The sequence below is a fragment of the Anabrus simplex genome, chromosome 5 (genome assembly GCF_040414725.1).
Source record: "Anabrus simplex isolate iqAnaSimp1 chromosome 5, ASM4041472v1, whole genome shotgun sequence".
NCBI lineage: Eukaryota > Metazoa > Arthropoda > Insecta > Orthoptera > Tettigoniidae > Anabrus > Anabrus simplex.
Window position 1 is genome coordinate 408,942,458 of NC_090269.1, and position 144,179 is coordinate 409,086,636.

Below are 144,179 nucleotides of genomic sequence, written 5' to 3' on the forward strand. Positions count from 1 at the left end.
TCTCGGAGAAACCTGTAATGACATGCAATAAAAAAAATAATAACATCTGTGTATTCAATATCTGAAATATAGACAATAAGATACTAGACTCCTTCATATAAAAAGAACATCGAACTCCAGGCTCAGCTATCCGTCTGTTGATCTTTCACTAGCACGCTGTAATATGAAACATCTTACTTCGCCAGAAAAGACTCTAACTAATTGGTTTGGTAAATCTTGCCTGAGAAATTCTAATATGTTTGGAAACATAAATTACGCTGCCATTCACTTCTCTGTTCATTTAATTAATACAAGGCCTCAAACTCCAATTAAAGCACAATACACATTCCTATGGCCTTAACTACATATTCCAATATAACACGGCTTGCAGATATGATACTCAACACATCTGGCCTAACACTTTGGGGTCCGTGAGTTCGATTCTCACAATCATAATGAACACTTGAGGCAAATCAAACCTCTCTCTTTCCATGCAGCTGACACCATTATATCTTTCCGATATTCACACATAGTAATCTCAGTTACAGGCTAATCTTGCCTTTTTCTCGTAAAAACATAACTCAATACCAATTAGCTAGTTCTCTCTGCGGATCTAGAAGATATTAGTTCGACGGTGCACTTATACGTTGGTCATCACTGCCATGTATTCCTATAAACGTGCTACATGCAGGAAAAAAAAATACCTTGCTAAATTTTATTCCCAGACCAAACTTTAGGCTGTGTAGCCTTCATACTAAAAGAGTCTACATCTTATACCAAAATGGAATACACAATTACCTTTAGACATATATATCCTCATCTACACCTAATCATTTCCCTCTTTCCCATCTTATAAAAAGGTAATAAAGTAAAATATAAAAATCAGGGTTCCAAACATGCATTTCCCTGAAACATGACACTAATCTATAAAAATACAACATAGCTCAGTCACAACAAGACTGACATTTACATTTACATTACATTACACTGGGATCGAATTAGCCTAATTCCTTCTATCTAAGCATGCCTATAATTAAAAATGAACTTAACTGGTAGCGTCTCAGTTTCTTCATGATTCCAGGCCACAGCGTCCAGCAAATTACGCCATTATTGCACCAAACTGCATGGCGTTATCAAATACTCTGCAAGTCTTTTCTTCTCTCTTCATCATTATGTAATAGTGCTTCGCACACACCATTTAATTGTACCGATACGATGACGACGGTTCGTACCAGTCCTTCGCGAAACCGAACGCGTACCGGACACGGTATTTGCACAAACCGTATGCAAATTACGCATACACGGGTACGGAAATATCGACAGTAACTATCGTTTTATTGATATTATCCCGTGTCACCACCGCACTTTGACATACGTGATACCTAATATTATTTATATAGCAAAGGTATTTGCTCTGTTAATATACTATGCACACTCGTAACTGCAATCTAACACTTGCATTCATGTAATGCATATTTTCAGAAAGGAAAACGTTTCAGCTTCACAAATTTACTACTCATATGTTCACACTGGTCACTTAAAAAAGTTACTTTCCTATACCACTGGTTTAATATCAGAAACACCGACCCGCGCGGTTCACACTTCAAAAGCAGAGTGACTTTCCAAGTTCAGAGGCTACTATATACACCAAGCTCCCGGTATTAGTCATGTCTTAGGGGATTCCACTGACGCGGTGACGTTACTGCTCACCCACTACTCTGCAAAAGCGCTGATTCAATAAAAATATGTTAATTACTTTATTAATTCAAATTAAGTATTGCAACTGTCTACAGGTAGTTCTTTTAATGTTTAACTGGCTTCTATTTTATATAAAAACCGTGGAGTCGAGCTTTATAACAAATTGCCTGATAAATAAAGGGTAGTGCAGCACTGTAAATTTAGAAGTTGGTAAGACTGACTTAATTTGTTTTGTAAATCCCTTCATTCTGCCATATCGCTTCCAGGGCTGTGATTGGTCCTTTATAATCGGCCGCTCTCAAACACTCTTGTGCATCCCCGAGTGACTCATACGGAGTACGCGACATTTTCACTGTTGCTATGCTTAGATAAGAAGCTATTACTGATGTCACCCGATGACGGAATACTGCATTACGCAACTTCTAGGTCGCATCATAACTCCCTTCGAATATGAACTAAAAAATATTACAACATATTATATAATTGATATTTGGGGCATATATGATATGGCACATTCTCCCCATACCCCGTAAAAAAAATATGTGAAAACGTATTTTTTTTATTTTTATGATTCACTCTGTGGCTCCATTTCAGTTATTCTCCCGGATAATAATATTTCACGTTCAGCTAGCAATCTCTCCTTCTCTTTCTGAGCTTCAAAAAATATTTCCAAAAGAGCTTGGAACTTGCGTTCATTTCCGTCACATTGATGACAAATTTCTGCTGGTAATGGGTCTGTGTCTTCTATATCTGCCATGTTTACATCCTCTGTAGCTTCTTCTTCGTCTTCTTGATCCACGTCTTCTTCTACTGGGTCATCTTCTTCGTCAATGTCATCATCATCTTCGTCATCTCCTAAGTCATCATCTTCTTGTACTTCATCAATTGCTATAAATGAGTCATTTTCCGGATGGCTCCAGTATTCCTCATATCGTAATCTGCTGCATGTGGGTTCAATCCTTTATTTTGTTCTGCTTCCCGGAATCCGCGGTAAGCATTGCTCTCTGCACCATGGTTTTGGCCACTCGTGTTTCCCTGTATGGCCTGTTGCCATTGATCTCCGTCCTGTCGTTTACTTCTCAACTCCGTCACGTATCTCTGCGACTCATCATTCCTTTGTTGATAATCAGATCTTTGTCTGAAATCATTCCGAAAATCTATATTCCTTCTATTCTCCCATCTATTGTAAGGTCGCCGCTGACCTGCATAACCTCTATGCCGATATCTAAATGTTCGTCCATTCCTTCCATATGAATAATTATTTCCTCTATTATCATTCCTATCGTGGGTATATCCTTGTCCTCTCCTATCACCTGGATAATTATTGAAATTCCATTCACCTCTCCGTGACTGCTCATTTTCAACTGGTCTAGCTTGCTGTGATATCGTCTGCGTTCCTGAACTTTGCACTCTACCTCCCTTCCTAATCTTAGGTGGTGGACTTCTATCTTCCGTTAAATCAATCGTATGTAAAGCCTCCGAATGTCTGATCCTTGGTTGATTTTGTGTAGAAGTTAAATCCAACTGACGTAAAGTCAATTCCGCCTCAGTCGCTGTTCTAACATTTGCTGCTATTAGAGTTCTCTGCACTTCCAACGGTAATTGTCTAGATATCGCTATGATCATCTCGGATTCGGAAGGTGGTGTGTCCAAATCTCGGAATTTGATAATTTGGGAAATAAAATAATTAGCAAACCTTGTTGGAATAGTGGTAGGATATTTTTTTGAATAAAGCTCCATACGTAATGACTGCTGTATAGATACATCCCAGAATTTCTTTAAGAATGCTACCTTAAATTCCTCATACGTACTGAATGTATATTGGAATGCCATCATCCATTCTAAAGCCGAATCAGATAAGAATTTGCTAATTGTACGTAATCTTCTATCAGCTGGTACCTTCGCATCTGTCATATAATCTTCTATCTCTCGAAGAAATGCCCTTGGTGTTCTATCATCTAGTCCACTAAATTTACGGGGTTTATCTTCTGAAGATGTACGAAATATGTTATAAATTTGGCCTCCATTCGTCTCTCTTGGCGTAGATGATTTTTCTTCCGGTCTTGGTAAATTTAACAGATCGCTAAGTAGAGCTGGTTCACTAGCTTGACTCGCTTCTCTTTCAATACTATCATTCTGTATTGAACACTTCAGTTTATCCATCTCCTTATTTGTTCTTAGATCAAGTAATTCTATTTTATCCTTCAAATATTGTACTTCCTTTTCCACAGATATCAACTTATTCGTATTCTTCTGCGAAGATTCAGCCCATGCCTCAATATTTGCACCTACTTCTTGTATATTGACTCTAGCATTCTCTCTATTTACCAAAATCATCTTCTTGATCTCTTCACCCTTGCCTGCAATTTGATCTACAACCTCTTTTCTCAATTCCTTTTCAATCGTCCTCATCTTCGACTCAGTTTCCCGTTGTTTTTCACCTAACTTAGCTTCCAACTGATCCGCATTCTTCCGTTGTACTTCGGCTATCTGGGCACTAATTTCCTCCGTAATATTAGAAAATCTTTCTTCTGTAGCCTCGCTTAAGTGGTCGATCGCGCTTCGATTCTTGCCTATCTCAGTTCGCGCCTCCTCTAAGCTATTTGTCATTTCCTCCAATTGCTTTTCAGTCTTTACGGCTCCATCTGTTATTTTGCCAGTTAACTCCTCAACGGTTTTTCTAATCCGATCTACCTGTTCCTCATTTCTATTCTCTATATCATCCATACGCTTCTCTAAACGTATCATCCCCTCCTGACAGCACTTTTGAACATGATCAATCTTTTCCTCCAGTTTACAATTCCCCTCTGATATTTTACCAGAAAGTTCATTAATGTTTTTAAGTTCGCGATTTATCGCCTCCGCAGTCACCAAGTCTATTTTCTCCGTAATCTGCCGCATACGCTCCTGTTCACGTTTCTCACCTTCAACCGCTGCTAACTCCATTGCCTCCATGATCCCTGTCATGCTTCTGTCTACTTCCGCAGTCACAAAGCCTATTTTCTCCTTAATTTGTTGCATACGCTCCTGTTCGCGTTTCTGCGCCTCTTGTTCACGCTGTTCAGCTGCTTGCTCACGCTCCTTCGCCTCTTTCTCCGCCAAGTCCATCTTAGCCAACAGGTCAGCTAAGGTTACTGCCATAATACCAAATCAAATACGACTACGCGGCCTAGAATCACTTCCGAAAACTTTAAGTGTGTTCCCCAGGTTTATAGATTAATTTCATCAGTTTCTGCGATTTACGTTACTCAAGGAAAACAAACAATATGGCTTCACAATACGCCATGCAGAAACTACCTACCGAATGTCAATAATGTTTTCATCACGCGTAATCAATATAAATAATATGAACAAAATAATTTAATCCATAGCCCGAAATATTTTAAATAAATATAGGCTTTTCCTAATATGGGCTCAAAACTATGCATTAGACAACAATGCCTAACTACATTTGCATATTATCTCCAGCTAAAGGATGATATTTCCCGTTACAATGGTCCATACACCTTCAACCTTCAATAACAATGCCACTATAGTTATCCTTTCCATCCGAGATTAAGGCTATCTCGTGTCCCTGACTGAATCTAAATAACAAAACTACCAACGCACTGGCTATTTAAAATTTGCTATACAAACAAATTATTCAGGCTATGTCTACGATCAATTATATCTGAAGGATATAACAGCATCTGCCTCACGTGAAATCATTTTATTGTTCACAAATTCCAATGGAATCATTCAATATTTGACATGCCTTTCTCATCGGCTAACATGTTCTATGCACGACATTTACCATATAAAAAAATATAAATGCCGATATTTTCCCAACGTAATTTAATATATTCAGTAATTACTAATTTTTTCTAAATATATTTTGACTTCTTGTATTCTCATACCAACTAGTAATATTGAACACAGTACCTTAGACTCAACTGTCTACTACGTTAGGTTACCAGTTCACATGACTCCGTCTGGGTATCGAATAAGAATCTCAGACTTCATCATCTATCATCCGCCCATTCGAAATTATCTCTACCTATCTAAATTTATAAATATTAAAGCTCAGGTATCCATTATGGACATTCCCAAAATTTCGAATTCCAAAATCCTATAAAAGCCTATATAACAACTTGCTATGTATGCGAAGAGCATCATTCTGTTGGCTCCAAATAGGTGCGACGTTTTTCACTATTCATGGTTTCAATATCCATATAATAGCCTTAACAAAAATATATAACGTCTGCCTACATTAAATATTAAGTCGCACATTCAGGGTTAACAATACAAATTTAAATAATATACTACTCCGTTCCTGAATAATAACATCCGGACATAGCAATGATAATGGGCGACAACAATGCGCTATCCTGGCTATGGAGCTTACCCAATCAACATGATAATCCGCCCCACGTACGGAAGCCATAGGATAAATATGTACCGTTCCCGTCTGAAATACAGTCCACCGGCGCCAATCGGAGAGCTGCGTGTTCGGTTCTTAAAAATTGATCGGGCTAAAATAAATTAAAAATCTCAGGATAAAATAAATACCATGGGTATATGAACGGGAAACAGTATCATATTTCCGAAATAAAATACAAAATAAAGGGGTAAGATGGATTTATTGACTATTAAACATTATTGAAATTCGAGATAAACAAAAAATAATTAAAATATGGCTCAAATAAATGCCAAAAAAAATTAATATGTGCCGAGCACATAATTAACATAAATTTACAACAAATTACAAAGGACGGGCAATGTCCCGTTTCAAAATGAAAACATTTACAAAATAAACGCAACGACCTGGGGAAGAAATTCACACTTCGCTTCGACCTACGCAGTTAAATTCATTTTAACGCATCCTGACGGATATCATTTAAATTATAATTACAGGACATACCGCGACAGAATAAAATTATGCTAAATCCGATCCATAATAAAACTATATATATACATCACTTATCATCAAATCAATATTTCAGGGACCTTAGCTTACATCTACACTGAATTTACTTAACAGACCGTTCTGTTATAAATTGGATGGCTTAGAAGCCTGCTTCCCAATAGAATGAGTTTCGGACTCATATTTAAGAACAAATCTTTTCAACGCTGGCCATGACATAATCAACAACAATCCAAGTAACACAAATTAATACACAAAAAAAACACTCTCGGAGAAACCTGTAATGACATGCAATAAAAAAAAATAATAACATCTGTGTATTCAATATCTGAAATATAGACAATAAGATACTAGACTCCTTCATATAAAAAGAACATCGAACTCCAGGCTCAGCTATCCGTCTGTTGATCTTTCACTAGCACGCTGTAATATAAATCACTGAACGCTTCTAATGCTCCAGCTATGAAACATCTTACTTCGCCAGAAAAGACTCTAACTAATTGGTTTGGTAAATCTTGCCTGAGAAATTCTAATATGTTTGGAAACATAAATTACGCTGCCATTCACTTCTCTGTTCATTTAATTAATACAAGGCCTCAAACTCCAATTAAAGCACAATACACATTCCTATGGCCTTAACTACATATTCCAATATAACACGGCTTGCAGATATGATACTCAACACATCTGGCCTAACACTTTGGGGTCCGTGAGTTCGATTCTCACAATCATAATGAACACTTGAGGCAAATCAAACCTCTCTCTTTCCATGCAGCTGACACCATTATATCTTTCCGATATTCACACATAGTAATCTCAGTTACAGGCTAATCTTGCCTTTTTCTCGTAAAAACATAACTCAATAACAATTAGCTAGTTCTCTCTGCGGATCTAGAAGATATTAGTTCGACGGTGCACTTATACGTTGGTCATCACTGCCATGTATTCCTATAAACGTGCTACATGCAGGAAAAAAAAATACCTTGCTAAATTTTATTCCCAGACCAAACTTTAGGCTGTGTAGCCTTCATACTAAAAGAGTCTACATCTTATACCAAAATGGAATACACAATTACCTTTAGACATATATATCCTCATCTACACCTAATCATTTCCCTCTTTCCCATCTTATAAAAAGGTAATAAAGTAAAATATAAAAATCAGGGTTCCAAACATGCATTTCCCTGAAACATGACACTAATCTATAAAAATACAACATAGCTCAGTCACAACAAGAGTGACATTTACATTTACATTACATTACACTAGGATCGAATTAGCCTAATTCCTTCTATCTAAGCATGCCTATAATTAAAAATGAACTTAACTGGTAGCGTCTCAGTTTCTTCATGATTCCAGGCCACAGCGTCCAGCAAATTACGCCATTATTGCACCAAACTGCATGGCGTTATCAAATACTCTGCAAGTCTTTTCTTCTCTCTTCATCATTATGTAATAGTGCTTCGCACACACCATTTAATTGTACCGATACGATGACGACGGTTCGTACCAGTCCTTCGCGAAACCGAACGCGTACCGGACACGGTATTTGCACAAACCGTATGCAAATTACGCATACACGGGTACGGAAATATCGACAGTAACTATCGTTTTATTGATATTATCCCGTGTCACCACCGCACTTTGACATACGTGATACCTAATATTATTTATATAGCAAAGGTATTTGCTCTGTTAATATACTATGCACACTCGTAACTGCAATCTAACACTTGCATTCATGTAATGCATATTTTCAGAAAGGAAAACGTTTCAGCTTCACAAATTTACTACTCATATGTTCACACTGGTCACTTAAAAAGTTACTTTCCTATACCACTGGTTTAATATCAGAAACACCGACCCGCGCGGTTCACACTTCAAAAGCAGAGTGACTTTCCAAGTTCAGAGGCTACTATATACACCAAGCTCCCGGTATTAGTCATGTCTTAGGGGATTCCACTGACGCGGTGACGTTACTGCTCACCCACTACTCTGCAAAAGCGCTGATTCAATAAAAATATGTTAATTACTTTATTAATTCAAATTAAGTATTGCAACTGTCTACAGGTAGTTCTTTTAATGTTTAACTGGCTTCTATTTCATATAAAAACCGTGGAGTCGAGCTTTATAACAAATTGCCTGATAAATAAAGGGTAGTGCAGCACTGTAAATTTAGAAGTTGGTAAGACTGATGCAACGCCCCTAATAAGTATGAGTAAATGACGATGGTCATAGGGACGAGCGCTTACAAATAAATTTTCAGCAGAGTAAAAATAAGATAACACAATAAAACATACCCAAGGAAAAAGACAAGAGGAAGCATGTAGGGACCAGGAGCCTACCCATTTAATGAGAGAGGACGGGATCAGAAAATTGCTTAGCAAACACACCAAGAAATGACACCAGAAAAATTCAAAAATTTAAAATAAAATATAATAAATAAATCTTTTACACTACAATTTAAACCTTTGGATAAAATATAGATAAACTGAAAAAGGTATTAAGCTTACAATTAGCACCCAACATTTAGGGTAAAATAAATATACAGAAAATCACAGAATTATATAAGTAGAAAGAAATTCATTGCTAATAAATAAAATCATTCATTTCTTTAAGAACAACCATATTTATATACCTATATACTGATGCATCAGGAAAACTACGTAGGTACCATGGTACGCACATGTTTGATGTATTCTAAAATTAAATGAAATTTTAACATTTAAGCCCGAAAGGGGAGAAAGGGGTTAGCAAATCGAGGACTGAGACAGCACCCGGTAGAAGTAAATGGCCCGCACCAAACCCGGATACGAAGGCAGCACCACGGAACGTGACAGTCAAATCAAGCCACGATTACGAACATGTTACAATCACAAGCTCACGCGGCACCGTATAAAAGAAATATCCCAAGTTACAATAAATTTTCAATCACCAAACCTTGGTAAACAAACGTAAACATGAGCCACAGTAACATCAGGAAAAGCACGAACAGATCACTTAGCATAACCCCGAACACAATATAGAACCAACGGATTCAGAAGAAAAAACTCAATACAACGAATAATTTATGGAGTATAATACACGATACAGTCATCGGGGCAGACACAACGCACACACCCTTCACACTAATAATGTTACATAACTGTCAGGCCCGAAGTGATAATAACAACAATACCCACACAAAAAGATAAGATAAGGAACCATCCTATTCTCCAGGGGTGTCCAGCCCTCGACCTACTAAACGTTACTCGTATTGTTGAAACTGATAACATTTGTACGATATTACACCAACAATGGAGTGATATTTAATTTAAAGCCCTCAAAGGGAAAGAATATAATTAAACCAGACTCAACTCAAGTATTCACCAAGAAAATTAAGCATAATTCAACTTACCAAAGGTGACTAATAATAATAATAATAATAATGTAAAAAAAAATATTAAAGAAAATTATAGAGAGAAATGTAGGTGCATTGTTAGGCCAAAATACGGGCACAGGATAGCCAAAACATGCGACAACCAACACAATTCGCACAAGGAGACAAGCAGAAACACGAATATACGCCAAAAATACAACACGTAAGAAAACGATAAAATACCACAGTATAAAAGGAAGGCGGCACACGCATACGGGCCTTACAAGGAAAATCACAAGCAAAAACACCAAAAGGTAAAGCCCGAGCGAAGAGAATGACAAATTTAGAACAAGGACACGATAAACATTTTCAAATGTTATCTTAGCACAAGGATAGCTCACCGTTATGTACATCACGTACACTAGGAGCAAAACACGGCATCACTAAAACTTAGATGTCCACAATGTTCATATTCCACCACAAATTCAAATATTACACACACGCAATAAAATAATATTAATAGCAATGATACTTTAAAATACTTACAAGCAAGCCTTATGCCAAGATAACTCACCTCGTAGTTCGACCTAACAATATCACTCCACAAGTATAAATAAACTACCTATATAATTACATATTTACAAATTAACACACATATTATACACCAAAACAAAATACTTAAACTCCCATCACTCGATGTGGCCTTTTTTGTTTATCATCCAACACCAGTTGGATTACACATCGTTCTGGTAACAGTCTCCGCAGCCATCATTGCTACAACCAGCCTCCAAGACATCCTGCGCAAAATGTCGCGCTACCAAGTTCGCCGCTAGGCGTGACACCTGGCAGACTCGATACGCGCCCTGGCGAGCAACAGTCACATCACACTCTTTGGTACTACATTCAATCTGATAGATAGCGTGGCAGTCCCCGTAGCTGGCCTACCGTGCAATTACACGTTTAGAAACTACACACATAGAGTAACCATACAACGGAAAGTTCATCTCTCCTCGTATAGGCAGAGCAGGTACTTAGTAGCCAAACGTCCAAGGTGCTAGGGCAGATATAATCCAAGTTCACGAGATACGAAGTCTTTCTTAATTTATACTTCAAATATAGTCGAACTCCAGCCTCATATGAACGTGGTAAAATAATAGTTCAACTCAGTTACTAGGCTGGGAACCCAAGGTCATTAGCAGAGAATAAGAATTACAAGTGTCAAAAATAGACACAATTTAAATAAATGTCCAATATCCGTAGATGGTCGAAGGTATATGATTCAATAAGAGTTTCTATTTTAATAACGCCACAGTCACCCCCCGCCGAAAGAGGACCACTGGGGGCCGAGACGAAGCAGGTAGCATACAGGCTTGTGCATTCAGGAAGGTGTCACTGCGTCGCAGAGTACAAGAACGTTCAAGGATGGATATAAGTCCACAAGATATGTTCATAATGCATTTAGGCATCACCAATTTAGCATCAACTTTTCTTGACGTTGAGTATGTTTCCTTTCATGCACATAGAATAACTTAGGAACAGTCTTACTTGGTAACGGGTGACATAGAAGAAACAACACTGGTCACACATGGACTGTTCAGTGTGCAAGAAGACGGTGTTCAAATGGCCAGTAAGGACAGCGTACAACGCACCAGGTGGAAAACAGACACATGACTTGCAATCAGCAGCACCAAATGTTGAGCTTTCATGACATCCTGTGATGTACCAGTCCTCGGGCGCTTCAGGAAACAGCAGCTTCAGGATGGAGTATGTGCGCACAAGCTGCAACATGAACGAGGAAGCAGACAACGAGGGAACAAGCACACCACACATATACTAATAAATGCAAAATGGTCCAGTCACATATATTTAGGGTGTACATTTAATACGAATTGGGTTCTCATGACCCGGAGTAACGATAAGGTTTTAGAAAAATCACGGGGCAATAGTAAGTTCCAACACTTACAGTGACATGAGATTACATCTCAAAATTTCATTTTAAGAAAATACGTGCACATAGCACGGGAAAATTATTGCATGGAGTGATAAGGAGCACCTAACCCTCACTAGTTACATAGGAAATACTTCTGCCATCAAGGCCTTACACATGAAATGTTACATATTAAAACATACAATAAGAGTCTAACATTTACAACGGACATAAGTTAATAATTTAAGCTGGTTTTACTTGGCTGAGATGAACTCGCCTGATTCTTTTAGAAATGGGATCATTTACCAAAACAGAAACAGGGGTCAAAAACTCTAAGATAGTACAAGGACCATGGAAACGGGGAGCAAGCTTACGACTGAATTTATCCACCGCCTTACTTTGGTAATGAGTCTTGATATAGACTTCGTCACCAACAGCCAGGTCAGTGGGTCGACGGCCCTTATTATACTGCTTTTCCACTTTAGCATATGAAACTTTTAATCTATCTTTAGCTTTCTTCCACACTCTTTGAATCTCCTCAGGATCCTTTTTCTCAGGAAGCAATTCATCAATCCTCAACAGATTAGAAATGGGTGAAAAGGGGGTGAAGGAGAACATCAGTGACATAGGAGTTTGCATATGAGACTCATGAACAGCTGAATTTAATGCATATGTTAGCCAGTGCAGAGAGGAATCCCAATTTTGATGATCCTTATGGTGGAACGCAATCAACGCAGATTTAAGATTCCGATTCACTCTCTCAGCATACGATGGGGCAGGATGGTAGGGAGAAGTAGTGACATGGGAGATAGATAGATCAAAACAAAATTTCTTGAACAGATTACAAGAGAAGTACTTAGCATTATCCGTTACCAAAAATTTAGGAGGCCCAAAAGAACTAAAAATGGAGTTTAAACATTTAATAACCGTAGGAGCGTTAGCCGACCGAGTCGAGAAGGTCCACGAAAAACGGGAATATCCGTCTACACACACAAGTATGAATCTGGAGCCTTGCCTCGAACGGGGTAACGGACCAACGAAGTCCACAAACAGTCTTTCCATGGGGGAGGAAGCTTGGGATGATGCTAACATACCAATTTTAGTGTTCAACGCCGGTTTGCTAATAGCACACGCACGACAAGACCTTACCATTTCAGCAATTTGAAAATCCATGCCCTTCCAAATGAAGAAGTGTCTGATCTTTTGACGGGTTTTGAAGATACCAAGATGTCCACCCATAGCAGAATTATGGTAGTATTGAAAAACAACCGGAATCAAGAGTTGAGGACATACAATTTTCCATTTCTTATCGTTACGAGCCTTACAACACAAGATACCATTACGCATACTATAGGGTTTTACCATTTTACCAGCTTTAATGTCATTGATGATCAAATTCAACTCAGGATCATCCTTCTGATGCTTACTGATGTCCTGATATAACAGAGGGCAGTCAGATAATAGAGCATTGACACAACCAGAGACACAAAGACATGGTTGAGGGAGATCGACAGTTACAGGATCAATGTTCTCAACAGGGGAGTCACCAAACATACGACTTAGACAGTCTGCAACAACATTATCAGTACCTTTTATGTGACGTACTTCAAACTTGAAGGCAGAAATGCGAATTGCCCATCTAGTAAGACGACCAGTACGACGCGGGCGATTCAGAACCCAACTTAAGGCCATGTTATCAGTTTCCAAGAGAAAGGGGGCATGCTCAATATACATTCGAAATTTTTCTAAGGCAAAGATGACTGCCAAACATTCAAGTTCATACACGGAGTACTTAGATTCTAATGAACTCAATGCACGAGATGCATACGCAATGGGGCGTCTTCCCAGTTCAGACTCCTGAAGAAGAACACCAGCAACAGCCGAACAAGAAGCATCGGTCTGTACTATGAATTTTTTGGAGAAGTCAGGAATGGCCAAGACGGGAGAGTTAGCCAATGCGGTTTTCAATTTTTGGAAAGCTTCTTTTTGGGGTAGGTCCCATATAAATTTGGCATCTTTGCGTCTTAACGCATTGAGAGGGGCAGCGATTTCAGCGAAATTTGGCACAAATTTCCTAAAGAAGTTAGCCATGCCAATGAAACGAGCAACGTCTTTTTGGTTTTTGGGAGGAGGGAAGTCGTGAATGGTTTGAGTTCGACTTTTATCGATAGCAACCCCTTCGGGAGATACAATGTGGCCGAGAAAGGACATCTGGGGTTTTGCGAAGGACACCTTAGCGATTTTGACAGTCAGGCCAGCTTGCTTTAACCTAGTAAGTACCTCATGGATATGTTGGACATGTTCCTGGAAGGTTTCAGAATAAATTATCAGATCATCCAGATAATGATACACGTAGTGAAATTTAATGTCCGAAAGGATGGCATCTAGGAGGCGTGTGAGAATAGCAGCACCAGTCGATAGGCCGAACGGTACGCGACAGAATTCATACAGATTCCAGTCCGTCGCAAAGGCAGTAAGATGACGAGACTCTTCAGCGAGAGGGATCTGAAGATACGCGCTGTTCAAATCAAACGAAGTATAAAATTTAGCACCATGAAACCAGGAAAAACAAGAATGAATGTCAGGTAATGGTACAGACTGCAGAGCCACCTTGCGGTTTAATGCACGATAATCCACGACAGGACGATAACCACCGTTAGGTTTGGGCACAAGAAAGATGGGGGAGGAATAGGCAGAGGTGGATGGACGTATGACACCTTCATTCAACATATCTTGGATAATGTCTTTCAAAATTTTCATACGGGGAGGAGCCAAGCGATAAGGAGGGGATCTGACAGGGATATTGTCGGACACATCAATTTTATACTCAAGGACGTTAGTTAACCCAAGCTTATCGGTGAAAACGTCGGGAAATTTTGCACACAAATCGCGGATCTGTACAGCTTGGTCATCAGGTAAATGCTGCAAGTTAATTTGGGCGGTTTCAACATTAGAAGCACTCTCAACAGAAGAAATTAAACTGGATGGAATAATACGCCTGCCAATTAAAGGAACATTCGAATCAGGAGAAAACTTGAAAAATAATTTTCTTTCCCGAAGGTCAATCACTAAACCAACATGGGTCAAGAAGTCAGCTCCCAAAATAAGATCACAACACAATTCCCTAACTACTATTAACTTAAATTTCCACGTGAAGTTTACAATTCTGATTTTGACAAGAATAGATCCAACAACACATACGGTAGAACTGTTAGCAGTGACACAATTTATAGTTACCGGTTGGAGTTCAGGAAGGTTACAAGGGGATTTATACTTTTCATACCAGGACATGTTGACTAAGGAGTACACGCTCCCAGAATCCACGAGAGCAGACACAGGCTCTCCGTTGACCTCAGCTGGAATAAAAGGTAAGTTAACACATACCTGGGCAGAAATACACTGACAATCAACATGACACAGGATATCACTATACTGATTACCCAAGTTCACATGTCTAGTTGAAACAGGAGACAAATTCACAGGTACTTTTGCTTCGGCTAGTCATATTCTTGGTTGATTTTGAGGAGAATTTGTTAAAGGACTGGGCTCATTTGGACAATAACGTTTAACATGTTGTTTGGACCCACAAATGAAACATGTAAGATTGTTGTTGTTAGAATTCTGAGATGCACTTGATTGTTTTAGACTCGGGCACTTGTCCCGAAGATGATCTCTGGCACCACATGCATAACACTTCTTAACGGGCTGAACAGCCGGAGGTAACGTTAGAGAAACATCCCGAGTGCAAAGCGAGGGTGGGGGAACGTCCGCCACACGGCACGAATCCTCATAACGCACACTCTCTGCCTCAACACAAGCCGCCTCCAGTTCCTTAAGGGTTACAGGTCTCGGAGTAAAGCACATGTAAGAACGGTACTGCGGCGAGATACCCCTTACCAAATGATTCACCAAATTCGTTTCCGAAATAGATTGCCTGAAGACCTTGCAATAGTATTTCACATCTTTTATATAACTGGACAATTTCTCATTTAAGGATTGCCTACGGAAACAACAACTTTGGACGAGAGACTGTTGTGCAGTCCAAGGAATATACTTATTCAATATCGTGTCATGAAAGTCCTCTACAGTGACGTTTTCAGTAATGGCATCCCGTAGCTCATCCTTCAGCATGCCCTGACAGTGAGGGAAGCAGACACGGAAAACATTTAGCGAAGTTAGTTCAAAAACATGTGCAGTTTCCAACAATTCTATCCAGAATCTTAAAAATCGAATCGTTTCTTCGATAGAGTCCACCGAGAAATCAGGCAAGCCTTTAAATAACTCTAAGACAGGATGAGGTACAACAAAGGAGTTCACCGGTAAACATGCTTGACATTTGCCTTCTCCTTGCGGAGTCAATGTACGAGACGGGAGGGAGGAGGATGCATCAACCTGTTCGACCCTACTCGCCTGTGGATCAACATCAATGATAGTAAGTTTTTGTACATCGATAAACATCTCAATTGCATGAACATCACAGGACAAGGCAATGGCCACGGACAATAGTTCAGAAATTTCTTGGCGATGGAAAGGATTAAGTTCTAAAGTAAGCAGATCCTTGATTCGATTTAAATAGTGATCTACCCTAACTTTAATTCTTTTCAGTTGCGCCTTAGAAGGCGTAACATCAGTAAAAGAAGAACATAATTCCCTCAATTCATCAATGTTATCTTGAATAAGGGTAATCGACTCACCAACTGCCTGCCGGTCCAATTCGGGTACCATGATGGGAAAGTGGGCGGATTCCCTCAGTCTTTGAACTTTGACAGCATTGGTTCCACTGGACTCGCATCCACGAATGTTCAGTTCGTAAGACAGCTCCTCGCTTCTCAGCATACTCTGATCCATTATCGACCGTCCAGCCATCATGGGGGTGTACATGAAACAAAAGCCAAAATAATCAGTGGGGTTCACCTCAGCTTACAAAGATATACATAAATATTTACTTATTTCTTGGTGTCATTCAGGCTGCCTGCGTGGCAATTTCATAACTAGCTGTACTGCGTAGCTTCAACACAGAAAACCACGCGACAATGCTACCACTACTGCAACGCCCCTAATAAGTATGAGTAAATGACGATGGTCATAGGGACGAGCGCTTACAAATAAATTTTCAGCAGAGTAAAAATAAGATAACACAATAAAACATACCCAAGGAAAAAGACAAGAGGAAGCATGTAGGGACCAGGAGCCTACCCATTTAATGAGAGAGGACGGGATCAGAAAATTGCTTAGCAAACACACCAAGAAATGACACCAGAAAAATTCAAAAATTTAAAATAAAATATAATAAATAAATCTTTTACACTACAATTTAAACCTTTGGATAAAATATAGATAAACTGAAAAAGGTATTAAGCTTACAATTAGCACCCAACATTTAGGGTAAAATAAATATACAGAAAATCACAGAATTATATAAGTAGAAAGAAATTCATTGCTAATAAATAAAATCATTCATTTCTTTAAGAACAACCATATTTATATACCTATATACTGATGCATCAGGAAAACTACGTAGGTACCATGGTACGCACATGTTTGATGTATTCTAAAATTAAATGAAATTTTAACATTTAAGCCCGAAAGGGGAGAAAGGGGTTAGCAAATCGAGGACTGAGACAGCACCCGGTAGAAGTAAATGGCCCGCACCAAACCCGGATACGAAGGCAGCACCACGGAACGTGACAGTCAAATCAAGCCACGATTACGAACATGTTACAATCACAAGCTCACGCGGCACCGTATAAAAGAAATATCCCAAGTTACAATAAATTTTCAATCACCAAACCTTGGTAAACAAACGTAAACATGAGCCACAGTAACATCAGGAAAAGCACGAACAGATCACTTAGCATAACCCCGAACACAATATAGAACCAACGGATTCAGAAGAAAAAACTCAATACAACGAATAATTTATGGAGTATAATACACGATACAGTCATCGGGGCAGACACAACGCACACACCCTTCACACTAATAATGTTACATAACTGTCAGGCCCGAAGTGATAATAACAACAATACCCACACAAAAAGATAAGATAAGGAACCATCCTATTCTCCAGGGGTGTCCAGCCCTCGACCTACTAAACGTTACTCGTATTGTTGAAACTGATAACATTTGTACGATATTACACCAACAATGGAGTGATATTTAATTTAAAGCCCTCAAAGGGAAAGAATATAATTAAACCAGACTCAACTCAAGTATTCACCAAGAAAATTAAGCATAATTCAACTTACCAAAGGTGACTAATAATAATAATAATAATAATGTAAAAAAAAAATATTAAAGAAAATTATAGAGAGAAATGTAGGTGCATTGTTAGGCCAAAATACGGGCACAGGATAGCCAAAACATGCGACAACCAACACAATTCGCACAAGGAGACAAGCAGAAACACGAATATACGCCAAAAATACAACACGTAAGAAAACGATAAAATACCACAGTATAAAAGGAAGGCGGCACACGCATACGGGCCTTACAAGGAAAATCACAAGCAAAAACACCAAAAGGTAAAGCCCGAGCGAAGAGAATGACAAATTTAGAACAAGGACACGATAAAAATTTTCAAATGTTATCTTAGCACAAGGATAGCTCACCGTTATGTACATCACGTACACTAGGAGCAAAACACGGCATCACTAAAACTTAGATGTCCACAATGTTCATATTCCACCACAAATTCAAATATTACACACACGCAGTAAAATAATATTAATAGCAATGATACTTTAAAATACTTACAAGCAAGCCTTATGCCAAGATAACTCACCTCGTAGTTCGACCTAACAATATCACTCCACAAGTATAAATAAACTACCTATATAATTACATATTTACAAATTAACACACATATTATACACCAAAACAAAATACTTAAACTCCCATCACTCGATGTGGCCTTTTTTGTTTATCATCCAACACCAGTTGGATTACACATCGTTCTGGTAACAGTCTCCGCAGCCATCATTGCTACAACCAGCCTCCAAGACATCCTGCGCAAAATGTCGCGCTACCAAGTTCGCCGCTAGGCGTGACACCTGGCAGACTCGATACGCGCCCTGGCGAGCAACAGTCACATCACACTCTTTGGTACTACATTCAATCTGATAGATAGCGTAGCAGTCGCCGTAGCTGGCCTACCGTGCAATTACACGTTTAGAAACTACACACATAGAGTAACCATACAACGGAAAGTTCATCTCTCCTCGTATAGGCAGAGCAGGTACTTAGTAGCCAAACGTCCAAGGTGCTAGGGCAGATATAATCCAAGTTCACGAGATACGAAGTCTTTCTTAATTTATACTTCAAATATAGTCGAACTCCAGCCTCATATGAACGTGGTAAAATAATAGTTCAACTCAGTTACTAGGCTGGGAACCCAAGGTCATTAGCAGAGAATAAGAATTACAAGTGTCAAAAATAGACACAATTTAAATAAATGTCCAATATCCGTAGATGGTCGAAGGTATATGATTCAATAAGAGTTTCTATTTTAATAACGCCACACTGACTTAATTTGTTTTGTAAATCCCTTCATTCTGCCATATCGCTTCCAGGGCTGTGATTGATCCTTTATAATCGGCCGCTCTCAAACACTCTTGTGCATCCCCGAGTGACTCATACGGAGTACGCGACATTTTCACTGTTGCTATGCTTAGATAAGAAGCTATTACTGATGTCACCCGATGACGGAATACTGCATTACGCAACTTCTAGGTCGCATCATAACTCCCTTCGAATATGAACTAAAAAATATTACAACATATTATATAATTGATATTTGGGGCATATATGATATGGCACAATGCCATATTCCTCGTGTGCGCCTTACACTTCAGTAACGTTCCACATTCTTCCTACAACTGGAAATATTCAGCATGAAATTAACATCCTCATTCACTATCATCCCTCAAAGACAAACTCAAAGGTTTACTAAAGGAGTAAGCAGTGGATGTTCTGTTGACAACTTGGCCAGAACATTAGTGACACGGACATTCTTCTCTTCTTTCGTTTCACCCTCTTCGGGGAACGTTGAATCAAACATTTCTCTCTGTCTTATTTTATTAGTGTCCAGTATTTCTTCATTCTTTCTGATCTTCGTTTCCTCTCACCTTCCGAGATAATGGGTTTGGTTTTCAATATGCATTTGTCTTGGAGCCTTATATTTTCGTCTTTATTTATTCCTTTGGCTATTCGATGGTATAGGAAATTTTCTATAATTTTTAATTCTATTGGATGTTTTTCAGTTTTTTTATTAGTCGAGTTCTGTTCTGCGGTAACGGAATAAGTCAAAGATTTGTTTGCTTAATCTATGAGAGTTCATTCTGAGAAGATGACCTTCGTTTTTGCATGCTACCTGACAGTTTTTCAATTTTCTTGTAGAGTGTTTCATTCTTGATGTGTTTTATCTTATTATCCTGAAATTTTGGTCTTTAAAGTGTTCCTTTCTTTTAGCTCGAGTTTCTCCATTTGGCTTTTGAAATTCACTATAGTGTTTCTGCTGCGTATAGTACTTCTGGTTTAAATAACTGTGTTATAACGTTTAATTCTGGACCTCCGTGAAAGAGATTTCTTATTGTATTTATCTGTTGTTAGTTGCAAAGTCAGTTCACGTTTATTTTTTCTGGATTCCATTGCTTTGCATTCCAACTAACCTATTCTCTGAGATATTATTAATATTATTATTATATGATTTTACCCTTTGTTTTTTTATTTTATTTGTTATTTAATATCTAATAATGCCATTTGCTTTACGTCCCACTAACTACTTTCTGAATCCGGGGCCACAGAGGTGCCGGAGTTTTGTGCCGCAGGAGTTATTTTACGTGCCAGTAAATCAACCGGCACGAGGCTGACGTATTTGAGCACCTTCAAATAACACTGGATTCAACTAGGATTGAACCTGCCAAGCTGGGGCCAGAAGGCCAGCACCTCTACCGTCTGAGCCACTCAGCGCGATAGTATTTAATTTCTAAATAAATTGTTACCATTAAGCCCTTTTGTTAAATTTTATTGTTCGTTTTCTGACTGTCAATATTTTACATTGTTAGTACAGCCAGTGTAAAATGGTGTTTTACGAACCTGTATGTGACTAGTACATACTTGCTAGAGGCTACAACCCAACTACAGAGTGGAAAAGATGGTGGGATGCAGCAACGGAGATCCACCTGCACAGTGTATTCTCGAATGCCAAACTTCGAACTGGATTCCAGCTACCACGTAAAACATGGTCTGCTCTGAACAGAATAAGAACAGGCCATGGTAGATGCAGAGACATGTTGTTTAAATGGAACAAGTTGCTGACACCCGCGTGTGACTGCGGAACTGCACGACAGAGCATACATCATATTGTCAGAGAGTGTGAAACGCGGACATACACAGGCAGCAAAGTGGATTTTCTGATGGCAACTGCAGAAGCAATACAGTGGACCAATGATCTTGACATTCAGTTGTACGGAGTCTTTTCTTGCTCATTCTTTTCTTGTATGTAAATGTGTATATAATTTATTTCTGTACTCAAATTGATTGTATGGTCTATACGCTAAATAAATCAACTCAATAAATAAATACCTAATCACAGCTGGAAGATGTTTCGGCCTCCCACAGAGTTCTTATAGTGAAAAACGAACGATGCCTGTCAGTGGCCGACTATACCCAGGCCCAGTCATTTCTAGGGCCACCGACATTGGTTTATTAATGTTCTGTGCTTTAGTTTAGCATTTTTATATTATTACATTATATACAATTTCGAAACAACTGAGAGACTTTCCATAGAATGTTCTTGGTAATTATACAGGAGTGGTTTACCGCTGGCTTCTCCTGTGCAGTCATAATGCCTTGCCGTTGACACCTAGGTGTTCATCCGCCTTAGACATTCACCTACACTGCTGCTGCCCAGCAACAGGAGGCAGCCGCTCCTAACATGGAGAGCAGACACTGCTTTATGAGCTCACGTGGCATTTCCTCCAACCTGGCGACCATCACCCCACCTAAAGGGACTCATCCACCCGAAGCCGTTGGTCTCCTTAGGCAACTGAGTTATTTACCGCCGCTCAACACTCAGCGTTGAGTCGCTGGCTGTATGGTCTACGAGTTCATTACCGTAGCAGGTAGCCAGAGGACTAGATGGTTAGACACCATTAAAACAGACACAACCCTCACCCTGGAAAAACTAAAGGAGGCAGTTTGGAACAGGACAACTTGGAGAGCGCTAATTCATAGAATCGCCAAAGGTCGGATTCGACTGAACGGATGGCATCATCATATAAAAATTGTTAATGGTGAAATGACTGAAATGGCCAAAATACGTATTTCACCTTCGAAAGAAAATCGTAATTACGTGCATACTTTCTCTTTCTTCGCCATATCTTTCTAATACATTAATTAATTTCGTGATCTGAATACTATGGTAAAATAAATGGGGGAGGAGCGAAACGTGCGAGCTGTCCGTACGCCTGAACTTCTGGCCTAGGAAATGCCACTGCCTAGTATGACGAGAGTTCTACGAGACAAATATAACGATACCAGTTCCAGCATTCTGTCACCACGGAGTCACAAGCTGTAATGTAGTAGTTTCATTGAGTCGCGACAATCCACAATGGCAGATAACCCGTGGCTATGACTGATTATTTTAATAGTTTTTCATTCTTCTACTTTTTAATGGTACATTAACCATTTAAATAGCGTCAAAGGTTCCTTTATTAGGGTAATCACTAGTGAAAGGATTTTGAAGTGCAGCTTTTTGTCAGTCTACTATATTTTTCCACACTTTTCTCTTCTATTTCATGTTCCAGCACCTTTTCACCCCATATTTATCTGCGTTTTTAAAGATTAGACATTTTTTTCCTTTCTTGAACAGATTTTTTAACATTTTGTTTGATCAGAACTGTACACTGGTAAATAAATAAATGCTAAATATAGTTTATAGAAACCACCAGTAATTCATATTCCAGCAACAATGGCCAACTTCAGCAAGAATGGCCAATCTGCAGCAGTGGAATTAAAATACAATTTAAACAGATATGTTGCAACAGTGTAACCTAAGTTCAGTTAGTACTGGCATGAACTTAACGGTTCAACCTACCTACTATATAATCTCTCGTTGGCCGCGTTGGTGTTTTACCAGTACAGACCAGAGCGTATTTTTAACAACAAAAAATCATGTCGAATATTAAGGAGGAGGTACGGAGGAGGGACAGTGCAAGAAGTTAGAGACAACACCGATAGATTTGCTAAAGATAAATTCGAATTAAATTTGAAGAGCAATCCAGATGTGGAAACATTTACATCTTCGACTGAACTCCCTTTACGAGTGCAGACAAGATATGGTCCATTGGTTTCTGTAGATGTCAAGTGGAGTTTCTCGCTATAAAAGATCTACTGAATTCAAAGCGCCAGCGACTTATTGTCAAAACCTTTGAAATATTGTCTGTAATCCAATATAACAACTTCATTAAATATTGGAACCCATTAAATTTGATAAAGAAAGTTCATGTAAAGGTTTAAAACTTAATAAAATGATTTCATCAACATACTTTGTACACTATTTGTATATATTTTTAGAACATACCTTCCACCTAGTAATCACATTTACGAGGTTTTAAATAAAGGATGAAGATTTTTCATACGGTCATGAGGTTTTTTTAGCGTCTGTATTAAGGATATGAAGGAGAGAGCGTTGAAGGTTCTGGTAAGACGTCATCTAGAGTATGGATCCCTCACCAGGAATACTCAATTGGAGAACTAGAAGAGATGCAAAGGAAACTAGCACGTTTTTTTCTGAATAGTTTTTCAACAAAGGAGTAATGGAACAAAAATATTGTAAACTTTGGGTTGGGAAGACTTGGGAGTGAGGGGTCGTGCTGCTTACCTAAGCGGTATGTTCCGAGCTGTGAGTGGGATGGCATGGAATGACGTGAGTAGACGAATAAACTTGAATAGATCTTTTAAAGATAGGGAAGATCGGAATACGAAGATAAATTTAGGAATTCAAGAGGAAAAATAGGGGCACATATTAATTTATAGGAAGCTGAGTTAGCGACTACATTAACTTATCAAGGGAAATGTTCGATAAATTTCCAAGGGCCTTGAAATAATTTAAAAGGTAAGTGGTAAACAAATGGTAGGGATCTGCCACTTAAGTGACCTCCTTAAATGCATAACAATGATTGATTGATTGCTTATGAAGCCAAAAACTTGATAGTGGGCTTGTCAGTTGGAATGCTAAACACTTCCAAGACGCTGGGGGCCAGTGTGCCGTTGAGACACGACTACAAGCCTTCATTGCTGAACAATTAGGAGTGACAATACACTAGGGGAAATCTCTACCTCCGGTTTTATAAATACTTGCCTTCGGCTTTTATCTCATTCAGGCGACCTGACCTGCTATGCTGAACAGTGACCTTGGGAAGACTGGAAGGGGTAGGCAACGAACAGGGAAGGAAGCTGCCGTGGCCCTAAGTTAGGCACCATCCCGGCATATACCTTAAGGAGAAGTGGGAAACCACTGTTCAATACCGTGCAAAGAATGTCAAACAATTCTCATTCTTGATGATATATGGGCTGCAGGTCAGTATTTCTCCCACATTTTCACATAGCGGTTCCTTCAGGCGCAATGACGTTGGCAGGGGGCATTAAACTTTGTTTTAGATTTAGTGACCCTAACGGCACTGGGGAGTTCATTCCACCAGTTCGCGGTGCTGACTGTAACATATATGTTGCGATTTGCGTTTCTATATGCGATTTCTGGGGTATAACCATATCACATTGAAAAGGTGCAGGGAACTAAGGTTGAGAAATCCGGAAGACAGGTAAGCAGGGACTGTTTTATTTATAATCAATGCCTATCGAGATTTATTTTTAAAAAGCTTTTATTCGTCACCGAGAGGGTGTGTGGAGCGAGTTGCTTCAAAGGGAATACCATCTCTCTAGCTTGGATTAAGGAAAATTGGGCGATGGATAACTTTTCAAAGAGTTCAGAGAAAACTCAGATGTGTGACCGATATGTGGGATGTATGCAGGATTAAATCGAATGCTAATAGATGTAGCTGAAGATATTTGGCTAGAGTTTGACAAAATGAGAAGTTACCATCGATTACTTTGTATAGAACTGGTTGGATAACATAAATATGCCAATAGAGCTGTGGAAGTTTCATGGTTAGCGCCGTCTCAAGAACAACGCTCTGGAACGTAGAAACAGGAAGATTGATGATGATGATTGTTGTTTAACATGGTTTAACATCTAGGTCATAGACCGAGGAACAGAAAGCTGAACAATGAAATTGGAGGGAAAGTGCTGAATATTCCTCCTTTTTTCCTCTTTTACTAAGTATTACGTAAGTATTTTGGAGAGTTACACTTGCTTTGCTTGCATGAGTGTGGTATTTTCCTCAAGTCCTCCCTCTGCACGAAGCTGTATATTCAGGTGTACCAAAGTACCTTTCTTTGAACTTTAATTGCTACTCCTCCCATCATAACCACAATAAATGATTTGGCTCCCCTCAGACTACATATCTCAGTCATTCCAGTGCTCGTAACCACCACATCGTAGTTACAGTCCTCCATGTCGATATTAGACAATCATGATTTTGTAGTAAATTGAACCTGGATTGCCGAACTTGAGAACTTGTATGTTGAGTGAAATGTGAATACGTGACTGAATAATCATTTTTTTAAATTTAGAAGTGTATTTGCAGGTTCTAAGTTAATGCGGCAATTTTTATGTTTTTTATTCCTATAACTTTGTTATCTTCATTTATATCGTCGTGTTGTACAATTTATATGTAGTGCGTTATAATTAATTCTATTTTAATGTTGAAAACAATTCTTAGCAGGTAAAGTGGTGGCCCCAATCCTACGAAAAACTTAACATTATACAATTTCATCAATTGTGCCGAAAGTTGAAGGGCTAAAGGCCTCGAAAATATTTCAAATTGTGAGTCTTGGAGAGCTCTATCAAATTAGACAGGAAAATTTCGAAAATCACTTCCGGCCTAAATGCAGTTCTGGAGGAACAGCCTAAAATAGCTTGTTTCTCCTCTCGTCTTCTTTCTGATTCAAATTCTAACCAAATTAATGTAATGCGTTCTTTCGTTCAATTCTCGCAGGCGATTTTCGTATTTTGAAAAATGTCCAAACCGAAGGTACTTATAAGGGCTTAAGTGAAACTCTGCATTGACTCACATTAGCGCTCGTGTTGGTGCCTAAGTGAAACAAGGCACTAACCCACATTACCGCTCGTAGTGGTAAAAAAAGGCAAGCTGCTAATCTAATCGTCCGAATAACGGTGATTAAGGAAAGTATTGTAATTTTTAGGAATAAGTAAATAATACATTCTGGTATTATATTATATTTACGTGAAATTCGAAGCTCATATCCCTAGGATAATTTCAACATTGAGTTGCTTGCCTGGTGGGCTATAACTGCGGATTTTTACTCTTATTATTTTTTCTATTAGTACTAATATATTAATATATTTATTTGTTGTTATTATAACAGTTCCTATAAATTGTACATTTTAATGCTGTAAATACCAAATGAAGTGGTGAAGTGTAAGAGAACCGTCTTGAGGCGTAACTTCAGCTCGAGTAAGGGCGTTATCTATCTCTCTGTCTTTATATCTATCTATATCTGCCTTACGGATGAAGAATCAGTACCAAGTTCACCATAATATCAATTGACATCTTACAGGTAAGGAAGAAAGGAAGAAAGACCTATGTAATTTTGGATGAAAAGGTAAAGGAACCCTTGGAGCATTTTAAACAAAACCAAACGACCTGATTTATCACATACGGCAGTGGCGGTTTCTGGTATAGTGCAATAGAGCAATGAACCTTCAGTTTATATGACATTGTACTTAACTACTTAATTCTCACAAGTGCCTTGTCAATCTCGAAGCCTTTGCTAAGCTCATCTATCCGTAATATACTCGTACTGACTTTCAATTCAAGCGAGCTGCGCGAAGACCTGGCTGGATACTCGTCTGGAATGCACCCCCCATGCAAGGCCACATCTCCGTCCGTACCGTGGCGAAGGGTGTGGTGAGGTGCGGGGAGATGCCGACCAACACGTAGACAAGACCAGGATATCGCAGAAATGAATATCCGTGATTTACGCATGCGCAATATGCCACTCTCTCTCACCCGTCTTCGTAATCACAAGTAGTGTTGTTGGGGTTAGAAAACTAGTACATGCCTGCCATCTGTTGCCCTTACAGGAATTTAACTACGGCAGCAAAGAATAGTACATAAGTTAACACTAATGTTGGGAAGCATCATTACTACCAAAAGTCACATTAAACTGCCAAATTCCGATTGATATTTTGTCCCAAGTATATTACTAATACTTACTGAACATCTATTAATTTGCCTTCTTTGGAGTAATTACTTCTTGGAGAGAAACTTAAATTAAAAATCATTGAGGCAAAAAATAGTGGGAAGATAATACCAATGAAAACGCTAACTGCCTAGCCCACACGAGTTCGTAAAATTAAGTTACCAACATTGTCGACAGTGCGAACACACATCCCTAAAGTTTCCTTCTGTTTTTCAAATGTGATACTAGTGTTTATAAAACTTTGCAGTATTTATCATAATTCATTATAATATTGTACGCTGTGCAAGCGTGTCTGTGTACTATTGTGTCGTACAGAAACTTAATTCTTAGAACATAAAGAAGTTACAATCTTATGTTCGTGTGTGTGTTTTTTTGCATTGTGGTTGCGTCCAGAATCTTTGTGCTCGGGAAAGGTAAGGAGCTACAAAATGAGTATGAACAGTGTCCAGATACCTAGAGAGACAAAATTTTCTTCTCTCTCTCTCTCTCTCTTGAGCGCAAACTTGAGATTAAGAATGCCGGCCGCCCACTGCTTGATCATGATATAACGATGCAGATTAAAAGTAAAGAAATCGTGCGTAAATTCAGAATGGATATACAGTAGGCCTTATCCAAAAGAATCGAGTGGATGTGTGGGTGCGAAATTACCAACAGGATGTTTTGTTTTTCCTGTTTATTTTTTGTGAGTGATGAAAGCGAAGGGACATGGACGAAAGTAGGAGTGGCAGTATGTGGGGGCGAACGGGGGTGGGGGCGGCGGCACAAGAATTCTTCCTTCTGTTGAGCCCCCAGTGACGAAAGTCACGCGCCGCCACTGACATAAGGGGTCCTTCATATAAACTAATACCGAACGCACAGTGCTTGTACTCTGCACTATGGCAGCTATTTTAGCCGAAGTTATGTCGAGCGCGGCCGCCTTGACATTTTTTTGTTGCTATTTGCTTTACGTCGCACCGACACAGGTATGTCTTATGGCGACGATGGGGTAGGAAAGGCCTAGAAAGTGGAAGGAAACGGCCGTGGCCTTAATTAAGGTACAGCCCCGGCATTTGCCTGGTGAAAATGGGAAACCACGAAAAACCATTTTCAGGGCTGCCGACAGTGGGGCACGAACCCACTATCTCCCGATTACTGGATACTGGCCGCACTTAAGCGACTACGGCTATCGAGTGCGGCCGTCCTGTTTTAAGCGTGTATACAGTCTGATATGAAATCTTACCTTATAAAAGTTGCTGGAAATGTCGTCCTTGATGGGTTATACGGGCACTGCACCTACAACCACATTCTGACTGACGCGAATGAGTTCTGCCACTGTAATTTTTCTGATTTCTTTCCTTTAAGTTCCTGCAATGTGTGAGGAATTGTTGGATACACTTTTTCTTTCAGTTTACCCCAAAGTAATAAAATCGTATACTGTTAGATCTGGAGATTGGCTGGCAAATATACCAGCACTGATCGCTCTGTCCGCAAACACTTCCGTGATTGCAGGAGAAGGGAATCTTCTGCTGTATGAGCAGGGGCTGAATCTTGTTGAAACCACCCACGCGATAACTGTTCACAAGACCATGATGATGAACACAGAAATTTTACGTACGAAAATACGGTGTTGCACTGATAACTGTTAACAGCTGAGGTTCAGACTGGCGACTGACAACACATGCAGGCTGCTTGCATGATCAAGAACTGTGCGTGCGCCTCCCATACTGCAGGTTAGGTATCGGAAAGTAAAAACGTCACTTCGACAGTCTTCGTTTAGTGAACATAAGTCAGCATGTGTAAATGTTTCGATACGAGACAGCGAAATATTCTACCGGCTCTTTTGAACAAGCCTGAATTTACTTCAAATTCAGTCCCAAACCTGGAATAAAGTGTGAGGGAAAAGTCGAGTGAAGCCAATCGCTTTTGCCACTCCTAAAGATTTTGTGGCTCCTAATGCAACAAAGTATTTTTTCGTGGTTTTTCATTCCTGACAAATATCCCCCTGTTGATTCACAGATATTATTTTTCACTTTTGTGATACACCCACTACTATCACATCCAAATATCTTTTCTTCCCTTCTTTTGCACATTTTCTTCGTCGACGTCCTCGTTGTTCGAAGATTTTCGGCTGGCCCCATCACAGAGATGCTTCATGCATAGTTTCTCAAAACGTGAAGGACAATAATTCCAAACTGAAATGTATTATATTGTGGATCAAAACGGTACGGGACAAGTTACACGTTTTGCAGATTACTGTAATATCTTCAATGAGAAAGAATAAAATTTAGAAAAGTATCTCATGAGGAAGTACCAGCTAATAATGAAAGGATTAAAAATTAGATATTAAGAATACTGAAAGATTTTTTTAAATTCGGCTCTTTGATTGAATAAACAGTTATATGTCTCATATTAAAATTTTATTTACGGCATTTACAATTGTTAAAATCGTACAATATTATTATCGTACACTAATACTATTAACCAGAGAGGTCACCAATTACTCATAGAATATCTCAGTCTGAATTGGGTCAACGGAAAAATCCTTTAAATTTTTTAATTTTCATCAAGAAATAGTGACATGAATAACGTCACCACCATCACCGCTGGAACTTCAATGAACAGTTCAATAACGCTTTAGTAACATAGTCATGTATTTCTAAGTCCATTGAAACTATTTACCTTGTCCGATAATTTTTCTTGTATTCGGTACTCTTTCTCATCATGTCAACACCTAAATGCTGCTCGAAGGTTTTAGAATAAATTACATAAATAAGGAATATAGTATGGTTCTCCGGAGTCATTCCCGAAATAGGAGAGGGGACGACGAGAAGAAAGACCAAATGATTACAAATGTGTACTCTGCTGAATAAAATATTATTAGGAAAAATATGATGGGACGTGTCTTCCACATGCTTCGGTTGTTGAGGCCATATCAACGACTGTCCGCGATGAAGGAAGTGACATTTGATTAAAATGCAACCGGAAATATAACACGACAATAGGCCTTACATGATTAGTGCTCTTCAGAATTTTCCGGCAACACTCAGGTATAAAGTCAACCTGCGACAATCAATTGAAACATATTTTGGAGCAGATCACACATTTGTTATCGCTTGGTCTTCTTTCTGGCCATCCTCGCATAACATCTGAACCAATGGACACATCTTCACAAGTATTTCACCATATCATTTTTCTTACCTAGATATCTTCATAGTGTATAATTTGACTGAAAAGTGTTGAGTGGCTGCTGACAGACACATTGCGAAAGCTAGGGACTTTTGCTACGTGTTTATTACTTTCTTTGCAAGCTGCTTCACGTCGCACAGACACGGATAGGTCTTATGGCGACGATGGGATAGGAAAGGGCTAGGAGTGAGAAGGAAGCGTCCGTGGCCTTAATTAAGGTGCAGCCCCAGCTAGAATTTGCCTGGTGTGAAAATGGGTAATCACGGAAAACCATTTTCAGGGCTGCTGACAATGGAGTTCGAACCCACTATCTCCCGAATACTGGATACTGGCCGCACTTAAGCGATTGCAGCTATCGAGCTCGGTGACTACTTTTTAACGTCGCACGATCACGTTTAAGGCCTTCGGTGACGGAAGGTTGGGAAAGTGCTAGTATTTGGAAGTTAGCGCCGTGACTTTAATTAAGGTACATCCCCAGCACTTGCCTGGTGAGAAAATAGGAAACCACGAAAAACTATCCTCATGACTGCAGACGGAGGGGTTCGAGCAAGCTATCTCCCGAATGCACATTGCAAAAGAAAATATTGTTACACATTTTTTAACTTCACAGTCACTTATTGCCAATGGCCGTAGCCGTGTTGAAACACCGGATCCCGTGAGATCTCCGAAGTTAAGCAACATTGGGCGTGGTCATGATTTGGATGGGTTGCCACGCGCTCTTGGTGGGTGTTAAGGGAATGGAGGAGTGGAAAATAAGTGGCCATCCTACCGTACGTAAACTCTGGCTCAGGCTCACCTCTGCTGAGGTTCGGACCTGCCTTCGGGCAGAATACACCCTTAGTCACTTATTCACGAACTTTTCCAGTATTCGCTGTACCGACATGGGGCTCACTTATTTGAGCACCTTCAAATAACAGCGGGCTGAGCCAGGCGCGAACCTGCCAAACTCGGCTCAGAAAGCCAGCGCCTTAATCATCTGAAACACTCAGTCCGGCTGCAAAGAGATAATAAAAAGGATAAATGATATAGTTTTGGGTGAGGCAAGTCATATTTAAAATGCTGATGAAGCGGCGAATGAAGTGGGAAAGTGTCTAGAAAAAAAGTATTGCGAGGAAAACAGAGTGTATGATTTCAGCAATTTGCACCGAGGTGGTAGGCCAGCTCTTCAATAGACACTATGAGAAGTACTGTTGTGTTTTAATACCGGAGTACGGTATATGAAAATCGAGGCTCCGTGCAAAAGTCACTCCGTGCATATGTCACCATCCTACTTCTGACTCACCCCGTACTAGACAGAGTGACGGGTTCCGTGCAATTGTTTGCACCCCGAAATTAACTGCCGAATCAGCCCGGCAGCAGAAGCTTCCTTCGAGAAGCTTAGCCGGCGCGTTTTCTCCTCCCATGACCAGCAGTTACACAGAAAACTGACTGTTCAAGGCTGTTCTGTATGCTTCCGATACTTGGTGTCCCTATCGACGGTAATCAAAATGCTGGATAGTATCCACCTGAAATCTTTCAGATCAATCCTGCGAAATACTGATTGACTTCGAAGAGCCAACTTATTAGATACTGAGATAGTGGTCGCAAAAAATCAATTACAGTGGACGGGACATGTTATCCGGATGCAAGACCACCAGCTAACTAACAAATATATTGTACGGTGGACTAGAGGACGGGAGATGAAGGGTTGGCGAGCAGAAACTTCGTTTCAAAGATGTCCTGAAGCATAGTGTTGATCTCGAGTGTTTCGAAAAGGAGCGCCTGTGGATACCGGATGAAATGAAGAATAGGCAGAGGCCGAGGCTGACCTACATGTTAGAACCTATTAAACAATAATTTTCATCATGAAGATTGGGCGGAAGCGGCAGATCATTATACACCAACTATGCCAACAATATTCTTCAGTACACCACCGGTCACAGTCACTTCAAAATAAAACTGGGTTCAGGAAGCACAACTGAGCACCCATTTCCACGAATATTATGTCACATTCCATCACTCTTTGTCATATGAACCATCAGGTTCAAACAGGCTTTTAGCCTTCATGTTAACACAGCTATGAATTCAAAGCACAATCTTAAACCAGTTAATCATGAAAATTTTTGAAATGGAGTATATTTTGCAAACAGTATTGCGATCGAGATTTCAACTGTATCTTAGGAACAATTCAACAATACCATGAGCAATATTAGAGGGTAATAATAACCTTCAATAAAAACTGATCGGCTTGGACTGCTTAACCACAATATAATTATGCAAGAGGTCTTCCTTTCCACTAAATACTTGACATAGGTAGGTTTAAATAATCAGACATAGCACTTTGGTTTTCTGTCCCACGAGTGAACACTAAAACAAATCACGAAGTCATGTTGACGCGTATAGCGCAGCGAGTTCTGCATTTATGTAGAATTGAAACTGCTCATCTGCGATCGAAACTAAGATATTGGGAACTTTAGGATTATCCCCACCCTTGATCTATCCACACTGTTATGCTACCCAATAAGATATACCAGAAGTACAAATATTACATGAATGATGCTGTCAGGTGGAGCCTCGTTCACTGTGCGGTCCGCCCACACTAGATACAAGATGCACATCTGAAAATTTCCCCAGCGGAGGTGATAATGAGATTCATCAACACGCCGAGAACTCAGGTGCAGAGCTTCCTTAGCAACTGTTAAGGTGAGCTTTGGCCTGAAGACCGATCCGACTTCTGACTCGAGCCAGCAGTGTTCTCTCGACTGAGGGGCGGTTTCATGGAGTACAATATTGTACTACATGAATTCTCTCTTCCTTCGAGAGGTAATTCATTGCCTCGTGCCAGAATTGCGCGTCGCATGTCTCGACTAGTTGGTGAATCTCTTCTTGTGGTTGATCGCCACGCTGAGTTGGGGGCGTGGTTGGGGCCCCCTGTTGGGGGGTGGGTTGGGTGGGCCTCCTGAAGTACACCAGCTAAGCATCATGGATGCTGGGTGTTATGTGCATCATAAAATATGAAGTTAAAGTACAATGTGTAGCATATAAAAACATGCAGATATGTCCGGAAGTGTGAATGTAATGTAGAATGTGCAGTAAATAAAAAAATACATTAATATTATGTTCTTGTCTCATTGTGTAGGCATAGCCGTGATAAGTATTAGAAGTATTAATATCTTTCAATCAAAACTGGACAAGGTTGGACAGCCTAACCACAATATAATTATCCGAGAGGTCTTCCTCCCGACTAAATAAATTATTTTCAACTAAGTGAAATACCTTCAAAATGCAAAGAATGACATGTTCCGACAAGATGGTTGAGGTATTTTGTCTCTCCCAGCACATCTGCGCTTGTGTTAAACCATCTCACTCGGTTTATTCGAGGAAGATGCAAACCAAGCGAGGTAGTTTGTGCCAGAGAGAAACTTACCTGTGGATGATGTCATTGACTCCAACTACTTTTTCAGAAACTGTACATTTTCCTGTGCGATGGAAGTGGTTGAAAAGAGGGAGAATGAAACAATGCTCCTAAAACCATTTGTCTAAACAGCGATGTATGCTAACATACCAGCAGGAAGTTATGCCCAACAAAATTTATTCCCAATTTCACTTATATTTCTTAACCCTTCTATTTTCAAACAAATCGGTTGAGGTGGTCACTTGCTACGGCGCTCCGAAGTGTACTAAATGCTAATATCCATGCGTTCAGAGCACGAGCCCCCCGCAGAGAAAGGGCCAATCATCGCAATACATGTATCACTGTATCTTTTAGCTGAGACCTTGAGTACCTAATAATATAGGAAATCGAATTTATCGCTCACATTTTCCTCAGAAACAGCTTGTCATATGCAGGCTTATTTTCCGTAAAATCTACTTTAGGTGTTTCTGGATCTGTGATAGGGAGAGGTTGTCACGTCAAAATCACGGCACAGGATACGCTGTGAGGAAGAAGAGAAATAATGACAGCAGGAAGAGGGTTGGTGCCAAGTGAAGAAATAATTTAAATTTTGGATGGTACAGTCTAGGGGTAGTGTGCCTTCCTCTTACTCCGAGGCCTCGGGTTTGTTTCCTGGTGAGATCAGAGTATTTAGCTGGACCTGAGGGCTGGTTCCATGCCCACTTATCCTACGTGAATACAACTAAGGACCTATCTGATGATGATATGGCGGCCCGGTCTAGAAAGCCGAGGAAAAAGACGGAGGAGATTCGTTGTGTCGAAAACATGATACCTTGTACTCTGCGCCATTCGAATGTTATTCCAACGCCATTCGAGGTTTGGTTGGTTTTAGAGGTAATGAATTAAAATTTAAGAATCTGTTTTTATCATCACTATATTCTTTCTTTCTTTCTTTCTTTGTCCGACTCGTTGGCTGAATGGTCAGCGTACCGGCCTTCGGTTGAAATTGACTGGGGTTCGATTCCTGGCCGGATCGGGAATTTCAATCGCTTCTGATTGATTCTTATGTCTCGGGGACGTCAGGAAGTGCATCCGGCCGTAAAACTTTGCGAAATCCACATGTGCCACGCAGTTAGCACCCGCGACCCCACAGGTGTGGGAAAAAGCGGTTGGAAAAGAAGATTCCTTCTTTCTTTTCTTTCTTTTCTTTCTTGTCTTTCTTTCTTTCTTTCTTTCTTTCTTTCTTTCTTTCTTTCTTTCTTTCTTTCTTTCGTTTTTAATCCGTTTACTGCCCAGGGTCGGTTTTCCCTGGGGCTGAACGAGGGACCCTACCTCTACCGCTTCAAGGGCAGTGTCCTGGAGCGTGGCACATGGTCGGAGATCGGAGATACGGTCTCCCCTGCTATATTAAATAGGGGCCTTGTAGGGGACGGGAAATTTGGAAGCGATAAGCAAGGAAAAGGGAAAGAAACGGCCATGGCCTTAAGTTAGATACCATCCTGGCATTTGCCTGGAGAAGTGAGAAACCACGGAAAATAACTTCAAAGATGTCTGAGATGGTAATCTAATCCTGTCTAATCAGTTGACACCCGAGGCTGAGTGTCCCTCCAGTCCTCGGACCAATTTTCAAATTTCGTGGTGGAACCAGGAATCGAACCCGGTCCTCCGATGGTGGTAGCTAAACACACTAACCACTACACCATAGAGACGGATTAGGTCTTTTTTATTATCACGACATTAAGTAGGAGAATTCGAAGATTGGCCTTATTACCTCTGTTTGCAGACCCCATTTGCCTTTTTAATATCGTTAATAGTATTAATAATATTAATTGCTTTACGTCCCATAAACTGCGTACCTATACCGTTTTCAGAGGCGCCTAGGTGGCGGAATTTTGTCTCTCAGGAGTTCTTTTAAGTGCCAGTAAATCTACCGACACGGGGCTGACGTAATTGAGCAGCTTCAAATACAACCCAGGATCGAACCTGCCAAGTTAGGTTCAAAAAGCCATCGTCTGAACCGTCTGAGTCACTCAGCCCGCCAGCGTTAATATTATCATGCGGTGCGGTGAAATACAGTTAAATGGCTGTGATATTATATTTATGATTTATGAAACTTGTTAGTTAAGGAGAAACTCTAATTTTTTTAAAAAATTGATTTTAATAAAAACTAAGGTTTTACAAGATAAAACTCTACCCTATTGAAGTAGAGTTTTCGCGTAGATTCGCCGTTATATGTTTGTGGTTCTCCACAGACAATGCCCCATGTTCTCCAATGGAAACTGTGTCCAACTACATGTACTATGTAAGACCTCACGCAAGCAACACTTGAGACACTGAAAGTGGCTGACTATTGGTCAGCAACCATAAACGTTTGTTCTTCTGCCATGTTCTATGGTCGAAAGACAGTCTTCACATTAAGGAACCAACTCAGCATCTACTTTTTCGAGCACCGTGCTCATTAGGAAGTCACCTACACATAGTCCAGATCTATCCTAGTGGGACATTTTCTTTCCCCTCTTTCTTTTACGTTATATTGATATTTATTTGTCTTTTGGTTGTACAGTTTGTAATTATACGTATATATTAGTGTCTCTGATACGATAAATACTAAGAAGTTAAGAGCTATTCTTGTTTTCATAATTCTTGACCCGATTCAGACTGTGTTACCTACAGTATATTATAAAGAGGGTTCACTTCACTTCACCACCATGATATAAACTGTTAAAACATAAATTGCTTGCATCATACTATAATTGAGGTACGATCCAGCAATTAGTACTTTTCATTGTTTATGTGAGGAGCTTCTTGTTTTTTGTGTTCTTTTCTGAAATTGAAGAAAATACGGAGTGTGAAGAAGTAGACGACTTCGACTAAACTCAGGATGCTGAAGCCTATACAGAGTCCCAGCAAGCCTCCACAGTTCGCTGTAACAACAAACATTAATGTTAAGAGAAAATTTACAAAAATAAAAATAAAATTAATGTACATTTCTCGACACTGAAAAATGAAATGGCGTAGCCTATGGTTTTTAGAGCCAGGCGTGTCCGAGGACATGTTCGGCTCGCCAGGTGCACGTCTTTTCATTTGAAACCCGTAGGTGACCTGGGCGTTGTGATGAGGATGAAATGATGATGAAGACGACACAAAGAGCCAGTTCCCGTGCCAGCGGAATTAACCAACGATGGTTAAAATTCCCGATCAAGCCGGAAGTCGAACCCGGAACCCCTATGATCAAAGACCAGCAAGCTAACCTTTTAGCCATGGAGCCGGACGGTGGGAGCACTGAAAAAATCCTAAATGTACCTGTAAAGTGGCGAGCATTTTCACAGTCATGCTACTATGATATTGTGGTTCCTAGTCCGAATTCCAAAGGCAATGAAACGTTAGTCATATTAAGTTGCCATCAAAACTCGAGTACCTAGAGTGTGGGAAGCAATTAGATAGTGCCGCTTCCTGTAAATGACCTTAAATGTGTGGGAGGTGGAAGGTAGCATACAGACTAATAAGTGTGTTATACGCGCCAGTTCATCGGATAGTGGGTATGGACTGATGTTCACAGTGGGAGGCTGGGTGGTTCGAATAGACCTGAGATGCATTTTTCTTCAGTCCACCGGCAGCAACAGCGGGCAAACTAATCACATTGCATGATAACGCCACCACGCTGATTGATTGATTGATTGATTGATTGATTGATTGATTGATTGATTGATTGATTGATTGATTGATTGATTGATTGATTGATTGATTGATTGATTGATTGATTGATTGATTGATTGATTGATTGATTGATTGATTGATTGATTGATTGATTGATTGATTGATTGATTGATTGATTGATTGATTGATTGATTGATTGATTGATTGATTGATTGATTGATTGATTGATTGATTGATTGATTGATTGATTGATTGATTGATTGATTGATTGATTGATTGATTGATTGATTGATTGATTGATTGATTGATTGATTGATTGACTAATACGCTAGGTCGGGTTCGTGGTGGGTCTCGAACCGGTAACACGTACACCGGTACACCTCCACGCCACTAATTCAAACATTGCGCCAGTTGAAACTCCTCTACTGGAGAAAGCCTGAACTTTAACAACCATATTAATTCTAAGGTTTCTCAGAAGATGTCTCTACGGTAAATTTTGAAGTGTTCTGAACTATGCCTGTTTTACAGGCTAAAACCATCCGTTAATGATGTCGCCCTTATCAGCCTTCCTATCGGAGAAGTACACGTGAGGAAAACGAGGATTAATAAGGTTCCATCAAGGTTGGTTAATTCCCATCAAGGTTGGTTGATTCCCATTAAGGTTTGTCTGGTTATTTTCTGGGAGAGTCCAATCACTGTTTCGCTTACCTAACAACCTCCAGTCCACTCCGAGTATTTGAAATGTTATGGACCATAGAAGTTACCTCAAGACAGGGGGATAGTAAATATGAAGTTTGGTTAAAATATATCCATAAGTTTTGCAGTTATAAAAAGTATGCTTTACACGAACCCGCCTTTAGGTTAATTCCACTGGCAGTTGGACTGAAAAACGGCCCGTTAATGATATCTCCCTTATTAATCCTCGCATTGAAGTGATGCACATGAAAAAAAGTTTTAGAAATTGATTTCTATTAAGGCAGGTAGATTTCAATTAAGTTTGGTTGTGTATATTTTGTGGGAGTGCAAAAACAAAGTTTCGGTTTCGTCATATCAGCGATTTAGGAAAATATTGGCTTCAAATTTACTCAAAGGCAGGTGGATTTAAAATATGAAGTTTGGTCAAAAATATATCCAGTAGTTTTCAAGCTATAAGAACTCAGATTAACAAACAAACAAACAAACAAACAAACAAACAAACAAATAGACAGACAGACAATTAAACAGACAAACAGACACGAAAGCTAAAAACTATGCAGATGGTCATTATTACATCTGAAATGGACTGGATGAAAATTTCGCCAAAATAGTGAATGTACAGACACACAGTCGTTACGATTTTTATATAGATTTCTTTATTATTATTATTATTATTATTATTATTATTATTATTATTATTATTATTATCATTAGAAAAACTGTGGTGTAGAGGTAGCGTACCTGTCGCTTATTCCAAGGTCCTGGGTTCATTTTCCGGTGACTTGAAGGGTTTTAATTCTTGACTGAGGCCTAGAACAGGGTTCACTCGATAAGAGATTTCCTCAAGCTCTTGGGATTAGAGAGCACAGTTAGAAGATGGCGCTACTGAGCCAGTATAAATAGACGAACACTGGTTGTCATGGTTACAATAAATGACGCTAATTCCAGGTGCACCAGAAGCCCAAAAACTGATCCATGTTAACAACAGAGCCCGCTCTTTTAGAGGCACTTAAACATACTAAAACACAACCGGCAGACAAAATAGATTGCATACATTACGACATCAAGACTAGTATGGCACTGGCTGAGAGGTCTAACAAGTCCGTAGCTGTATCAAGACAAGGAAATAGAACCTAAATCGGCAATGCGTGTTGCATGTATCACCGCACCTGTGCGTGTAGCGGGTAACCGTAGTTTCCAGGGGACGTTCACGTTTTGTGTCGGGAAGTGTACGTACATTAGAGATGCACACAGACAGAGCTTTCTTTAGTATTTACGGAACAGCTGGACCTAAAACGATCCAGTGTCCCTAGACACAGTTTTAAAAATGTGTATGTAAGGGGTCGTATTTAAATATTTAAAACCCACAAAACTGATTATTAACAGTAAACTCGTGTCCTCATACCGAGGTGGTGCAGCTCTTTTCAGGCACACCCCCATTGGAGGTGAGCTGCATGTACCATTTGAACCACATACCAGCCCTCCTGCCATTCTTAAATTTCTGGCAGTACCGGGAATCGAAACCGGGCCCCCGAGGACGGCAGCTAATAACACTAACCGTTACGCTACGGAGGCGGACAACTGATTATTGAGTATAGTACATAACAATAATAAAATACAAGAAAATATCCATTCACAAATTAGTAGAGTTGATCATCGACTAATACCTTACTTTCAGGTGGCAAAATTCACTCACCAAATTGTAAAAATTCATAATGTGTGACATTCCATTTTCTATGCTCATCAGTGCAAAATAACTTTAATTCATAATGAACAATATTAAAATAATAATAATAAGAATAATGTTTCTGTCCGCCTTTATCGTGTAGTGGTTAGTGCGATTAGCTACCACCCCCATAGGACTGGGTTCGATTCCCGGCTCTGCCGCGAAATTTAAAAAGCGGTACGAGGGCCGGAACTGAGTTGCGGGGGAAGGGAATTTTGCAAGGGATGGGCAAGGATGAGGGAAGGAAGTGGCCATGGTTTTAAGTTACAGTAGGCACCATCCCGGAATTTCCTTGTAGAAGAAATGAGAAACCATGAAAAAGCACTTTGAGGATGGATGAGGAGGGAATTCGACCCTCCTCTACTCAGTTGACCTCCCGAAGCTGAGCGGACCCCGTTCCGGCCCTCGTACCGCTTTATAAATTTCGCGGCAGAGCCGGGAATCGAACCAAGTCCTATGGAGGTGGTAGCTAATCCCACTAACCACTACACGATAAAGGCGAACAGAAACATTATTCTTCTTATTATTATTTTAATATTGTTCATTATGAATAAAGAATGTCCGCCTCTGTGGTGTACTGGTTAGCGTGATTAGCTGCCACCCCCGGAGGCCCGGGTTCGATTCCCGGCTCTGCCACGAAATTTGAAAAGTGGTACGAGGGATGAAACGGGGTCCACTCAGCCTCGGGAGGTCAACTGAGTAGAGGTGGGTTCGATTCCCACCTCAGCCATCCTGGAAGTGGTTTTCCGTGGTTTCTCACTTCTCCTCCAGGCGAATGCCGGGATGGTACCTAACTTAAGGCCACGGACGCTTCCTTCCCTCTTCCTTGCCTATCCCTTCCAATCTTCCCATCCCTCCACAAGGTCCCTGTTCAGCATAGCAGGTGAGGCCGCCTGGGCGAGGTACTGGTCATACTCCCCAGTTGTATCCCTCGACCAAGAGTCTGAAGCTCCAGGACACTGTCCTTGAGGCGGTAGAGGTGGGATCCCTCGCTAAGTCCGAGGGAAAAACCGAACCTGGAGGGTAAACATATGATGAGGATGATGATGATGATGATGATGATGAATAAAGAATTAAGTAAAAATAACTTATAATCATTCTTATTATTCTGTTTTTAATAATTGCGCTAATTATCCGGGATGGAGGGCGGGAGAGGTGCTATGACACGTGCTCAATGAGGCTATGTTTACAGACGGCAATGTACGCTGCGAGCCACCAACAAGTACAGAGCTTCTTTGTTTACAAACCTGGCTGGCGTTCTTAAGACTACTGCAGTAGGCCTATATTGGATCGTGGCTCTTTCTTTACGTGGTGTTTACAGCGGGCTGGTGCGTAGCTCCTGTAAAAGTAATGCAGGATCTATGACATTTGTACGTTCATATCTGAAAATTTTATTTCCAGAAGCCACCAAATCCGAAAGTAAAACTTTATAGGAGAGATGGAAAAACGTTCAGAGTGTAAAATTTTAACCGGAAATTTCATTTTAGCCTTTTAATTAAGATCGGATAGAAGAAATGCATCATTTTATCATGTATTTCTAATATTGTTATTCGTTTACACGCCCCGTTTAATTCTTTTACGGTTTTTGGAGACGCCGAGGTGCCGGAATGTTGACCTGCAGGAGTTACATTACATGGAAGAAAATCTACCGACACGGGGCTGATGTATTTGAACACTTTCAAATACCATTGGACTGAGCTAGGATCGAATCTACGAGGTTAGGCTCAGAAGGCCAGCTTCCACCGCCCGATCAACTCAGCCTGGCAAAGTATTTCTGTTAAAACTAGAGCAGTTTAAGAAATACCCCTAGAAAAATGTTGGATTGGGTACTTTTTGGCACTGAAACTTGAAATAATTTCATCTGAAAGTCATTAGATTGACTGCAGTCATCAGAAAAACTGATTAGCCTATATTTAAGTCATCATCATCATCATCATCATCATCATCTGTTTACCCTCCAGGTTCGGCTTTTCCCTCGGACTCAGCAAGGGATCCCACCTCTACCGCCTCAAGGGCAGTGTCCTGGAGCTTCAGACTCTTGGTCGGGGGATACAACTGGGAAGAATGACCAGTACCTCGCCCAGGCGGCCTCACCTGCTATGCTGAACAGGGGCCTTGTGAAGGGATGGGAAGATTGGAAGGGATAGACAAGGAAGAGGGAAGGAAGCGGCCGTGGCCTTAAGTTAGGTACCATCCCGGCATTCGCCTGGAGGAGAAGTGGGAAACCACGGAAAACCACTTCGAGGATGGCTGAGGTGGGAATCGAACCCACCTCTACTCAGTTGACCTCCCGAGGCTGAGTGGACCCCGTTCCAGCCCTCGTACCACTTTTCAAATTTTCGTGGCAGAGCCGGGAATCGAACCCGGACCTCCGGGGGTGGCAGCTAATCACGCTAACCACTACACCACAGAGGCGGACCTATATTTAAGTATACAATAAAATTAAGTGAATTATAGTGAAGGCTCAAACATTTTAAATGAAATCATCAAACACAACCATGTAAATTAAACATTGATCACGTGACCCGGAAATGGCTCCTCTTGCACTGCATGGATACGTTATGTTTTGTTCAATTCACTTCGTGGAATTTGGTAATTGTGTCAAATGGGATTTTCGACGCTCCGTATAACATTGCTTTGGGTCGTTTTGACTACATATTTTTCTTCCATGTTATGGATCTTCGAAACCTCCATGGCTCAGGCGGTATCACGTTGGCCTCTCACCTCTGGGTTCCGTGGTTAAAATCCCGATCACTCCATGTGAGATATGTGCTGGTTTAATTGGAGGCGGGACAGCTTTATTTTTTCTGGTACTTCGGTTTTTTCTGTCATCTCTCATTCCAGCAACAATCTCCAATATCCTTTCATTTCATCTGTCAGTCATTAACCACAATCATGAAAAGTTAAGTCGTTTTAATTTACAGAATATGATCTGAGATTCAGATTTGTTCTGCCTCATACGACAAACTGGCAGAGGGTGCTGAAAGAAAGAAGAGAAATCTGGACAGAGTTCTACTCGACCGAGGCCATAATGAATAAAGCATGGATAGACGCGAATCAGGACTTACGTCAGTTTGCGCCCTCTTTGACTGTGCACGGCTCCCGTCAAAAAATGTGCAAGACAAAACCATACCATGATCCAAACTCAAATATTTTGTGCGATGACGGATTTTGTAATGTTACCACGTTCTTAAATGTTTAAGTCGAGGAAAATCTATCATAGACTACTGCACGAACTGAAATACATACTATATTTTGTACCTGTAATCTTATTATACACAAAGTATGGGCATTAATAAATGAAACTTAATCATTGCCCCAGAGTGCCACAGGCTTCGGCAGCCAGCACAATTCCTATCCTCGCCGCTAGATGGGGGCTCCATTCATTTTTCCTGACCCAGTCGAATGGCTGGAAACAGGCTGTGGATTTTTCAATTATGGATCATCCTACCAACGTATGTTTCCCATCATCATATCAATTTTGATCTTTGGTACCTTTCAGAAACTAACTTCTCATTAGTTTACATCCTTACTTCTTTCTTTCTTAATCTATTTACCCTCCAGGGTTAGCTTTTCCCTTGGACTCAGCGAGAAATCCCACCTCTACTGACCCAAGGGCAGTGAGACTTTGGGTCGGGGGATAAAATTGGGGAGGAGGACCAGTTCCTCGCCCAGACGGCCTCACCTGTGATGCTGAACAGGGGTCTGCTGGAGTGATTCCGGCATTTGCCTGGAGGAGAAGTCGGAAACGACGGAAAACCACTTCGAGGATGGCTGAGGTGGGAATCGAACCCACCTCTACTCAGTTGACCTCCGAGGGTGAGTGGACCCCGTTCCAACCCTCGTACCCTCTCGAGCAGATCACTGCTCTCTTTGTCTATTGTATTAATAATAATAATAATAATAATAATAATAATAATAATAATAATAATAATAATAATAATAACTAACTTCACTGCCAACGTACCAAAATAAAATGTTTCTAAAACCGTATTCCCTCTATAAAGTGGCTAAGTCCAAATTTCGATTGATAGTAAGTGGCTGAAAAGCATTGTTCCGTCCAGGTAACCGGCTCACATCCATGGCTCCGATAGTAGGCACCTAAAACTTAGTTTTCCTCGATGTCTACAATTCCGAGGAATACTGATATATTTGTGACTTGTGTTTGTACTGATCTAGGCTTAAAGAAAATCTCCATCGGTCTCTCGAGTAGATCACTGCTCTCTTTGTCTATTGTAATAAATCGGTTCGGTTTACTGCTGATTAATCAATATTTTACAAATTGTGGATCTTCTTCTTCTCTTCCGCCCTTCCCACACCTGTGTGTTCGCGGGTGCGAACTGTTTTGGGCATGTGTATTTATCCCTGTTTTACAGCAAGATGCCTTTTCTGACGCTAACCCTATGTCGAGGGATGTAATGACTACTGCGTGCGAGTTTCTGTGTTTTATGGATATGAAGTGGAGAGTTTAGGTAAAAAGCACAAACAGCCAGTCAGCGAACTAGAACAATTAATGACACGACTAAGATCCCGCAACCGGCCGGGAATCGAACCTGGAATCCTCCGAACCGAATGTCTAAACGCTGACCATTCAGGCAAGTAGTCGGTCATTTTACAAATGTTGGATATCCGTAGTAACAATAAAGTGTTCAGAAGATGCTGAAATATCTTACCAAGAAAGTCAGAAAGTCCGTACAGTTCACTTCTTTTCCTAGTGAGGACCTGCATGTTCTTCAAGAAGACTGAGATACTCGTTGATAACAACCTGAAATGAATACGTAAATCATTTTCATTTGCAGAATATGATCCATCAGAAGACACTGTTTTAGAACGAAAAATATTGACATGAAAGGTCAAAATGCAAGGAGCAGCCCTAATATGGTTTTCCGTGCCCATTTTCACACCAGGCATATGCTGGGGCTGTATCTTAAGTAATGCCCTGGCCGCTTCCTTCCCCACTCCTAGCTCATTCCTGTCCCATCGTCGCCATAAGACTTATCTGCGTCAGTGCGATATGAAGCAAATTGTTAACAATTATAAAAATGCAACGAGGAGATCCGCAATATTTTCATTTCTCCCCTGAAGGTGGCGACAAGGGTTCTTAGACGGTGACGCCGTCTTTCATCTCAGGAGGTTTTGCAGTAGGGTAGAAGGAGATTTGCAGCGAAGTTAAGAGGGTTGGCGGCCGTGGCCTATATACTAAGAACCGTCCCAGCATTCACCATACTGTGCAGGAGAATGGGAAACCATGGCAAACCACTTTCATGACAGCGGACGATGTGGAAGAGTCTCTCTCCGTCTTCCAAATGCAGAGGCGTAGAGTCAGAGCAAAGCCGCGGCCACCCTTCTCTGTTCGGTTGGTCGGTTGGAGTGCAGAGTTATAGAGCCACGGACCAGCCATGACCAGCCCATCTCTGCATTCATCGACGATGTATAGTCTAATTCGTTGCCATGTTTTACTGCTGTGTGCTCTTAAGAGTCCGCTGCAGGCTATGATCTTTAAGGCGTCACGTCTAAATGGGCTGATACTGTGGTTGGCCGATTTGAACCTCTTTATTCAAAAACTTTTTCACCAAGTGAATTCTAGCTGGCAAGGTAGGAGATTAGCCTGGATTCAATTCTGAACTTCTCCATAGTGTCAATATGGAGTGAAGTTATCTTCCGTAGCATGGAGACGTTAACCCTTGAGCAGACGCCTTGGTGCTATTCGATAGGATTAGGCTGTGTACTGGCACCAGGTTTTACTCCTTCTCTTCTTATAATCACACATCGGGTCATTCATTTCACCTCATTAATTCCCCTGATGGGTTTGACATCAGGGAGAGAATTCGGTCTAAAAAGCTCGCTACGAAGATTCACTTTTATACTCAATCGCCCCTGTGGTTGGGGGCGGTAGAATAACACCCAAGGTATCCCCTGCCTGTCGTAAGAGGTGACTAGAAGGGACCGCAGGTGTTCTGAACTTTGGAGCGTGGGTTAGCATCTACGGGACCCTTAGCTGGGTTCTAGCATTGCTTCCCCTTACTTGTGCCAGGCTCCTCACTTTCATCTATCCTGTCAGACCTTCCTTGGTCAAGTCTTGTTCTTTTCCAACCCCGACGCTATTAGGTATCGAGGGTTAGGTTGTCTTTCATTTTCACGCCCTCCGTGGCCCTTCTCTTTCTTAGGCCGATGCCTTCATTTTTCGAACGGTCTGATCCATTCCATTTTTCCCTCTCATTGGTGTTATATAGAGGATGGTTGTCAAGTTCTACTTCCTCTATAAACAATAATCTCCACTACCACAACTTTATACACAACCCCATAGAGAAATGGGACAATGGACGGATCTACACACGCTACGCTCTTAACCCAGCAATTGCGCATGTCGCTGGAGCAGCTATCAGTATGTAGGTATACTCATAACACAGCAATTTACGAATAAGTGTGAATAGCAGGTGTCCAAGAGACCTTTTCATAGGCAATGTACGGAAAAACTGTTGATAAGTGTGCCAAGTGCAAGCTTCATAACGCCGTCTGATGGAACATGCAACATCGCTTACAAGCAAAGACTGACTTCTAATGTAACCTGCGAGCTTTCTGTTCGCGATTGAGGAGGTATTCACAGGAATGAATGTCCACGGCGTGGATCCATCCCTCATAGAAACCCACAGGATTAGAACCAAAAGGGTCAAACCAAAGCTTCCGCGGGAGGGGGTGGGGGGTCAGGCCACTGGTGAACAATCAATCTTCCTAAACAGTTTATGTTCATTTATTGACAAACCGGTGGGAGTAATAGGGAAATGCTGAAATAACATACGAGGGCGGAAATTGCCAGGAACTTCCTCCAACCACCCGAGCAATATTTCTTCAGGGAAGTAAAACTTATAATTGAATCGCTAATTGCAGAAACCACCTAAGTGCACTTTTTCAAACTGTTGGGAAAATGAAAAAACTGTGTGGGAGTATAAGTTGAAGTCTGATCTCCTTCTAACTTTTAAAAAATTAAACTTTAATGTACTAGAAAAGTGTAGTAATCAAGAAATAAGTTTTAAAAAATTTAAATGCCATAAACAATTTTTTTTTAAACATTGTACTTAGGTTGTTTCTGAAATAAACAACTTTTCCTGTTCACTTCTGTAGCAATTATTTAAAAAACTAATTGATTAATCCATGCAAGTTTTAAGATGAAAGATTACGTAAATAACACCGTTCTATTCATACAAAATTTAATAGACATCAGTTAATGAACCACAAAATACAAATTAGTACAGTAAAACCCTTTCTGGCTTTATTCAGCCTCTGGCATATCCTCAGCAGGTTCTCTCTCGGTTGTTGTCCACTGAATGATGCTGTCATAAAAGTCTGCATAACCAACGGTGTAGTCCATTCATTTTTTCAAGTCTTCTACTTTCTTTTTGTTGAGTGGAACCTAAAATCAAAAATTGCGTTGTGCAGAACCCATTAAAAGTTTATACAGTTATTATAGGCTACAAAATGTTTTTACTTGTTAATAATTTTATATCCCTTTAATAATATTATTGTAATCAACTTACCTTTCCCAAAGGATAAGCCTCCTCGGAAGGTAGCTCAGGTGGGCCGTCAGTTTTCAGTTGTGTGAAAGTAGATGAAAATCCTCCAATAAACGCCTTTGCCACAACTTGTCCTGAAGTATCTTTATAGGAGAGAAACTGTTTGTAACTAGGAACCTTGAATGGCTTCTTACGTTCTCTTTGTACTCCTCTGCCTAATGTTTCATTGGAGTTTGTTATTTTCTTGTACGATGTAGGCCACCAATGTTTAAAACTTAAGATATTGTTCGAGGTAAGATGATAAACGGTAAAACGTCCAGACACACTTGCCTTGCTCAGCATACTCATCTAGAGTATAAATTCTGACCACCTTCCTCAAGAGCCGTTTAATACTTCCAAAATCCCTGTCACAAGGCGGAAAAGAGTGGCCATGGACAGGGAAATTATGCGTAATCTTCTCAAACTGACCTCTGTCACAGAGATTCAATAAGAAACGTACAACTGTGTGATTCTGGGTGAGTTACAAAACAGGTTATCCTAACAGGGCCACCAACCGTCATGAGTGGAGGAATGAATTTACCGCAGAAAGAACCTAAGCGACGGCGCTTAGGTTCTTTGTGAAATAAACACATTATTTACACAGCTGCCTAACAGCATTGCTTGTATGGAGTAGGGTTTATTTCTGCTGAAAACAATGTATTTATCTCCGAATAATACAATCCTGCCAAGAACTCAATTTTGATAAAAGTGTTGCTTAGGTGGTTTCTGAAATAAACGATTCAATTGCCATCGAGATGTTCTTCCAGTAAGCAAGTTCCATTCGCCACATTCCTACCCTGATGTTAACTGAAAATTTGATTGAATCAAATCAATCAATCACTACTGATCTGCATTTAGGGCAGTCGCCCACTTGTCAGTTTCCTTATCTGTTCTTTTCCTAGCCTTTTCTTAAATGATTGCAAAGAAATCGACATTTATTGAACATCTCCCTTCGTTAGTTATTCCAATCCCTAACTCCCCTTCCTATAAACGAATATTTGTCCTCTTGAATTCCAACTTTATTTTCATATTGTGATCTTTCCTACTTCTAAAGACACCACACACACTCTTTCGTCTACTAATGTCATTCCATGTCCTCTCTAGACTGACATTTAGGAAGGAACCACGTAGTCGAGAAGCTCGTCTCCTTTCTCCCAAGTATTTCCAGCCCAAACTTTGCAACATATTTGTAACGCTACTCTTTTATCAGAAATCAACCAGAATAAATCGAGTTGTTTTTCGTTGGATTTTTCCAATTCTAGAATCAAGTAATCGTGGTGAGGGTTCCATACACTGGAACCATACTCTCTAGTTGGTGTCTTACCAGAGACATATGCCTTTTCCTTTACATCCTTACTACAACCCCTAAATACCTTCATAACCATGTGCAGAGGGGTGTAACCTTTAATTACAATCCCATTTATCTGATTACCCCAATGAATGCCTTTCATTATATTAACACCTAGGTACTTACCATGATCCCCATAAGGAACTTTCACTCCATCGACGCAGTAATTGAAATTGAGAGGACTTTTCCTATTTGTGAAACACGCAACCTGACTTTTAACCCCGTTTGTCAACATACCGTTGCCTACTGTCAATCTCACAACGAACGTATGTACTGTAGAGTGCGACGAGGTTGTAGAAGATTGATGAATGATGGTTTAATGTACAATATTCTCCTTAATCATATCTTATTTGTCACATCAGTATCGCACATTGAATTATATGCTTCGGTTACACAGCTAGATGCTGCTAAAATTGTAAAATAGAACTACATTTTCTTTAAAAAGCCAAAAACGCATCGAATTGGAAATCGAGATTCATTTCTTTAGTCGCGGGTAGCAATTGAAATGCCCAAAATATCCGTGGCCATATACATCAGGCCATACCAAGTGGGCAGGCCCATGCTTGGCTCAGGGCGAATCCTGAAGGAGTGGAAAAGAGACGGAGGACAGTGAAATGTACGGACGGCAATAAAACAGAACGAAACTAAGAATTACAAATGTTAGCCCCTTAAAGAGAATGCCACAAAAATAATACTCTCGATTTCCCTGCATTTGAGACGATATCTGACACTCCTTTGATTTCACCAACTTCATGGTATCAAGGAAAATTCTTTGAGGGAATGTCCAACGCAACATCAGTCAAACATGTTCATTGTTTTGTTTTATTCATGTTCATGATAGAGAATATGTTTTCGAAATGGTAACTAATTTGCATGCGAATGCATGGATATGCGGAAACTCTCTTTGTTCTAACTTCTGAAAAGTACAAGGTGGCCACCTGGAATAGTGTTTACCGAGCTCGATAGCTGCCGTCGCTGAAGAGCGGGTAGTATTCAGTATTCGGGAGATAGTGGGTTCGAACCCCATTGTCGGCAGCCCAGAGGATGGTTTTCCGTGGTGAAGGGCGTGGACTTCCTACTTACTCCGTTTCGTTCCCATAAGGCTTCCTCGTCATGTATTCGGCTTGCGAGGTCTCCACATCGTATTGTATCTCTGTGCAAGAGGGAAGGCAGTGGCACTGCTCTCGGTGAACTGTGTCAAAATTGTAATCATCTGTAAGAGAATGGTGAAACTCATTAGACAAAGAATTAATAATAATAATAATAATCATAGTAATAATAATAATTGTACCGGGCGGTACACCTCCACGCCGCTAATTCAAACTTTGCGCCAGTTGAAACTCCTCTGCTGGAGGAAGTCTGAACTTTATCTACTGTGTTAATTTTCAAGTTTCTCAGAAGATGTCACTACTTGGAAATTTTGGAGTTTCTGAACTGGGTCGTTTTCGATGTATTTTGTTTTACCTGTAGTAAGAAGTGTGAACTTTCTCTTCTAGAGGACACTACTGAAGAACTACAATGGTGCACCCTAGTGCGAAGTGAAAGAACTGTTTTTTTTGGAGAAATTTTTATTTCAAAAGTTTGTTCCTTGTTAAATTTCTTTCTGTTATTGTTTAAGTTGGCTGTATAACCCTTTCCTTCCCCTTGTTTTGAATTTAGCCAATCCCGAATTTCTTTAATTAATTTCTGACCAATCAGATGTATCTTCTCCAACTTGAATATCTTGCTTAACCCTAGCCAATAAAGTTTTATGGGCGGGTGTTCTCATTTCCGAAACGCCTCACACTTTCCACGAGAGTATATAAACTGCTGATTTTCGGGTCTCTGCGCCACTTCAGTACCAACTTTCAAAGTGTAAAGTACGTAGCAGGGGGCGGAAAGCGCCTCTTTCTTCGGGCAGCAGTTCAACAACAAGGTAATGGCCGTTTAATAACTTCTTTTCTTGCTAGCTCAGCAGTTTAACTCTCGGGGCGGGTCCGAAGCGTTTCCACCATGTAACTTTCCCTAAAATGTAAAGACTCTTAGCATCTATTCTCTTTTAAAGCTACATATTGGGATAGAGAGTGCTTAACCCTCTCGAGCTCCCACTCATATTGTTTTGAGGTGAACTTATTTTTCATAACCGATTCTTCCTTAACGTAATGTAAATTGTTTCCTTCTAAAGTCACCTCTTTAGTATGGGATTAGCCCTTGCATTAGCGGTCTAGAGCCAGATTAGGTTTTAAACAAAAGGTATTAGGAGTGCAGATCGCCTCCTCTCAAATTGTTATTTTGGAGGTCATGTAATTAACCTTTTTCTCACTTAATAGACCTCAGTAGGTTGGGTATTTTACCCCGGTGTCTATGTCCTTAGAGGACAACTTGAAGGTGGAGTTTGGTGTGGCCTTTGATAGGCTTAAAGTTGAGAGCGAGTGGCTCTTTCTTGAAAATTGAGTATGTATGCCTCGAGGAGGCTTTTCTGTGTAATTTAGAGCAAGTGCTCTTGGGCATGAATGGGGTTTTCTGCCCCTCTGTTAAATCTTGTTTTGGGGTAAAGTTGGGCTAGTTGCCCAAGAATTGTGAGTTCGGGGCTCGAAGCCCAAATCCTGTAAATACTGTAATTGTACTTTTGTTGCCTTGCTACTCTGTACCTGCCATTCTTGTTATTTCTGAATTTTGAAAAGAAAATATAACCTTGTTAAATTTTAAATTAACTTTAATTTTGTAGCCTGAGACCTGTTCACCCCCGCACCTTCTTTCACTTCTGCTAATCCACCAAACCACGGTAACAATAATAATGGTATTTGCTTTACGTCCCACTAACTACTTTTACGGTCTTCGGAGACGCCGAGGTGCCGGAATTTAGTCCCGCAGGAGTTCTTTTACGTGCCAATAAATCTACCGACACGAGGCTGTCGTATTTGAGCACCTTCAACTACCACCGGACTGAGCCAGGATCGAACCTGCCAAGTTGGGGTTAGAAGGCCAGCGCCTTAACCGTCTGAGCCACTCAGCCCGGCAGACAAAGAATTAAAATTAAAATTAATTATACAAAGAATTACATAGGGAACAACTGTACTTTATGGCAAAGACAATATTCAGAAGGAAGACAGTAACGCTGCTCTCAGTGAAATCTGTTCGCACATTCAATATATAACATTTAGTCCTCCTTGTCAATACAGTTTATATAATTTACTGTCAGTCAACCACTGTGTTAAAATAATTAACTCGGCGAAATGTATCAACGCTGTAATAAATCTGTAACAGAATGTCCACATTTATTAGACAGCAATAGAATTGGCTGTGCGGTTAGGGCCACGCAGCTGTGAGTTTGCATTCGGGAGATGGTGAGTTCGAATCCTACTGTAGGCAGCCCTCCGTGGTTTCCCACTTTCACACCAGGCAAGTGCTGGAGCTGTACCTTTATTAATGTCACGGCTACTCCCTTCCCACTCCTAGCCATTTTCTATCTCACCATAGCCATACGGTGTATATGTGTCGGTGCGACCTGAAGCATCTTGCAAATATATATATATATATAAAGAAATATTAGAAAACGAATTGAAATGGAAGTAACCGTGGTGTATGAAAATTGCATCAAATTGTCTATGGATGCAATCAAGAGGAGATGTCATTACTTCATTTCACAACCCTCTATAGGTTGTAAGATATATATATATATATAGCAACATCTAATCTTCTTCAGACTGTCTAAATACATCAAAGATTCTGTTCTCTTTGCTTAGATTACATCCAATGGCAGTATTCGTGATGTGCATTAGTTCCCGCATGAAGAGTATATTTCCTAAGGAAGAGCGCAATTTAATTGACAATGAATAAATTTACACACCGCCTCTGTGGTGTAGTGGTTAGCGGGATTAGCTTCTACCCCGGAGGCCCGGATTCGATTACAAAAGCCGTCAAAAAGTAGTTAGTAGGACATAAAAACCAATAACAATTAGTTAAAAATATATTTCTAATTAAACGGTTAATTGTCTCATAAATTAAAGTTTTAGAGCCATAATAACCACATAAATACAAAGTATTATCTCATGCTAGAAAGGAAGTAAGTTATTACTAATATCGTGTAAATGTTAATGAAAATACTATATAAAATGGAAGAGAAATTCAAATAATGCATATCACATTTATGTCATGAAGGACAGAACAATACGTTTAAAATTCACCAGAGTGCTTCATTTGTCATGGTGGGTGCGGTGATAGTGTGTACAGAAAAAGAACAAAAATAATTAAGCTAAGACTCGTAATTTAAGTGTGGATTATTCTGATAATTCCGGTAACATCAAACCTTGTTCTATCTCGTAGTTAAGATTATATTTCTGAACATACCTTGGATATCTTTCGTACAGAGGAGCTTTTCTGGACCACAGAGCTGAGTATTTTCCAATCCTGAAAATAAGAAATAATTTGTATAATATCATACTCTGTGTTAGAAACTTTATCTTACAACTTCACGTGATAATTACAGCTTGCTCATTATCGTTTAGCATAGACCATGCAGAGAGGAAACTGATTCATAATCCACACCAATGGTTATCGCCACTTGAAAAATAAATACCGACAAGTCTTGGGGTTTACGATCACTGTATTAAGTCACATCAATCTCGAAGCTTCCTTCCAAAATTCTAGGTTTCATGCCACTGTTGAACGATAAAGTAGGCAACGTTTGCAACCTGTCCTACCACCGCAGACCTTGTGTCGATTTTAAATGTTCACCGGACATTTGTATAATATTTCTTATAGTTCATCTAAAGTTACTTTTTCAAGTGGCTTGTAAGTGTTATTTTTAAAACGAACATTATGGCTTGATGAAACGAGAAGAATAAATGTATAATATGTTGTAATGTGGCGCGATACTGTGAGCGACTCCACAAATTATCGACAGAGTTGTGAGATAGAGACCAGACAATAGTATGATGATAAACGGAGTGAAAACTGCAGAACTGTGTTGCCTTGTTTCTTTTCACAATGGGCTTTACGTCGCACTGACACAGACAGGTCTAATGGCGACGATGGGACAGTAAAAGCGCTAGGAGTGAGAAGGAGGCGAGCGTGACCTTAAATAACGTAGAACCCCAGCATTTGCCTGGTGTGGAAATGGGAAACCACGGAAAACCATATTCAGGGCTGTCGACGGTGTGATTCGAAACCACTATCTCCCGAATGCAAGCTCACAACTGAGCGCAACTAATCTCACGGCCAACTCGTTCGGTCTGAAAGCACCCCAGGGGCATCACTGTAAGTATCTTGGTGTTAATATAAGAAAATATCTTCATTTTAGTAATAATAACATTAACGAAGTTACCTAGCAAGTAGCTGTGTGGTTGTAGTCTTGTAGCTATCAGTTTGCATTCGAGAGATAGTGGGTCGGCAGCTCTGAAGATGGTTTCCCATTTTCACACCAGCCAAATGTTAGGGCTATACGTCAATTAAGGACACGGTCGCTGCCTTCTCGCTCCTAGCCCTTTCCTATCTCATCGTCGTCATAAAACCTACCTGTGTCGGTGCGACGTAAAGCAGATTGTAAAAAAAAAAAGAAATCGATGTTATTAAATACACCCATAAACAAATGAATTACAGGTACCTGCCATAGTGGGGAAACGGTACTGTGCTCGGCCCGACGAATGTCACAGGAGGCCGTGGCATGTAACAGCACAGACGTCTCTGCAGACACTGGGCTTTCTAAGGGCCACAGTATCAAGAGTGTACCGCGAGTATATTGATTCTGGCAAAACCATCGCCGCCAGGGTCAAGTGTCGTGGTGTTCGGTGCGTTGATTACAGGGGTCGCCGTCGGCTAGTTCATATCGCAAGAGTAAATAGACGAGCCACAGTGCAGCAGATCCCTCGTCCGTTCAATGCTGGACATTAATGGCTTGTAAGCAGTACCCTCTTCTTTCTGTGGGGTACAGAAGCATCACTCCCACGAGGGTGCCTCTGTTCGATATCCGTCACAAGGCACAAGGCCATTAGATACTCGAGGCATGGAAAAATGTTCCCTTGACAGATGAGTCAAGGTTCCAGATGGTACACGCCGCTGGCCGGTACGAGTGCACCGTCAACCTCGTGAGGCAATAAATCCCTACTGTCAGCAGGGTCCAATTCAGGGCGGTGGAGGGGGGGGGGGGTATTATCGAATGTGGGCTGTTTTCTTGGAACGAAAGAGGACCCCTGGTACATCTGTTAACGACCCTCACTGGCCAACGTTACAAGAAACCTCTGGCAGGTCATGTACATCCCTTTCCTCGCCTCCATCATCTCATAGGCGAACTGTACTTACAGAAAGAATTGCGGGTTCGATGAGCACTCCACGGATGTGAAGATGCTTGCCTGGCCCCCGGGGAGCCCCGATTTCAATCGTATTGAACACAACTGGGACGCTGTTGAGAGAAATGTGTGTGCCCTAGACCTAGCTCTCACAAATCTTCTTGGATTGTCCAGTATGGTACAGATCTTGCCATACGAAAGAAGTAGACGTGACAACTAATAAAACTAGCCTCATCATCATAGGCTGTCTAAAACCTACACAGCGAGAAAAATTGCACTATCTTGCTGGCATCGCAGCCCCGGTTATTCGACGTGAGGGAGAAGCCCGCAAGGAGAAGACCAAATCATTAAAATCCGAAGTTCATCCACTCTATGGGCTCCAACCAGCACCATCACGGTTAAGTTAACGCAAACGTTTCTCGAAGACTACACAAAAACTTGAAGAAACCCAACAGCAAGCAAGATTCACTTTGCGACAAGCTACAGTTGAGCACCTTGGAGAATGTAAAACACCTCCTTGGCAATTACCAGCTGGACACAGGGAGAACTGGAAGACTTGGAGATCTTTGAAAAGTCTGCGCTTGATGTTACTAGGTGTAAGACTAATCTGCAAATGTCCCCACTTCGGTGGATTCTGTTTTGTGTGGCTGTGAAGAGATGCAGACTACAGACCATGTTCTGAAATGTCATCTTTATCCTGCCACATGTACGGAGAAGTACTGTAGCTGCTTGAGGCGACAAAGAATTCACTCGACGTCGGCAATTTCTGCTGCACTACAATATGAGCCTTTGGGTAAGAGTTTATTTTTCTCACCTTTTTATAGAAATTTTAATGCATGTTTATATATGTATGTAACTCCGTTTCTGAAGCGATATAAATATATATAAATGGGAGGCTGAGTAGCGTTCATGGATCAGTATGCCTCCAAAATGCTTGTGGTGTCTTGTGCAGTCCATGCAATGCCTCGTCGCTGCCGTCATCAGGGCGAAAGTGAGTCCTGCACATTAATATCAAGGTATCGCTAATTCAATTGCTCGTAAATGTAAAGGAATTGTCGTTAAACAACACATCTGTATGGTCTGACGTCGTTGTTGTGAGTTCGAGTACCATTCAGGAGAAAATTTCATCATCAGAATGTTGCTAGCAGGGTAGCAGAAGTGGTGGTGTACTACAAGGACATTATTTTATCAATGCAGGCGAATTGTCGCTCGCCCGGTCGCTGCGCTGCGAGCTTGTCTCCCGCCAAGCACTTTGCCGTAATGTACACCTCGGCGCCACAAGTTTCTCTCCTTTGCAGTCTGCTGAGAGCTTTATCAGCTTAAGGTTCAGTTTAGTCAGGTGTTTACGTGTTTAGTGCTCAGTGTGTTGTTCCAATGCCATTTTCATTACGTGAGCGTGTGTACATGAAGTACATAACGTACATGAAATCTTGTGCGAGAACACTCTCTGACTCAGTGCTGGGAGTGCGCTGGCCGCATTACGGCAAAGTGCTTGGCGGGGGACAGGCTCGCAGCGCAGGCGAGCGGGTGAGCAACAATCCTCGCCATACATAAACAATGTCCCTGTATTTTCAATCAATAGATGGCTTTCCGAAAGAGTGGATTCAATTCCAAACTTCATCGTAGTGCTTATATGGAGAGAGGGCATCAAGTATGATGCTGATGATGGCCGTACGTCGGATGGAGACGTTAAGATTTGAGCAGACCCCTTAGTCTTATTCGACAGGAGTAGGCTATGTGTTTCATCCTTTCCGTTCGGTGGAAGCACAATAGATTTCGATGGTCCCATTGCATGGTCGTGCAATAACCTTGCCCTCCAAACAAATATAGGATATAACAATGAAATGGCTTACGGCTTTTAGTGCCGGCAGTGTCCGAGGTATGTTCGGCTCGACAGCTGCAGGTCTTTTGATTTGACACCCGTAGGTGACCTTAGTGTCGTAATGAAGATGAAATGATGATGAAGACGACACATACATACGTTAAACATTTAGCCAAGGAGCCGAAGAGTGCAATATAATGTAAGTAATATACAAATAAAATGCCCCTAAAATAAACAATGAATAAATATGCTCTTCAAAAACAAGGATGATCAGATATTTCATAAAATACTCCATTTGTAATAAAACATGTAAATAATAAACCTGCTACGTTACCAAAAAATGAAATTAATAAAAATCCTAGTCCTAACGACTGCATAGGTGTTATTTACTTCCTGCTAGGTGGTGGTGATTATTGTTTTAAAAGTACAACTGGGCAATTATCCTCTATTAACACTAATCAGAGAGAAAATATGGAAGGAATCCGGTACATCGAAAAATGAAGGTATTGGCCAAAGGAGGACAAGGTCTCTAATTACCGTCGGGGACAGAAAAGAACAAGAGTTGACCAAGGGACGTTGGATAGGACGGATGAAATTGTGGAGCTTGGAAAAAGTAACTGAAAGCAATTAAGTCTAAGGGCACTATGGGTGCCATGTTAAGAGCCCCTGGGGTCATTTTATTAAGTACTCACGAAAGGCATGGGATATCGTGGATGTCATTCTACTGCCCTCGTCCACAGGGGTACATTCAGGTACAGGTGTTTACTCACGTGGCATATAGTACTCGGCGCAGTCGCACTTTATTTGAGTGAAATTGGTAAAGCACTCTAATTCGCAACTCTCTTGAGTGTACACCCTGAAAAAGAGTAGCTTCCTCTCTTCCCCGAAGTAACACTTCCGCGCCTCTGGCGAGTAACTGCGCAGCTCGTCGGCTGTAATGATGACTTTTGGACTCACACCTATCACCACATCATAGTTTGATGGCACGCGGAAGTACTCCTTCTTGATTTCAGGGAACACGGCCGGGCTGTGTATAACCATCTAGAATGAAATGAAGGTATTTATTTTACCTTTAGTCTAAAGCAGTGAATCAACTCTCACATGCATAAATATCTAATTTTAGAAAAATATTTCATAGTCACTGCAAAAAAATTGTAACAATGACATTTCAATAATAAATAATATTCCCTACAATCTTCTAAATTACTTAATAACTGAATTACAATAACAATACTTACTCTACAATCCCCTAAACTGCATAACAAATGAACTGCAACCATAATGTTAACCTCTATAATCATCCAAATTACGATATAACTGAATTACAATAACAATACTTACTCTACAATCCCCTAAACTGTATAATAAATGAACTGCAACAATAATATTAACCCCTATAATCTTCCAAATTACGTAATAACTGTGAGCCATGTATTTGATTTCCCCTCCCCCTTATACAACTTGCTATGTGTATTTTAATGGGTTTTCAACTCAGTCTTATGTGTATTTCGCCCCGTTGAGTTGTGCTCTCGGGCAAATTGTAATGAAGCATTTCCAAATTATGACCCCAGGGTAAGGGAGTTTATCCGCCCTGGGAGCGGCCTGCCCTGTACTTGTCTCCCTTTTGGTTTCCCCTCCCTTGCCCCTGCGGAAGCGCCGTGCCCCTCTAGCGCAGCCTGTGTGTGTCGCTTTGCGTCACGTAGCCTTGTGTCATCGTGACTTTTGGCGAGGCCGTGCTGGCTCGCTGGGAGATGGCATTCGTTTCTTGCTCTGTCACCTGAGCACTTCACGGCTCCGTCTTCGAACCTAGGACCACTAGGGGTATGGGAGGTAAGCATCTAAGTCTTGATTAGACTCACGGATGATGGAAGGACATTCCTTCGCTTGTAAGTCACTTGATGGGCGCTAAATGTTGTTTTAAGGCATTATAAGTGTCAAGTTGCTTGAAATCTAACATGTTTGAATCAGAATTTGTAAAGTTATGTGTGAACCTTTGGGTCTGTTTACTGCAGCTTAAAAGAAGTTGTTGGGAGTTTGTGCCCTTACTTACTTACTTACTTACTTACTCCTTGACGCTACAGCCCCTGTAGGGCCTTGGCCTCCTGGACAATCTCCACCCACTCTTCTCTGTTGACTGCTCTGGTTCTCCATCTTCTAAATCCCATCCGTCTCAAATATTCCTCCACGCTGTCCAACCATCTGATCCTCGGTCTTCCCCTCATACGACGTCCTTCCGGTTTCCCATCAAAGACTTTCTTTACTGTCCTGTTCTCTGTCATTCTTTCTATATGTCCCAACCATCGCAGTCTACTACTCTTTATTTCCGCTACTATGTCTGGTTTATTATACAGCTCTCTGATTTCCTTATTATTTCTGATTCGCCAGAGTCCACCATCCTTTATTGGTCCATAGACTTTCCTACGTAGCTTCCTTTCCCACCTTCGTAGCAACTCCTCATCACCTTGTGTCATAGTTCAAGTTTCCGCACCATACATCACCACAGGTCTCACTACCGTGCGATAAACAGTCAGCTTCAGATTCCTACTAAGACTCCTTGCTTTAAATACCTTGCCTAAAGCAAAGTAACTCCTATTACCAGCTGCTATCCTAGCATGTATTTCTTCCTTCATATCATTGTTTTCAGCTACCATTGACCCTAGATATTTAAAGCTTTTGCAGCGTTCAAATTCTTTCTCATTTAAATTCACATATTTTTCTGCTTCATTATATTTTTTTCCTAGACATTAGCATGCACTTAGTTTTTGACTGATTAATCATCAGTCCCATCTCAGCTCCATATTTTTCTAGTTTTCTCAACTTCTCTTCCAGATCCAGTTTCCTCCTGGATAGCAAATCAAGATCATCTGTATATGCAAGGTCTTGTGTCACTCGATTAAACAGGGTTGCTCCCTTGTATTATTCGCATTACCCTCTCCAAAGCAATGTTAAACAGAAGGGTGGAGAGTACATCACCCTGTCGTAATCCTTGGTTAACTTCAAAAGCTTTAGATAAAGTACCCTCAACCTTTACTTTACATACTGTTGCCGCTAGAGTCATTTGGACCAATCTTATAAGTTTGTTAGGTATTCCTGCCTCTTTCATTGCCTTCGATAACTGATCCCTTCTGATACTATCATATGCCTGTTTAAAATCTATAAACAACTGATGAACATCAATGTTATACTCATAACATTTTTCAAGGATCTGTCTGATAGTAAAAATCTGGTCTGTAGTAGATCTGTTAATTCTGAAGCCGCACTGGTAATCTCCTGGATATTCTTCAACGTATGGTCTCAGCCTTCCAGTTATGATTTTTGCTTAGATTTTATAAGCAATACATAGCAATGCTATTCCTCTATAATTCCCACAGTCTGCTTTATGATGTTTCTTATGTATAGGGCAGATTATTGCTATATTCCATTGCTCTGGCATTTTCTCCTTTTGCCATATCTCTACCATAATTTCATACAACCACCTTGTTAGATTCTCTCCTCCATATTTAATCATTTCTGCAGTAATGTTGTCTTCTCCTGGTGCCTTATTGCTTTTAAGAGCATTGATTCCATCTTTAACTTCTTGCAATGTAGGTTCCTTGATTGATTCCAGGTCCACCTCTTCTCTACTTTGTTCCTGCCTGCTCTCTTCTGTCTGCACCTCTTTGTCCTCACCTTCAAATCCTGACTCCTTATTCAGCAGTTCACTAAAATATTCCACCCATTTGTCTAATATCTGATCTTTACCTCCAATCAGATTTCCCTCCGTATCTTTACAGAAAACTGTTCTGGGTTGAAATCCTTTCTTTATATCTTTTACCCTTATATAAAACTGTCTAGTTTCCTGAGTAGTCTTTCTCTCTTCTAATTCTTCAATCCACTGTTTCTCAAATTCTCTCTTTTTATTCCTACATTCCTTATCTGTTTCCTTTCTCTTCTCTCTGTATTCTTCTACAGTAGTTCATGTTCTTCTCTGTAACATTCTCCTTCTTGCCTCGTCCCTTTCTTCAATCTTCTTCCTACAATCTTCATCAAACCAGTGCGGAATCCTAGATTGTTTCTTTCTGCCCAAAACAGTTTCGGCCGTTTTGTATATTATACCTTTAACCATTTGCCATCTTTCTTCAGTACTCTCTCCTGTCCAATCTTCCATTTCATTAACACTAGTTGTCAAAAGCGTTGAATATTGGTGTGCAATATTTTCATCCTTTCTTAACTTAGCATCATCAAACCTGGGTACAACAACTCTGTTAATCTCTCTGTAGTTGGCTATCCTTTGTCTGTATTTGACTCTTACCAGATAATGACCACTATCTCCATCTGTACCTCTGCAGCTATCCACTTCCAAGATATCTGAAGCATGCCTTCTATCTATAAGCACATGATCAATTTGGCTGTTTGTGATCCCATCAGGAGAGCACCACGTTACTTTCCTTATATTCTTCCTTTGCATCCATGTGCTTTTAATAAGCATGTTATTACCCGTAGCAAAGTCAGTCAACTTTATACCATTATCGTTTGAAACCTCATGCAAACTCTCCTTACCAGCTGTTTACCTGTAAGCAATTTCTCTTCCCATTTGGGCGTTCAAGTCCCCCATAACCACTTTAACATCACGCTTTGCCACTAGTGATAATTCTTGTTCCAGTTGTTCATAAAAGATATCCTTCTCTGCTGACTCTGCATCTTCTGTTGGTGCATATACACATACGAAAGATATATTGAAGAAGCGGGCTTTTACTCGTAGAAGACAAATTCTGTCATTAACGGGCTTAAAGTTCAATATTACACTCTTATATGAATTATCAACAAGGAACCCTGTACCTCCGTATCCTCTGTTTCCACAGCTATAAAACAAGGTGTGTGTCCCAGTTGCAAGTACTCCACTTCCATACCATTTTACCTCTTGTAATGCTACCACCATCACATTATATTTCTTCATTTCGTTTTTCAGGTTCAGTAATCCTCCAGGTTTATTCAGTGTTCTCACATTCCATGTCGCGCAATACCAATTCATATGCCGTTTCCGTTGCCAGGGCCGTTTATCCATTACATCCGTCCGGTTTTCATCGTCCATTGGTTCCGTAACGAGAGTTTTTTTCCGGGGTAGGGTTGCTGACCCCACGCCCAACCCCCAACCTGGAGGACCAGGGTATTGTTCTTAGTCTGGCCCATCGCCTTAGACCTTTCCAGCTTGGGTGGCCCGCTGGCACAGCTCTAAGGGTCATTTGAGCACGCAAGCCTCCAAAAACACCCGGCAATGCCATATTGCCTTCGTCAAGGTGGCAGTACCTGCGGGAGGAGTTTGTGCCCTTAGTAGATGTAAATACGGACGTTGAGTAATGTATTCAACTTGCTTAAAGGCCTTAGGCGCCTAGAGGCGTCATTTAATGAAAATTGTACGGAACCTGAAACCTCCTAGAGTATTGTATGTTGGGGGTATTTTGGGATTCCCACTTGAGTAATTTGAAATGGCGAATAATCGCTAAGCTGGATCTAGAATTATCTATTGTGTTTTAGTTCTCTGGTGTTAAATTGTGAACAGGGCTGGTCCCCTGTGAATTAGCAGAGGGCACGCGTCAACGTAACCTTAGTGATGTTGATATTTAATTTTCCTTACTCTTTTCGGTGCGTATCTATCTTGTTAAATAAACTTTGTTAAGCTGATTTCCTACGGGTATCAGCGTTTTAGCCCTCTGGGTGGTTTCCTATTCTCGTGTAGTCCAGAACCTATGGGGGCCGCACCTTCTTTCGGTTTTACCAGTGATAATTTACGGTACAAACTGAATTACAATAACAATACTAACTCTACAATCCCTTAAATTGCATAAAAATTGAATTGCAACAATAACATTAACATCTAAGATCTCCCAAATTACGTAATATTTGAATTACAATAATAAAATTTACTCCACAATCCCATAAATTACGTAATAATTTAATTACAATAATATTTATTCAACAGTCCCCTACATCACTTAATAATTGAATTACAATAATAATATTTATTCTACAATCCCCTAAGTTACATAATAATATAATTAAAAATATTATTTTTCTCTACAATTCCCTAAATTACGTAACAACCAAACATCAATAGTAAATATTATTCCGCACGATTCTTTAAATTACGTAACAATAAAATTGCAGTTACAAGTAATATTCCCTACAATCCCCTAAATTACATATTAATTTAATTACAACAATATTATTTTCCTGCACAATCCCCTAAATTGTATTACAATAATATTATTGTCCTGTAAAATCCCCTAAATTACGTAATCATTGAATTACAACAATATTATTATCCTGTACAATCCCATAAATTACGTAATAATTGACTCACTACAATATTATTGTCCTGTACATCCCCTAAATTACGTAATAATTGAGTTACAACAATATTATCCCATACAATACCATAAGGTACGTAACAATTGAATTACAACAATATTTCCCCTATAATCCGCTAAATTGCATAATAATTGAATTATAGCAATAACATTCACTTCTACAATTCTTTAAAGTGCGTAATAATTGAATTACAATAATGATATTTGCTCTACAATCTCATAAATTACGTAGTAATTGAATTACTATAACAATATTTACTCTGCAATCCCCTAAATTAGGTAATAATTAAATTACAATAATATTATTATCCCATAAAATCCACTAATTTGCATAATAATTGAATTATAACAATGATATTCACCTCTACAATTCTCTAAATTACGTAATAATTGAATTAAAATATTAATATTTACCCTGCAATCCCATAAATTACGTAAAAATTGAATTACATCAATATTACTATTCTCTACAATCCCCTAATTCCATAATAATTAAATTACAACAATAACATTCACCTGTACTATTCTCTAAATTATCTAATGACTGAAGTACAGTATTTACTCCACAATAACCTAAATTACGTAATAATTTCATTACAGCAATATTATTATCAGAATTGGGAAGTAATTGAGTAAACGTAATCGAATTACTTGTAACGATTACTGTTCTAGTAATGTTTACCCGTAACTTACTTTTACAAAATGTAATTTTTACTCGTAATTTACACCTTGCAATAAAATCCTTACATTCCAGTTATCGATATACATCGCACGGAAGTAGAAACTGAAAAAATGTATGATGATAACTTGTTCAGTTCTACAACAACAAAACCAATAGCTTCACTAATGCTGGGTGAGGTACAGTCCTTTCCTCCCTCCCCAGTACTTCCAACGATACCAACATTACCCTACAATATACATCACTGTTGGGGTTGTTCTTAAAATTAAATACCGGCATTCCTTCAAGTACCCCCTTTAGAGAGAACTTTCAGCAAATTCAAAGACATACGTGTCTCTCCAAGGGTTCAAGGCTTAGCGATGCGTATTTTAAGAACCAATTATCTGACAACCAATTATATGACATAGAAACAGCAGAACCCGCACATGCTGTGGATCCAATAACAACGTATGAAATTAGGAAAGCAATACAAGGAGGGAGAAACAACAAATCCGCAGGACCAGACAAAATTTACATGGAACACTTAAAAGATTCACTTGGCGAGATGGAAGAACTGTGGAAAGACCTAATGAACAAATGTATACAGACTGGGAAAATACCAGAGGGATGGAACACAGCGATTCTAAAGATATTGTTCAAAGGAAAAGGGAGCAGAACATCACTAGACTCATTTAGAGGAGTAGCACTAGAAAATGCATCCTTTAAAGTTTTCACGAAGATACTAAATGAAAGATTACTGGAAGCCTTCAGTGGGTACATTCCAGAAAATCAATTCGGTTTTATGAAAGGCAGGAGCACGGTCCAGGCAGTGAAATACCTAATAAATCAGGTAGAAGAAGACACAAAGGAGGGAAATATCACGCAGTCTTTGTTGATTTCAAGAAGGCATTCGACTCAATCGACAGGCGAAAGCTAATCGAGAAAATGAAATTGACAATCGGCGAGAGAGACCCACTAGTGAGAATAGTTGAAGCATGTCTACAGAGGAATATAATCCGAATAAACAACAACGTAGAAATTTCTGAAGACATAATACAGACGAACGGAGTTATGCAAGGGGATCCCATGAGTCCCACACTTTTCAACATTTATACAGCAGATGTGAACTGCATAGTAGAGGAAGGATCAAAAGCAGAGCTGATCCTATACGCAGATGACATGCTGATCGGAGCGAAAGAAAAGGAGGATGTGCAAAGGGCAGTCCGCAGACTAGAGACCTGGGCGGAGGAAAACAGCCTACAGATAAATGAAGAAAAGACAGTACAAATGACCTTCAGAAAAGGTGGGAAATCAACGCCCAAAGACAACATAACATTACACCAAAAGCCGTTACAAAAGGTAACAAATTACAAATATTTGGGAATAACACTACAGACAACGACGGCGTCCTTTGGTATACATATTCAAGAAAGAACGGCAGCAGCAATCAGAGCCTCATACAGCATCCAAAACATTTCAAACCTATCAATCAGCACGGCGATGAGACTTTTCAAGACGACAGTAGCGCCAGTGATAACATATGGAATTGAGATCGTGTGGGAAAAGCTGAAGATCGGAGATCTGATGAGAATATAAAGAATAAAAGCAATGTTCATGAAGAGGATTACCCGAGTCGGAAAGACAGCGCCATCCCGGATGGTATACGAAATGATGCGGGAGACGTATTTCATAGAAGACATACGATCACAATTCTACCTACAATCAACGGAAGCAAGCAGGGCACTAGTAAACATCAGGGAAAGAAAGAAAAGTGAAATCGACCTCGACTTCTACGCCTCACCAGCGATGACGGACGATAGATGGACTAGAGAGTGCAACACACAACGCCACGTGATAACACGACTCTCCATACATGGGTTTCACCACAAGATATGAGTAAACCAGAAGTTCCATGAACCAGACGAAGATTGTAAGTGCATTTTGTGTGGACAGAAGTGTCGTAGATATTACATCATAACATGCACGAAAAGAACCAGGACAATTACAGACTATAGCAAAGACTGAAATGTGAAATTTATTTAATGCTCAAACTTGAGTGTACATTTCTCTATTAATTAATTAATTATTATTTTGTAAGGTGTATGTCAAATTATTTCAAATATTGAAATAAAAATTAATGAAAAAATAAAATGTAGAAAGTAATAGGGTATCATGTTTAGTCTCACTTATTGACAAGAGCCACTTAATGTCTATGCAAAATGAACCACTTTTCCCTTTGACAAAATCAAATGATGATAAATATGTCTCTCGGTCATGTTTATCCATCAACGGCTGCTAATTTCAAATGGCAACCAGCCGTAAGACAAAGCCTGCACGGTTGCTAGGTAACATTATCTGACCATCCATCCATGCCTAACATCACTGCCTGCACCGCTGCTACGGTTACACTTCCATCACACATTTTGTCTCGTCACATTGATAGAACTAGAAAGATAGGTAAATGAAAATCACTTTGACATTGACCTAAAAACAGTTCAAATGACATGCAGGAAAGGAGAAAAATCTACTATTAAAGACACCCTCACGTTGTACAACGAACCAATAATCGTAGTGAACTAATTAAATTATTTGGATATAACCCTTCAGACGTAAACAAGATCATTCAGCTATCCTATATGCAAGAGAGGTCAGCGAAATCCATCAGAGCCATCTATAAGATCAAAAGTCTAACAGACCTATCTCTCACTACAGCTTTAACACTATTCCCTACGTCCATTTCACAAAATGTGACATATGGCATAGAAATAAAATGGGATCATCTCACAATCAATGATCTCGAAAGAATAGAGAGGGTCAAGTCGCGTTTCTCGAAATGTGCCCTAAGAGTTGGAGAAATGACTCCTACAAGATTAGTTTACGAGCTAGCAAAAGAATCCTTCTACAAAGAGTACCTTGCGATGAAACTTCCATTGGCAGCTACAGGACCATCTACACACCTACTAGAGTCTAGACATGCAAGGATAAGAGAGATCGATCAAGACTTTTAAATTACTGACACCATGATGGACAAAACGTGGACCATCGAGAATCAAGATCAAAGGCATATAACAACGAGACTTGCCATTCATGGTTTCCACCATAAGATATGTTCAATCATAACATTCAACAGCCCGAGTGACAGATGTGTTGTGTACTATGTTATCAAAGGTATACCATATAACATCTAATTACGGGCCACAAAAGAACAAAATCTTTTAGTGAATATAGTAAAAATTAATGCGCATTCGGCCGATCGTTTCTCCTTTGTGTTTCAATAAAGGTTGTTTATTATTATTATTAGTACTATTATAATAATAATAATAATAATAATAATAATGATTATTATTATTATTATTAAATTTTTTTTGGATGACCCCAGTCATATACACATTTATGTCAAAACACAAAATGAAGTACGCTAATATACTTTTCTTTGCAAACTGTGGTATCATTCCAGCCCCGTGCGAAAAAGTTAATAATTTCCTTAAAATTGGCATTCTGTGAAGTAACTAGAATTGTATATGCAATATTACTGATTACCTGTTGAAAAGTAAATGTAATTCATCCCAATTACTCTTTCCTACAGACTATAGGGATCACAGAATTATATGCCAGCTATACAAGAACCGGAGAGCACTCTCATGGGTAGGGATAAAAAAAGGAAATCCTAGCCATGGACCAGTAGGGTAATTAATGAAGAAGTACTGAAACGTCTGAATGAAAAGTGTAAGCTTGTAAAAATAATAGAAAGTATAAGGAATAGATTCATAGGTCACCTTTTAAAGACATTCAAACTGGTGCACCAATCTGATGGAGGGAAGGACTGAGGGCAAAAGGAGAGAAGGAAGGCCAAGGAAAAAATTGTGACGGACATCAAGAATGGACGACCGTACACAACTGTAAAGAAGTTAGCACTGGAGAGAATACCTCCGTCATGGGGATGACAACGATGCCCACCAAACATGTAAGGTTGAGGAGATAAAGAAGACTCTTTCCTTGTAGTTTTCACATCACCGAATATTATCCTATAAAATTCCCAATTAAATCAAACTTCAGTAATAATATTACCCTCTACAATTCCCTTTAAATAGAAAGAAAGAAAGAAAGAAAGAAAGAAAGAAAGCTTTTTTTTTTTTGCTAGGGGCTTTACGTCGCACTGACACAGATAGGTCTTATGGCGACGATGGGATAGGAAAGGTCTAGGAGTTGGAAGGAAGCGGCCGTGGCCTTAATTAAGGTACAGCCCCAGCATTTGCCTGGTGTGAAAATGGGAAACCACGGAAAAACATCTTCAGGGCTGCCGATAGTGGGATTCGAACCTACTATCTCCCGGATGCAAGCTCACAGCCGCGCGCCTCTACGCGCACGGCCAACTCGCCCGGTAAAAGAAAGAAAGAAAGGTGGAAATAGTGCAAATGATCATAATTATGATCATTACAATAATAATGGCCTCCGGAGAGGCCTGGTGCAGGTCTTTTTCCAGTAGACGGCCTATTAGGCGACCTGCATATCTATGAAAATGAGGGTCCTACCTAGGATGATTTTTAATGTTGAATACGCCACATATACCCAGCCCCCTAGCCATTGGAATTAACCAACTAAGGTTATAATCCCCGACCCGGCCGGGAATCGAACCCGGGACCCTCTAAACCGAAGGCCAGTACGGAGTCGGACATGATAATTATGAAGTGTATGCATAAGTCTTTTCCGCTTTCACTAAGAAATGGTGCCAACGAACAGTAGGCAGCATATGAACTTGTCACACACGTCAGTTTGTTCGTCTGACATTAACTCGCCAACAAACAGAAGCTGAGTCCCAAACACTAGCATCTGTCTTGTATCATTCAGTGTGCCTGAAAAAGAACATTTGCGGCACGCATTGCTTTTCTTATTTAATGAAAACCTACAACCTGTTTGCCAGTCATTGACCGGGTCAGGGATGTAATGAATGAAACATATATAGGCTGCTATTACAATGGGGTCGCCACTCCCAAGGTGATTTATTAATGAGTGATGAAATGATAATGGAGAGTGTTGCTGGAATGAAAGACGACCGGGAAAACCGGAGTACCCGGAGAAAAACCTGTCCCGCCTCCCCTTTGTCCAGCACAAATCTCACATGGAGTGACTGGGATTTGAACCACGGTATCCAGCAGTGGAAAGGCATCGCTTGCCGATAGAAACATATGGTGAACACGCTCCATCGATTAGAACATGTCAGACAATTTAAACATCGTGATTTCAATGTGAAAGACAGTGCACGCTCTGGTGTATTATGAACTCTTGAAGCCCGGCGAAACTGTTAATGTACAACGCTATCGCCAACAAATAATTAATTCAAATCACGCATTGATCGAAAGACGACCGGAATGGGCCAGAATACATGGAAAAGTGATTTTGTTACATGACAACGCGGCGTCTCACACAGCAAAACCAGTGAAAGACACCTTGAAATCGCTTGGATGGGACATCTTTCGGCACCACCAATTCCCCCACCCCTGACTATCACCTCTTCACATCAATGGGGCACGCGCTCGCAGAGCAGCACTTCAGCAATTTCGAGGAAGTTGGAAAATGCCTCAACGAATGGTCTGCCGCAAAAGACAAGCAGTTTTTCTGGCATGGTATTCATAGCTCACCTGAAAGATAGGCGAAGTGTGTGGAAGCCGATGGCCAATACTTTGAATAAACAAAAACTGTATTTCCCTTGAAAATTACGTGTTTTATTTACGACAAAAACCGGCAAAAACTTATTTATACACCTGGTACAGTAGAACCTCATCAATCCGAACCCCATCAGCCCGGACTTCGCTTAATCCGGACAGCCGTTTAAGAATAATACACCGGGCGAGTTGGCCGTGCGCGTAGAGGCGCGCGGCTGTGAGCTTGCATCCGGGAGATAGTAGGTTCGAATCCCACTATCGGCAGCCCTGAAGATGGTTTTCCGTGGTTTCCCCATTTTCACACCAGGCAAATGCTGGGGCTGTACCTTAATTAAGGCCACGGCCGCTTCCTTCCAACTCCTAGGCCTTTCCTTTCCCATCGTCGCCATAAGACCTATCTGAGTCGGTGCGACGTAAAGCCCCTAGCAAAAAAAAAAAAGAATAATACATAAATGCAATTGCAGAAAGCTCTGAAACGGATGAATGTGGCCTGGATGACGCAGGTGATATTGTTAACCCTAAGCTGAAACTTGGTGAAATTAAAGACCATCCAGACATTGTCATTAAATACGTTGAAAATAACAACGATGAAAACATATCTGCATATTTGATGAATCTGCGTGAATTAATTATTAAAGAAATGAATGTCAAAGGAAGATAACAAAACATCATCAGTTCATTCAAACCAGTAAGCGTGTCAAGTGTGGTCAACGAAGTTTTGCCTTGATTGCCATGTTCTGATTCTGTACTGCACTAATTATTCTGTACTTTTAAGGGCCAAAAATTCATTGCGTTATATTTTTTATACTGAATAACCATTTTATTTCTTAATTTAAAATACTGTACTGTACACGTTCTTTTTACTGTACAGAGTATTTAAATGCACTGAAGGGCCGAACGTCACGGGAAGGGGTGTCCATTTGAAAATGTGCCGTGTACGACCATGAGCGTTGCTGCTAGCTGCGGTGTAGCTAAGCAGTCTGTCAATGTCGTGAAGATGGCAACAGGTCGCGAGTCGTAACATTGTGTGGATTACACGCAAATTCGGGTTTCCGAGGTCACCAGTGTCGAGAGTGGAAACCTTCAATAAATATCGCAGAAAGAATGTTAACACCCGCGTAAACCACCGCACGGGAAGACCACAGGTGTTTAGTGAACTGGCATCACGTAGCCTCCGCAGAACCATACTGGGTGTTCGACGGGCTACTGTGAGTCAGATCACCGCCCAGTTGAATGCTGGTAGTCGGAAACCCATTTCTACCAGGACTACAAGGAGGCAACTGCACCGCATACACTTCACCAGCCTACGACCGACTTGTATACATTTGTTGCCACCTCGACACAGAGCTCAATGACGTGCATGGGCGCGCGATCATCGTCAATGGACCATGTAACAGTGGTGGCGTGTGGTATGGTCCGATGAATCCCAGTTCCAGTTGTATCGAGCTGATGGGTGCGTGAGAGTGTGGCGTATGCCCTATGAAGTTATGGATCCTGCGTGTCAACAAGGTTGTGTCCAGGCGCGAAGTGGCTCAGTTCTGGTCTACGCGGCATTCTCATGGTCACAATTAGGCTCCATTGTCCGGCTGCAGGAAGCCCTGACAGGTGCACGTTATGTGTACATTCATTTAGACCATCTGCATCCGTTTCTGTCCCTAGAGTACCCTGATGGAGATGCCATGTTTCAACAGGACAATGCGCCACGTCACCGCTCTGTGGTGGCACCCAGGTGGTTGGAGGAGGACACCAGTGAACTTACAACCTTGGATTCGCCCTACATGTTCCCCGACCTTAATCCAATCGAGCATTTATGGGATGCTGTCTATGCTGGGATACGCTCCATGAAGCCCGCACCAATTACACACGACCAATTGTGGGTAGCAGTGTAAGATGCGTGGGTCAAGATCCCTCCAGAACGATTCCAGCACCTGATAGAGTCGATACCTCGCCATATTGCTGCCGTTTTGAGGGCTCGGGGAGGAACAACTCGTTATTAACATCACCATTCAGTGTCTTCCCGTGCCTTTGGCCACTCAGTGTATGTACCTTGACTCCTTTCATAAGTTATGTTGTTTAATCCGGACTTTCATTAATTCGGACAACCTAAAACCTTAGCTAATCCGAATTAATGAGGATCTACTGCACTTGATAAATACTTTATGTTCGCGACCGCATTGTACTCGAAATACACATTTAACATATAACAGGGAAAAATATAAAAATTGAGCGAGTTAGCCGTGCGGTTAAGGACGTAGAGCTGTGAGCTTCAATTCTGGACATGGTGGGTTCGAATTCCACCGTCGGCAGCCCCGAACATGGTTTCCCGTGATTTCTTATTTTCATACTAGGCAAACGCTGGTGCTCCACCTTAATTGAAGCCACGGCCGATTCCTTCCTATTCCCAACACTTTACCACCATTTCATCGCTAAAACGTGCTTTGAATAAGTGCGACATTAAACATCTATTAAAAAAAGGAAAAAGGAAAAAAAAAGAAATATGAAATATGAAATGTTATTAATAACCCTTATATACAGTGTGATATATATAAAACTCAAGCTTTTCTGTCGATTGTCATTTGAACATCGATGCATCACGATGTTTAATATTCCTTTCAAGTTGTATTGTGAGACGGTAGCATTTTCAGAACTTGCACAGGCTTGTTCGTTGCTGAACATCATTATAATCTTAATACCGAGCGAGTTGGCTTGTGGTTAGCGTTGCGTGGATCTGTGAGCTTGCATTAGGGAGATGGTGGGTTCAAATCCCGCCATCGACAGTCCTAAAAGTGGTTATATGTGGTGTCCCATTTTCATACCAGGATGTACCTTCATTAAGGTCACGGTCGCTTCCATATCAATTCCAACTCTTTTTCCTTCCTTGTGTAGCCAGAAACCTTCGATGTGTTCGTGCGATGTTAATCCTCTCGCAAAGTAATCTCTGTAATTGATGATATTGTACACACTACAGAGAAGGTGAAGAAATGCTGCTTAATATATTTAGTCATGGCCAACTAGAGTATGGTTCCAGTGTATGGGACCCTCACCAGGATTACCTGATTCAAGAATTGGAAAAAATCCAAAGAAAAGCAGCTCGATTTGTTCTGGGTGATTTCTGACAAAAGAGTAGCGTTACAAAAATGTTGCAAAGTTTGGGTTGGGAAGAATTCAGACAAAAAAGAAGAGCTGCTCGACTAAGTGGTATGTTCCGAGCTGTCAGCGGAGAGATGGCGTGGAATGACATTAGTAGACGAATAAGTTTGAGTGGCGTTTATAAAAGTAGGAAAGATCACAATATGAAGATAAAGTTGGAATTCAAGAGGACAAACTGGGGCAAATATTCATTTATATGAAGGGGAGTTAGGGATTGGAATAACTTACCAAGGGAGACGTTCAATAAATTTCCAATTTCTTTGAAATCATTTAGGAAAAGGCTCGGAAAACAACAGATAGGGAATCTGCCACCTGGGCGACTGCCCTAAATGCAGATCAGTATTGATTGATTGATTGATTGATTGATTGATTGATTGATTGATTGATTGATTGATTGATTGATTGATTGATTGATTGATTGATTGATTGATTGATTGATTGATTGATTGATTGATTGATTGATTGATTGATTGATTGATTGATTGATTGATTGATTGATTGATTGATTGATTGATTGATTGATTGATTGATTGATTGATTGATTGAAGGGAAAATTCATACAGTAGTTCATGTACACGCACGTCCATACAGGAGCACAATATTAGTATTCGGACAAGCAGTGGTGCCGGAATTTTGCTCCACAAGAGTTCTTTTACGTGTCGACAAATTTGCCGACACGAGTTTGGCGTATTTGAGAAACTTCAGATATAGAATCGAACTGAAACAGGTTCAACTTTTCCAGTTTGGACCGAGTAGGCCAGCGCTCTACCGTCTGAGCTATCCAGCCCGGCACAAACATTTTTAATCATACCGCTAATATCGACGAAACTTGGAAATTTTATCGCAAATGATCATTCTTCATTTATTTATTTCTTTCTAGATCCGTTTACCCACCACGGATGGTTCTTTTCTCGGAATCGGTAACGGATCCAACCTCTACCGCCTCAAGGGCAGCGTCCTGGAGCGTGGAAATCTGGAACGGGAGTACAACTGGGAAAGAGGACCAGTGCCTCTCCCGGGCGGCGTCACCTGCTAGACTGAACAGGTGCCTTGTGGGGGGATGGGAAGATCGGATGGATAGACAAGGAAGAGAGAAGGAAGCTGCCGTGGCCTTAAGTTAGTTACCATCCCGGCATTTGCCTGGAGGAGAGAAGTGGGAAACCACGCGAAAATACTTCGAGGATTTCTGAAGCCGGAATCGAACCTCCCTCTACTCAGTTGACCTCCCGAGGCTGAGTGCACTCCATTCCAACCCTCGTACCACTTTTCAAATTTCGTAACCGGGCGAGTTGGCCGTGTGCGTAGAGGCGCGCGGCTGTGAGCTTGCATCCGGGAGACAGTAGGTTCGAATCCCACTATCGGCAGCCCTGAAAATGGTTTTCCGTGGTTTCCCATTTTCACACCAGGCAAATGCTGGGGCTGTACCTTAATTAAGGCCACGGCCGCTTCCTTCCAATCCTAGGCCTTTCCTATCCCATCGTCGCCATAATACCTATCTGTGTCGGCGCGACTTAAAGCCCCTAGCAAAAAAAAAAAAAAAAAAAGCAAATTTCGTAACAGGGCCGGGAAACGAACCCAGGCCTCCGGGGGTGGCAATTAATCACACCAAACACTACACCACAGAGGTGGACATCGCAAATATAGTCTTCTTACACACTCTGTTTATGCATGTTAAATGTACCCATAACAATTTACTGATAAAGAATATATCATGCTGTTGTAGCTAAATGCAATTAATGCACATGGTCACTTCTTAATTTTGAACACACACAACTTGCATGTCCAAAAATAAACGTAAAGAGCAAGTTACGGGATATTTGTTTTTCCTAGGAACGCAACTTACGCTCTCCAGAAAGTACAGACTGAGAGAATGAGTATAAATCGATTTTGTATTATTAAACTGAAATATTGTACGAACTTGATAAGTGCTTTCTAAATATTTCTGTCATAGTCTTAAAGCCTCCTCTACGAACCATGTGACCTTGCCGCGGTGGGGAGGCTTGCGTGTCCCAATGATGCAGATAGCCGAGCCGCAGGTGCAACCATATCGGATGGGTATCTGTTGAGAGACCAGACTAACGAATGGTTCAACGAAAGGGGGGTAGCAGCCTTTCGGTAGTTACAAGGGCGGCAGTCTAGATGATTGACTGATACGGCCTTGTAATAATACTCAACATGGCTTAGCTGTGTTGATACTGCTACACGGCTGAAAGCAACGGGAAACTACAGCCGTAACCACATCCCGAGGACATGCAGCTCTCTCTGTATGAATGATGTACTGATGATGGCTTCCTCCCGGGTAAAATATTCCGGAGGTAAACTAGTCCCCCATTCGGATCTCCGGGTGGGGACTACACGAGAGGGGGCGATTATCAGGAAGATGGATACTGACATTCTGCGAGTCGGAGCGTGGAATGTTAGAAGTTTGAATCGTTGTGGTAGGTTAGAGAATCTGAAAAGGGAGATGGATAGGCTAAAGTTAGATGTAGTTGGTATAAGTGAAGTACGTTGGCAGGAAGAACAGGATTTTTGGTCAGGCGACTACCGAATTATCAACACGAAATCAAACAGGGGTAATGCAGGAGTTGGTTTAATAATGAATAAGAAAATAGGGCAGCGGATAAGCTACTACGACCAGCATAGTGAAAGAATTATTGTCGCCAAGATAGACACCAAACCAATGCCCACCACAATAGTGCAGGTCTATATGCCTACTAGTTCAGCGGATGATGAAGAAATTGAAAGAATATATGAGGAGATAGAAGATTTAATACAATATGTCAAAGGTGACGAGAATCTAATTGTGATGGGAGACTGGAACGCAGTGGTAGGCCAAGGAAGAGAAGGTAGCACAGTAGGAGAATTTGGATTGGGACAAAGGAACGAAAGAGGAAGTCGGCTGGTTGAATTCTGCACTGACCATAATTTAGTCCTCGCCAATACTTGGTTCAAACACCACAAACGACGGCTGTATACGTGGACGAGACCTGGAGACACTGGAAGGTATCAAATAGACTTCATTATGATTAGGCAGAGATTCAGAAACCAGGTGTTGGATTGCAAAACTTTCCCAGGAGCAGACGTGGACTCTGACCACAACTTGTTGGTCATGAAATGCCATCTGAAGTTGAAGAAATTGAAGAAAGGAAAGAATGCAAAAAGATGGGATCTAGACAAGTTGAAAGAAAAGAGTGTGATGGATTGTTTCAAGGAACATGTTGCACAAGGACTAAATGAAAAGGCCGAAGGAAACACAGTAGAGGAAGAGTGGAGAGTCATGAAAAATGAAGTCAGTAGGGCTGCTGAAGAAATGTTAGGAAGGAAGGAAAGATCAACTAAGAATCAGTGGATAACTCAGAAGATACTAGACCTGATTGATGAACGACGAAAATACAAGAATGCTAGAAATGAAGAGGGCAGAAAAGAATACAGGCGATTAAAGAATGAAGTGGATAGAAAGTGCAAGGTAGCTAAGGAAGAATGGCTGAAGGAGAAGTGCAAGGATGTCGAAGGCTGTATGGTCCTGGGAAAGGTAGATGCTGCATACAGGAAAATCAAGGAAACCTTTGGAGAAAGGAAATCTAGGTGCTTGAATATTAAGAGCTCAGATGGAAAGCCACTTCTAGGGAAAGAAGACAAAGCAGAAAGATGGCAGGAGCATATCCAACAGTTGTATCAAGGTAACGATGTAGATAATTTCGTTCTGGAACATGAAGGGGCTGTTGATGCTGATGAAATGGGAGACCCAATTTTGAGGTCAGAGTTTGACAGAGCTGTGAGTGACCTAAATAGGAACAAGACACCTGGAATTGATGATATTCCCTCTGAATTACTGACTGCCTTAGGAGAAACCAGCATGGTAAGGTTATTTCATTTAGTGTGCAAGATGTATGAGACAGGAGAAGTCCCATCCGATTTTCGGCAGAATGTTGTTATACCTATTCCCAAGAAAGCCGGTGCTGACAGGTGTGAAAACTACCGCACTATTAGTTTAGTATCTCATGCCTGCAAAATTTTAACACGTATTATTTACAGAAGAATGGAAATACAAGTTGAAGCTGAGTTGGGGGAAGATCAATTTGGCTTCAGAAGAAATGTAGGAATACGTGAAGCAATCCTGACTTTACGTCTGATCTTAGAGGATCGAATCAAGAAGGACAAGCCCACGTACATGGCATTCGTAGATCTAGAAAAGGCATTCGATAATGTTGATTGGACCAGGCTATTTATGATTCTGAAGATGATAGGGATCAGATACCGAGAACGAAGAATTATCTACAACCTGTATAAAAATCAGTCTGCAGTGATAAGAATCGAGGACTTTGAAAAAGAAGCAGCAATCCAGAAAGGAGTGAGGCAAGGCTGCAGCTTGTCCCCTCTCCTTTTCAATGTTTACATAGAACAGGCAGTAAAGGAAATCAAAGAGAAATTTGGAAAGGGAATCACAGTCCAAGGAGAGAAAATCAAAACCTTGAGATTTGCGGATGATATTGTTATTTTATCTGAGACTGCAGAAGATCTCGAGAAGTTGCTGAATGGTATGGATGAAGTCTTAGGTAAGGAGTACAAGATGAAAATAAATAAGTCCAAAACAAAAGTAATGGAGTGCAGTCGAACGAAGGCAGGTGATGTAGGAAATATTAGATTAGGAAACGAAGTCTTAAAGGAAGTAGATGAATATTGTTACTTGGGTAGTAAAATAACCAACGATGGCAGAAGTAAGGAGGACATAAAATGCAGACTAGCACAAGCAAGGAAGAGCTTTCTTAAGAAAAGAAATTTGCTCACTTCAAACATTGATATCGGAATTAGAAAGATGTTTTTGAAGACTTTTGTGTGGAGCGTGGCATTGTATGGAAGTGAAACATGGACGATAACTAGCTCAGAAAGAAAGAGAATAGAAGCTTTTGAAATGTGGTGCTACAGAAGAATGCTGAAGGTGAGATGGATAGATCGAATCACGAATGAAGAGATACTGAATCGAATTGGTGAGAGGAGATCGATTTGGCTAAATTTGACGAGAAGAAGAGATAGAATGATAGGACACATCTTAAGACACCCAGGACTTGTTCAGTTGGTTTTTGAAGGAAGTGTAGGTGGCAAGAACGGTAGGGGTAGACCAAGGTATGAATATGAAAAACAGATTAGAGCAGATGTAGGATGCAATAGTTACGTAGAAATGAAAAGGTTAGCACAGGATAGGGTGGCATGGAGAGCTGCATCAAACCAGTCTATGGACTGATGACTCAAACAACAGTCTTAAAGAATGCTGATTCTTGTAGGGAATGGCACTTTAGTTCTGAGAGCTGTCTCAAAACATTTGTTCATTGTTGCTCATACCTGAAACAAAAAATTATATGATTAAAATCAGTCCGCCTCGGTGGTGTGATGGTTAGTGTGATTAGCTGTCACCCTCTGAGGCCTGGGTTCGATTCCCGGCTCTGCCACTAAATTTTAAATGTGGTACGAGGGCTGGAATGGGGTCCACTCAGCCTGGGAAGGTCAACTGAGTAAAGGGGGGTTCGATTCCCACCCCAGCCGTTCTCGAAGTGGTTCTCCGTGGTTTCTCACTTGTCTTCCAGGCAATTGCCGGGATGGTACCTAAGTTAAGGCCACGAACGCTTCCTTCCCCTTTCCTTGTCTGTTTCTACCGATATTCCCATCCCCCCTCGCACAAGGTCCCTGTTCAGCATAGCAGGTGAGGAGGCCTCCTGGACGAGGTAGTGGTCCCCCTCCCCAGTTTCATCCCCATCATCCAAAGTCTCGCACTTCAGGACACTGCCCTTGGTGTGGTAGAGGTGGTATCTCTCGCTTAATCCAAGGGGAAAAGCAACCCTGGAGGGCAAACGGATTAATAAATAAAGAAAGAAAGAAAGAGAGAATGATTAAGATCAGTATCATTGTACTCGTCATGTCGACAAACTTTCGAATTAGTCATTCCGATTCGGTGTAGCATCCGTGACCAAGCCTCATCCTGATAATAATATTATTATAATTATAGTTTAATGTCTCTTTGCGATTTTGTACTTCCAGAACGAGGGCTTTTGTTGGTTAATAGTGTTGCGTAATAGGCTCCTCTTTGATGGCTAATTCTTGTCCATTCCTCTTTCCTCTGGGCATACACTCTTATTTTAGCAAGCGGGATTAAGTCTGTATGGAACCTGTATCCCTACTAATACTTTCCTTTGCACATTCATCCACAACTTCATTTTGCCTAATACCGATGAGTCCCTTTATCCACAGAAGGTATGTTTGAGTGCTGGATGTTTTGGCTTGATGGATCTCTTGGAGTCGGTCATAAATGTAAGAGTGAGAGGTATTGTTAACGGATTGGATGTTACAGTTTTTCAAAGACACTTCTCGCTTCGGCGAGTATGTTTTGAAAGCGATGAGGTAGAACACATGTTTAAAATTGTTGGAGTGGCCGGGAATCGAACAATGGATCCCCATGTACGCCAACCCCTCACCAAGAGGTTAACAATCAATCAGTAGGCTAGGGTGTTAATACACTGCAGCACTCAAATGTACAGAACTTGCGTATATCATAATCCAATAAGACAACAATACATTTATAAAACTAGCAACTCTCTTCAATGTAAGCCGAGCCGAGTGGCTCAGACGGTTGAGGCGCTGGCCTTCTGACCCCAACTTGGCAGGTTCGATCCTGGCTCAGTCTGGTGGTATTTGAAGGTGCACAAATATAATCAGATCAGCCTCTTGTCGATTGGTTTACTGCCACGTAAAAAAAACTCCTGCGAGACTAAATTCCCGCTCCTCAGCGTCTCCATAAACCACAAAAGTAGTTACTTGGACGTAAATCAAATAACCCTCGTCTTCTTCTTCTTCTTCTTCTTCTCCTTTCCGATGAGACCTGCCAATTTTAATTCAGTTCTTCATATATTGTTGTTTTTCTTCTCTTTCTTCCAATATTCTTTCATCCTTTCACTATGCTGTTTCTTTCTGTCCTCGGACCACTTTGCACAAGCTTTCTTGTTCAGTCTTCCTTGGAATCCTTCTATACTTACTACCCTCTGTATAAAATCTCTCTGTCCATAGTTTCATCTTCTCTTATATTATTTCTCTAACCTTTCTATCACATTATTTTTATGATTATTATTCAATTTAAAGTACCTATGGGGTAATTATTAGGATTGTAGTGGAATCTTATGTTGGTTGAATTGTATTGGTTTACGACAAAGAAAAGTTTCTTGTATTTGTAGACGATCAACACACCAGGTGTATGCATGTTTTTCCCGGTTTTTCTGGGAAAGGGGAATTCAGCTTTTGCTTATTCAAAATATTGGTCGTCGCCTTCTACACACTTCACACTTCGTCCATCTTTCAGGTGTTATGAACGCCATGCCAGAAAACTGCTTGCCTTTTGCGGCGAACCATTCATCGAGCCATTTTCCAACTTCCTCGAAATTTCTGCGAGCGCGTGCCACATTGATGCGAAGAGGTGATTGTCAGACGGCGCCAGGTCGGGGTATTACGGCGGGTGCCGAAGAATGTCCCATCCAAGCTGTTTCAAGGTGTCTCTCACTGGTTTTGCTGTGTGAGACGGCACATTGTCGTGTAACAAAATCACATTGTCGTAACTTCTGGCCCATTCCAGTCGTCTTTCGATCAATGCGTGATTTAAATTAATCATTTGTCGGTGATAGCGTTGTGCACTAACGGTTTCGCCGGGCTTCAAGAGTTCATAATACACAATACCGCTCTGGTCCCACCAGACACAAATCACCACGTTTAAATTGTCGAAACCATGTTCACATGTTCTAATCAATGGAGCATTTACACCATACGTCTCTGCCAGCAAACTATGACTTTCCACAGCATTTTCGTTTTGATTAAATAAGAAAAGCAATGCGTGCCCCGAATGTTCTTTTTCAAGCACAAATTTCGACATGATCACTGAACGAAACAACACAGACGCTGATGTTTAGTGGACTCAACTTTTGTGTGTTTGTGGTTTAATGTCCAACGAACAAATTGACGTATATGTCAAATTCATACGCTGCGTATTGTTCGCTGGTACCATGTCTTAGTGAAACCGGAAAAAGATTTATGCAAACACCTGCTACATAGCGTCTGGAAAAATCGCTATGCGATAATGATGTGGCAGAAATACTGACCCGCAGCACATACATCATCAAGAGTGAGAATTATTTTGTTTATACTTGCAAAGTCTTCTTCTTCTACCGCGTTTCACACATATGTGTAGTACATGTGGATTTGGCCCTGTTTTACGGCAGAATGCCCTTTCTGCCGCAAACCATATGTGGAAAGATGTAATCACTACTGAGTGTTTATGTTGTGGTTGGTAGTGTAGTGCGTTATCTATGAAGAGTAAAGTGTTGGGACAAACACAACTACCCAGTCCCCGAGCCTGAAGAATTAATCAGATGAGATTAAAATCCCCGAACCGACAGGGAATCTAACCTCTGAACCGATGGCCTCAACGCTGATCTTTCATTCGGACTGTTCATACTCGCACCTTAAATGACAGGATCCCAACGGCCAAAATTCTAAGCTGAAATATTTCACGTAGCGGATTTGCAGGCGCAATGAAGATATATAAGGGGCGATCAAAAAGTTTCCGTTCGACGGCTGTACAGTCCTGAATCTGGATGCCAATCAGCCAAAATCGCCATGAGCAGTGAGGCACCAGGTATAAGGTCGCCGTGTGGTAAAACACCATACCCTACTGCGTGAAGAAGTCCGTTACCGCCTGCTGCACATTCTAGTCCGACAGGAAGCGTCGACCCTTCAAAGCGTTTTCGAGCGCATATGGTTATGCGCCGTATTCACAGCCCACTTGTTGTTGTCCGTAATGGATGAGACTGGCTTCCCAGATCTATTGGCGTCTTGTGTCGAAACGCGACCCGTACGGATCTTGGTGCACCATTCCACAACGGTGGTTTTCGACATACATACTGCCCCATACATAGTCTTCATTCTCCGATGAATATCCACCGGTGTATATCCTTCGGCAGCTAAGAACTAAATAACAGCACGTTGGTCCTGTTTGGACGCATTTCGCCATTGTTCACATGGCCATATTTAGCGCATGCACCTCGGCACGACACGACCGTCATACTAATCCCTTTGCCTACATGTCCGTGCTTGTATACCCGCATCGGAGTCGCGCTGCGTTGCATGTCCGCTACACCAACGCCCTCAAACGGAAGCTTTTTGATCACGCCATATACTTATTCATCTCAGCCTTCCTCGCAATTTACTGGGACCGGCACTTATGTACATTTATCCCAGTTTTATGGCCGGATACACTTCCTGACGCCACGTGTGTCTGGAGAAGAAAAAATCTGGACCGAGGATCGACGTGGATTCGAACATCATCCTTCCGGATGCGAAGTCAGCCGCTAAGCCACTGAGATACTCGCCTCCAAATGCCATCCCCCACCCATTTTTCTAATAAACATGCAGGATATTTACCTTAAATCCTTTCAAAGGAATTCTACAGCTGAGATCTCGCTCGTCATCCAGGGCGTACAGGTACGCGAAGAGGCCGGACATTGCTCCCGCAGACTTCGTTCTCAAGGGGTATGTGTCATCCAAGTCTTCTTCCGTAGTGAAACCCTTCTCAAAACTCCAGTTCTTGGACCACCGGGTGGCGTTCGTTATTTTCTTCCTCAGCCTACAACAGAAAAAACACTGTACCTGGCCTGTGCAGGGCTCTCCTAGAGTGGCCAGATTTCCAAAATAAAGCAACACGGCAATAATGAAAGCTGATATGAGTCGGAATATCAGGCAAACATCCGTTATGAATTAATACTATGCATGTATACAGGGTTATTCAGCTAAGTTGTCACCTAAAATCTCTTCTGATCCGTTTAAAGGTTAGACATTCTGTTTTAAAATTGTTTAATTGTTCAGTATCAAGGGGCTCATAAAAAACTCTCCAATTCATCTCCATCATGTAAATAATTACCGAGAAACCATAGCTACTTCTTTTAATAGGACTATACATATTTCATTCAATAGAACAGGGCCTCTCAGAGGTCCAAAATCTCACGCGTGCAAAACAAGGCGCAGAGATTCGGTCCTACTCGACTCGGTTCGGACTAGCGTTTGGCCTCGGGGCGATTCGGCTAAGCTCGGTTCCACTCGGCTCGGATGTTGGAGCGCTGAAGAGCGGGTGAGGAAGGCGGATAGAGGCGGAGCGACAGAGCTATTGCTCAACATCGAGGAGTGGGGGATCTGCTCTCTGGTCAAACTAGATAAGTCGTCTTATGTACCTTGCGCCACACAGTGCACCGGTGTATGCACCTTGCGAGGCTTTGCAATAGAACAACTAAGAATCGAGCGACAAGTTCAGTGGTGCGCTTATTTTTCACATCCAACGAGTACTTTAGGAGATATTAACGGGTTTCACATGTGTAGGTATTAGACAGAAAGTGATGGTACGTTGGGAAACATTTGCCCTAATTTGGGACATACTTCTGTAACACCCCACACTATTTTGACACGGTAGAATATATCGAAATAAAAAGTATACCTGGCGTGACTCCGGATTTCAAATTGTATTCTTACCAAATTTCAGTTCAGGTCCTCCAACATTTTTGTGCCTATCCAGAACAAACAAACAAACGAACGAACAAACACGCAGACAGACGCCATCTTATTTATATTAATGGTGTAAGTTAAAACAACTCGGAAATATTAACCGTTACCTGCTTCAAACTGTCGTTAGTTCCAACTACTCCGATCATTTCATTTGGTAACAAGGATATTGGTGAATCGCACTTTCAGATAATCGTCTTAATATTTTTCACTTTGGTTTTTATTTTACACTTAACATTACTGAGGAAGGTGATCATACATGAGTTCAATAGGCATTTTGCCGATACAATCCAGGAGAATAGGGATCATGGGATCGTCTTTTACTCTTGTCAATCCGCCACTTATCCGCGATTACGACGGTACATGTATCACTACGAAGGGTCAGATACTCTCACTCAGTACATATAACAATCCACCTGCATTGTATCCTTTTCACTGATCGACAGAGAACTTCAGGCCTTGTTCACTGTACTAAGAAAACTCTTCACAGATGGGTGGTCGCCTAAATGCTGCTAAATCGAAAGATCTGCACCAAGTAGTTGAGACCATAGATCATTATTACTTATTAGCTATGCGCAAGTAAGTAGAGCTTTACAACTTATCTAATAAGATGTGTCTTCTTCTATTCCCAATATCCCTTCATTCAGCGGCTTTCTGCGTTCTTCTGGACATCCTGAACATTTTTTCTTTTAGGTTTCGGTGCCAATTAATATTTGCTTACTAAGCTTCTAAAATTTGTTCTATCTTGAATGGTTCCCTCGGCAATATAAATTTTTTCTAGATCGTTTATTTCCACTAACCAACTGTTGCAATATTTTACGGATAGTGCTAGATTTAGCAATGTCTTTGGCAGTCTGTTGTTATCTATTATTTTTTGGTGCAGTAGAATTCACATCGCGTTTTTATAATCAACTAGAAGACCCGAGCTGCTCCGCAACATTCGTTATGAATAGGTGAAATAACATGTCTTGATATGAAATTGCCCCATGGGTCACCCGGATACTTTCTTCCGTGTTTACTTTTAGAGTTTATATTACCTGTTAATTTTGTAGCCTCCGTGGCTCAGACGGCAGTGCGTTGACCTCGCACCACTCGGTTTCGTTATTCAAATCCTGGTCACTCCATGTAAGACTTGTGCTGGACAAAGTGGAGGCTGGACAGGTTTTTCTCCGGGCACTCCGGTTTTCCCTGTCATCTTTCATTCCAGCAACACTCTCCAATATCATTTCATTTCATCTACCATTCATTGATCACATTGATCATTGCCCCAGAGGAGTGCGACAGGCTTCGGCAGCCGGCACAATTCGTCTCCTCGCTGCAAGATGGGGTCTTCATTCATTCCCTGACCCGGTCACTGACTGGAAAACAGATTGTAAGTTTTCTTTTCATTACCTGTTAATTTTGTGTCAAATTATTTTTTTGGATTTCTTTCTTGCGTCGTCGATATATAATTTACGACCTATTTTGTTGTTTTTAGCGTGTGCGCCCTTTAGAATGCTTGTCGCGCATTATGGCCGGCAGTGGACCAGCAGGTGGCCTCAAAGTACTGGTGAACGCTTTGGCCAATCAGAATGCTACATTTCCTTTAATAATTTAAAAGTATGAGGCAAAAAATGCTTATTCTTTTAAAGGCACACTGCAAATCTACAGCTTTCGCCAGAAAGTTATACGATGTCAATCGGTTCAGCCGGTCTCTCAAACTCGCAGTAACAAATATCAGCCTAGTGTTTTAAATATCTAGATTCTGAGGCATGATAAATTCTCTGTGGTTTTTTTTTTTTTCATCCAAATTACATTTTCGGATTTTGGTCCCAGAAATTTTCTGAAAATATTCCTCTCTTGTTTTAAGATATTTCTTATTTGTGACCTGCCGCCAGATATCAGAGTTTCGGATGCATAACGTAGGCTGCTTCCGGTTTGATGACTGTGTTGGTGTGTCATAATTTTGCATTTTTTAATACATATTTTTCGTTGTATCTGTTTCAGGTGATTTTGTAAGCACTTTGCAGATTAGCAGTTCTTTCTTCTTTTACTTTCGGATTTATCGCAGCTGGTTGAATAATTTCATCTAGATATTTGAATTTATCCATTTGAAAGATTTTTTCCGAATTTGCGAATTAATGGTTGATTGTCGAATGTTGATTTAGTTCATTTCGCTCCTCTTCAAATGAAGTTTCGAGTCCGGTTTTTGCCACTATTTCATGATGCTTTTCTATGGACTGGATTACTTCTTGTCTTTTGCTGGAAAAGTTTGCTAGTTAATCTACTAAATCTTTACACTCAAAGTGAATCTTATTTTTAAGAATTCTGTCATATTTTCACTTTAATTTCTTTCTTCCATTCACGAATCATTAGTTACGAATTAATCACATAGTATTATTATTATTATTATTATTATTATTTATTGATTAATCCGTTTACACTACAGGGTTGGTTTCTCCCTCAGACTCAGCGAGGGATCCCAACTCTGCCGCCTCAAGGGTAGTGTCCTAAAGAGTGAGACTTTTGGGTCAGGGGATACAAATGTGAAGGAGGACCAATACCACGCTCAGGCGGCCTCACCTACTATGCTGAACAGGGGCCTTGGGGGGGGGATGTGAAGATTGGAAGGGATAGACAAGGAAGAGGGGACGAAGCGACCGTGGCTTTAAGTAAGGTACCATCCCGGCAGTTGCCTGGAGGACAGGAGAATTTGGAAACCACGGAAAACCACTTGGAGGGTGGTTGAGGGAAGAATCGAACCCCCCTCTACTCAGTTGATTTCCCGAAGCTGAGTGGACCCCGTTCCAGTCCTTGTGCCACTTTTCAAATTTCGTGGTAGAGCCGGGAAATGAACCCGGGTCTCCGGAGGTGGCCGCTAATCACACAAACAATTACACCACAGAGGGGGACATTTATTATTATTAATTTAATTATGATTGTTTAAAAATAAAAGGAGCTCACTCTGGTGTTTTGAAACAGTATCGACCAGTGACGTTCAATATCTAAACTCACCGAGAACTCAGGACAACCATGGGTACCGGTATGTCACCTATTTTCCAGTAAAAATTGGTTTGTAATTAATCGGCAGATCTATTTAAACGTACTAAGTGAAGTGTACTGTGTTCAATCATGAGACCCAGGTGGGATTTATTACGAATTTTACAAAAATAAAGTAGTTTTATGCTCGGACTCACAGTAAGCTATTTTTAAAATTTTCATTTATGTAATTAGCATCTTGCACTAAACTTACGCAGCCTCGGTGAATAGTTCTTCTACTGCTAAAGAGTTGAAGGTGTAGCACACGCCCTCATCAGCTACGATAGTCTTGAAGATATCTCTACAGCGGACTGTCTGCTTTCCTCTCCACCTGCATCCCTTTATTACCTCCGTTACGGGAGGAGTTATCTGCGCATAAACAGGAACAATAAATCAGAACCTCTCATTTAAATAATTATATTAATCAGGAAAGACAAATAACAAATAAGTAAAAAGTAAATAAGTATAGAATACCAATCAAGGTTCCCACGGCCAGTGCAGAGTTTCGCTCAGAGCGGCCATGTGGCCTGTTAGTTGGACTGGCAAGCCTTTCTAACACGCTGACGCAGCCGGGAAGGGAGTTTCGTATCTCCGACGGAGCAGAAAGAACCAGAAGTACGCCAGTTCGATTACTCGTAACAGCACGAAAGTGTGAACATTTTTTCATCCAGTTATATCTTTAATTCCAAAGCGATGACCTATACTTTTCGTGGGCTTAAAAGGTTCCCGAAAGTCCAAATTAATTTTTACCATCAAACCCTGAGAAAGTGTTGAGGGAAATGTTCGAGATATTAAGAAAGGTAAATGGAAGTCGAGAGAAATGAAAAGCGAAGTGCTGAGAGCATAACAGCACGAAAGTGTAAACATTTTATCATTCAGTTTTATCTCCAATTCCAAAGCGACGACCTATATTTTTCGTGGGTTTAAATATTTCCTGAAAGTCCAAATTAATTTTTAACGTCAAGAAAGTGTTGAGTGAAATTTTAGAAATATTAAGGAAGGTAAATGGACGTTGAGAGAAATGAAAGGCGAAGTGCACAGATGTATACAGATACAGTATTATGCATTACTGAGGCACTTTTAAGCTCCCTAGAAACTTAAAAACGTGGTACCAGAGAAGCTCATACATCCACGATCACAGGAAAAATCGAAAACTCCCCAAAAATCAACGAGCAGGCCGAGTTGGTGATGCTCAAATTTGGGGATCAGAAGCAAAACACCAGTGTCGAAACAGCCGTGTCGAAATTAAGGGATATGCAATTACGAAACTAATGTACTATATACACTTGCGTGGGCTACACCTTTATCTATACCGTACTGAAATTGAGAAGCTTTAAATTCCTAATTTTATATGAAAATATGAAGAAAAAGCTAACAATAAACACAGAGTGTAAGCAAAGCAAAGCAAAATGACCACCGTACAGGTCATGAAGGTCCTTGAGGAGTGGAAGGTAAAGGCTTCCACCATTGTTAACCTAGGCACGTGATGGGGTAGAGTGGTTAGCTCTACTCCCGGCCGCCTTTGCTCCCAGGAATTAACCTGGTACTCATTTTTGGTGTAGCCTGAGTGAACATCAGGGCCATATGCACCTCCGGAAGTGGAAATCTCGTTTCTTAAATTTTACGACTTCCTGATGGGGTTGTGAAAACAACAGTAAATGTCAAAACAAAATTAAAACATAACAAATTAATTTAATAAATATAAAACTACCTGGTGATGTGAACACTGCATTACTTTCATTTTTTATTTCCCTAGCGTGTTATCCTCTGCACTGTTCGCAGACCGATACCACACGCGAGTGCTCTCTTCTTTTGAGGCGTGGCAACATCGCATTCATCACCTCCCGCACCTCTGAAGCCCTGCTGCTGCATGCTTACAAAATACAAAAAAACCAAACCCCATGGCACTACAGCCCTTGAAGGGCCTTGGTCTACCAAGCGATCGCTGCTCAGCCCGAAGACCTGCAGATTGCGAGGTGTCGTGTGGTCAGCACGACGAATCCTCTCGGCCGTTATTCTTGGCTTTCTAGACCGGGGCTGCTATCACACCGTCAGATAGCTCCTCAATTCTAATCACGTTGGCTGAGTGGACCTCGAACCAGCCCTAAGGTCCAGGTAAACATCCCTGACCTTGCCGGGATTCGAACCCGGGGCGTCCGGGAAAGAGGCAGGCACGCTACCCCTACACCACGAGGCCGGCATTACAAAATACAAATGCACTCTAAATACTATTTCCCTCGCATGTCGATGCAATACTTGTCTTTTTGCTCTTCCTGGATCCATCTTACACACGCAAATAATTCCCTAATTACGTTGGTTGTGATATGTACAAATAAAACACGAAACATTCACTCGTGACCCGCACAACCAGGCACCTCTTACTGAAATGATTCTATTGGCTCAGCGGAAAACCCGTCATACTACAAAGCGTGCGAATCTTACTGATCAACCCTCTTCAAACTGCCTCCTCGGCTGCGTTCTACTCTAGCAGTGGCAGACCGTTTATAGCAGGCCTATCCAACGCGGCACCCGTGAACTACATTTTTTATCGCCTTCCAAACGCAGATTTAACTGTACCAACGTTAACCGTATCAAAAAGTTCAGGATTATTTTTGGGCATATACGTAATGGTTAAGAAGAATGCGGCAGGCATCGGCAGCTGGCAGAATTCCTAACCTCCTCACCAGATGGGGCTTCATTCCATTCCTCACACGATCGAATGACCGAAAGCGGCTGAGGATTTTCATTATTTCAAGTAATGATTAAATTGTTCCCTGATATTCCCAGAATTGTGATCCACGTCTTTCTCTTCTTACTGTAGTTTTAGCTATACTCGCTCCGCACCACACCCTCTGATATTTCAATATATTATTCTCTCGGATGTTTTGTGGTTTTGAAGTACGCCGTCTATTGTAACAATTTTGAACATTTCAATCCCCACTTCCTGTTGAGGCTGGGGGATGAGGTGAGCATGTTGACAATAACGCGCTACTGCTACGGGGCCAAGCTCTACATTCGGGAGACTCTTGGGCTGAAATCTCTTCGTTAGCTGCTCTGTGTTTCGCACTTTTACTTCCAGGCAAATACCGTGACAGTTCCTACTCAGAGGCCACAACCGAAGCCTTCCCCCTCCTTACCCATTTTCAGTCACTTTCATTAACTTATTTATTAAAAGAATTTACTAAAAAACAGCTTTGGAAAATCCGTCTGTGCGTTCTACTGGACCGATTTTCTTCTTTATTGTTTTATTTTCTGAATTACTTGCCGGTAAATGATGAGACATTTATACGTCTCTAAATTCAGCCAACTTTGAATAATTATAAAATCAATTCATTAAAGGATCACTCCAATAATTGCAGGCGAAGGCTTACCCTAACCCGCAATACATTCTGTATTTAGCAGGTTGCTAGGCGACTAGCACTTTCATTAATATTTTGGTATATATGATTTTCATCCTTAGTGCTGTTATTGCCTGCAGTCATGTCTCATTACTAGACCGCGAATATTTTAAAAATTCATATGCGCATATGCAAATGCATATTTTGAACGTTAGCGCATATTTTGAACGTTAGTGCATAAATTGATATATTTTTTTCTTATGTGTCTTCGATTATCTAAGATTTCTGAACGAAATAAGAAGTCCAATGAGCTCTATATAATTATGTTGTGCATCCCTTGGTAACACAAGAAGCCTTCCTTGATCAAGGAAAGCACTTTCAATGTCGCAGGCGGATAATAACCCTTTCCACAACAGCTATTTCATTCTTTCGGCAATTCAATCCATAAGCAACTACATTACTGGAATCAGGCAGTCTTTGCCAGAAGAATGTTCTTGGTAGTCGGTACCAGTATACAAGTATTGCCCAGTTTCATCCATCGACGTAGAACGATCATTTTCAGCGTATAATTTAATTCTTTCAGACAACATTGACCCCTGAAAACATTGAAAAACTGTTAATAACCTTCTGCCATGCATCATTTTGCAAGGAATGAAAAATGTTTATCAGTTAAACACTGAGTTAAATAATGCGTTTGAAAGCGTATTTTGTTTTATTTTTAGTGCATATTTTCGAGCATATTTTCAACATTTTGGTGCATATGTGCATGCATATTTTTGGAAGTTTTGGTGTATATGAAACCGGGCCCTATTCGTTACTACCTGTCAAGCCAGAGAGTATACACTGTCTCTGATCACGGAGGAATACTATTCCCTGCTAGATACTCTTTAATTCTCTAACCTTTCCTAGCTTCCAAACATATTCAACAGATGGCAGAGCGTTTGTAATAACTTACATCTTGCTAAGAGAAAGAAGTCTACGTAAAAACCATAGACGCCATCATGACATACGCCTTAGACATTATCTGGAAACACTGTCGAAAGAAAACCTAGCTACACTAGAAAGAGTGAAGGCCATGCTTCTTAAAAATGTTCTCTGTCTGGCAAAAAAGTAATGGTTAAATTATTCCCTGATATTCCTAGAATTGTGATTCACGCCTTTCTCTCCTTAGTTTTAACTATACTCACTCCACACCACACCCTCTGATATTTCAATATGTTATTCTCTCGAATGTTGTGTGGTTTTGAAGAACGCCGTCTATTGGGACAACTTTGAACATTTCAATTCCTACTTCCCATTCAGGCTGGGGGATGAGGTGAGCTCACATGACAACCATTCTATACACGAAGAACTTCGATTAAAAGTACCATTGCCTTCTACGACACAATACCAAGCTTTGCATCAAGAACTGCAGGATTAAAAAAGCGAATATATCGATAGATTTTTACCAAACAGACAGCATGATGGATGAATTTTGACTACGAACTGCCGCATGCCATAACGCTCTTCTTATTAAATGTTCATAGAACCATTGAAAACGGCAGGCAAAACAATGTGACTATTACAAGCAGATCAAAGAAAGTTATCGGACCTATTTATAACGAACACTGTGGAGCAGCGTGGGTCCTCTAGTTTCGTCTTAAATTAGTTCCTCAGCTGAGAGCATCCGGCAGTAAAAAAATGCCATATAATTTCATAACTTATCCCTTCATTCCCGATCCCGTATTAGGAGGCGGGAAAGGTTGGCAGGCATGTAATTGTTAACGGTTAAATATAACCAGCATCACAACAGACAGATTTGGTAATAACATGTACCGAGATAGTTGGTCGTGCAGCTGTGAGCTTAAATTCGGGAGATAGTGGGTTCAAATCCCACTGTCGCGAGCCCTGAATATGGTTTTCCGTAGTTTCCATTTTCACACCAGACAAATGCTGGGGCTGTACATCATTTAAGACCGCGGCCGCTTCCTTCGCACACCTAGCTCTTTTCCATCGCATCGCCGCCATAAGAGCTGCCTGTGCCAGTGCGACGTAAAGCGAACTGTAAAATTATCCACAGTTTTATTCCTTCAGGCAAGCAACTCAATGTTGAAAATATCCTAGGGATATGAGCTGCGAATTGTAGGTAAATAAAATATAATAAAGTATGAGAATATATTCTTTATTTATTCCTAAATATTACAATTATTTTCTTAATCATCATTATCCGGTCGATTAGGTTAGCAGTTTGCCTTTCTCTAACACTACGAAGGCTAATGTGAGTCAGTGCGTTGTTTCAGTTAATCCCTTATTACGACATTCAGTGCGGACATTTAAAAATAATCAATAACACATTACAGAACGAATTATGTAAATAACTTAATTTGCCTAGGATATGAATGATAAATAAAACTTGTAACGAAACAAGCGATTTTAGGCTGTTTTTCCGGAACTGCATTTAGAAAAGAAGTGATATTCAAAATGTGTTTTTATAGTTTGATAGACCTGTTCAAGACTCAGAATTTGAAACCTTTCCGGGTCCTTTATCCCTTTAAATTTTGGGCACAATTGAGGATTTTGCTTTATTTTACGTCTTTGTTAGTATAGGGGCCCCTACTTCGTCTGCTAAGAAATGTTTTCCACATTAACAAGATGCTCTATATACCTAATAGAAGGCTCCACTGTCCTCCGGATACTTGGCTGGGAAGTGTCAGAATCAGCTGAAAGGTACGCACACGTCAATTCGAAGTGTACACGAGCCCTACAGGTGGAAGAACAGAGCAGGTTTCTCAAGTACGTGTTCGTGATCAGTCAGAAACAGGCTTTGAGAGACAAATTTAAGATGCCTACGTAAGTATCTGCGCTGCACGGACGACATCATAGCAGCAGTATTCAGCTAAGATACTGTAAGGGGTGATACTAAAATACTTTTACAAACTTTAAGGACGGGTTCCTTATATCGAAGCAAGAAAAAAATATCACGTACAGAAAACATATGATCCAAAATCCTTCATTTCGTTTACATTTTTATAACTAATTATGAGGGTTAAAGTTGAGTTCACGACTTTCAGGTCCAACCCAACAACTTCATTTATCTATGTACTCATTCATGGAAGATTTTGAGTAAGTGGATGGCGATGACTTGCCATGGAGACTTGCTCACATTTATAATTTGTGTACATTTAATAAGTTACCTGAAAATATATCTATTAGTCTGTCTCTGACGTTTCAATTCTGCAGATGTTACAACGAAAGCGTTTCATACAACCATGGCAGGATATTCATTTCGTGAGCAGGCAGACATTACTTTTATATAAAGCATTGGATGTGAGGCCGCACGGCTGTATCAGAGGTCGTTTCCAGACCGAAGACAGCCGGGTCTTCCAACTTTTGCTGCTGTTTGTTGTCGCATTGCTGCGACAGAACCCATAGCACCACAGACTATTGATCGAGGAAGACCAAGAGTTGCTCGTACGCCTGACCAGGAAGAACACATTCTACAGTCTGTCGAAGAAGATTCAGGTATCAGTACAAGGAAAGTAGTAGTAGTAAAACATTTGCTGATGGCTTCTTGCACAAATTTCCAATCCATTTTTTGTCTCTTCAGTTTGTTTTGCAGGCAAGGCAACGTTTTGAGGAAATGCAATAACAAATTTCCACAACCAACACTATGGGTAGCTCTAATCTGCTTGCTAGAGTTCAGGCTAGACATCAGCATCAGTTCAGGATTAATGTGTGGCTGGAATTGTAGGTGACTATCTGGTAGGTCCATATGTTCTCCCAGCATGTCCCAGCCACCTACAGGGACTTTGTTTAGAACACTCTTTCCCCAACTTACCAGAAGGTGTGCCCCTGCAGATACGAAGAAACATGTGGTTCATGCATGATGGGGCTCTAGAATATTTTAGTCTCACTGTTCGAGATGGACTGATTGGTATCTACCGTGATATATAGTTAACTATAGGAGGACCAGCTCCATGGCCTTCACGTTCCCTCGACCTCAATCTTATGGATTTTTATCTCTGAGTGCACCGTAAATATTTTTTTATGGAGCGGACAACTCGGATGAAGAAACTCTTCTTAGACGTGTTATAGAAGCCTAAGAATCCATTTAACACCGTCAGGAAATATTTAAAAGGGAGCGACAGTTCGTGATTCGTCGAGTGCGTACATGTCTAAACGCAAGAGGAGAACATTTCCAGTATTTTACATGAGTTTACGTCTTGAACAATTCCTAAGAAGCTGAAAATGTCAATGTCAGTATCAAAAACATATTATTATGTTGCTTTAATATGTCCTTAATTAATAACATTTTGAACTTTAATAAATAGAAAACCAAGGATTTTGAGACATACGTTTGCAAGAGCGTAATTCTTCTTTTAGTGCAAGGAACCCGTTCCCAAAATTTCTAAAAGTATTTTAGAATCAGCCTGTATAGATAAGAAGGTCGCCAGCGAGTCTAGAGAAGACGTGGGCAACGATTTAATTTGACAGCTGTCCAATCTACCATTGTTTATGAACGTGGATATGTTATGATACGGGCATTCGTGAGCCTTTACATGAAAACCGATCTCTTGATCATTTACAATGAATCTGTATCTGCTCGGCGGTACATTGACGAGATAATAGTGCCACACGTGATTCCCCACGAAAGCAATGTGGATAAAGCGCGGTATTAATGCATGATAACACTGAGGAGCATGATGACAACATTGTTCGGAGATTCCTGCAAGAGCACCATGTGCAATGAATGGAGCACCCATCCAGAAATCCCGAGTTGAATCCAATGGAAGAGGTCTGGGACCAACCAGAGTAACGCACCCCACCCCAAACGCTACAAATCCTTGAAGAGTGGGGATTTCTGCCTTAAATGATCGTGCGGCGCCTTGCCAGAAGCATGATAAGGCGTTGTGAAGCAGCTATCTTGACCGGTAGCAATACACCTTATTAAGACACTTAATTGCAACGTGTACACAACATCGGACCACTCTCTTCATGGCATGTTGTGAAATGACGTCATGTATCAAGTGTCCGAAGGACGCCATTCATTTCAATTCTTACTTTTTGCAAAGAATAAGGTTTGTTTACATTGCGTATATGTGTTAATTTTAATGCGCAAGCGTATCATGGAGGTATGTATGTCTACCTTCTTAGACCCGTTTTACGATACGGGAAACTTCCTTCAGTGTACAATTCGCTTTACGTCGCACCGATACAGATAGGTCTTATGGCGACGATGGGATACGAAAGGGCTAGGATTAGGAAGGGAGTGGCCGTGACCTTAACTAAGGTACAGCCCCAGCAATTGCCTGGTGTGAAAATGGGAAACTACAGCGGACCACCGTCAGGGTTGTCAACAGTGGGGATCCATCCCACGATCTCCTGAATAAAAGCTCACGACTGCGTGCCCCTAGCCGCACGTCCAATTCGGTCGCTACTTTCTTCAGCTTATCCCAGTTTTTCTGGGGTCGCGGGAGCCAACAGGCTCATTATGGATTTGCCATGGTGTATGATCGGATGCCCTTCCTGACACCACGATATTTTTGACATGAAAATCTCAACCCAGAACTGACCGGGATTACAACCTCAGCCTTCTGGGTGGGAAGCCAGCAGATAAGCCACTGAGCTACTCGTGTCCGCCGCAAGTATCAACATATAAAATGTGACCAAAATTATACAGGGTGTATCCGTGGTTATGTCACAAACTTTCAGGGATGATGGAGGACGGCAAGTGGATCAATTTGAGATTACGAGGCGTAGTCCGGAAACGTTCCAGTCAAAAGTTATTAATAAACCAAGTTGTTTAACGTCCGTCAGTTCTCAACAGCAGCAGTGTACACAGTGCTGCTCAGAGATGTGCTACACACGTTCCCAATTACCCTTCGTTCATTATAATGAAGTCCCACCTCATTTTGGACTGAGGGTTCGTGAACATCCGGAGCAGACATTCCCTGCAAAGTGGATAGGAAGAGGTCCTGTTCCGTGGCCCGCTCGTTCACCTGATCTCATCCCACTTGGTTACTTCTTGTGGGGCCATGTCAAAAGCCTTGTGTATGAGACACCTGTCCAGACTGAAGAGGATCACTCTGTTCAAACGACAGCGGGGATATTCGAACAGGTACGGCAGAACTTTATGCGACGATGCCATGCTGCATTGACGCAAGAGGGCGCCATTTCGAACATTTGTTGTAAATGAAGCAGCTTGTGAAACTTGTGCAGGTAAACGGGCTTAAATTAGTATAGTTCTGCGTATGGTTCCTTATCTCAAATCGATCCATTTGCCGTCCTTCAACATCCTTGAAAATTTGTAACATCATCACGGATACACTCTGTATTTGAGTAGTGTATTAGCATAAAGGAAAAGAGGAAAAAACAGTGTATTTTACTAACCTTCAGAATGTGTTCTATTAATCCTATGTCTGTAGTAGAAGGCCCTCCGCTACTTTCGACGTTACACAACATGTACGTGTATTCAAGAATCTTGCTCCTGAAACAGAAAGGAATGAAGTTCTGTGGAAAACTGAAAGCCTGTTTCCTTTCACAAAAGGGCGAATTCCATTCATTAGTTCAAATATAATGTTTTCTTTCTTTAAAAGTAATATACTATTAGGGTGATTCATATGCCATACAGTGACCACCAGACAAAAGTTTATGGTACACTCACGGGACGAGAAAGGGGTACCTCGTAGGAGACAACTTTTGTCCCATCCTCTATCCTCTAAGGCTCTGTTATTAGTAGAGATCTGTACTTGTGCTAGTGAGGCACGTGATTTACTGCCGCGGTCAGTGATTGTGCTTATAAAGTGCACAGTAACAATTACCCATCGTGGTTTAGTACACCATTGTGCAACAAGTGTTTACTGTTGAAGCTTCGTGGATGAGCTAAAAGCGAGGTATTTCGTCTTTCGAGAAGACTAACGCGATTAAACTAGCCCGCGATGCATTATCAGTTACAGCAATACCAGGAGGACCACCCAATGTACTTGTCAATATAAGTGGGCTCTCAATACACCCCCAGGTGCGTGAATCACTGCCACAATAATATCAGAAATTTTACTCTTCGGCAGACCGAAACTCTTCCAGAAGTTAGTGAAGAATGATGTATTAGAAATACGATGACCCCAATGTCTTCTCTTAGAGAGGCACCGTGGGATTATATATATATATATATATTTCTTCCTTCGAAGTTCCCTTCTTTAGATTGTCTTTTACGAAGTTCAACCCTCTTAACTGAGTCGATAATACACCCTTTCCTACAGTTAGTCTCGAAGTCTACAATGTAAATCTGTCTTACGCTGCCATGAGTTGATAAAACGGAAACAGTTTGGTGCACTTACGTTGATTACATTATATATAGTCATGAATTGGAAATGTAATTCAATAAATAGCATACGTATTGGTGAATAATTAAAATCATATAGTAAAATTCCTTACCTTCTTCACTGCAAGTTATGAAGATTCAATATGAAAAGTAGCATTTTTCAGAGATTGAATATCCAGTTCCATATTTGTAGCTGAAAGTCTCAGGAGGTAAAGCATTGAAGAATCTATCATTCTGGTTCTGTAGCGGTCATTTATGATCTTCATTGTGATAAGAAAAAAACCTTCAAATTTGTGTGCGAACGTAATTTCTATAGCAGCGGGAGGAAGATCTAATTTAATCTAGTGAAATGCAGGACGTCCGGCTCTTCGGTGTAGTGATTAGTGCGATTAGGTGCCACTCCCGGAGGCGCGGGTTTGATTCCCACCTCAGCCATCCTCGAAGTGGTTTCCTGGGTTTCCCACTTCTCCTACAGACAAATATCGGGATGGTACCTAACTTAATGTGACGGTCATTTCCTTCCCTCTTTCTTGTCTACGTGCGCGTAGAGGCGCGCGGCTGTGAGCTTGCATCCGGGAGATAGTAGGTTCGAATCCCACTATCGGCAGCCCTGAAAATGGTTTTCCGTGGTTTCCCATTTTCACACCAGGCAAATGCTGGGGCTGTACCTTAATTAAGGCCACGGCCGCTTCCTTCCAACTCCTAGGCCTTTCCTATCCCATCGTCGCCATAAGACCTATCTGTGTCGGTGCGACGTAAAGCCCCTAGCAAAAAAAAAACTTTCTTGTCTATTCCTTTTATTCTTCCCATCCCCCCACATGACCCCTGTTCAGCATAGCAGGTGAGACCACCAGGGCGAGGTACTGGTCCTTCTCCTCAGTTTTATCCTCGACCCAAAGTCTCACGCTCCAGGACATTGTCCTTGAGGTGGTAGAAGTAGGATCCCTCGCTGACTCCGAGGAAAAAGCCAACCATGGAGGGTAAACGGATTATGAAACAAAGAAAGAAAGAAAGAAAGGCTGGACCGGTATATGGATAGGCCTAACACGATGTTAAAAATTGTTGCAAAAGTATGGTTAAGTTGATTTTATTACTAGCAGAAAAAAACAATCGACCTGTTTCTGTTTCTATACTTTCAAACCTCGAATCAGAGTTTATTCGACAACGGGCTGAGCAGCTCAGACGGTAGAGCGCTAGCCCTCTGGCCCCAACTTTGCAGGTTCGATCCTGCCTCAGTCTATTGGTATTTGACTATACTCAAATAAGTCAGCCTCGTGCAGGCAGATTTACTAGCAAGTAAAACGGCTCTCGCGGGACAAAATTTAGGCAACTTGTGGTCTCCCAATAACAATAAAAATGTAGTTCGAGGACGTAAAACTAATAATCTTGTTATTCATCGGCAAAATGTATCTGATTTTCCCTGGCGTTTTACTAGTTACGGTGTGGGGGGGAGGCACTTTTAATGCATTTAGCCTAGCTTACGGTCTGTTGCCTTTTCTGACATCGACTCTATGTGGAGGTATTTATTCGCTATTGCGTTCTGTCCTGATTGGCCGTGATGTGTTGCGTGTATTTGAAGATGTGTGGACTATCAAGACGAACAAATCCACTTACCTCCGGACCTAGAAGAATGTAAAAAAATTCGTGTGGCTATTTCTAGCCGAGTGCAGCCCTTGTAAGGCAGACCCTCCGATGAGGGTGGGCGGCATCTGCCATGTGTAGGTAACTGCGTGTTTTTGTGGTGGAGGATAGTGTTATATGTGGTGTGTGAGTTGCAGGGATGTTGCGTGCAGCACAAACACCCAGCCCCCGAGTCATTGGAATTAACCAATGAAGGTTAAAACCCCCGACCCGGCCGGGAATCGAACCCTCTGAACTGAAGGCCAGTACGCTGACCATTCAGCCAACGAGTCGGACCTAGAAGAATTGACCAGACACGATTAGTATCGAATCAACCCGGGACCCTATGCAGCGAAGACCAGTACATTGACCATTCGCACCGAGCATTACCTCAGTCTCCCACTTCCCACTTCCCCTCCCTTCTTTCTCTTCTCTGATGCACAGCAACAGGCAGTGGCTGACACTATACCATAGCAAATACGTCGAGTTCGTTAATTTGAATCGCGCGTCCAGAAATAACAATGCGACGTCATTTCCTCGAAAAGAATAATTTTCACTGCCAATCCGAATGCACCATCGTTCTTAACCTAACACGAAGAGTATCCCTGATTATTTTGTGGGCATAGTTCTGATACACTCTGGGAAATACACAGGAACACACCAGCATAACACATGAAAATCTTTCCCACATCAAATGTTTAAAATGCCTTTCGTTAGCATTGATAAATCCATCAAACCGCAGTCTTCTTGAATCCCGGATACGCTATTGTATCCCTGGAATATTCCGTACTCGTAGTAAGAAATGACAAGGAAACTTCACTGCTTGAATCAAACATGGACGATTTGCATCACGACAAATCAAAATTATTTAGACAGGGTGAGTTGGCCGTGCGGTTAGAGATCTCGCTGACAAATGACTCCCTTTCAAGTAAGTGGAAATAAATTCAGTTTAGTACACGGTTTCAGAATTTTTTATTTGTAAGGAAAGCTTGAAGGACAGCTGTGATCATGTATGTAGTATTATTATTGTAACGCGGTGTTTGGTACAACATCAAAAATATATGGACTTCAGGTCTCAGTTGCGATTGTGTTTTCTTCTTCTTCTTGCGTTCCGGCCTTCTAAGGACCACGTTACAATTTCAATTGTTCCTCCTTAGTTGTTCTTTCCTTTTCTTCCAGTATTCTTTCATTGTTTCACTGTGTTTCTTTTTCCTGTCTTCAGTCCACTTTGTGCCTGTTTTCTTTTCCTTCCTCCCTTGGAATCCTTCCATTTGTAAGACTTTCTTCCTAAAAATCTTTCTTTCCAATAATTCTTCTTCTCGTATGTTGTTCCTTTCCAGGTCTTTCTTGACTTCTTGAATCCAGGTGGTAGTTGATTTCTTTTCCCAAAAGTACTTGAAGATTCGTTTAGTTAGTCTATTGTCATCCATTCTGTAAATGTGTCCAAGAAATAGCAATCTCCTTTTTCTTATTGTTTCTGATATGTTTTCTACGTTCTGGTAAATTTCATTGTTACTTCTTAATTTCCAAAACTCTGCAATTCTTGGAGGACCTAATATTTTCCTTATAATTCTTCTTTCTAATATTTCTAATTTATCAAGCTTGTAGTTCAGTGCTAGACATTCGCTGGCATTCTGGTTTCACTACTGTGTTGTAGTGCTTTATTTTAAGTTTCCTTGATAAGCACTTTTTGTTGTAAGTATTCTTAGTTATACCGTATGCTCTTTCCATCTTTTGTATCCTCTCCTCTATAGCAGATTTTTCTAAACCATTTTCTTGAATTGTCTCACCCAAATATTTGAATTTCTTTACCTTTTCTATTCGACCAATATCCGTTGCTAAAAACTTTGGGGCACTTTTTATATTCGTCAAAAATTTTGTTTTCTCGGCAGAGATTCTCAAGCCTGTCATGTTGGCTGTCTTTTCAAGGAGATTGACTTGCATTGCTGCATCTGTAAGGCTTTCTGAAAGTATGGCAAAGTCATCTGCAAATGCTAGGCAATTTATTGCAACACCTTTGTTCTTCTTCCCCAGCATGAGTGGCAATATTTTAGATTCTTTCAGTTTTTCATTCCAAATTCTTACAATTTTCTCCATGACACAATTGAAAAGGAGTGGAGATAGACCATCGCCCTGCCTGACACCTGTATTTATTTTGAAAGGTCGAGATACTTCACCCATAAATTTTACTTTCGAGATAGTGTCTGTAAGTGTTTCACGAATTAGGTTTGCCAATTTAGTTTTAACTCCAAATTCACGGATTACTTTATCTAGGGTTTCCCTATCAACAGAGTCAAAGGCTTTTTTAAAGTCAATAAATGTTACAACTATGTCTTTGGAGTTTATTAATCTGTGTCGAATTATAGATTTCAGGTTGAAAATCTGTTCGGAGCAAGATCTTCCTTCTCTAAATCCACCTTGATATTCACCCAATTGACTGTCCAGTGTCGATTTTACTCTATTTAGTAGTATTGTTGAGAATATCTTGTAAGCAACTGGCAAGAGAGATATACCTCTGTAGTTGTTGACATCCTGCTTGTTACCCTTCTTGTGTAATGGGTGTATTAGAGCCACTTTCTAATCCTCTGGGATCTTTTCTGTTTCCCAAATTTCTTCAAAGATTGTTTGTAGATCTTCTATAATTTTTGGTTCAGCCCATTTTAATAGTTCAGCTGTTATGGAGTCTTCCCCACTAGCTTTGTTATTTTTAAGATTTTTTATTGCTTCCTTTATTTCTTCCGCTGTTGGAGGTGAATCAGCTTCTAGATTTTCCTGAATTTCTGAAAATTCTAATTTATGATTTGGCTCAGGGCAGTTCAGCAGGTGTTCGAAGTGTTTTGCCAGAATCTCACAATTCTCGGCATTGTTAAGGGCAATATTACCATTTGCATCTCTGAAGCAAGTGCTCCGGGATTGATAACCTTTCAGGTTATTCTTAAAGGTCTGATATAAATTTCGGGAGTTATTTCTTACAAAATTATTCTCAATTTCTAATAGCTGCGATTTTTCAAAAGATCTTTTAACCTGCCTTATTATTCTTGTTGTTTCCTTTCTTTGTTGTTTAAATAGCTCATAGTGTTCATTCATTCCAGAACATTTCCATTTTTTCCACTTTTTCACTCTTTCCATAAGTGCTTCCTCACATACGTTATTCCACCATACTTTCTTTTTAGTTTTAACTGATCCAAATACTTTCTTCGCTACACTATTAATCTGTTTAGATAATTCTGGCCATTTGCCATGCTGAGTTATTTTAATTTCTTCCTGGAAGTTTTCTATAGTTGCTTGTGTAATTTTGAGCCTATCTATGTTGTATTTCAATAATTTTCTCGGCCTTCTTTGATTCCTGCGAGGTAGAAGCATTAGCTTAATTTTAGAGAGGTAATGATCGGAGTCAAACTCCCCACTTCTTATTACTTTAACATTCATAATTTCCTTAATACTTTCTTGAGAAATAGCTACATGGTCCAACTGAAACTCACCTAACATCGGATTTGGGGACACCCATGTTTTAGCCTTTCTTGGAAGTTTCTTAAAGAAGGTCGACATTAATTTTAGGTGAAAGGATTTACAGAGATTAATTAGTCTCATGCCATTTTTGTTTGTTCTTTTGTGTGCCGGATATGCCCCTACTGTTTTGCTGAACAATTTTTCTTTGCCTACCTGTGCATTAAAATCACCGAGTAGAATAATAACATTTGATTTTGGAATTTTTGACATTTCATCATCTAGAAGACTCCAGAATTCTTCAGTTTTACTTGGGTTCTTGCTATTATCTTCATTTATTGGTGCATGACAGTTAACAAATGTATACTTTTTGTTCTTGCATTTAAGTGTGAGAAAAGATAACCTTTCTGAACTAGATTTAAATTCCATAACATTATCAACTATTGCTTTATGGACATAAAAGGCGGTACCTAGTAGTGGCATTCCTTTCATAATTTTGACTGCTGGTTTACCTTTAAAGATTCTATAATTTTTGGTGTCTGTTACATTCTCATCCATAAACCGTGTCTCTTGAGCTGCTAAGATCTGGATTTCATGTCTATCTAAGAAAATTTCCAGTTCTTTCTGTTTGCCGGTTTTTAGCAAGGAATTTACATTAAGAGTGCCTGCAAAGAATTTCCTCTTAAATTTAAGTCTGAAAGGATTCCAAGGATGCTCCGACTCACCCTTATTGCAGATGTTGGGACTCCCCAGAACCCTAGGTCCCGATGCATTGCATAACGCAATGGTGGATTTCTCTTCCGAGCTACCACCTGGGGTAGTGCTTTCATTCAGCGGACTTTCCATTCTGCAATTGAAATTGTACATTGTACAAGGTAGGAAATTAATTCCAAGATAAGATCGGATTGTTAGTCCGAAATGATTTTTTATTCGTGCTTTACTCCACTAGGTTCTTCCGCTCTCTCCGCCGTTGGGACATTAAATTCCTCATCCGCCTTCGAGACCGTTGACCAGGTTTCACCTGTAACCCTAGGCAGGGGCCCTTACAGGGTGCTACCATCCGGAGCCAGATGGACCCAGGTTTTTTTACGAGGTTGTTACTCCTCCCCCTCCTCCTTCCCCATCACTTGCAAGATGGGGCCCCGGGCTTGGGACCGGCAATGGCGGAGTTGCGATTGTGTTTTATTTATAAGTTATGTATTTTCTTTCAGGTAATATGTGTTTCACCGACCAAGAACTGTTAAGAATAGTGATATCAGAAGATTAACATACACAAGATGGCATTTTGAAATCAAAACGTTTCGGAAACTTGTTACCTCTTGTCTGGTGTTAGTTAAATATTTGCTATTGTATATGGTTATATTTGCGAAATCACATTACTCCTGCAGGTGTCATTAACATAAGCCTGTTATTGAACAACATGATAGTGTGTCGAGTTGGAAGATATCGGAATTTTCCCGCTGTGAGGTTGTAAAATAAATTTTATTTGTGTTTTCCGAAGACTATTTGGAATGTGCAGAATAATATCATAAAAATTCCTTTATTGTGTTGTTGTATATGCTTGGAAAATAAAATATTTTTTAAATTTTTTACTAATGGCAATATTTACCCCCTTTTATCACAAATCAGTCCTGAGATCCACATATGTGGACCGGTCACTCCAAGGGCACCACTCACTTAGAATTATTTTTATTTAAGAGTTTGTGTTTGAAATGAGAATAAGGACCTAAAAACAAAATAGTTATTTTTTCCTGACTTCGCAGTTCACGCCTAAGACTGTAAAGGGTAACTAAAATATCATTTTTCACTTAGTCACGAAAGTCATCCATGTTTGACTCATGCACTGAAGTTTTTGGTTTCGTAGAGATTATGTCCTTAAGAAAAGTATAAGAGGTGTGTACAAGGAATTATGTGGTGATAAAACATAAAAATTAATGTTACTGAAGCAGTGCACAGTCCACTAAGCTACCAGAGCCGTAATGGTCATTCAGTCCTGAATTAATGAAGGTAATGCGAGCATTATGATATACTGTGATATGCGATAGTTATCTGTCGGAAATGGATTAGCCCATACATTAGTCAACTTGGTGATGTTGGTAGATTTCTACAGCTGGGAATTTAGGGACGCCATTTTTGCTGCAGGTGGGTAAGGAAGCACGGTGCTGCAATCAGGCGGATAAATACTTCAACAAGATCAAGTCATGAGTTCTACAATTCACAATCTCTCTGACTATCCATGTTTACATTACTGTGAAGCAGCGTGGAAAGTAATTAGAATACGGTAAAGTATAATTTTCCGTACTCTTGTGATTACGGAAAGAACGCAGTTACGTCACAGTATTAAATAAAATATATTTTCCGCTTCGACATGACAATGCGTCCAGGAGAGGATTAAATAATGGTCGGTTGTACAAAGGATAATGGCTCTTCTTGTGAAAACCTCAGGAGAAAAAATAAAGCAGTTGATAACTCGTGAGAAAGAATCTCACATCCCGTAGAGTAAACTTAGAAGCTGCCCATCACCTGACGTAGAGCGGTGACATATTTTATCGCCCGTAATACCAGTTGCGTAGGCTGATTTCTATGTTCGTTATAATGGCATAATAATAACAATATGTCGGCGAGAAAAGGGAAGAAGAAACATGAGGTGAAGATACAGATATTCAGTTGTGAACAAAGTTGAAAACTCTATATTAAAAATATACTCAACTCGTTAGCCGTGATCCTCCCCTGCTTTCTCTTGGTTAGCAGATCTGTCATGTTGACGGTAGACTGTCTGAACTTTGTCTCACTGCAGATGGTGACCGCAGGGAAGGGGATGTCCCAGGCTGGAGTTGAAGTCTCGGCGAAGGTCACGATCACTGGAGAGGTCTTCCATTTATTCCACTGTTTTCCGATCACGTTCATGCAGAAGGCGATACTGAGGGAAATGGCCAAAACCCAGCAAACTCTGAAACATAAGGAAGAGATGAACTGCTATCGTCAATACTGATTTGTTACCAGGCTACCTTGTGAAATCGAGACTATTTGAACTGCTTTGAAAAACCGAGACGGTAAACACGTGCTCCATTCAGTCGGAAGGACGCAGTTTCAATTCGCCGTCAGGAGAAAGAAAACTTCATAACGAAACTTTCACTTCTGGAGGGGTACATGTCACTGAGGTTCAGTCAGGTTACACGATAATCCTTTTAGTAGACTTGGAAACAATGTCAACTTTCTTTATGTCTCGGAGACTGATTCCAAGCGTCACTAAGACTGAAGTCTCCTGCTTCTATCTCACTAATTGCATAACAAACTATGAACTAACTGTCTTAGAAAATCTCAGGGCGAGTTTAAGATAGGTGCCAACTTAAAGGATACAATGCTTTGTATCACTGGTATCGTATCGGTACTAGGTTAATTCCCCGTCATATAGTCAAAAAAAGGTAAGGAATATGATTTCCTCTTCAGGAGGTGCGCATGGCTCTGAGGTTCACTCAGCGTACACAAAAAACGGATATCGAGTTAAGTCCTTGTACGGGCATAGAGCTAACCACTCCACCCCATCAAGTCCGAGGTTACGGATACAGAAGTCTTTACCTTCCTCCCATCCAAGAGGCTTCATGGCAGTCCGGAGGTGAATTTGCTTTTGATTTACCAGTTTAAATCATGGAGACAAAGACGACCGGACCTAGAGACAACGACTTTATTCCATTTAGAGCCCAAGGTATGGAGAGTGGGAACCTTCAGGTTTGACTGTTCCAAGGGCCTCCATGGCCTGTACGGGGATAATACTATCGGATTTAATAAACTGTGAGAAGAGAGGCGGTTTACAGAAACAGTAAGGTCGAGGTTTAAGACCATGGAAGTTGAAAGTTGTAACTGAACCCTTTAATGACTAGTCAACGTTTCACTAAAAAAATGTATGAAAAATGTGACTGGTCATTTTTTGACAAGTCGTTGCATAATATCATCAAGATTAATCAGGATTTGGGTGTCTATAAAACCGACATTTCATACGTGGCATCCTTAGTGTAAGCATTGAATTGGACACTGAGTTTGGTCATCAATATCACGGCTGATTAACCTAGCCAAAAAGTACTTTCCAAATACATATTGGATTTGTCAAAATAAAGCATGATCAGATGTTTCCGTCACTACTTGTTATTTTTTTTACAATCCGGTGTCAACTTATAGAGTAGACTAATAATGCAAAAAGAAATTAAGTTTTACATCAGCCGAGCACAATCTAAATATAGTGTAACCCCTCTAAGTTGGACACCTATGGTTCCTTAAAAATGTGTCGAATGTAGTGGGGTGTCCAATCTACAGGGTGGGTGTACATTATTTCAAAAGTACACGGACAGTGCAGGAAAGGAAAAACTCTGAGCTAGTGTGTACTCTATATACTTATAATAAGTGTGGTTCTTTGAATGCATATACAGTACACTGAATTTAAGACCTACTAATAGTTAAAAAAGTATTACATTATTGTTTTATGTTATATTATACATATGGTACTGTTCAGTACTCACCCTTTACTGCTTAGCGAAATAATCAGTCACAGGACTGTTTCGTTTTTCGACTTTTGTATGTTGCCATTCTTACCCAATTATTTTCCTTCGTAATCGAAATAGTTTAAATCATGTCTGGTTGGTTATAAGCAAACGAACAACGTTCCAGCTCATTAATACACTGCACAGCTTTTGCATAAGGGGTTGTTCCTTGAGAACAGAAACTGATCTTCACCTTTTCCTTATTCTTCTTCTGAAGAATGATAACAATCCATCAATAGTTCCAAGAATATCATCGTGGACTTTCAACACATTATCGAAATCACTAAAAAAATCAACGCCTCACAATTCACTGCGAAGGACTTCAGGGAAACATCTAATTTCCTCAGTGAACATATTTCACAATATTGTTTCTTTAGATGCGCCCATCCAGGCACCATGGATCCAGAAAATTGCGTCGAGGACAGTCACACTCCGTGTAAATTCGATTGCAATGTTACACATATCAGCCAAATTACAGGAATATTCTGTCTTAACATAATTGTTTTAATTGCTCTTGAACAGGCATCATGTTAAAATTGCTTGCATTATACCATTACAAAACACAAAACAAAAAGTTTTGAACCTGTCCAAACTGTCACTTAATGGCTGTCCAATGTTCAGAGTTGACGAGTGTCCAATGTCCAAAGTTGAGGAGTGTCCAATGTACAGAGGATTTTTAACGTGTAAATATATAGGGGATTAAACGGTGCATTCAAAATATGTCCAATCAAAAGGGGTGTCCAGGATGAATGGGGCCAAAGTGGGGGTTTCACTGTACCGTATATGAAGTGGTATTTCGGTCTGTTCCTTCGGTTTGAATATTGACCTGATATTTGGTATTTATCATCAGGCCGATGTAGCGATGTAGAGTTCAGTTTTTCTTCTTTTGTTACAGCGTCACGGAAAACGGCTGAGTGGAATTTCCAGAAATGTTAACCCTGCGTATCATATTTGTAACAGGATGCATTAGAATAGATATTCATGACTTATAAGTCCGAAACCGGTAGAGTACCTCAAGAAAGTAATGGGTGCATGGCAATGAATAAGTTCCTTTTTTCCTTTTCTTATAATTTCTTGCAACTGGCTTTACATCACACTGACATGAATAGGTCTTATGGCGACAGTGGGATAGGAAAGGGCTAGAAGTGGGAAGGAGGTGGCCGTGGCCTTAATTAAGGTACAGCCCCAGCGTTTGTCTTGTGTGAAAATTGAAAACCTCGGAAAACCATCCTCAATACTACCAGCAGTGGGGCTTGAACCCATTATATTCCGTGTGGAAACTTACAGCTACATGTCCCTAAACGCACGACCAAACTGCTCGGTGAATAGGTTCCTCGTAGATACATTATTCTCGGAAATAATTGAACCAGTATACTTGGTAATCACCCATATGGGAGGTGAATTATATTTTGATATCCAAGTGTTGTTCTCTCCGTTAAATTAAGTATCACTTAGCATGTTCTTGATTATATTTCTCTCGATTCCTCACTTTGCTAGTGACATTATATTTGTGTTTTACAATTTGCCTTGCGTCGCACCGACACAGTTAGGTGGTATGGCGACGATGGGATAGGAAAGGGATAGGAATAGGAAGGAAGCATCCATGGCCTTAATTAAGGAACAGCCTGAGCATTTGCCTCGTAAATGGGAAACAAAGGGAAATCGTCTTCAGGGCGGCGACAGTGGGGTTCGAATCCAGTATCTCCTGAAAGCAAGATGATAGCTACGGACCCAAACCACGTAGCCACTCGCTCGGTACTGACAATTTAACGCACGCATGTGGACAGTTTCTCCCTTTCAGTTGCTTCTCGTGACATATTCGTTTCCTGGCTCTCTGAAGCCCTGTGCGCTTTCATCTTAATGCCTAATCTCTTCATTCTTGAATGAAAATCAATTATCACGTTTACATTCAGAAGTGCAGAGAGATGTACAAAGCATTTAAAACATTACAAACCGAGCGAGTTGACCGTGATATCAGGGCCGCGTAGCTGTAAGCTTGGATTCGGGAGATGGTGGGTCGAATCTCACCGTGTGTAACCCTGAAGATCGATTTCCGTGATTTCCAATTGAACAGCAGGCAAATGTTGCGGCTGTACCTTACTTAAGGCCACGCCCGCTTCCTTCCAACTCCTAGGCTTTTCCTCTCCCATCGTCGCCATCTGTGTCAGTGGGACGTACAGCAATTTGTAAAAAAAGAAGAGAACGATGATATTTTGATATTAATTTCTCTTACTTTTCACGGTATCGAAAAAGAGTTGGAACAAAATGTTTGTTAGTAAGATTTTACAAAATTTTTTGTCATGAAAATTGTTACTAATTATTATTATTATTATTATTATTATTATTATTATTATTATTATTATTATTATTATTATTATTATTATTATTATTATTATACATACATACATACATACATTATCATTATAGACTGTTATGCCTTTCAGCGTTCAGTCTGCTAGCTTCTGACAATTTACTAAACGTCGCCACAATCCTCGATTTGCAACTAGTGTTGTGGCCTCATTTCGTTCTATACCTCTTATCTTTAAATCGTTAGAAACTGAGTCTAACCATCGTCGTCTTGGTCTCCCTCTACTTCTCTTACCCTCGATAACAGAGTCCATTATTCTCCTAGGTAAACTATCCTCCTCCATTCGTCTCACATGACCCCACCACCGAAGCCGGTTTATGCGTACAGCTTCATCCATGGAGTTCATTCCTAAATTAGCCTTTATCTCCTCATTCCGAGTACCCTCCTGCCATTGTTCCCACCTGTTTGTACCAGAAATCATTCTTCCTACTTTCATGTCTGTTACTTCTAACTTATGAATAAGATATCCTGAGTCCACCCAGCTTTCGCTCCCGTAAAGCAAAGTTGGTCTGAAAACAGACCGATTTAAAGATAGTTTCGTCTGGGAGCTGACTTCCTTCTTACAGAATACTGCTGATCGCAACTGCGAGCTCACTGCATTAGCTTTACTACACCTTGATTCAATCTCACTTACTATATTACCATCCTTGGAGAACACACAACCTAAATACTTGAAATTATCGACATGTTCTAGCTTTGTATCACCAATCTGACATTCAATTCTGTTGAATTTTTTACCTACTGACATCAATTTAGTCTTCGAGAGGCTAATTTTCATACCATACTCATTGCACCTATTTTCAAGTTCCAAGATATTAGACTGCAGGCTTTCGGCACAGTCTGCCATTAAGACCAAGTCGTCAGCACAGGCCAAACTGCTTACTACATTTCCACCTAACTGAATCCCTCCCTGCCATTTTATACCTTTCAGCAGATGATCCATGTAAACTATGAACAGCAAAGCTGAAAGATTACAGCCTTGTCTAACTCCTGTAAGTACCCTGAACCAAGAACTCATTCTACCGTCAATTCTCACTGAAGCCCAATTGTCAACATAAATGCCTTTGATTGATTTTAATAATCTACCTTTAATTCCATAGTCCCACAGTATGGCGAACATCTTTTCCCTCGGTACCCTATCATATGCTTTCTCTAGATCTACGAAACATAAACATAACTGCCTATTCCTCTCGTAGCATTTTTCAATTACCTGGCGCATACTGAAAATCTGATCCTGACAGCCTCTCTGTGGTCTTAAACCACACTGGTTTTCATCCAACTTCCTCTCAACGACTGATCACACCCTCCCTTCCAAGATGCCAGTGAATACTTTGCCTGGTATACTAATCAATGAGATACCTCGATAGTTGTTGCAATTCTTCCTGTTTCCTTGCTTGTAGATAGGTACAATTACTGCTTTTGTCCAATCTGAAGGTACCTTACCAACACTCCACGCTAATTTTACTACTCTATGAAGCCATTTCATCCCTGCTTTCCCACTATACTTCACCATTTCAGGTCTAATTTCATCTATTCCTGCTGCCTTATGACAATGGAGTTTATTTACTATCCTTTCTGTTGTAACCAAGGTTGAAGTTTACAGAACACAACTTTTATTGCTTCACTTTATGATATTTACACAAATAACTGAAATTTATTTTGAAGCAAAAAGGAATATTGAATCTTGAGAAAAGTCTGTCTTTATACAATATGTACAGGTTTGCAGTCTTGATATACACTTCTATCTTGAAAAGATAGTCTTTGTGAATTGACACGTTGATAGTCGAGAACTATCTGGCACTCTAACATAAATGATCATGAGAGTCCTTGTTTATTGAAGTGCCTGAATTCCTAAAAAGCAAGTTCAATTGATTGAAGAAATTCCACCTAGCGAAACTAAGGGAGCTTGCATAAATTAGGGAATGAAAATGGCTTGTAAAAGAATTACGGAACATAGGCAGCGGAAACAGGTAAGGGAGCGGTGACCAGAGGTGAAACCTCGTACTGCCAGAAATTCAGTCCACCTGGTCGAAGCACATTTTCAAGAGGAGTAGCCTCCGTGCTCGACGTAGGGTGTATTCTGGAGCTGGACACCGGGGCAAGTGGGCCAGTGAGCAGGCCGGGAGCTCCTATTTATAGTACACTCGATGGTCAGGCACGCGCACTGAGGGCTGCGCGTCGAAGCTAGCAGAATGATACACAGGCGCGCGTGCAGCAGGCTGGCGGAGCGAGAAAGGGAGCGCCGGACATACAACACCCTCCCCTCCTAAATGCGCCGGTACGGCGTGAAACGGCGGCGGCGCTGGCGGCGACTGCGATGCTGGGGCGGATCTGCTGATATCTCTGTTGTATTGTCCGGAGCTGGAACTGGGCGGAGTGGCGCTGTCTCGTCCTGAAAGGAACCCATTGTTATTAAATGATCTAAAGCTCGTTCAGCAATAGATTTATCTGATTTAGCAATAGCATCAATAGCTGGACAGGGGCGGTAGCGCAGACGTATCTGATCTTGATGGCGGCAGATACGTTTCTCCGTAGTCTGTATCTCGTAGAGACGATGACCCAAAGATCTGCAGATGACTCCAGGTATCCAGAGTGGGTTGGATTTGAATGTCCTGGTGTAGACCTTGTCAGTGAGGGAGAACTTCGTTGGTGAGGTCTTATGCTGGGCCGGAAGAGGCTGTAACAGAGAAAGTAAAGTTCTGTGAGGTCGTCCATGGAGCTTCTGTGCAGGAGTGATATTATCAGCGCCGGGTAGAGTTCTGTAGTTGTTTAAGAGTTGGAGCAAGGCTTGGTCTTTAGTTAAGCCTGAAGAGACAGCTTTCTTCATACTTCTTTTAAATGTTTGTACGAAGCGTTCAGCTTCACCATTAGATTGAGGGTGAAAAGGTGGTGCTAGGATATGACGAATGCCATTATGTGTACAAAAGTTCTGAAAAGCAGTAGCTGTAAATTGAGGTCCGTTGTCCGAAATGAGTACTTGCGGTAAGCCTTCTGTAGTAAAGATTTTCTGGAGAGCACGAATGGTAGCTTCGGTTGTAGTAGTCGAATGCATATCCACGACATATGGAAAGTTTGACAGTGAATCGATGACGATTAACCACATGGAATTGAGGAAAGGACCTGCGAAATCGATGTGAACTCGTTCCCATGGAGTAGTAGCAGGAGGCCATGAAGCAAGATCAGAAGACGGGGCGTTCTGATTCGTTTGACATTGCTCACAATGACGTATTAGCTTTTCGATGGCGGCATCAATACCGGGCCAGTAGCAGTGTTGACGGGCGAGTTGCTTTGTTCTGGAGATACCCCAATGGCTTTGGTGTAATAATCCGAGAACTTGTTTCTGTAGGCTAAGTGGGATAACCACTCGGAAGATGGTGCCTGCTTCTAGTAGTACAACTCCGGCACGAGTCGTGAGACGATGCTGCATACGATGATAAGGTGCCAGGTGGGCAGGAAGTGTGCTCTGAAGAGGCCAACCGTTGCGGATGTAAGTACGCACAGTAGCAAGTGTACTGTCCTTATCCGTAGCTTTAGCTATGCAGGTAGCATCAATAGGAAAACTGGATACAGTATCTTCAAGTTCTATGTCCAACTGAAGACATTCAGATTCTTGAGAATCGAAGGCAGTATCAGGACCAACGGGTAAGCGGGAGAGGGCATCAGCATTACAATGCTGGGATGTGGCTCGATATACAATCTGATAGGAATAATCAGAAAGGAACATGGACCATCTTTGAAGCTTTCTGAGGGAATTCTCTGGGATCTTATTACCAGGATGGAATAAGTGTACGAGAGGCTTATGATCGGTAATGATCAGGAAATGGTTGCCATAAAGATATTCATTGAAACGGCGAATACCAAAGATGATGGCTAGAGCTTCTTTCTCTATCTGTGAGTATCGACGTTGATGGTCATTAAGTGTTTTCGACGCGAAGGCGATGGGGCGTTCTTGTCCATGACGATCCTTCTGGGAGAGAACGGCACCGACACCATAGTCTGAAGCGTCAGTAGCTAGCGTGATGATCTTGTCGGGCTGAAAATGAGTGAGTTGTATAGCTTGAATTAAGGCGTTGTTGATTGTTTTCCATGCCTGTTGGCATTGCGGAGTCCACTGAAACTTAACACCTTTTTTACGTAGAGCGTTTAATGGAGCTGCCACTGTAGCGAAGCGTGGAATGAACTTATTGTAATAGTTCGCTTTGCCTATGAAGGACTGAAGCTGCTTGAGGTTCTGAGGTGCTGGCATGTTTACTATCGCGGAGACATTCTGCATACTAGGACGAATTCCATTCTTATCAAGTATATGTCCGAGGTAGTGAACTTGAGGCTGAAAGAAGGTACATTTAGCGAGATTCGCTCGTAGGCCATTGTCTTTCAATTTCTGGAGAAGAAGGCGGAGATTGGTTAGATGTTCCTGATGATCTTTTCCAGTAACAATAATATCATCCAGGTAGTTAGCACAACCGGGAATGGAGGCGGTGAGTTGAGCCAAATAGCGCTGAAAAATAGCCGCTGAGGATGAAACACCGAATGGGAGCCGCTGGAGCTGGAGCAGTCCGAGAGGAGTGTTGAGTGTGAGAAATTTCTTAGATTCTTCGCCTAAAAGTAGCTGGAGATATGCTTCTTTAAGATCAACTCGAGAGAAGAATTGTCCACCAGAGAGACGACGGAATAAGTCTTCTGGACGTGGAATAGGAAAGATATCGGTTTCGAGTTGTGCGTTGACTGTAGATCGAAAATCGCCACAAAGTCGAACATTACCATCAGGTTTCTTGATTACCACGAGTGGAGTAGCCCATTGACTAGAAGTAACTGGTACTACAATTCCAGTTTGTATCCATCGTTCTAATTCTTTCGTGACCTGGTCTTGAAGTGCTATGGGTACTGGCCGTGCTTTGAGGAAGCGAGGCTTAGCTCCGGATTTCAGCTGTATGTGAGCTGTATAGTCTTTTGCTGTTCCGAGCTGAGAGTCGAAGACTTCAGGAAACTGCGCTAGAAGAGCGGTAACGTCAGAAGTAGGATGCAATGTAGATACGACGTTAATGTTGTCATGTATCTGGAAACCAAATAAGTTAAATAGATCCATGCCCATAATGTTTGATGCAGTGTAGTTGTTAACTACGAGAAGAGGAATGGCCTTCTGAATTCCTTTATAACTAGCCTGAAGCTTAATCTGACCTTTGATGTCAATTTTCTTCTTGTTAAATGTCACGAGCTGGATGTCAGCTGGAGAGCATGAAGGTGAACCTAAGTCGTGGTAGGTAGTCAGGTTAATAATAGAGACAGGTGATCCAGTGTCTAATTGAAAATCGACAGATCTATCAGAGAATGAGAGAGGAACGATGATTTTGTGAGAATCCTTTGTGGGAAGAATAAGATTGATCTGATCAACTTCCATGTCTTGGCGGGGCTGTATATGCTTCCGGCGCGCTGCAGTAGTCTTAGCAGGTCGGAGCGAACTTTGACAGACAGTCTGGATGTGTCCAAGTTTATTACATCGTTCACAAGTAGCTTTGAAAAAACGACAGTCACGACGTTCATGATGCTTGAAACAACCTCGGCAGGAAGGCAGGAGTTTCGAGGTGCTTTTAGAATTGGGCTTCCGTGTAGCATGACGAGAGGGAACCTGGCGAGAATGCTTGGTGGAGAGCGCCTTATCCGTACGGTTCACTGTAGCAGAGGACTTGCGGGCCTGAGGCGAGACTTGTGCAACTTCGTGTGGAGAAGCTATGGCTGCGGCCGTCTTGGTAGTAAGCTCATAAACCGTAGCAATACGCTGGACGTCGTCTAAAGAAGGGTTACTGTGCTTGACAGCGTCAAAACGTATTTTGTCTTCAGGAGTATGTAAAATTATCATGTCCCGAATGAGAGAATCAGTGTAGGATGAACCACAACCGTCCTTGGAGCAGATGAACTGGCAGGGTTTAGCTAGACCACGCAATTCAGTTATCCATTCAGTATGTGTCTGATGGGGTTGCTTTCTGCTCTGAAAAAAGTTATAGCGAGCAGCCACTATGTGAGGAGCTTTGGCATAGTGTTCCGTGAGACGGGCTAAGAGCTGCGTGAAGGGTACCTCAGATAAGTGTTCTTCTGGACTTAATTTACGTAGTAATTCACACGTAGCATTGCCAACCGAACTAAGAAATAGTGCGCGGCGGCGTTGATCATCTGTGACAGAATGGCAGATGAAATGCTGTTGCAAGCGGGCTAAATAAACTGACCATTCTTCCTTAGCCGGATCAAAAGCAGAGAACGGAGGAATAGCTGATGGCTGTGTAGAGACAGAAATAGCTTGAATAGCCTGAATTAATGCTGCCTGTTGTTGTTGCATAAACTGTTGTTGTTGCTGCTGTAAGGCTTGGAAGATCGGAGCTAGTTGTTCCGCAGTAGCCATTGCGAGATGCGTGCAAGAAAGAGTAAGGTAAGCTGTGTGTCAGAACTGGTTAGAGTGGCGTTGTTGTTTAGCACGTCGCCGTAGAGTTGACAACTGGGCCCGTTGAATTGTAGTGTTGGTTTCGTGTGTACCTCGTCGCTATAGAGTTGGCAACTGGGGCTGAAGAATGGTAGGTTGTTGCGTTTTTACCTCGTCGCCATAGAGTTGGCAACTGGGGTCGAAGAATTGTAGGTTGGTGCTTTTTTACCTCGTCGCCATAGAGTTGTGTTGTAACCAAGGTTGAAGTTTACAGAACACAACTTTTATTGCTTCACTTTATGATATTTACACAAATAACTGAAATTTATTTTGAAGCAAAAAGGAATATTGAATCTTGAGAAAAGTCTGTCTTTATACAATATGTACAGGTTTGCAGTCTTGATATACACTTCTATCTTGAAAAGATAGTCTTTGTGAATTGACACGTTGATAGTCGAGAACTATCTGGCACTCTAACATAAATGTTCATGAGAGTCCTTGTTTATTGAAGTGCCTGAATTCCTAAAAAGCAAGTTCAATTGATTGAAGAAATTCCACCTAGCGAAACTAAGGGAGCTTGCATAAATTAGGGAATGAAAATGGCTTGTAAAAGAATTACGGAACATAGGCAGCGGAAACAGGTAAGGGAGCGGTGACCAGAGGTGAAACCTCGTACTGCCAGAAATTCAGTCCACCTGGTCGAAGCACATTTTCAAGAGGAGTAGCCTCCGTGCTCGACGTAGGGTGTATTCTGGAGCTGGACACCGGGGCAAGTGGGCCAGTGAGCAGGCCGGGAGCTCCTATTTATAGTACACTCGATGGTCAGGCACGCGCACTGAGGGCTGCGCGTCGAAGCTAGCAGAATGATACACAGGCGCGCGTGCAGCAGGCTGGCGGAGCGAGAAAGGGAGCGCCGGACATACAACACTTTCCACTTCCTCAAGCATAATTTCACCAACATCATTTTCCTCCTCCCCATGAGCTTCGCTGTTCACAACACCACCATGTTGATTTCCTTTTACATTGAGAATATGTTCAAAATATTCCCTCCACCTCTCCAGTGATTCCCTGGGGTCTATTATGAGTTCGCCTGAATTACTCAAAACACTGTTCATTTCCTTTTTCCCTCCCTTTCTAAGATTTTTTTATTACTGTCCTGAAAGGTTTCCTTGCTGCTTGACCTAGCCTTTCCAGGTTATTACCAAAATCTTCCCATGACTTCTTTTTGGATTCAACAACTATTTGTTTCGCTCTGTTTCTTTCATCTACGTACAAATTCCTATCTACCTCGGCCCTTGTTTGGAGCAATTTCTGATAAGCCTTCTTTTTACGTTTACAGGCTGCTCTCACTTCATCATTCCACCAAGATGTTCGCCTTTTCCCATCTTTACAATTATTATTATTATTATTATTATTATTATTATTATTATTATTATTATTATTATTATTATTATTATTATTATTATTATTATTATTATTACAATTTGCTTTACATCGCACACACAGAGATAAGTCCTATAGCGACGATGGGATGGTAAAGGGCTAGAAGTGGAAAACACGGCCGTGGCCTTAATTTAAGTACAGCCCCAGCATTTTCCTGGTGTGAAAATGTGAAACCACGGAAAACCATCTTCAGGTTTAGTGACAGTGGGGTTTGAACTCACCCACTATCTCCCGGAAGCATGAACAATTTTACTGTAAAACTAACCGTAAGAGAAATACAATGAGTTTTGTTTGAATTCAGCCTCCCCCCCCCCATGGAGCCGCCCTTCTGCTGAATATTTTTGAAAACTATAAAGCCAAATACCACGTTTCACAAAAATCCCTCTATCCATATCCCTGAAAATAAAATGAAATGTCGTATGGCTTTTAGTGCTGGAATATCCCAGGACGGGTTAGGCTCGCCAGGTGCAAGTCTTTCTATTTGACTCCCGTAGGCGACCTGTGCGTCGTGATGAGGATGAAACGATGATGAAGACAACACATACACCCAGCCCCCGTGGCATTGGAATTAACGAATTAAGGTTAAAATCCCCAACCCGGGAATCGAACCCAGGACCCTCTGAACCGAAGGCAAGTACGCTGACCGTCCAGCCAACGAGTCGGACATCCATATCCCTGAGATGCTGTAACAGGCAAACGACAAGCAAACAAAGAGGAAGAAAATGTAGCTGAACTCTATAAGCAGTCCTGTGCGGTACAAAAACAGGGTAACGGGCTAATATTAAAAAGTTCAGACAGAGTTATTTGTATTGTTTTACAACTTGCTTTACATCACACCGACACAGATAGGTCTTGTGGTGACGATGAATTGGGAAAGGCCTAGGAGTGAGAAAGAAGTGGCTGCTGTGAAAATGGGACACCACGGGAAACCATCTGCAGGGCTTCCGACAGTGGGGTTACAACCCATTATCTCCCGGATGCAAGCTCACAGCTGCACGCTCCTAACCGCACGGCCACCTCACCCGGTAAAGAAAGTACAGTATATATATATATATTTATTTTATACAATAGTGTGTGTTTGGGATATAAGTACAAATAACCTTACGGAAGTAAAGGGATGAATGCCCGTATTTCGTAAAATATTATTTTTAAAATACTGTTGGGAGATCAGAAGAATGCACATGCACGGTGAGGCACGGGGCGAAGGGGTTTTCACCAGCAGAGCCAGTGACGCAACGGTTACCGTAGCAACTGTGCTACTATCCAGGCGAATTTATATTATCTTCTACTGGCAGCTCATCACTCTTGTCAGTTGTAATCCAGCAAATTGCAAAGTGTGAGTCAATGTTTTCGTGTAGCAGATACGTGCAGATAAGAGCCGATCTATCTGGGCAGAACAAGAAATTCGTGCTTGCAGGCCACATTCCTCATTCTTGCATTCTTCTCATCTCTACACAGTATCAACGAATGTCTTTTTTTCGAGGGAGGAATTTGAAGAAGAGTGCGAAGTGTGTGAGAGAGATAGTAGCTTCCTTTGCCCCTAGGCTTATACCACCCGCCGTACCATGCTTGAGGCAGCAAACATTCGTAATTTGTAGGTAGGAATTGTAAGTACATCACTGCAGTTTCAGGTAGTATGCATTCCCAAGTTGTATGAAAAATTTCGGGAGGGAAAGGTGTGTTTAAATCAATTGTCGCCTGGTTTTCGTGGTTTCCAATTTTCACACCAGGTAAATGCTGGGGCTGTACCTTATTAAGAACACGGACGCTTCCTTCCCGCTCCTAGCACATTCCCATCCTTCCGTCGCCGAAAACATCCGATGTGTTAGTGCCACCTCAAACAAGTACCGAAAAAAAAAGGAAAATACGAGGGAAAGAGTCAAAAGTCTCGACGCGTGACCACAATGTTGGCAACACTCACCTCTCTGGCCAGGACCGATGTGTCTCTCCTAGGTACTGCAGGCCGTGAAGAGAAGTCTTCTCACAGAACTCTTTGGAGTATTCCAGCAGCCGTCCACAGTTCCTCCGCTTAGCAGTATATGTTTGATCTTTAATGTCTGAAGTCATTGATCTGAAACGGAAAAAGTGTACAAATAAAACAGTCTAGTACTAAAGCACAATGATGTTTGGTTATACCATATATATAAAAGTATTTAGTCCATTTAGCAGAGCTGATATAGTGTTTGGTCTAAAAATGGCAGCTTTTTTCCTCAAATTCTCACGGTGCTACCATACAATGTTCATTTGTCATGGAAAGGTTCACAGTTCTGGTACGTGGATACAGCATGAAATGGCGGTGCGTTGGACAGGTACCACGCAGAGGGCGATAGGACTGCAGTAAGGAATCAGCTCCGTGCAGAATGGATGGGGCGAATGAATTTTGGGCCAGAGCTTATGGACCAGAGCTCAAACTCCATTGTGCAGAATGACGACATGCCAGGCCACCGCCAAGACAAAAGTTGCGACAAAACGCTTCCCTGTGACTTATGACGTCAGAGACGTGATTGCGTGTCATTTCGTTCTACGTGGCAAAATGGTGACAGGTTCTACAGAACCTTCCTGCATAGAAAGTTACGTCGTGCCGTTAAGGGCAAACGACTGGATCTTCTCAAAAATGTCATCCGTCTCCATAGCAACGAGCACATGCAGCAGAGGCGGTTGCGGAGTCAACTTCAGTGCTGGGGATACGAAGTACTGGAATAACCGCCCTACTCGCCAGATCTGTCTCCCACAGATTTTGACCTCATCGCCAAAGTGAAAGAACCAATTCGTGGGAAATGATTTGTGACACCAGAGGATACAGTCTACGCTGTAAAACATATTGCAAAAATTCGCACATAGTCAGGTGACTTGCATCTGATGCATCGTTGGCAAAGTGTTATGGGCAATCTAGGGGACTACTTTGAAGTTTTTACGTTTAGGTTACTGTACTCTCAAACATGATGTAGCAAAAGGCTGGCTGCTTTATATCCTACACCTCGTAGAACTGGTCGGCATTATATATCATTACACAGCACCTTTAGATCTTCATTCCCATCCACCTGTGAGTGGGGATGGTAGAATAACACCCACGGCATCCTCGTCCTGTCAGGGTCTCTGAGCTTTGGAGCGGGGCTCTTAGTTGAGTCGTTGTTTTGCTTCCACTTACTTGTGCCAGGCTCCTAACTTTCATATATCCTATCCGACCTCCCTCGGTCAACTCTTGTTCTTTTCCGACCCCAACGGTGTTAGGTTTGCGAATACTTTCATTTTCACACCCTTCGTCTTCCTCGTCCTTTTTTGGCCGTTACCTTCCTTTTACGAAGTGGCAGATTTCTTCCACTTTCTCTATGATTAGTGTTATATAGAGGATGGTTACCTAGTTTTACTTCCTCTCAAAACAACAATCACTACCACCACCATCTTCACTCCCATCTGTCCATTTGCGAAACATTATTGCCATTACTTATGCCCGAACATTCACATAATAAAATTCTTGTTTTACTTTAAATCTAACGACTGTTTTTCTGAAAGTTAACTCCCAAGCTGCCTGAGGGAATACAGTATCTCGAAACTCAGTGTTTAAGGCTAAAATGTGGGAAGTAATTTGGGTGTCACTAATACAGTATATCCCAAAACATCACAAAACTTCCTTACGAACGTACGTATTGTGGTCGATCGCTTACATTCCAAAGTTGTTCTGGAATCATTCATACGAGTAATAAGTGGTGCATCCTACTTCTAGAAACTGTAGCGGTAATTTATGTGCAAAGAAGTGATCGAAAGTATGACAAGTTTTATAGATTTTCGGTTACTGAACATCGTATTTTGGAGCGATGTTGTTAGGCGCGGATGACGTTACCAGTGGAAGGATCTTACGTTAATTTAGCCATGGAATAATGCCAAATATTATCGAACTCGTAAGACGGGGCGATAAATTCAAAGATACGACACCTTAAAGCTCACAGGACAAAGCAAAAATCTATAACACAATGGACCAATGTCTACTAAAAATAAACATAACTAAGGAATTATTTTCCATTTAAAGTTGTTATTGGGCTATGTCATGTGTTTTGAAGCACAAAAACGATCAGAATTGTATCCAACACTGAATTACTTCCGTATATAGTGTACCGGCTCAAAGCCTGAGTCCCAACCAGCATTTATCTCACGGAGTGTTACGGTCCGAATCTATCGCAACTAATAAACAATAAATTTATATTTTGAGATATAAGATCTCGAACTAAATGTAAGGGCGCCATCCAGTCAGTACTACAGGGTTGAACGGGACACTCTAATCTTTAACTTTAAGGCTCATCATCAAACATACAAATTATATATATATTCAGATCAAAGGAAAATTATGAAGGCTCCATCCTAGGGATGGGAACGGATATTTAAACGGTCACCAAGGGTTTACTATTCTACAAGAACAAGAACCTGGAACTGTTTCCTTGCAAATGCTAAAGGAGCATTTTATTTAAGTAAACAAATTAATTTTTACACACAATCAAAATCTGTTGACCCTTGATTTGCCGGTAATTTGGCAAATTATTCCTGAAAAATGATTACATAATATTTATCACTTTTGACCACCCTTCCATTTGGGTGGTAGAACCGTTGATATCTGAAGGTATCAGATTTACCTTCGTTAACACCATGACCATATTTGGTCATGGACCAATTACCTGTTGGCTAAGTGGGCGCGATCACATGCACTATGTTATCGCCTCCACTTTGATTGACATGAGACCAACCCGGGAAATTACAAACTCTCCCCGGGTTTCTACCAAGATATGCTAATCATTAGTTGAAGGAAACGACAAAGCGACTCTAACCTAACGGTCCAGATGTAGGGATTTGCCTTCATTTTACAACTATTAACTTAACTTATAATTCACAACACTTGACATTATTACGTTAATTCGCCAGCTGACTTCCCTAGTATCATTCATCATCATCATCCGAAATAATAAAATAAAATAAAAATATTAAAAAAATATTATTATTATTATTATTATTATTATTATTATTATTATTATTATTATTATTATCAACATCATTATTAATAGTGGAAATCGTGATTATCGTAACCCGTAATCATCCTCGCTATAATACTTCAACTGCTCGCTCTTATTATTCTCATCAAAAAAATAAAAATAAAAAAGTAGCTTCCTTTTTTATTCTTCTTCTCCTTCTTCAAATGTTCTCATTATTATTAATATTATTATTAGTTAAAAATCTCAAATTTTTCATTTCAACTCCCAACATCACCATTATGTCCAAAATATAAAAAAGTAAATTCTTCTTCTTCTTCTTCTTCAAAAAAGTAGATTCTTTTTTTCAAATATTATCATTATTAAAGTGGTTTGAAAATTTCAATATTTTCAATTCAATTCCCACCATCATTATTGTTTTCATAAATAAAAATAAAAAATTATTCTTCTTCATCTTCAAATATATATTATTATGATTATTATTATTATTATTATTAATTTTAATAAAATTAATTTCCCTTGTTACACGGTAGTCCACTCTTATTATGTTTAACGCATAACCCCTTTTACAATTCCCATTTATTTTGGCACTAATCAATTCAGATATGATTTACTTGGAATATTATTATTATTATTATTATTATTATTATTATTATTATTACTAATATTATTATTATTCTTTCGAGAATTTTTATGTTTATGCCCCATGTTTATAATTTAGTCACATACGTTCTCTCCCAAACAGAAATCACCAAGATCCGAATTCACATCGGTCGGGACATAATAGTGTTCGAACCCGCAACCTTATTTTCGTACTGTCGTTAATTCATGGAGACCATATGCTCCTAAGACAATTCTCAAATCCCATAACACCTCGCAGTTGGGCAAATACCTCCAATCTCTGCAAGTGTTAAATTATTGCTTCCTTTTACATTTTGAAGTCCATTTATCCATCGGAACTCTTCAAAACATTTTCACTAATTAACCCTCGGTGTGTGGACTCTATTCTGCCACTAATATCACCGGTATAGAAATACAACCTCTATGTAGGCCTTAAGATCCATCTATTTCTTCAGCAACATCAGTACAATTCACTTTCATTTCGGGCCGGATTTCTGTCCCACAAACTCCAAATCTCAACTTTTGGCTCAAATCACTCTGGGCCTCAAACATAGCGTGACCATATTATCAAACATGCCTATCTCGTTTCTACCAAATTTATTTATGATTATTATGGAGTCCAAAAAAACGTTAACTCAGCAATTAGTGTTAAAATCGGATTCACTGCCCAAATAAAATATTCATGCCACATAATATCTACACATTTAAATTACTTTGATTTGCAATCATTCTATCCAACTAGGCCCGTGCCTTTATTCTCAAAGATTATTAAACACGCCTTTACACATTACCCAATATTAATGTAACTAATTCGACGCTTGTACAGATTATTATTATTTTGTCTACTGGCGAACTTCGCGATATTTACAAACAAATCAATGGACTTCATTCCGTCCCACAATAATTTAAATCACTTGGCAATCCTACCTCTGGATTATCTTAACCACATGCCTTAATATCCATAAAAGTTCCGATACTGGAAAAACACTTTGGAAGCACTTCTAAACGAATATTAACATTATCTTTACGTGAAACGTGCTCCATATCATATCAAACAACTCAAGCACTTGAATGAACAACTCAACCCTACTATACTCTATTTAATAATCAAAATTATGATGAGTGCTCGATCTAATCATGTACATATTAATTTGTCCCTTTGTCTATCTATCTTTGAATTTATACGAGCCGGAAACGGCTCGTTTCACCATCAGTTACCATGATAAAATAATATGATTTCCTCCCCCTAACGATAGCAATCTACAAATATTTGAAAAGGTTACTCATCTCTTTTTTCTAGTCTGCTATGCCGGACGAGAAGCACAGGCCCCGTCCAGTCTTAGCCCTGCATTCCACTGGTATTCGTGCCAGCTTGAAGAATTATTCCTTGACCCTTTTCAACTTTACACATTTTGAATAAAAACAAATAAAATAACTGTTGCACTCTGGAATAATTTCCACCCTAAATTCTACTCACAAATTTTACACTCTCGGCCTTGTATCTAGCCCACTTAATGTAGATATACATTCTTCATTCCTTTCCCGGACACTAGGAACATGGGATACCTCGGGATCCCCTTTACAACGGCCCGTGCGCGCACTTGAATTTCCCGTCTCACGTTCGTGTAGCTGTCCAGGTATCAGTTTAGAATCGACTGTTTACTAGGTGACATAAACACTCGTGACCGTTCTCACGTAACGCACTTCCTAATCTGTTGGTAGAATCTCACACTCCGTAAGTTATGCTTTACTGAGTCCTGTCTATTTGAAACACTTCATACTAGTATACTGCTCAAGACTGTAATATGAGCTACATCACGTTATGAATCACTGTACTATGTAACAATATAATACTTCGAACCCTACTCCACGAGTAAGTGCACACATGCACCCCTGGCGTAATCACAGCTCGAACAAAATATCAGAAGTTGCCACGCACCCCAGGCGTGGTATCAGCCCGAGCGCTTTGTCAAAAGTAGTTGTCAGTCCTTGTCCACGACCTCATATTTATACTCGTATCCCCTCTCTTCCGAGTTCAAGGGAGGTTATCTTAGGACGCGCAGTTCCAATACCCTCATACGACAATTTGCGGTTCGGCCCGTGGCCTAAATATGGGATCCAATGATGTAATTATGTTCTCAAAGGCTCTATACCAATTCTCAACTATTATCGTTCGCTGGTAATGGATATATTTGCGAATTTAGCTACCATATCCCGGCCTGGAATTTCGCGCTCTATTGTGGCGTCCTTTGCCTCCAGCCAATCATCGGATAGCATTCATTAATTCTCAGAATTACACCATGCAAACTCCCGCAATTATTGACTTTTTATAAGTTTTATAATATAGTAAGGCTCCTAAATTCCACCTTATTCTGAATTGATAACTCATTCCCTTCTATCAGTTTAATCCGCGGAGTTAGCCTCGCTAGTGCTTCCTACAATACGAAGTTGTCGCCTTGCTTTGGTCAAGTGAATTTTTCCATTGGTCCACCTAAATCACGGGACCGGGAAGGCTCATATTTTTTTTCTTCCAGTGCCAACCCCGCGTTCAACTCCCGCTAGTACATGGAGATACCCTGCCATCATTTCTCAGAAATTTGCACCCGGCTCCCTGCGCTGTTGCCACTACCTATTCTGCCCGGGGCTATGAAAACTTTGGCAACAAATTATCCTCTCTCTTTCCTCGTCGTCACAATTTCTGAGAATTCTAATTCTGCCGTTCATTGTGTTTGTTAATCTCAGTGGAGACAATAGTCTGTGCATGTTTTACCATACCATCTCGGCCTGGCCTGCTCTTACTGTATGTACAGTAAGATATTTTTTATTCTGAAAATGAAATATATATTCCTCCATAAATAATTACAATTGCATGACGCTTATCACACCCCCACCATGGCGCAATAGCAACAAGTCCTGGGAAAACACGTTACTCATTTTGTATGGAGTAGGCCTACTACATATAAACACAACATATGCATGGGTACTCACTGTTCATTGTTGATAAACTAATGATTGCCAATGATTTGCCAACTTTGTGACTAAAAATACCGGATGTTCTACGCACACAAAGTCAAAGCAATACTTGAAATAACTGAATACCGTTACAGAAATGTTGGTTACTCTTTGGACCTCCAATTTATTTGCAGTCATTTAAGAAAAGGTCGGGAAAACAACAGTTAGGGAATCTGCCACTCAGGCGACTACCCTAAATGCAGATCAGTATTGATTGATTGATTGATTGATTGATTGATTGATTGATTGATTGATTGATTGATTGATTGATTGATTGATTGATTGATTGATTGATTGATTGATTGATTGATTGATTGATTGATTGATTGATTGATTGATTGATTGATTGATTGATTGATTGATTGATTGATTGATTGATTGATTGATTGATTGATTGATTGATTGATTGATTGATTGATTGATTGATTGATTGATTGATTGATTGATTGATTGATTGATTGATTGATTGATTGATTGATTGATTGATTGATTGATTGATTGGGCAAGAGGGAGGGGAAGTTTATATGTCCTTAACGATTTTGAGAGAAACATTTGTTCTTTCCATTTATATATTGATTTTTCTACGTGTTCAACTTCGAGGGATGGAAAAGTACTAGCAGTGGAAAGGAAGTGGCCGTGGCCTTAATTCAGGTACAGTCCCAGCATCTGCCTGGTGTGAAGGTGGGAAAACGCGTAAAACCATCTTTAGGTTTGCCGGCGGTGAGATTCGAACCCGCTATCTCCCGAATTCAATGTTCACAGCTGAGCACCCCTAACCGCACGACCAGCTCGCTCGGTGGGACAGATCGTTGCCTACGCAATATACAAGGCCTGGAAGAACTGGCGGTTTTCCGCCAGAATAGCGGGATTCATGAGGATTTTAGTGTCGCCAGTAGATGTCAGGATTATGGGCTGTTGTCAGTGAATTAGAGCCGTAACTTGGTATAATATTCGCATTACATGTGTGATGTGTTTGGAATTTATTAATGGGTTTCGTGATATCTTTTGGTGTGCTATATCTTTACGAATTATTGGACACTTATACCTGCATCCTGTTATCGTTTATCTTCTCTAATTACAACTTTAACAATGTTGCATCTTATTCCGTCTATAAGTTAGTTTCGATCCGCTTGGTTATTTTTGTAGTTTGATGATGCTTGTTGTTTAGAGGGGGCTAATATCTGGGTCATCGCCCCTGGTTTTGTTCCTTAATCACATAATTTTGTATTGACTGTGCAGAGTGGCATTTGGCTCAACAGCGGCTAGTTTTGCTAGTCTTGCAGCTCTGCAATCGGGAGGCGGAGTGTCTGGTTCCCACCGTCGGCTAACCCGACAATGGTTTCCGTGGTTTCCTATTCTCCTGCACTAAGACAAATTTCGGGACATGTCTTTGTAAAGGCCATGGGCGTCACCTTCTCCGCATCTGAAATCACTGGTTCAAATCTCCTTGGACTGAGAAAGTGCGTAACTCTCTACGAGGCCCGCCATACTCCATCAGGTTACAGAATGAAAACATTTAATAATATTAAAAATGTATAAGTTGTTTCTTCGACTACTTCTGTACTAAAAAACCAAGACTTCCGTCACTCTGTTATGGCAGCGAAGAATAGTTTGGTGTTACTGTCAATACTGTGATAATTTTTGTAGGGCTAATTCATGTAATGAACATTTCGTGTACAATATGGGAAAATAAGTAGTGTTAAACATGGTGCATTGCTTTATTCCAAGATGTACTTCAAACAGTGCAAACAAGAGAAACTGTAACGTTCAGTCTGTTTCTTACTGATCCACCCTTACTAGAGAAGCGGAAAAGTGCCGTTCCGAGGCAAGGCAAGAAACTAGGTTTTTTTGTGGTTACCAACAAGATCGTCGAAAATGTATAGCAAGCATTTCCTTGAATCTGATTTTAGTGTTAGCCCCACAAAGAAGAGGCTTCTTCCAAATAAAATACCATCCATAATTAGTGGTTACCCCAATCATACACAAATATGTGCCAAACGCAGAAATGATCCTACAAGTGAGTAGATTAATCTAAACCAGAAAGAATTCAATCAATGGCAGCGTCACCTACGGAGAAACTCCTCAACTTCCTATGACTAAAGCAGCAATTCTAGAATCAACCCCAACTCCATAAGCATCCTCAAGAGCTAAAAGCAATAGAAACGGAAGGAAATATATCATGTTGACAATGTCAATTCATAGATATAAGAAAATAATATATCAGCTTCGGTGGAAACACAAAGAATTAAAATCTGAGAAGAAGGTGAAAACAAGAGACTTACAGAAGAATTTACATGAAATTGTAAAAATTATTTTATACTGACAGGTACGGAATAAGTGTTATGTGATTTAAACTGATTCATTTTGTGTTAATACTACCTGTGACAATAAATTTCGGTGAATGAAGTCAGAACGGTCGACCCGCAACACTGGCGACACGCAACGCTGCACCTACGTAGCAGCAGGTTTTGACCACCTGCTCCCAACGTTGTTCACTTGAGCATCGTGTGTGTGCCATGTAAGACCTGTTTGACACAGTGCGTGTTTAGTGCGTTGGTTCTGAACTGCGAACAGGAACATGAACGATCGAAAGATCAATGTACAGTTTTGTTTCAAGTTTGGCAAGACACCGAAAGAAACGCATGCGATGCTGGTACGTTTTTGTGTGTGAAGATCAAGCACTGTCCTTGAAGTCTGTGTACGAGTGCTTCGCCCGTTTTCGAGCATACCGGGAAAGTGTTTCCGACAACTCCCGTAGCGGAGGACCTGCGACCGCCGTCAGTGACGAAAACATCGAGAAGGTGAAGACATTAATCACGAACGATCGGCGAATAACTGTGCGCATAATAGCGGATGAACTGCAGATTTACGATATTCCTGACATCCAACGAAACGTGACGAGGCTTTTGAACACCATCCCAAAGGAAGCCTCCTTGCAAAGTTTCCAGGACATGTATCGCCGATCTCAGCAGTGCATAATTATGGGAGGGGACTATTCCGAAGGACAGTAAAGTTACTGTCGTGCATTTTTCATCTATGATGATAGTACAGGACTATTCACCGAACTTTATTGCCCCAGGTTTTCCCTTCCTGATAGCATTTTAATTAATTCATCCCATGTGAATATCAACATATTTGTGTTTTTCCCATTTAAGAGCATTGTATAGATCAGCCCATAAAGACGACTTCTAGCGGCGTTTGAAACTCTCCACGACCCCGTCAGCAGGCCAACATTTCCAAGTCTTCCTTTTATATCTCGTAGGCAACGGACAGATCAAAAAATAGGTACTGCATCCATCAAAATATAGCAATAGGCAGCACAAAGAACATTGGTAACTATTAATCTCAGAGAAGTGCTTATTTATCACATCTTGATATCTTTATTGTTAGACCGCATAATTGAATTATTTCAGTGCCTTTTCCTTCTCGTTTCAACTCCTTGACAGTTGTGATTATTTGTGAACTAGTTAGTTTTCAATGTGGCTTGCAGTAAACGGGCTGTCATGCCCGCTTTGTATCCAAACTTCACCAACTGCTGTGTTGTACTGGCTGTTTATTTGACTTCCCTGTCACCTCTCGCAGGCTATCTTCTACAGACAGTGTGTTTTCGCATCTTTGTGGATTTAATTCATCACTTCCGACAGACAAGGAGAGCACAGACAGCCCACTGAGAGTAAGTGTGAAAGAGAAACGCACAACGAAACCCAGTGCTACTCTAATGTGTTTGGCGAGAAAAAACACTCTTTCAACTCTCCCGTGATTTTCCCCCTGTGGGTGGGGGCGGTAGAATAACAGCCACGGTATCCTCTGCCTGTCGTAAGAGGCGACTAAAAGAAGCCCCAGGAGCTCTGAACTTTGGAGCGTGGGTTGGCGACCACGGGGCTCTTAGCTGGGTCCTGACATTGCTTCCACTTACTTGTGTCAGGTTTCTCACTTTCATCTATCCTTTCTGACCTCTCTTGGTCAACTCTTGTTCTTTTCCGACCCAGACGCTATTAGGTTTACGTGAGCTAGGGAGTCTTTCATTTTCACGCACTTCGTGGCCCTTGTCTTCCTTTGGCCGATATTTTCATTTTTCGAAGTGTCGGATCCCTTCTATTTTTCCCTCTGATTAGTGTTATATAGAGGATGGTTGCCTAGTTGTACTTCCTCTTAAAACAATAATCACCACCACCACCAGTCTCCCGTGATGAGTGACGTGAAGGGAAGAGAAACCTGCAGTTCCAAAATTTGTTGAACTTTAAGGGTACCAAGCCCTATATTACATATACACATCTTCACTATGGACTGTATGCCTTTCAGCGTTCAGTCTGCAAGCTTCTGTGAATTTACTAAACACCGCCACAATCATCTATCTGTAACTAGTGCTGTGGCCTCATTTAGTTTCATACCTCTTACTTTTACAACATTAGAAACTGAGTATAACCATCATCGTCTTGGTCTCCCTCTACTTCTCTTACTTTCCATAACAGGCTCCATTATTTTCCTAGGTAACCTAACCTCCGCCATTCGCCTCACATGACCCCAACACCGAAGCCGGTTTATGCGTACAGCTTCATCCATGGAGTTCATTCCTAATTTATTCTTTATCTCCTCTTTCCGAGTACCCTCCCGCCATCGTTCTTTGTACCAGCGAGCATTCCTGCTATCATGCAACATTTAAAAAAAATGTTTGTCTTGTTCTTCTGATTGCCTTATTACATCATAAATCATTAAAAAGACCCATGGCATAAGAGGCCCCAAGGGTCATGGCCTACCAAGCGACCGCTGCTCAGCACGAAGGCCTGCAGATTATGAGGTGTCGTGTGGTCAGCAGAACGAATCCTCTCGGCCGTTATTCTTACTTTCTAGACTGGGACAGCCATCTCACCGTCAGATGGCTCCTATCACATGGGAACGAATTTCTATTTAACCTCTTAACATACCAATTATTTACAAAATTGTGATCTTTTTTTACCTAATATTTTTATTGTTAAAATGGGCTATTTATTGAAAACTAATGACAGTGGTAACAATAAAAAATACATTTTTCGAACTTAACAATGAAATATAAGCCACCAAAAAGTTCCTGCTTTAAAATCCCGAGCATACTCGTGATATTTTTTACGGGGTCTAAAATAAATAACACAGCACTAAACAGATGGCAAGTAATACAACATGACACTCAATACTCTTCAAATGTTTGTGTCTGTGTGAAATGCCCTAAAACAAGGATCAACACACAATGCTACAACGCTGGAAAGCCGCGAAAACGAACTGCCTGAGTCACCGACATCCACTACGGTTGAGTCAGAGACATCTGTTGGCAAAAATAGGACCCTAAAATAATAATTTCATAAACGTCTGGCGGAAATATTGAGAAACAACAAGAAACGAGTATATTCGGGCTTTTAAATTAGGTACCGACCAATGAGCGACATTCCCGAGTATACTCGGGATTTTATTTTATATAAATATATAAAACCCCGAGTAGGCCTATACTCGGGCTTTCATGTTAAGAGGCTAAATCTATATCTATTCCATAAGCATCACTGTCATCTACTAAAGGCAATGCCTTGTCGCTGTAGGCACATCTGACGATCTTCCGCTTCTATATGAACCACGTGCCAGTTCACCGACGGAGTTCCTGACGTCTGATATTCTTGGACGTCCCGTGGGTCTCTTTTCCAGTACTTTACCTTCAATTATGGTTTGGAGTAGAGAGTCATGTCTTAGTACGTATCCAAGGAACTTTTGTTTACCTCCTCTGTATCCTATTTAATAAACATCGATCCTCTTTTACGTTATTTAAAACAAGGTCATTTGTTTTTATATCCATCAAATTTGTTTTTGTAATTCTTCCCCAAAACCACTATTTCTGCAACCTCAAGTTTTGTTTCTCCCAGTTCCCCTAATGTCCAGGTTTCGTATCAATACAGTAGCAAACTCCAAACAAAGGCATTGAGAAATGACTTTCTGATCTCTAAATTGAGAAGGTTGTTTAGAAATAAGTTTTTCTTATTTCAGAAGGCTTGTCTTGCTACCACTATACTTTTCTTAATATCTGAAAGGGGCCTGTTATTAGAGGCAATTACACTACCCAAATAGGAGAATTCTGTGACTTGATCTATCTGTATGTAACTTACTTTTAAGTTTTTCTACCTTTAGGCTTCGTTTTGTCTGCTATCATGAATTTTGTTTCCTTTATATTTATTTTTAATGTAAACTTTTCTAAGGATTTGTTTAATGTTCTTAGCTTCTTACTAATATTCTTTCCTGAATTAGCTAACATAGCAATATAATCTGCAGGGCGGATACTGTGGACCCGAACACGGTTAAAATTCGCCCCTTTCATTTCTCTAACTCCATTTTTTATGAACAGGTTAAAGAGATATGGCGACAGTGGGCAGCCTTGTCGTACTCCTCTTCTAATATTTGCTTCTCTTGTAGTACTTGTACCGGGCGGTACACCTCCGCTCCGCTAATTCAAACATTGCGCCAGTTGAAACTCCTCTACTGGAGGAAGCCTGAACTTTAACTACAGTGTTACATCTCAGAAGATGTCCCTACTTGTAAATTTTGAAGTGTTCTGAACGGTGTCGTTTTCGATGTATTTTTGTTTTGCCTGTAGTAAGAAGTGTGAACATTCTCTTCTAGATGGCACTACTGAAGGACTACAATTATGCACCCTAGTGCGAAGTGAAAGAACTGTGTTTTGGGAGAAATTTTGTGTTCATAAGTTTGTTCTTTGTTAAATTTATTTCAGTCATTGTTTAGGTTGGCTGTATAACCCTTCACTTTCCGCCAGTTTTGAATTCGACCAATGAGTAATTTCTGTAATTTACACTGACTGACAGTGACAATGCAACACCAAGGAGGAGTGGTTCGAAAGGGATGAAAGTTGGGGAAAAAACAGAGACGGCACGGATGAATAATTGATGTTTATTTCAAACCGATATGCAGGTTACACAATGCGCACGGCATCGACTCAGTAGGATGTAGGACCACAGCGCGCGGCGATGCACGCAGAAACACGTCGAGTTACAGAGTCAATAAGAGTGCGGATGGTGTCCTGAGGGATGGTTCTCCATTCTCTGTCAACCATTTGCCACAGTTGGTCGTCCGTACGAGGCTGGGGCAGAGTTTGCAAACGGCGTCCAATGAGATCCCACACGTGTTCGATTGGTGAGAGATCCGGAGAGTACGCTGGCCACGGAAGCATCTGTACACCTCGTAGAGCCTGTTGGGAGATGCGAGCAGTGTGTGGGCGGGCATTATCCTGCTGAAACAGAGCATTGGGCAGCCGCTGAAGGTACGGGAGTGCCACCGGCCGCAGCACATGCTGCACGTAGCGGTGGGCATTTAACGTGCCTTGAATACGCACTAGAGGTGACGTGGAATCATACGCAATAGCGCCCCAAACCATGATGCCGCGTTGTCTAGCGGTAGGGCGCTCCACAGTTACTGCCGGATTTGACCTTTCTCCACGCCGACGCCACACTCGTCTGCGGTGACTATCACTGACAGAACAGAATCGTGACTCATCGGAGAACACTACGTTCCGCCATTCCCTCATCCAAGTCGCTCTAGACCGGCACCATGCCAGGCGTGCACGTCTATGCTGTGGAGTCAATGGTAGTCTTCTGAGCGGACGACGGGAGTGCAGGCCTCCTTCAACCAATCGAAGGGAAATTGTTCTGGTCGATATTGGAACAGCCAGGGTGTCTTGCACATGCTGAAGAATGGCGGTTGACGTGGCGTGCGGGGCTGCCACCGCTTGGCGGCGGATGCGCCGATCCTCGCGTGCTGACGTCACTCGGGCTGCGCCTGGACCCCTCGCACGTGCCACATGTCCCTGCGCCAACCATCTTCGCCACAGGCGCTGCACCGTGGGCACATCCCTATGGGTATCGGCTGCGATTTGACGAAGCGACCAACCTGCCCTTCTCAGCCCGATCACCATACCCCTCGTAAAGTCGTCTGTCTGCTGGAAATGCCTCCATTGACGGCGGCCTGGCATTCTTAGCTATACACGTGTCCTGTGGCACACGACAACACGTTCTACAATGACTGTCGGCTGAGAAATCACGGTACGAAGTGGGCCATTCGCCAACGCCGTGTCCCATTTATCGTTCGCTACGTGCGCAGCACAGCGGCGCATTTCACATCATGAGCATACCTCAGTGACGTCAGTCTACCCTGCAATTGGCATAAAGTTCTGACCACTCCTTCTTGGTGTTGCATTTGCTCTGTCAGTCAGTGTATTTTCCACCAATCCTGGTTTTCTTCTTCACTTCTGACATGTAATCTTTTGGTCGTCCAATAAAAGGCTTGTGGGCGGGTGTTCTCATTCCTGAGAGGTCTCGAATGTTCCGCGAGGGTATATAAACTGCTGATTTTCTGGTCTCTGCGCCACTTCAGTAACATCTATCAGTGTGTAAATTATGTAGCAGGGAGCGGGAAGCGCCTCTTTCTTCGGGCAGCAGTTCAACCACCAGGTAATGGCCGTCTTATAACTTCTTTCTTGCTAGCTCAGCAGTTTAACCCTCGGGGCGGGTTCGAAACTTTTATCATGTAATTTTCCTTTAAAATGTAAAAGACTCTTGATTTAAATTCTGCCTCTGTAACTACATATGGGGATAGAGAGTGCTTAACCCTCTCGAGCTCCCACTCATATTGCTTTGAGGTGAACTTATTTTCACAACCGTTTCTTCCCTTCCAATGTAATGTAAATCGTTTTTTCATATAAGTCACCTCTTTAGGATGGGATTAGCCCTTGCATTAACGGCCTAGTGCCAAGTAGGTTTTAAACAAAATGTATTAGGAGTGCAGTTTCGCCTCCTCTCAAGTTGGTATATTTGGAGGCCATGTAATTGTCCTGTTTCTTCACTGAATAGGCCTCAGTAGGTTGGGTATTTTTACCCCTGTGTTGTTGTAATTGGAGGACAGCTTAAAGGTGGAGTTCGGTGTGGCCTTTGATAGGCTTGAATTTTGAGAGCGGGTTTGCTCTTTCTTAAAAGTTGATTTTGTGTGCCTCGAGGAGGCTTTATTAGGTAATTGGGAGCAAGTGCTCCTGGGCATGATTGGGGTTTTCTGCCCCTTTGTCGAATCTTGTATTTGGGTAAAGTTGGGCTTACTGCTCAAGAATTGTGTGTCTGGCTCTCGGAGCCCAAATCCTGTAACACTGTAATTGAACATTCTTGATTTGTTGTTAAACTACTGAGTACCTGTTATATTTGTTATTTCTTGATCTTGAAAAGAAAAATATAACCTTGTTAAATTTTAAAATTAACTTTAATGTCGTAGATTGAGTCCTATTCATCCCAGCACCTTCTTTCACCTCTAACTACCACGGATAACTCCGTAACAGTACTAATAATATTAACTTCCGTGGTTTGAGCTGTATATAGATTCAGAATAAGGCGCCTGCCTTTCCAGTCAAGTCGCATATTCTCTAAAAAAAAAAATAAGCAATTTCCACTCAACATTATCGAAGGCTTCTTCTATGTTACATAAATTTTACTATTGACTTCTATCCTTCCAAAATGTTACGTAATGCTAATATATCCTCCCTAGTTCCTTTCTGTGTTCTAAATCCATATTGATCGTTATCCAATTGTTGTTCTGTGTTCCTTTTAATTCTATCTTTAATGATGATATGTAAAATCTATTTAAGAAACTAAAATGAATTATACTTTATATTATCTTTACGAACCTTGAAGTGTGGAGTTATTTTCCATATTTTGAAGTTTAGCAAATACGGTCCATATAATTAATCACTTAAATCAATGTAGTCCATATTTCGGCTAGAAAGTTGTGTCTGTACCATAATTTTGTAACTAGGGAGATTCCATTCATCAACAGTGCGAAAACAGTTCTCTAACACACCATTGTGAGGACTGACTTAAGTTAACTTCGGCATAATTTTTCCTGCTTCACAAAAGCACTCAAAAGGTTCCAAACCCCGCATCTATCACTTTCTGAATTTTTTAAAATTATGAATAATACCGTGTTACAACTGGATCGTGGCGGAGGGAAATTTGCGAATGTAACAAAATTGAACATGAACACTGCATGTTCAAAGAACCATGGATATGGAGAAGTTAATGATGGTCTTGACCCTGTGAACATTGTGAGGTCCAAACATGCCCTTATTACCTCTCCTGATGTTGAACGCAGTTTCACTCAATACAAAATAATTTGCCCTCAGACAGCTAATCACACTGAGCGGAGATTCAACTTATTATGCAATATATATGATCGTTTCTTGTAGTTTCAAGTTCATAAATAATTCCATACTTCAGTATCAATAACTAATACTGTATATAATATGTACATATTTCATTAATTATACTTACATATAAATCCGTTCCCTTGTAATTACGTAGGCGAGTGGACCTCGAACGAGCCCTCAGATCCAGGTAAAAGTCCCTGATCTGGCCGGAAATCGAACCCGGGGCCTCCGGGTATAAGACAGGCGCATAGCCCTACACCCTGTGAGTGGCGTCGTAGATCATGCAACACTTTAAAATTAAAGTTAGTTTAATTTATCATTGTGCATAACGTCACGTCTCATTTCATTTCTTTAGTCTGTTGGCTTAGTAGTCCGGTTCCTTGGTTGAATATAATCTGCGTAGTGGCCTTTGGTTCAGAGGCGCCAGGTTCGATCCCTGGCTGGATTTTTGCCGCGTTTGGTTAATCCCTCTAGTTCAAGGATTGGGTATTTGTGATCACCTTAATACACATTTTCATTCCCACACAACACCTCACAGTACTAACCACCACCGAAGCACACAACTGTGAATATATTTCTCTACGTAGGATTGGCGTCAGGAAGGGCATCTGGCTGTAAAACTAGGCTCAATCCACATTAGTTGAGATCCTACATAATTGGAACAAGCTCAGGGAAGATGTTGCTTTGCTGCTTGTAACTCTTGAAATTCAGGAGCTTCTGAACATACCTCAGATGAAAGAGTAAGTTTTTAATCCTTCCTGTTGTCTGCACGACATAAACATTTACAGAACTCAAACGATTGTTAAATATATTCTGAATGAGCACTCCGATCAAAAAATGGTATGTGTTTTTGTTCGTCTTAAATTTAATCCAATTTTTCTCCGTCTGTGATTTCAAATTTCCTGTAACATTCCAATCTCTATTCTTCATGTCAAATAAGAAGTCCTCTCAGTTTTAATTACTGCGTTGGGGATCATGGTAAGTACCTAGGTGTTATTATAAGGAAAGATTTTCATTGGGGTAATCACATAAATATGATTGTTAATAAAGGGTACAGATCTCTGCACATGGTTATGAGGATATTTAGGGGTTGTAGTAAGTATGTAAAGAAGAGGGCACATAAGTCTCTGGTAAGACCCCAACTAGAGTATGGTTCCAGTGTATGGGACCCTCACCAGAATTACTTGATTCAAGAACTGGAAGAAATCCGATGAAAATCAGCTGGATTTCTTCTGGGTTTTTCCGACAAAAGAGTAGCGTTACAAAAATGTTGCAAAGTTTGGGCTGGGAACAAGTGGGAGAAAGGAGACGAGCTGCTCGACTAAGTGGTATGTTCAGACCTGTCAGTGGAGAAATTGCATGGAATAACATTAGTAGACAAATAAGTTTGAGTGGTGCCTTTAAAAGTAGGAAAGATCACAATATGAAGATAAAGCTGGAATTCAAGAGGACAAACTGGGGCAAATATTCATTTATAGGAAGGGGAGTTAGGGATTGGAATAACTTACCAAGGGAGATATTCAATAAAATTTCCAATTTCTTTGCGATCATTTAAGAAACGGCTAGGAAAAACACAGATAGGGAATCTGCCACCTGGGCTACTGCCCTAAATGCAGATTAGTAGTGATTGATTGATTGATTGATTGATTGATTGATTGATTGATTGATTGATTGATTGATTGATTGATTGATTGATTGATTGATTGATTGATTGATTGATTGATTGATTGATTGATTGATTGATTGATTGATTGATATTAACTTGTGCTTCGTATTTTGTAAATAAATAAATAAATAAATAAATAAATAAATAAATAAGAAACATATTCTGAAAATGGGCGTTTGCAAAACCAAGAATCTGCAAATTTCTGCCATCACTGTTGTTTCATTTTTACTTTGAATTAGTAGGCAAGAGTCATGCGAAGAGCAGAAAATGTTCGTGTGGATTCAGTGGTTTATTTACTTCCCTATAGTGGTGGCGAAGTCAGAACTCATGGTCCTCTGTTACACTTAACCACATTACTGCGCAGTAACAGTTACGAAAAATCTATAAGAAACTATATTTGTTTGATACTTTGTCCCGATTAGAATCAAAGACTAATGGACCGATTTCGCTGAAAATTTCACAGTTTGTTTCGTATACTAGTGGGAGCGGTACCTGCCAGGCAGTAATGTTTCTCATTAGGGGTTGCTTTAAGACATTCTGTAACTACTCTGAAGCTTTCATTCACTTCGTATGAGCCGAATTGAACCACACAGGGCTTGCGTATTCTGCCGCAGAGAACCTGAGAGCCAAAGCAGATGTCCTGAGTACGGGTGGATGTGCGCCCTACTTGGTCGAGGAAAGTTTACGAAGGATACTAAACAAGAAGTTTTAAAAATCAAAATGTGACGTTTCTCAAACATATTTTCATTTAATACTTTTCTCAGTTCCTGCTGCTCACTTGTTTGTAACACTGTAAATCGATGGCATTAATTAAAGATATATATTGTATAAGTTTGTTCCCTCTACTGTTCATTCTTTATGTATAACACGTGGGACAGGTAATCAAAGACTATTTTGGACAAAGAATCAGAGTTCAATGAGAGATACTCTCCTTGATCTTCAGTAGAAATGAAGCAACGTAGTCGCTTGTTGACACATAATTGCGGAATGTAGAAGCCCGTGGTTGGCTATTCGCCTACTCGGCACAAACAGCATTTAGCTCTGTCTACCTATCGGTCTACGACACGCTGCTCGCCGCATAGTGCGGGGACAATGCTCTCGAGATTTCTCGTGAGAAACAGGTACTTGTGCTAGTCTCGAGAAATCTCGTGAGCCCGTCTCAGACTGCCCATCACTACCCGAGTCCAGTATTCTTTTACGTAACCTATCCTCCTGATATGACCCACCCCTTAAGCCTATCTTTCGATCCCCCCGTGAGTGGTAGAATAACACCCACGGTAACCCCTGCCTGTCGTAAGAGGCGATTAAAAGGGGTCTCAGGAGCTCTGAAATTTGGATCGTGGGTGTGCGACCTGGGGCCCTTCGCTGAGTCCTGGTATTGCTCCCACTTACTTGTGCCAGGCTCCTCACTTTCATCTATCCTATCCGACCTACCTTGCTCAACTGTTGTTCTTTATCGACTCCGAGTATTAGGGAGTCTTTCATTTTCACACCCTTCGTGGCCATTGTCTTTCTTTGGCCGATACCTTAATATCTCGAAGGGTCGGATCCCTTCCATTTTTCTCTCTGATTAGTGTTATATAGAGAATTGTTGCCTAGTTGTACTTCCTCTCAAAACAATAATCACCACCACCACCACCGCCTTTATCTTTCTAGGTCATTTCTAACTTATCTTTTATCTTCTCATTCCGAGTACCCTCCTGTTCCATCTGTTTTACCAGGCTGTTAATTCTTGTCCCGAGTTCACCTAGCCTTTATTCCCGCACAGTTAAGTCCTTCTGAAAATCTGGCCGATGCAAAAAAAAAAAAATTATTCCTATAACTCCCTTCATTCTTACAAAATATTTCTAGTTGCAACCGTGAACTAACTGTATTAGTTTTGGTACACCATGTTTCGTTTTATTTTATGGTACTTACGATCCCGAGCGAACACGCATCCTAAATATTTGAAATTATTCCCCTGTTCCTGTTTGTATTTTCGACCTCACATTCAATCCCCTTAGTTTTCTTCCCTACTGACATCACTTCATGCCCATATTCTCCAACGTGAATAAAAGCTTTTATCTGTTTTAAAGGTAAGACTACCGAGCTCGATAGCTGCAGTCGCTTAAGTGCGGCCAGTATCCAGTAATCGGGACATAGTAGGTTCGAGCCCCACTGTCGGCAGCCCTGAAGATGGTTTTCCGTGGTTTCCCATTTTCACACCAGACAGATGCTGGGGCTGTACCTTAATTAAGGCCACGGCCGCTTCCTTCCAGTTCATAGGCCTTTCCTATCCCATCTTCGCCATAAGACATATCTGTGTCGGTGCGACGTAAAGCAAATAGCATTAAAAAAAAATAAAAAAGTTAAGACTTAAATTTGTATTCACCAACAAAATTACCTCAGATAATGGGTATTACCCCTGTTTAAAATTTTACTGGAGAAATGTTGGCCGGTAAAATAGGAAATCCAAGATAATAACCTTGATGGCAGCTCCTAGACTGTTGAAATATTTCACCGACAGAGAAAATCACAGCGACAGGTAATATGACCAAGATTGAGCAATACAACATTCTTGGTGGATGAAGAGAACGTGCTACTTACTTTGGGAACTACGATAACACTGATTTTGAAACACATATTGGGTCACCTAAAGCTTCAACACTGTCAATACCCTGGAATCCCCATCACAAAGGTAGGCCTACGATGAATTCTCGATTATAGCTGACTGGATGATCTTTTTAATGAAGAACTAAGGAATAATACCTATTGTTTGTGAAATATACAATGTGTATGCTATAATTTGTTTTCTTATTCTCTATGATTCAATAACATTTTCTCCACTTGGCACATCATATTAGGCTTCTCTCTTCATTTCTGGTCAACAGCGGACATAATTTATCACAAATTATTTGCAAACGCTGAACATACTTAACAACGTGTTTGCATTCCGATAAGAGCGGCAACACGTTGTCATTTGAATGAATAAAAAACATGAAAAATAGCGTATGGTTTTTAGTGGCGGGAGTGTCCGAGGATGAGTTAGGCTCGCCAGATGCAGGTCTTTTGATTTGACTCCCATCGACGACCTGCGCGTCATGATGAGGATGAAAGTATGATGAAGGCGACACATACATCGAGCCCCCGTGGGAGCGGAATTAAACAATATTGGTTAAAATTCCCGACTCTGCCACGATTTGAACCCGGGAACCCTGTGAACAAAGGCCAGCACGCTAACTATTTATCAATGGAGATTTGAATGGATATTGAATTCTCATGACCGCATTGTAATCGAAATCGACTTTCAACCTATTAGGTCGTGTTGCGTATGTGTCATTTGATTTCATTTGATTTCAGTATGAAAAATTTAAGGTTCAAATTCAGGTTGAAACGAAAACTTAGTTTTGGTAAGCCGAGATAATGACATTACACGAGAACTGAATCCCTACCTTTCGTAAATGATCCATGTAAAAAACGAACATACGTGTGAAAGCTTACAGCCTAGTCTATCCCATATAACTACTGTACTTTGAACTGAGATCTAATTTCAAAAGAGCGTTTTGGCCGAGCGGTTAGGGTCACGTAACTCGCATTCGGGAGGTGGTGGGCTCAAATCCCACCGTCAGCTGCCCTGAAGAGAGTTTTTCGTGGTTTCCCATTTTTCAGACCAGGTAAATGCTGTGTCTGAGCATGAACTAAGGTCACGGACACTTCTTTTCCAGTCCTAGCCCATCCTTTCTTTGCCGAAAACCTTAAATAAGCCTATCTTAGTGGGACGTTAACCCACTATAAAAATAAAAACTACCTCAGTTTTCACTATTTTCGTCAGCATAAACACTTTTCATTGTCTGTAATAACCCACACGTTACCCCCTCATCCCTTGGTATGATCAACATCTTTTCCATGATTCTCCGGCATGTGACTTCCCCAAACCATGTTAATTGTGAAATTTACTCTCGACCATTGATCAAACTTAAAAAAAATGCCCATGGACACCTCCCACAGTAGACTTTAATAAACAAAGAAACTTAAAATAAACATCAATTATTGCTAATTGATACTTCTTAAAAAAAGAGCTGTTTCCGTTCCTCGTGTGTTTTACGAACAGCTTGTTTGAACGTCCGATAACCGAGCTCGATAGCTGCAGTCGCTTAAGTGCAGCCAGTGTCCAGTATTCGGGAGATAGTAGGTTCGAACCCCACTATCGGCAGCCCTGAAAATGGTTTTCCGTGGTTTCCCACTTCACACCAGGCAAATGCTGGGGCTGTACCTTAACTAAGGCCACGGCCGCTTCCTTCCCACTCCTAGCCCTTCCTTGTCCCATCGTCGCCACAAATGTTTGGGGACGGTGGTCTGTAATAATATGAAATAGGCGCATACACACTTTTAAACACATACATTGTCACTGATGGGACACAATGGAATTCACATCCACCATACGACCACATCGCACATAACTGCCTTTCTAACTGTAATGTTGGTCAATGCCACCACACATTAAATATTTCTGTCCCAGGAGACAGACAGTTGTTGGAGAAAGTCGTGGAGAAAGAGCTCCAAAACCTTATTTAAATTCATAAGATAGTAGTAGCCTGCCTCTGTGGTGTAGTGGTTAGTGTGATTATCTGCCATCCCTGGAGGCTTGGGAGATCAACTGAGTAGAGGGAGTTCGATTCTCACCTCAGTCATTTTCGAAGTGTTTTTTATTTCGTGGCTTCCCACTTCTCCTCCAGGCAAATGCCGGGATGGGACCTAACTTAAAGCCACGGCTGCTTCCTTCCTTTTCCTTATCTATCTCCTCCAAACTTCCCATCCCCCTACAAGGCCCCTGTGAGTCACCTTGTCGAGTACTGGTCATCCTTCTCAGTTGTATCCCCGACCCAAAGTCTCACGCTCCAGAACATTGCCTTTGAGGCGGTAGAGATGGAATCCTTCACTAAGTTCGATTGAAAAAGGAAGAAAGATAGTAGTAAAAATGAATTTAAATTAAACAGAAAATTACTTCCTACGCCATAATTTGATCTGGGAATCTCTAACCACTGAATTTTAATAATTCATTCATTCATCATTCATCATCTGTTTACCCTCCAGGTTCGGTTTTTCCCTCGGACTTAGCGAGGGATCCCACCTCTACCGCCTCAAGGACAGTGTCCTGGAGCTTCAGACTCTTGGTCGGGGGATACAACAGGGGAGTATGACCAGTACTTCGCCCAGGCGGCCTCACCTGCTATGCTGAACAGGGGCCTTGTGGAGGGATGGGAAGAGTGGAAGGGATAGGCAAGGAAGAGGGAAGGAAGCGGCCGTGGCCTTAAGTTAGGTACCATCCCGGCATTCACCTGGAGGAGAAGTGGGAAACCACGGAAAACCACTTCGAGGATGGCTGAGGTGGGAATCGAACCCACCTCTACTCAGTTGACCTCCCGAGGCTGAGCGGACCCCGTTCCAGCCCTCGTACCACTTTTCAAATTTCGTGGCAGAGCCGGGAATCGAACCCGGGCCTCCAGGGGTGGCAGCTAATCACGCTAACCACTACACCACAGAGGCGGACATTTTAATAATTCGGTACAGAAATACAACGAATACAATTTTGTATGTATTGATAAGTAGAAATAATAATAAACTCTTGCGGGGACGAGATTAGCTCAGTAGCGTAACTGCTGGCTTCCCATCCGGAATGCCGAAGATCGAATCTCATTCGATCCTTGGTAGAGATTTTCATCTGAAGGATCATTTGGCGTCAGGAAGGGCATCCAGTCTTGAACCTTGCCCAAAATCAAAATGAGTCTGGTAGGCTCCAATGACTCTAGAAATAACTGCTAGTTGCTTTACGTTGCACCGACACAGATAGGTCTTACGGCGACGATGGGACAGGAAAGAGCTAGGAGTGTGAAGGAAGCGGCCGTGGCCTTAATTTAGGTACAGTCCCAGCATTTGTCTGCTGTTAAAATGGGAAACCACGGAAAACCATCTTCAGGGCTACCGATAGTGGGGTTCGAACCTACTATCTCCCGAATACTGGATACTGGCCGCACTTAAGCGACTGCGGCTCTCGAGCTCGGTAGAAATAACTAGGACAAGTTGAAGAAAATGTCGAATAAGTTGAAAGTTTGGAATAAATGAAACATAAACTCCCTCTAACAGCCCTATAAAAGCTGAAGAAAAATTCGCAGACAAGTTCACCACCACGAGATTTTACATCGAATTCGAAGTCATGTTGCACTGTCGACGGTCCAGACAAAAGTAACTCAAACACTAGAAGGGCTAGGAAGCTACAAATTTGTGTAAATCCATTACATATAGAGAATTGTAATATTTCCACACAAGTTTTCTATCTGCTCTGAGTCGCACCGACACAGATAGGTCTTGTGAGGGCAATGGGATAGGAAAAGGGTACGAGGGTGAATGAAGCGACAGTGGTCTTAATTAAGGTACAGCCCCAGCATTTGCCTGGTGTGAAAATGTCACCCAAACGTAACCCTTTAATGCACAGCATTGCATATGTGCAAAGGAGAATTGACTTACTTACTTACTTACTTACTTACTTACTTACTTACTTACTTACTTACTTACTTACTTACTTACGAGTTTACAAGTGTGCATTTACATCTACCGTGTCAACGAACTTGCTAGAGGTCGCTAGTGCATTTAAAAATTAACCATTTCTTATTTTATGATTTTTCTTGCTGATCAGTTGGAATGAAGTGTAAACTTTAAATAGTTAAGATAAAACAATTAAAGTGGTGTTTACCTCATAGAATTCATGAGCCACCACATCCCTAGAATTGAAGTTTGGCAGTAGGTACCGTAATCGTACAGCTTTGTATATACCAGTACGTAAAACATTCAAAACTGACTATTCCAAATAAATTAATAAATAAATATTTATTTTCACAAATAATGTCCGACTCGTTGGCTGAATTGTCAGCGTACTGGCCTTCGGTTCAGAGGGTCCCGAGTTAGAATCCCGGCCAGGTCGTGGATTTTAACCTTCATTGGTCAATTCCAATGGC

The 144,179-nt window shown here is 40.9% G+C and overlaps 1 protein-coding gene across 1 annotated transcript; it reads right to left on the bottom strand.

Annotated features, from left to right (window-relative positions):
• Positions 1 to 35,946: 35,946 nt before the first annotated feature.
• LOC136874582 (pickpocket protein 28) lies at positions 35,947 to 118,901 on the bottom strand. Its single transcript, XM_068227862.1, has 10 exons — positions 118,621 to 118,901; positions 104,652 to 104,891; positions 95,944 to 96,040; positions 86,451 to 86,605; positions 82,091 to 82,292; positions 57,587 to 57,857; positions 53,058 to 53,123; positions 49,812 to 49,941; positions 44,504 to 44,595; positions 35,947 to 36,675 (listed from the first exon to the last, which is right to left on the bottom strand). The coding sequence occupies exons 1-10, from the start codon at positions 118,764 to 118,766 to the stop codon at positions 36,524 to 36,526; spliced, it is 1,551 nt and encodes a 516-aa protein (XP_068083963.1). The 5' UTR covers positions 118,767 to 118,901; the 3' UTR covers positions 35,947 to 36,523.
• Positions 118,902 to 144,179: the final 25,278 nt, after the last annotated feature.

What these genes read in the sequence shown, in the direction of transcription:
- LOC136874582 (XM_068227862.1), bottom strand. Translation starts at nt 118,766, where the DNA reads ATGACTTCAGACATTAAAGATCAAACATATACTGCTAAGCGGAGGAAC. An exon ending in CATCGGTCCTGGCCAGAGAG is followed by an intron (nt 104,892 to 118,620) that starts GTGAGTGTTGCC and finishes CTTATGTTTCAG; the next exon opens with AGTTTGCTGGGTTTTGGCCA. An exon ending in TAATAGAACACATTCTGAAG is followed by an intron (nt 86,606 to 95,943) that starts GTTAGTAAAATA and finishes GTTTATGCGCAG; the next exon opens with ATAACTCCTCCCGTAACGGA.